The 122755-nt window shown below is 36.1% G+C and overlaps 12 protein-coding genes and 2 non-coding genes across 20 annotated transcripts; 3 read left to right on the forward strand and 11 right to left on the reverse strand.

Annotated features, from left to right (window-relative positions):
* Positions 1–5559: 5559 nt before the first annotated feature.
* On the reverse strand, positions 5560–7490 carry LOC147550249 (uncharacterized). Its single transcript, XM_086668442.1, has 2 exons — positions 5683–7490; positions 5560–5581 (listed from the first exon to the last, which is right to left on the reverse strand). Exons 1-2 carry the CDS (start codon positions 7488–7490, stop codon positions 5560–5562), a joined length of 1830 nt encoding a protein of 609 aa, XP_086524568.1.
* A 15446-nt stretch (positions 7491–22936) lies between these two features.
* On the forward strand, positions 22937–27625 carry LOC147550250 (type I inositol polyphosphate 5-phosphatase 8-like). Of its 7 annotated transcripts, none has more exons than XM_086666749.1 (11): positions 22937–23229; positions 24165–24233; positions 24327–24411; positions 24685–24759; positions 24967–25054; positions 25332–25436; positions 25585–26083; positions 26164–26363; positions 26455–26563; positions 26659–26807; positions 26927–27625. In XM_086666749.1, the coding sequence occupies exons 2-11, from the start codon at positions 24201–24203 to the stop codon at positions 27189–27191; spliced, it is 1608 nt and encodes a 535-aa protein (XP_086522875.1). In that variant the 5' UTR covers positions 22937–23229; positions 24165–24200; the 3' UTR covers positions 27192–27625. The 7 variants fall into 7 exon arrangements, with proteins under 7 accessions (XP_086522875.1, XP_086522878.1, XP_086522880.1 ...); XM_086666752.1 differs by having other exon boundaries at positions 26669–26807; positions 26927–27505; XM_086666754.1 differs by having other exon boundaries at positions 22961–23229; positions 26020–26083.
* Positions 27626–28318: 693 nt separating this feature from the next.
* LOC147550251 (ras-related protein RABE1c-like) lies at positions 28319–32243 on the reverse strand. The gene is made up of 9 exons (XM_086666756.1): positions 31988–32243; positions 31779–31886; positions 30568–30640; positions 30367–30467; positions 29749–29814; positions 29469–29566; positions 29084–29146; positions 28911–29003; positions 28319–28741 (listed from the first exon to the last, which is right to left on the reverse strand). Exons 2-9 carry the CDS (start codon positions 31849–31851, stop codon positions 28658–28660), a joined length of 651 nt encoding a protein of 216 aa, XP_086522882.1. The 5' UTR covers positions 31852–31886; positions 31988–32243; the 3' UTR covers positions 28319–28657.
* Positions 32244–36421: 4178 nt separating this feature from the next.
* LOC147550252 (uncharacterized) lies at positions 36422–39309 on the reverse strand. Its single transcript, XM_086665268.1, has 2 exons — positions 38623–39309; positions 36422–38483 (listed from the first exon to the last, which is right to left on the reverse strand). Exon 2 carries the CDS (start codon positions 38444–38446, stop codon positions 37280–37282), a length of 1167 nt encoding a protein of 388 aa, XP_086521394.1. The 5' UTR covers positions 38447–38483; positions 38623–39309; the 3' UTR covers positions 36422–37279.
* A 10248-nt stretch (positions 39310–49557) lies between these two features.
* Positions 49558–51743, reverse strand: LOC147550253 (small ribosomal subunit protein uS8). Its single transcript, XM_086670326.1, has 4 exons — positions 51445–51743; positions 50344–50494; positions 50086–50246; positions 49558–49847 (listed from the first exon to the last, which is right to left on the reverse strand). The coding sequence occupies exons 2-4, from the start codon at positions 50474–50476 to the stop codon at positions 49749–49751; spliced, it is 393 nt and encodes a 130-aa protein (XP_086526452.1). The 5' UTR covers positions 50477–50494; positions 51445–51743; the 3' UTR covers positions 49558–49748.
* A 6352-nt stretch (positions 51744–58095) lies between these two features.
* Positions 58096–58198, reverse strand: LOC147550254 (U6 spliceosomal RNA). Its single transcript, XR_015239107.1, has one exon. It is a non-coding gene; the product is annotated as a U6 spliceosomal RNA (small nuclear RNA).
* Positions 58199–59492: 1294 nt separating this feature from the next.
* On the reverse strand, positions 59493–59595 carry LOC147550255 (U6 spliceosomal RNA). The gene has a single exon (XR_015239108.1). It is a non-coding gene; the product is annotated as a U6 spliceosomal RNA (small nuclear RNA).
* Positions 59596–60412: 817 nt separating this feature from the next.
* Positions 60413–63263, reverse strand: LOC147550256 (protein SOSEKI 5-like). The gene is made up of 5 exons (XM_086666396.1): positions 63054–63263; positions 62722–62956; positions 62559–62628; positions 61585–62481; positions 60413–60876 (listed from the first exon to the last, which is right to left on the reverse strand). The coding sequence occupies exons 2-5, from the start codon at positions 62939–62941 to the stop codon at positions 60711–60713; spliced, it is 1353 nt and encodes a 450-aa protein (XP_086522522.1). The 5' UTR covers positions 62942–62956; positions 63054–63263; the 3' UTR covers positions 60413–60710.
* A 7041-nt stretch (positions 63264–70304) lies between these two features.
* On the reverse strand, positions 70305–71696 carry LOC147550257 (aquaporin TIP1-2-like). Its single transcript, XM_086666398.1, has 3 exons — positions 71475–71696; positions 71022–71275; positions 70305–70884 (listed from the first exon to the last, which is right to left on the reverse strand). The coding sequence occupies exons 1-3, from the start codon at positions 71605–71607 to the stop codon at positions 70504–70506; spliced, it is 768 nt and encodes a 255-aa protein (XP_086522524.1). The 5' UTR covers positions 71608–71696; the 3' UTR covers positions 70305–70503.
* A 1216-nt stretch (positions 71697–72912) lies between these two features.
* On the forward strand, positions 72913–75497 carry LOC147550258 (Pentatricopeptide repeat (PPR) superfamily protein). The gene has a single exon (XM_086666400.1). It carries the CDS (start codon positions 72913–72915, stop codon positions 74281–74283), a length of 1371 nt encoding a protein of 456 aa, XP_086522526.1. The 3' UTR covers positions 74284–75497.
* Positions 74367–80850, reverse strand: LOC147550259 (vacuolar fusion protein MON1 homolog). The gene is made up of 14 exons (XM_086666399.1): positions 79732–80850; positions 78987–79066; positions 78780–78851; positions 78640–78679; positions 78412–78513; positions 78134–78255; positions 77617–77749; positions 76772–76863; positions 75907–75988; positions 75561–75625; positions 74957–75259; positions 74775–74866; positions 74626–74690; positions 74367–74531 (listed from the first exon to the last, which is right to left on the reverse strand). The coding sequence occupies exons 1-14, from the start codon at positions 80260–80262 to the stop codon at positions 74436–74438; spliced, it is 1875 nt and encodes a 624-aa protein (XP_086522525.1). The 5' UTR covers positions 80263–80850; the 3' UTR covers positions 74367–74435.
* Positions 80851–81456: 606 nt separating this feature from the next.
* LOC147550260 (large ribosomal subunit protein uL23-like) lies at positions 81457–83257 on the reverse strand. The gene is made up of 4 exons (XM_086666401.1): positions 83106–83257; positions 82948–82994; positions 81806–82172; positions 81457–81683 (listed from the first exon to the last, which is right to left on the reverse strand). Exons 2-4 carry the CDS (start codon positions 82961–82963, stop codon positions 81599–81601), a joined length of 468 nt encoding a protein of 155 aa, XP_086522527.1. The 5' UTR covers positions 82964–82994; positions 83106–83257; the 3' UTR covers positions 81457–81598.
* Positions 83258–105541: 22284 nt separating this feature from the next.
* Positions 105542–110608, forward strand: LOC147550261 (sulfate transporter 4.1, chloroplastic-like). Its single transcript, XM_086665269.1, has 17 exons — positions 105542–105962; positions 106147–106195; positions 106293–106494; positions 106896–107064; positions 107184–107249; positions 107365–107472; positions 107672–107779; positions 107858–107923; positions 108046–108106; positions 108244–108371; positions 108476–108517; positions 108680–108796; positions 108872–108923; positions 109052–109190; positions 109276–109364; positions 109769–109845; positions 109951–110608. The coding sequence occupies exons 1-17, from the start codon at positions 105645–105647 to the stop codon at positions 110308–110310; spliced, it is 2151 nt and encodes a 716-aa protein (XP_086521395.1). The 5' UTR covers positions 105542–105644; the 3' UTR covers positions 110311–110608.
* Positions 110609–111270: 662 nt separating this feature from the next.
* Positions 111271–113683, reverse strand: LOC147550262 (glutathione S-transferase DHAR2-like). Its single transcript, XM_086665270.1, has 6 exons — positions 113189–113683; positions 112996–113086; positions 112739–112882; positions 112495–112612; positions 112262–112402; positions 111271–111524 (listed from the first exon to the last, which is right to left on the reverse strand). The coding sequence occupies exons 1-6, from the start codon at positions 113244–113246 to the stop codon at positions 111438–111440; spliced, it is 639 nt and encodes a 212-aa protein (XP_086521396.1). The 5' UTR covers positions 113247–113683; the 3' UTR covers positions 111271–111437.
* Between the last annotated feature and the right edge of the window lie 9072 nt (positions 113684–122755).

Raw genomic sequence — 122755 nt, forward strand, 5'->3', positions numbered from 1 at the left:
GACTTCACCTCTCCATCATTCTTCATCCTTTCTTCCAAAACCTCCGGATCCTGCGGAAAGACATAACATCTTCAAATCTAGACTCACCATCAACAATAAGGTGTGTGACTTTATTATTGACAACGGTAGTGAAGGAAATATGATATCACTTCGCCTCGTCAAAGCACTCGGTCTTCCTACTTACGACCACCCTTGCCCGTATGAACTTGGTTGGATTTCTGACAAGAGCGAATTATCGATTCACCAACAATGCATATTTACGTTCTCCATTGGTTCTCACTACCGCGACACTCTCTGTTGTGACGTTGTTGACATGGAGAATTGTCATCTCATCCTAGGAATACCATGGATTTTGGATGTTGATGCCGTACATAGAAGTCGAAATAATACTTATGAGTTAGTTTGGCATAAGAAACTTGCCATTCTTGTTCCGCTTCAAGAAAACCCGACATCGACGAGAGAGAAACATGAGGTAATTGCTCCACCCAAAATTTTCGAACATTCTTCTAAAGATGATTCTAGTTCTGAAGCAGGTTCTCAATCTTTTTTTGCTTTCCCTACCAATAAGGAAACCCATCAATCGGAGAATCCCACAGAAAAAGTCAACCTAAAACCTAATTCCACTCCTTCAAAACGTCTTGTTACAGCTAAATCCTCAAACGACTCAGAGACATCAAGGAAGCATAGCAAGAACGGAAATCATATTCTTGAAGAAACAGAGAGGAAATCATCTTCAAGATTGTTTAGTGAAGATGTTGAGGTAGTGAAGTTAAAAGCAGTATTGAGTTACAATAAAAAGGGTTTAACACCTAGTTCAGATACTTCTGCCATTTATAATCCAATTAAGAGTTTTGAAGTTAATAAAGATCAATTGCTTACGAAAGTTAGATATATGAAACATCAATTCGATGTTAATGGGGCTAAAGGTAAGAGCTTGAAACCTAATGTGACTAAATTTTTTGAGAAAAAGTGTAAAAGTGCCGCATCTAAGATTCACTTGAACAAGATCGAATTAATTCGAGAACAGAGGAAGTTGGTCTTGGAGGCAGAAAAGCATATTACTTTATATGATCTTGGACTTAATCAGGTTCCCAACAAATGGTCAGAACCTTTTGATAATAGTCCAAACATGCTTGTTCCTATTCAAGGTAGTAAAGATGGTCTACGTGGTTTTCTTCTTGTTGCATTAAATTTCGTCATATATAAAAACCAAGGTCATCCAGATGTTCGAGCTGCCATTCCTCGAAAACTTGACGCGCTTGCAGAGCATGGAGTTCTCATCGTATTTGTTGCAATGTACAGGCAGAAATTCGTCCTTTTGTTTTTGTTTTCATTGCAGACAAAATTTGGTGATGCTCTCAAAGTTACACTTGAGCATGACATTGATCGTGTTACTGAGTTCAAGACCACATATTTTGTAACATCAACAATGTGTGTTCTTAAAACCGCAATTACTCGTGAACTTTTTGTGGTGTTTTTGATTCACGATATAAATTCTAGTACACCGGTTTCTTTCTTGAACACAACCGAGTTCTTTCTTGAACACGACCGAGAGCAATTCAAGAGCTATCCTGATAGCGCGAAACAGGAAGAGAAGAACCTTGCTGCTGGAACACCATTACTACACCAGATTAGTACATCATTGTACAAAGATGATGATTTCAAAGGAGATTCTGAAGTTACAGAGTTTCAATGGCGAATAATGGTCGATGATGTAATCAAAAGCCGCAATTTGAAGGAGTACATTGCCGGTTGTGATGTGTCAGGGAGTATGTCAGGAACTCCAATGGATGTTTGTGTCGCTTTCGAGTTACTACTACCAGATATAAATGGAGTTCAATGTACATGGAAGGTTAGCACATTTAGTAGTAATCCTCAACTGCACCTAATCGATGGCAACGATTTGCGTTCCAAGACAAGTTTCATTAGATATATGGACTGGGTGTATTCAAATGACTTCGAAAAGGTTTTCGATCGGTTTTCAGATATTGTTGTTACGGGAACACTGCAGGTTGTATGGATGTTACGGGGGATATTCGTGTTTAGCAATATGAACTTCAATGCAACATTGAGGACTGTTTTGGAAACCGACTACCAAGTCATCGAGCAGAAATATCGAAAGAGGGGTTTCGTTTTTATACCGAAAATAATTTTCTGGAACCTTAGAGACTCTAAAGCAACTCCATTAAAGAGTAACCAAGAAACCATTGCACTAGTTCGTGGTTTCTCAAGGAATAAGTTGTTTGATCCATATATGATTCCGGGAGACGAATTAGTTGTGTCGAATCATAAAATAATTTCTCCTCTATTGATTTCTTCATGGCTTTCAACTTCAAAGAATCATACAAACGAATCTTCATGGCCATCCATTGTTTTTCCAAGAACAAGACAGGTTGTATATGTGACCTCTTTCGTCAAACTAAAAGACGACGGGCGATGTCGCAATTTACTAGACGTATCTATGTTGGTATTGCTTTTGCGAGTATCTTGGCAATATATGTTTCACATTATAATTGGTGATATTGTCAATATTTTTCTTCTTCGGATTTTCGTCAATTTTCGTGAAAAGTGGGAACTAAGGATTGCCTTCAAACTCGTCGCCGAAGTTATCTTCAACATCGCTGATATATATCCTCATTACTTGGACGATCCGCTTTATGACAACACCAACTTGGGGGCAAGTTGTTCCGCAGCGGGGGAGTATGATGGAGACCATCTTCCTATTGGGCCTCACGGCCATGGTGATAGTGGGCCTCACGGTCAAGAAGCTACATTAGCGTAGTTTCTATAATTAAGTATTTAGGGTTTCCATAATTATGAGTCTTAGCAATCAAGGAAAGTATTATTAGTAGTTATCTTATTTCCTTATTTGAGTCTATCTAGAAAAGTACAATCTCTATATAAGAGAAGTCTAGCCTGTCTTTGTTAACCAGATCAGAGAATATTATCAACCAAGTTTATTATTATTCAAGTTATTAATCAAGTTTATTGTTTATCGTTATTTTATAAGTTTTATTTCGTTAGTTTAGTTTATTAACAATGGAGGATTCCATTACTTTTACGCTTCCGCAACAATCTACATCATATACAAAGCCCTTGTGGGATCCATTCTTAAAACAACCAAAAACCACATTGAAATTCACCTTTTTGATTTGGTTAAAAGGACGGGTCCCGCACATCATTTCCTAACCTTATAATAAAGTGGCCATCACGTGTGCAGTGCCCAACTTGAATTGCCAAATTAATAGTACAGCATCAATATGTGGAATGGTGGATACTTCTCCATTAAGTCCATGCAAAATGATCACTCCTGCGTAACACCCCCCATCAAATGTCTTTGTTGCACAACAACCTCAAAACTAACTTTAGTTGCACGGAATGAACTATTTTTGGTACCAAAGTATACATCAACTTCCCATTTCTATTGGCTTCTTGACATTTTTGTGTTATTCCTGAAAAACTAATTAAATTGATTAGTTTCATCAAAATTAAAGACTAACGAATGTACATTGATGATAAATAAATGAGTTCTAGCGAACTCATCAAACATCCCCAAACTTACATTTTGCTAGTCCCCGAGCAAAACAGAAAAATGAAACTATACCTAATCCACCACTTTCGTAGGGATCACGATTGCACTTAGCACGTGCAACAAGCCGTTAAACCTCTAGTTTACCCTAGAGGACGAGTTGAGTCTCGTGAGGGTTTGCAGTGAATATACCCACAAAATTCAAAAATATCAAAAATCCAGAAGGGTCTAAATATGACATGGATTAAAAACGTTAAGCCGATAGAAATTTACGAAAGTTAATAGAAATGAAATCCAGGTCGGCCAAACCATACAAACGCTAAAAATCCCTTCACTAGTAATCAAGACCTAAAGTGCACGTGACCAGCCAATATGAGTATCATTTCGATTCTGAAAAGACAAGACCTTGATTACCGTCTCGATACATTTCGCCTCGACTACTGCCTCACGGTCATACACTCAAAAATTAAAGTAACTCAAGAATGGTTCACTCTATGTGTTAGTATGAATATCAAGGAAAACTCAACACATGAAAAAGACGGACTATAATTTTTGTGGACGACTGATCTCAAAGAAGGAAACAACCACTAATATGGAATGGGGAAGCTAACCAACTCTTCTCACCTGATCTACTATCTAACAATGCTTCCTAGAGGTCGATAGACACTAATGATGATGTGACTAGAACACCTGAGAACTCGACGTCTTCAAATCTTCAAAAACTACTTTAAGGGATAAACACTCAAACAAAACTAATCAAACACTTTCTTCTTTTCTCTCTTTTTTTTTTTTTTTTCTTTTTTTTTTTTTGCTACTGACTCTGGTAATAAAACTCAAAATGCATAACATGCTTTCTTCACATTATTATTATTTTTTCCTTGGGTAAAATTCTTTCAACTTTGCTTCATGCCTTATTCTCAGGGTTCTAAATGATGAAGTTCCTATCTTCCTATAGTTGACACTGTTTTTAAGTTTCTCAGACTACAAGAGTAAAGTTCGCTTCCTGATGACATCCCTAGTGGTTGTAAAATTTGAACTCAAGAGATCAACTGAGTTCTAATGAATATTGTGAGGTTGAGTAGCTCTTCATTCTACTCAGAATTAGCTGAGAAGAGATCACTCAAAACAAAAAGAAAGGCTCAGAATCTCACATGGGTTAAGTCTCCACTAATGATCGATTAAGTTCTCTTAGAAAAGTCTACTCTTCACCTATCTAATACTCACATGGCTAGTGCACAGACAACTTCAAGACTCGAAATTCATGGAAAAACCTTTAGCAAAAGCATAGTACAACCAACTAGACTCTATAACTATTAACAAGCAAAAACAACTAGACTCACGTTTCTAATCCAAAAATTAAAAATTTTGAACCCTTTTGAATTTTTGAAATAAGGACTAAAAATTCAATCCCCCATCCCCAAACTTAAACCGAACATTGTCCTCAATGTTCTGAAGACTATGCAAAATAACAGGATTAGGGAAAGATGTTACCAGATTCAGAAGTCCTATGCATGGGTTGCCTCCCAGAAAGCGCTAAGTTTAACGTCTTCAGCCAGACGATATAGATGAGTCAACAAACCTTAAGAACAGCTCCATAAACTAATAGGCGAAACATCTGTGGATCTACCCAAGACACGAAGTGTTTAGTGAAGGATAGTCTCACATTTGTGTAAATATGTTGTAGTACCCGTGAGACTATCGTGATCGGGTAAGAATCCCCAAACTTAGACGACAATAAAGTCGTTAAGTTTGGCCATGGCCCAGCAAGAGTATAGTCCTGGTAGAAAGGATCTAGGTAGGGATGAGAAACCAAGTGAGGTATTGCACAATCTGTTAAACATGCTCCCGAGGGATACGACACAAGAGGGTCTAGAGGACTATCAAAGACACCCAGAGTTAAACAAGAGGTTTCTAAAACAGGTACACGGAGTTCTTCCAAAGGAATCACTCGGTTACCAGATTCAAGCTCTACCAAATTTGGTTCAGATAAACCCTCTATAATTTGTTGAATGATGATGTCATTAGTGTCCTTAAAGAACTCCAGGTCCTAGACTAAGTCAAGTGAGTCATCATTCTCATTTACTAGATTGAGCAGCCAAGATTCATCATCATCTTTTATGGCGGGTCCATAGCTCAGTGGTAGAGCATTTGACTCATATGATGGAAGTGGTGACTCTAAGGTTGGCAAAGTAATCAGCTCAGACACTAACAAGGAAGTAGACTCTGACATGTTCTCTATCTCATTAATACTACCTTCCTCATCTAAGCATAAAAGTGTCAATAGAGTTTCTAAAGGATCTCTCGACTGAGTTGTTGGTAATGCATCTTGAACTAATAATTCTACCAAGTTCAACCCACTGAACTCATCTATGTCATCAGGGTGAAGTCCCATATTAAAAATATTCATCTCCACCGTCATATTTCCAAATGACAATCTCAAAAGACCACTTCTACAGTATATGACAGCATCTGATGTAGCTAAAAATGGTCGACCCAAAATGACAGGGATTTGACTCTGGGTATCATGAATTGGTTCAGTATCTAAGATGATGAAATCTACAGGAAAGATAAACTCACCAACTTTTATCAAAACATCCTCTACTATGCCACGTGGTCGTCTGACAGACCGATCTGCCAACTGAAGGACTACGGAAGTGGATTTTATTTCTCCCAAACCTAATTGTAAGTACACCGAGTAAGGAAGAAGGTTGACACTGGCACCTAGATCTAACAGAGCTCGTTCAATCTTATGGTTCCCTATAGTGCAAGGTAACGTAGGGCTTCCTGGATCTTTGTACTTAGGTGGGAGGTTTTGTTGGATAATAGAACTCACTTGTTGAGTCAAAAAGACCTTTTTATGCACATTCATCTTACGCTTTCTAGTACATAGGTTCTTAAGGAACTTAGCGTAAGCTGGGATCTGTTTAATTGCATCTAGTAATGGAATGTTAATGCTGATTTGTTTAAATATTTCCATAATCTCCTCATACTTAGACTTTTTCTTTGGCTCTACGAGACGTTGAGGGTATGGAGCTCTAGGAATGTAAGGCTCAGATACTACAGGTGGTTCTTCAGACTCAGGAGCCTTCTCAGGCTCATCATTAAGGGCTTTATTTGATGAAGACAAAGGGATACACTCAGACTCATTTTCCTGGGGAACACTTATCTTATTATCCACGACTCTTCCACTCCTTATAGTGGATATAGCATTGGCTTGGTCAGTTGGCCGTCTATCTTGTATGGCCTTAGGGTTTTGTTCAGGTTGACTCGGAAACTTACCATTTTCTCTTTGATTTAGGGCCTCAGCAAGTTGGCCCACTTGAGTTTGTAAACTAGTCAAGGATTGGGTGGTAACTTGCATAAACTGTTGGGTAGTTTCCTTAAACTCTATATGGCTCTTAGCTAACATTTTTATAGTATCCTCTAATAACCCCTTACTTTCAGAAGAATTTTGGGTGCTCGTTTGGGTAGGAGGATTCCTAGGATGGCTAAAACCTGAAGGGTTGGTAAAATTATTAAACTGACCCTGAGGTTGACCTTGAGACCATGAAAAGTTTGGATGATTTCTCCAACCTGGATTGTATGAGTTAGAGAAAGGATCATACTTCTGATGATTATCATGCCTAGAATTTTGGTAGATAGCATGAGCTTGTGCTCTTTCATCTGAACCGAAGGATAAGGGACATTTGTTCCTTGTATGATTGGGATCTCCACAGACTGAACACGGATAAGAGATGGGTTCATTTCCGACACTCATGACCCGAGTGGGATCCTCCATGAAGGTTTTAGGCTGACACATTTCTAAGGCTTCTATCAATCTAGTTATGGCGGCAAGTTTGTTTTCTGAATCATTTACTCTATAAATGCCACCTCTGTTCGGAGTAGGATTAGCCCTAGTAAGGGGTCCTCTAGAAGTTTCCCATTGCTGGGATTTCTCAGCCAAATCTTCTAAAAATGCCATGCAATCATCGACGGGTTTAGAAGTAAAACCGCCACCACAGAATGACTCTACCATGGATGTAGTGGGATAGTCTAGTCCGTCATAGAGAATCTAGACTAGTCTCATTTTCTCAAAACCATGGTGTGGACACTGCAATACAAGTTCTTTAAATCTCTCAAGATACTTGTAGAGAGACTCTCCTTCTTGTTGTACAAAACTGTTAAGACTTTATCTTAAAGAGGTAGTTTTGTGTTTCGGGAAGAATTTCAGAAGGAACGAACTGCTCAATTCTTCCCATGTAAAAATGGAATGGGGTTGTAAGGCATACAACCAAGATTTTGCTTTCTCTTTCAAAGAGAAAGGGAACAACCTAAGTCTCAATATTTCATCAGGCATGTTGGGGAATTTCATAGTCCCACAAATCTCTTCAAAATCCCTAACATGGTAGTAGGGATTCTCGTTCTCATCCCCACGGAAAACAAGGAGCATTTGGATAATGCTTGGTTTTAACTCGAAGTGAGTTGTGGTGTGGGGTAACTGTATGCATGATGGCTGACATGTTCTAGTAGGATTCATGTAATTCCTGAGTGTCATAGGTGGATTTCCACCCCCGGCTTGGTTCAAATTTTCACCCATAGTGTCACTCAAAGAGAGATTCGCTAAAAGATTACTTAAATGTATTTTTCTACTAATGAAACGACCTCTCTTATCACGATATCTATCGGGCATACACTAGAGCCCAACGACCAAGGATATTTTCAACAAATTTTTTTTTTTTTTTTTTTAATTTTTTTTTTTTTCGAACCAAAGAATCACTACGAAGAACCTATAGGAAAGCAAACACAATCAGGCTGACTCCACCAAGCAACCTAGACAAAATCTAGCAATGAGTGGGTTTGTCAGATTCACCTAAAAAGCTAGACAGCTCCTACTTCGCCACAACACTTGAACTTTGACTGTTATAAAGGTTACTCGATCAGAGTAGTCAGTAAACAATTCTCCAGGAAGACAACCAACGATGAACGTTGTGACAGCCGTCTTCCTTCGGCAAACGTTTCCTCTTCTCGAGGCGGCCTTTTTGACAAGAATTGTTTACAAACTTTCCTCTGAGAATGCCTAGATAAAAGTCAATTTCCCGAGTTGTTTTTGAAGGGTCCTATGAGCTCGATACCTTTGGGGCTGATGTCTAAATAATATTTTAGCTTTTTAAGTAAGGTTTGGGTTCGTGAATGTTGTTACCTATGTGGGCAAGAGAACGGTGATGAAATCCGTTTCTTATCTTGTAACTGGGTTAGTGCCCTTACTAGAATGATTACACTAACAGTTCGATCAAAGCAATTAGGCACACGAATTCACACCAATACCCACTGACAGGAGAATCGTGGGTGTTCAAGAAATTTACCTCCCGTTCAAGACGGGCGATGACCTTTGTAGATGACCCGCGAGTGTTCCGACCCGAGGATTCGTTTTGGTTTTCGGTTACAATTTAATTAAGCCCTCCAATTTAGGGTCAAAACTTTAAAACAAAAATAAAAATAGAAAGTCTAAAAGTCTCTCTCTCACCAAAAATAAAAATAAAATCTAAAATAAAAAAATCTTTGTCTTCTTGATTTCCTCCTCCTTGTTTGCTCCTTTTCTTTAGCTTCTTTTGTGAACTACACACCAAAAACAAGAAAAGCAAGTTAAAGTGATCTAAAAAAGACAAAAACAAAATAAAAATAAGAAAATAAATTTGAAACCCTAAAACTAACTAATCCAAGATCAAAACAAATTTCCTATCTTATCCCCGGCAGCGGCGCCAAAAACTTGATGCGTATTTAAACTAACCTAAATAATAGGCTAAAATAAATCCGTATTTTATAATAAAATCCGCAAGTGCACGGGTCTATGTAGTGTAGACCTAGCAAGTACGGGTCGATCCCACGAAGACAAGTTGAAACTATTTTTAATCCTAAACCAGTGAATAAGTAACTTTGAGATTCAGTTTTGATGGTAAAATTAAATAACAAAGCGAAAATAATAAATGATTGAAAGAAAATCAATACGGAAAAAAAAACTAGAGATTTTGAATCCACTCACGAAATACTTAGAAAGAACATCTAACAAATTAATCGAACACTTTTTTTATCACTCAGACTTTAGGATATGAAATATCTAAAGTCCGGAAAATGTTTTCTTTAAAACAGTCTTAGCTTTTTATATCCACTATCGTTTTAACATTTAAAATAGTTTAACTATTACTCATCAAACAAATAAGAATAGACCATCAAAGACTTAATCTAAGCATGATATATCAAATCTAAAAGCATGAGTAATGAAAAATTAATTTAAATAATAAATACCAAGTGGGAATCAATACATGAAGAACAATAGAGTATCGGATTAATTTTATTAGTGTATCTCTAAAAGCAATCTCATGGGTTTCATCATCCTCTCTAGATGGAGGATTAAAAACCCATGTTTACAATGATCATCATGAGGAAGTTAAATACAATAAAAGAAATAAAAGAAGGGATTAAGAGAGAAATCACCCAAGAGATTTGCACTTCTTATCTTCTCATCAAATCTTATCGTACCTAAATGCCTTCTTTTCTTCTCTACCTCCTAGTTCTCTTCAATATTAATTGCTCTCTCAAAACTTCCTAAAAAATTCTCCCACTTCTTCTCTGTTTACTGCCCAAAATTTCCTCCCCTTTTGACCATAAATCGATTGGTATTAATACCCACATAGCTTCCTTCAAACCGGTAAAATCTTTCCCTCTATCTCAACCGTAGTCTCTGTAAACCTCAAAAGCCCCCTGTTGACTACTTTGAATTGCATTACCCGGTGGATTTGAGTTTATCAACTCTAAAGTGATAAGTATACAAAGCCCTTGTGGGACCCATTCTTAAAACAACCAAAACCCACATTGAAATTCACCTTTTTGATTTGGTTAAAAGGACGGGTCCCACGCATCATTTCCTAACCTTATAATAAAGTGGCCATCACGTGTGCAGTGCCCAACTTGAATTGCCAAATTAATAGTACAGCATCAATATGTGGAATGGTGGATACTTCTCCATTAAGTCCATGCAAAATGATCACTCCTGCGTAACACCCCCCATCAAATGTCTTTGTTGCACAACAACCTCAAAACTAACTTTAGTTGCACGGAATGAACTATTTTTGGTACCAAAGTATACATCAACTTCCCATTTCTATTGGCTTCTTGACATTTTTGTGTTATTCTTGAAAAACTAATTAAATTGATTAGTTTCATCAAAATTAAAGACTAACGAATGTACATTGATGATAAATAAATGAGTTCTAGCGAACTCATCATGTAACATTCTGAATATATTCTGAAATGGATGAAGATTAGGTAACTTGCATGCTACATTATACATAATGCTCGAGGAACAATTTCTGCAATTCTTAAACATTCTTGAAAATGTTCCAACATTATTAATAATGCTCTAACATTATTCGAATTGTTTGAGAAACAATTGTTGTTATTACCTTGCACCCCTAAACATTATTTACAATGCTAGAACATTGTCAATAATGCGAGATCATTTTGCAAATTGTGTACTAAAAAAAACTGATGCCACTGGTTTCCATAACTATACACAGAACCTTAAGAATAATGTGGACAACATTTTCCAAAAAAAATCTGATGCCACCGTTTTCTCCAAATTTTAACTTTTTTCACAGAACCTTATGTAATTTCGTATGCATTCCTAAACATTATGCAAAATGTTTAGGAATGCATCTTACCTTGGTCTGTGATTCAGTCACTTTTAATATTTTTTTGCCTTTTTTACTAGGCCCTCCAGTTGTTGTCTCTTCACTAGCCCTCTTTCTAGAGCTAGCTCTTTGTACAACCTATTGTCTTGCTGCTGCTGCTTCTCTTTTTTAAATGTTTTGCACAAAATGTTTCTACACAACCCAAAATGTCAAAAACATATCAATTTTTACTTATTAATAACCACAAAATCCATCATCACCCCACTAAATGTTAAAACATAAACCAAATTGTCTGCCACATTGACCAATAACATCACTGTAATAATCAAGTAAAACTCCCAAAAATCATAAACAAAGTACTAAATGTCTCAACATAAACCCAATTTCTAGAACACAACCCAAATTGTTAAAACAACCCATTCATTTCATCAACATTCCAGAGAACAAAAACTGGACTACAAATGCTTCCAAATTGTCCCTTGCTACCTTGTGAACTGCTTTCAAATTACATTTGTAATTTAAAGAATTTTTCTTTTTTTGCTCCCTTGACTCTGTACGTTGAGCCTCCACCATCTGCTCTTTCGATTTGGATGTTGCAGATCGATGCTTCAAACACACAGTAATAGATATGTTAGATCATTCAGCAACGACTACGAATGCTACAACACTGTAAGCTGATGCCAATGGTTTTCAGAACTTTTCACAAAACCCTAGGAATAAGAGTAGGAATAAATGAAGCAACATTTTACAGAATGACAAACACTAGCAATTATGCCAAAACATTATACGAAATGCAAGACCACAAACAATACTGAGAGGACAAACTCCAAAATGTCTCGAAATTATGTAAAATGCTTAAAAATGCTTTGAAATATTTATAGAATATCATACCTTTGTCTGTGATGATGCCACATTCATCATTTTCTTGCCTTTTTTACTAGGCCCAGTGGTGGTTGGCTCTTCACTATCTTTTATATGTTTTCTGCAAAAATTGAAATGTTTGTAAGATACCCCCCATGTTTGAAACAAACCAAAAATGTTTCTACACAACCCAAAATGTTACATCATATCAAGTTTCATGGGTAAAAGCCACCAAATGCATCAACACCCAACCAATTTTTTTATAAAAAAACAAAATGTCTCCAATATTTACCAAGAACAGAACCCAAAATGTCTCAACATAACCCTAATTTCTTTAACAAGACCCAGAATTCTAAAACAAACCATTCATTTCATCAACAAAGACAAACAACCAAAAATCGAAAACAAAGTACTAAATGTCTCCACAGAAACCTAATTTGCTGATCACAACCTAAAATGTAACAACAAACCCATAATTTCATCAACAAACCTAACCTAAAAACTTGATGAAGAACCATAAACCCCAAAATTACCTTCTGTGAAGATGCATGATTCCGAAATCAAAAACAAAATTCATAAATGTTTTATCACAAACCAAAATGTTTTCAACAATCACGAAGAACAACAACTTAAGAGCAAGCTAAACCCCAAAAATCAGAATCAAAGTACTAAAGGTCTGAAACGAAATCCTAATTTTTTTGAAAACAACCCAAAATGTCAAAACAAACTCATAATTACACCACCAAAAACCCTAAAACTTGACCATGATCAGAGATAGGAAGAAGATTTTGAGGAAGAACATAGTCGTACCTGTGTGTTAAAGCATTCATCGAAATGTTCGAACGCTACTCAACCCAAAATTTTACATCATATCAAGTTTCAGAGGGTAAAAAACCACAAAATGCATCAACACTCAACCAAATTCTTTTAAGAAAAACAAAATCTCTCCAATATTTACCAAGAACAGAACCCAAAATGTCTTAGCATAACCCTAATTTCTTTAACACAACCCAGAATTTTAAAACAAACCATTCATTTCATCTACAAAGACAAACACCAAAAAATCGAAAACAAATTACTAAATGTCTCCACAGAAACCTAATTTTTTGATCACAACACAAAATGTTACAACAAACCCATAATTTCATCAACAAACCTAACCTAAAAACTTGATGAAGAACCATAAACCCCAAAATTACCTTCTGTGAAGATGCATGCTTCCGAAATCAAAAACAAAATCGATAAATGTTTTATCACAAACCAAAATGTCGACAACAATCACGAAGAATAACAACTTAAGAGCAAGTTAAACCTCAAAAATCAAGATCAAAGTACTAAATGTTTGAAACGAAACCCTAATTTTTTGAAAATAACACAAAATGTTATAACAAACCCATAATTTCATCAGCAAACCTAACCTAAAAACTTGATGAAGAACCATAAACCCCAAAATTACCTTCTATGAAGATGCATGCTTCCGAAATCAAAAACAAATTTCATAAATGGTTTATCACAAACCAAAATGTCGACAACAATCACGAAGAAGAACAACTTAAGAGCAAGTTAAACCCCAAAAATCAAGATCAAAGTACTAAATGTGTGAAACGAAACCCTAATTTTTTGAAAATAACACAAAATGTTACAACAAACCCATAATTTCATCAGCAAACCTAACCTAAAATCTTGATAAAGAACCATAAACCCCAAAATTACCTTCTGTGAAGATGCATGCTTCCGAAATTAAAAACAATATCCATAAATGTTTTATCACAAATCAAAATGTCGACAACAATCACGAAGAACAACAACTTAAGAGCAAGTTAAACCCCAAAAATCAAGATCAAAGTACTAAATGTGTGAAACGAAACCCTAATTTTTTAAAAATAACCCAAAATGTTAAAACAAACTCATCATTTCACCACCAAAAACCCTAAAACTTGACCAAGAACAGAGATAGGAAGAAGATTTTGACGAAGAACAGAGTCTCACCTGTGTGTTAAACGCTGGCGAACAGAAATTAGGTTTAGGGTTTGATGATTCTCGAAGCAGAGAGAGAACAACCGTATAAGCAGAGAGAGTAGAACCATAGGTTTTGAAGTTGCTTTTGAAGTTTTAATATAGAGAGAGAGTAGCCGCAAACGCTTCGGTTGAGAGGGTAAACGCCGGAAATCGTTTCATTTGAGCGAGAAAGAGAGAGAGATAGAGACGCCCAAAATCGTTTGGTTTCAAGAGAGAGCGTTTTTTTAGGGTTTTAGTGTTTAATCAATTTGGAGAGAGAGAGCATTTTGAGTTGAGAAGAATGTTTAATCAAATCAGAATAGAGAGAAATAGAGAGAGAGAGAGAGAGAGAGAGAAAAGAAAGAAAGAAAGAAAGAAAGAAAGAGAGAGGGAGAGAGAGATAGAGGGTAAGGCATGTGGGTGCTGACGCATTGACAGGCTTTTGGGTTAGATTGGGCGGGAAATGGGTGAGGGACATGAGTGGTATGTATTTGTTTTGAGGGGATAGATAGGTAACATCACTTTTTGTGTTTTTTTTGAGATATTATTCCCTATTGGGCTGGATTTGGTATTTGGGCTCCTTTTTTGTGCCTTAGATTTATCCTCTCTATAACAATTTGGTATCTTCTCGAAATTGTCCATGTAGCATTGTAAATAAATGGGTTAATTCCGTTTTGGCCCCCGATTTGTGACCAACTGGCCGTTTTAGCCCCGAATTGTGTCCGGCAGTTCGTTTTGGCCCCAAAAAATTCCTAAATGGCCCCAAATTTTTTCAACCTCCCAATTCTACCCCCATGGCATTTCTGTAATTATTTTTTTTTCTTTTTCTTTGTCCACCTCATCTAACAATCACCACATCACTCTGTCCACCTCACCCTTCTTCTCCGGCGAAAAGTTGTCGGCCGGAATAAAAAATTCCGGCCGGCCACCTTTACCAAAAAAAAAAAATTTCTTCATCTTCTTCATTTCTCTCTCTTCTTCATCTCCTTCTTTCTCTCTCTTCTTCCTCTTTCTTTACCTCTCTCTCTAACCCCTCTCTCTCTCTCTCTCAATATAACTCCGGCGAAGGGGCGGAGCCCCTTCGCCGGAGAACCAGACCTTCAAGGTCTGGTTTGAAACCAGACCGGGATCTGGTTGTTGCAACCAGACCGGGATCTGGTTGTTGCAACCAGACCGGGATCTGGTTGTTGCAACCAGACCGGGATCTGGTTGTTGCAACCAGACCGAGTCTGGTTTCAAACTAGACCTTCAAGGTCTGGTTCTCCGGCGAAGGGGCGGAGCCCCTTCGCCGGAGTTATATTGAGAGAGAGAGAGAGAGGGGTTAGAGAGAGAGAGGGGTTAGAAAGAGAGAGAGGTAAAGAAAGAGGAAGAAGAGATAAAGAAGAAGAAGAGAGAGAAAGAAGGAGATGAAGAATTTTTTTTTTTTTGGTACCGGAGAAGAAGGGTGAGGTGGACAGAGTGATGTGGTGATTGTTAGATGAGGTGGACAAAGAAAAAGAAAAAAAGATAATTACAGAAATGCCATGGGGTAAAATTGGGAGGTTGAAAAAATTTGGGGCCATTTAGAAATTTTTTGGGGCCAAAACGAACTGCCGGACACAATTCGGGGCTAAAACGGCCAGTTGGTCACAAATCGGGGGCCAAAACGGAATTAACCCTAAATAAATTATTATATTTGTTTATCTTCATCATCTTTTTGTCTCTGTGCATTGTTCCAATGAAGAAAAAGTCTCGTCTGTCCAAACAACTTTTTCGAAAATGAGGATGGATCTTTGGAGGCCAACTCAAATTTGTGACACATAGAAAGATATTTTTGGTGGAGGAGTGGGAGAGGGGGAGAGAGAGAGAGTGAGTGATGAGGCAGATAAATAAAAGAAAATAAACATAGTTGTAATAGTCCATGGGTTATCTAGCATTTCCGCCTCATCGTTATGAAAATGCTACTCCATTTCTAATGTGATTTTACATTTCTAGTTCTTTTATTAGTACTTTAGAATCTTGTTCTTTATATACTCCTTAGTTTTACTTCGAAGTATTAATTAGGTGTTCAAGGAATTGGAATATATTCACAAGTCAGCGTGAACATTCTAAACGAGCCTAAAGTCTAACAACATACTAAAGAGTCTAAAACTGAACAAATTTATTATTTAAACATTTAATATTTAAGTTCAATAAATATGGATTCCACCTTCTTTGGAAATCGAATCTTGGACCTACGTGATTTTGAAGTTTATGTCAGCACTATCAACCACTAGGACAACCACGCAGGTTTTCAACTTTTTCTTTTATTAAATTGACCTTTAGGTTTGGAAAACATCCATTTCATAATCAATTGGGAAAGAGTCAATGGACTCTTTTTCGGAAGCCATTCATTCTTCCCGAATGCATCATTTCATTGTACGGCCGGACAACTCCAAGTGTGTTTTTGTTGAAATCACTTCAAGTGTGTTTGTTCCTCGTTATTTTTTGCCATGGCAAGTCTCTGTAAAATAATTCACATTATGAGAACCGTGAGGATTTTCTTCATAATATCATGTTTAGGATATATCCAGTGAAAATATAAATTGTAAGAGTATAAAATTAGAAATACAAAAAAAATATGATTCTCTTGTTGAATAGGACCTTTGTTGTTAAGAAAACATTGATATGATTACCTACTTTAATGATTTATTATTGGATTACTTATTCTTTTCTTATTAAGTATTGGTGAATTATTCCTTAATTAGGTACTTAAAACAAAAACGTAGTTGTTCACTGTGTATAGAACTAGAGTGTAGTTTAGTTAGCACATGTTATTCTTTTTGTAGTACCTTTTTTGCCCACTATCTTCTTCGTTTAAACGTTGTCGGCTCAAAGTCGTTGGTTGGCCACTTTCTTCGGCGACTTTTAAAACTTCTCCTCCCACCACCACCATCACTGTCACCGTCGTCATTGCCACCGACAACACCAGCAACCTCACCACTCATCTCTTTCTCTCCTCTCTTCAATCTCTCTCTTTCTCTCTACACTAGGGTTGGAGATTTCCACAAACCTTAGATTATGTTTAGGGAAATCCAAACTAGATTTGAAGCTCATGAAATAGAGAAGCTTCGTTGAAGCTTGCAATGTATCTACATATTATTATCCCGATCTCCAGGGAATCAGACTGCAAGTGATTATTCAGCAGCCCAAACAGGAAGTGATTTTCCGCGGATGCTATCAGAACAATATTTAGGGGGCAAAAGGAGAGGTGATTCATTAGGGGGTCAAACAGGAATTGCTTCTTCCTAGAGGTAAACATAACTAGATTCAGGGGGCCAAGTAGGGAATGAGTTTTCAAAGGGCGAAACAAGAAATGATTCTTTATGTGATAAACAAAATACTCCCTCTGTCTCAAAATGAAAGTCCATTATTCCTTTTTGGATTGTCTCAAAATGAAAGTCCCATACTATATAAAACCTATAATATTCAATATTTTGACAAACATACCCCTCCTTAATTTTATAAATATCAAGTGCATTTATTAGGAAAGATAATGAATGCACTACTTTTGTCCAATAAAATTCACTAGATTGAATTACAATAAATGCTAACACTCTTAATCTCTTATTTAATAGGGACAATATGGGAACAGTTTGCCATCAAGATTTATCTCATGTAATTTAGGCAATATATAAAATAAATAATATAATAAATTCGTTGGGTTTTAGGCCTCTTTCATGTTTTAGGGCTTTAGGCCTCTTTCATTATAGTTTAAATTAGGTAGTTATCGTGCTCATCACATCTTCATGATGTATCAATGCCTTATAACGACTAGCGTAGATCGTACTCGCATTCTAAAAAAATAGAAGTGGAGAGATCAATCTCGACGGTTGTGAAAGACTATCACCCTTGAAGCCCACAATCCTTTTTTTTTAGTAAAACCAGAATTACATTCATAAGTAGAAATCATCCACAACATTACATGGTTTGAGAATTTTAATTCCTCCGAGAACTACATGAGAGTTACGTAAGTAAAGTACTAGACAGAACTTTCGAATGTAAAATGTCTCATGAAGGGAAATGAATAACAAGACAACAACAATGAAAATACTCTAAAGGTCGACAAATGAGAAGATCATCAAGGTCGAGAATGAAAAAACCCTAAAGGTCAAAAAATTTATTGCACTAGAACGTAAATAAGCTCCAAACAAAAGAACCACTGCCGCCATCACTGGAAAATCGCCGCCACCACTACGAGGAAACCACCACGATCAAACCACAAAACTACCACCATCTCAGCCGACAATCCATATTAATAATAGCCATTAGCCACCAATTACCCATGCCACCTATTCTACAACTGTACAACTATCTCACAATTGCACCTCGATAATTCAACCATTTCAACCTACTTAATGATTGCAAATGCTAAATAATCCAACAATTTCAATCCAGTTAATGGACAAACGCTACATAATTCAGCAATTTAAACCCACTTAAAGGACAAACATTACGTAATTTAGCAATTTCAACCCTTTAATCGTACGTGAATTACAAAATAAAGGGCTTGGATTTTATTTAAATTTAAATTTTCTTTTTTCAACTGTGATCTAGTTGTACTTGTTCACTAAGTGGGTTGAAATTACTGGCTTATCCAGCATTTCCGCCTCATCCCAATTCAACTTTCTTTAGTTTTTCATTGGCCGTTTTTTAGTCAATAGATATTTTAACTCCTAAACTAACCTATCTATCACTTCAAACATTTTGTATTTTTTTTCTTCTAGTTTTGTTTGTTAGTCATTTTCTCATCGTCTTTTTTATAGAAGTATTGTTCTTTGATCCATCTCTTTTTCTTCCTCACAAAAAATATCATGACTTGGTCCAGGCTCGAGTTCGGGCATGTTTCACATGCCAAATAAAATTTTTCTCTTCTAAAAACTCAAACTATTCTTCTATATGTCACAAATAATTTAGGGTCACAGTCCACTATTGGTAACATAATGTTTTAGATGGTCAAATATATCCATATTATATTTTTAAAATGTCAACCATTGTCAAAATGGTATTTAAAGTGGTTAAGTATGGTTTTCAAATAATTTAATAGTCAAATAATTTAAATTGTAAAACAAATCATTGTTAGACTTTAGAGAGATACACAATATTTGGACACTACATTGTTATTTGTTTTGCATAACATTTCATATATATGTACAAAAAATGTCATCAGACTCAACAAACTTTTATTAAATGGGTCTTGATTGGCCCAGCTCGGGCAAATGATTGGCCCAGCTCGGGCAAACCCACGGGTCGACCTAGCTCGTCAACGTATCGGGTCGAGTCTAGGCCAAGAAAAATTAGATTGGGCATGGGCCCCTTGACCCATTTGACGCCACTAATAGAGCTTAAGAGAAAGTGAGAGGCCGGAGGAATGAGAGAGAGAAAAATACGAAAATATAATAAATCAGCAGCACAAAAATGAGGAGAAAGAAATGTACCAAACTATCTACGTAATAACTCTTAACCAGGTAGAGGGCAAAAAAGTCTACTAGTCATAAACTAGAGGGTTCTTCGACAATTTATTTAGGTCGATGTTTTGGGGAAATAAGAATATTTCTCGGGGAAGAAAGTTTTGGGTGGAAACAAAATATTTTTGTTTCGTCCAAACAGTACCCGCTTTTTATGTTTTTATTTGGGAGATTTTGTCATTGATCCCTATTTTTTATATCGATATTAGGAATACACCCTTATTTTTTTTAAACTTTTGATTTACACTCCCACGTGGACGAAAAACGTTAACTTCTAGTTAAATGTCAGTTGTGTGAATGACAAATGTGAATCCGGACAAAAAGGCCTTCATGTGTGATTTTGACATTGACCCCCACTTTTATATTGATATTAGGACTACACCCCCATTTTTAAAAACTTTTGATTTATACCCCAACGTGAGCTAAAAACGTTAACTTCGAAGTAAATGTCAGTCGTGGGAATCACACATGTGAATCAGAACAAAATACCCTTGTGTACATTTAGTTTCCATCTCAAATACCTTCTTCTCATTTCTTCCATTGATCAACTTCATCAACCACATACAACTATTCACTTCGTCGACTGCCACCAGCATCGTCATCGTCTTCGTCTTATCCGACCTATGCAACCATCGCCGCAATCTTAATCTTCACAAATTGCTTGAACTAATCTTTTTGATAATGAATCTTATAATCTTCATCATCTCCAAGTCCATCATTATCGGCACTACCCAGACAATGATTTTGTGAAAAGAGGTGTCAACAACTTATACATCATAAAATGGAGTCATCTCATTTCAAAAACACGGATCGAAGTATCAACAACTTATACATCCAAAAATGGAGTCGCCTCTTTTCATAACACATGAACCAGAATGAGCTTGTCTTAGAATCATGGCGATCTTCGGCTATTGTCACCACCACCACTGTCATCTTCTTAATCAACTCTCAAATTTGTTTTCTTATATGAGCTGATCTCTAACTCAATTAGCTCTAATCAATCATAGAAGACATACAAATTTGATCACTGACAAAAACCCTAAGGTTGATGATGGTTGTGATGGTGGCTTGTGAAAATAAAGATTGTGGTGGATGTGTAGGGGTGTGGTGGCAAACTAAAAAACAAGTTACCAAATGCACTTTAAAGTCGCCAACCGGAAATGGCAGGCGATGAACGACTCTATCTCTCTCTCTCTCTAAGTTCTGGCGAAGGGAATGTTCCCTTCGCCGGAACCATGAAAGAAACAAAAAAAATAGAAATAAAGGAAAGATTATTATTCAGACCATCATTTCAAATCAATCACTAAACTACGTTATTGGACAAAAGGTGGAGTTCTTCGTAATGTTCCGATAGGTGGTGGTTGTCGAAAATCAAAGAAATCGAAACAAAAAGCGAATTATGATCTTGTTGATGAAAGGGTAATTCTGAAGATGGCGTATTTCTAGAATATGAAAGTTTTAGTAGTTTGATGACGATGAATGGTTCAGAAATTCCAAACAGAATTAATTCAGATTATCAAGGATTATGTGATTTTCAAGGATCAGTAATTGATTCTGATGTTGTCGATTTTGTTATTATTGATTAATTGATCTTCTTAGAAGAATTTTGATGTTGGTGGTATTATGATATGCGGCTTTACCAAGGATGATTAATCTACTACAACAATGACAGTTGAGAGGAATGTAAATTAGTATTTTCTTTATTATTTGTATTTTGTTGACCTTTAGGGTCCTTTCATCCGTGATCTTTATGATAGGGTCATTTTATCGAGTCGGTGTCTAGTCTCATTTCTTTCTCTTCATAAGGCACTTTGCATTTAAAGGTATGTAACTCTCATGAAGTTTTCAGATGAGCAGGGCCGGCCCTGGGCCCAAAGCAGGCAAAGCCTCGCTTTGGGCCACCACACAATAGGGGCCACATTTCAATAAAAAATTTTAAAAGCATCCCCAGATCTTATAACATGTTAGATAGAATTTGAGGGCCCTCAAAATTCTTAAAACAACTAATGGGCCACATTTTAAAACACAACTCAAGACCAAATTTTTTAAAACATAAACCTTACCTAGGCTGCCCATCCCCAAAATCTTTTTCCCTCCCTTTCCATTACTTCCCAAATTAATCACAACCCCTAAATTACAACAACCCACCACCGTCCACTTCAAGTCTCAACAATCAACAGTAACTCCACTCCACCACGAGTTTCCAAGAATCCTACATTCCCACTTTGGCACTTCATTGTTCAAATTTTTAATTTCAACAAGACAACAAGGCATTAAGGCAACCACCATAACACCATTCCACCAACTGATTTGGGGTTTGGACAAAATCACCAAGATATCAAGGTAATCTTTACTCTCTCTCTCTTACTAAATAACTAAGTAACTAACTTATTAATGATTTTTATCATTATAATATTATATAATAAGGTTGTTTGACTATTTCTCTTTCTCTAATCATCTAACTAATCTATAAAACTATTAGTCTATTATTGATTTTATTATTATTATAAATTTCTTCATCATTAGGATTATTAAATTTCTAGATTTTGTGGTATCTCTTAGTTTTAATCTCTTAGATTTCTAAATTATTAATATTACAAGTTTTTTACCAAAATCTAGCTAGCTTTTCTAACCGATTCACATATTGACTATTGTTCTTATTATGCTTGCAATTATCATGTGATTAAATTTTTTTTTATTGATTTTTAGAGATAGTTGGAGATTCCGTTGTGCCTCCTAACAAAGTTCGAAAGCACGCATGCGGGGGTCTGAAAAGAAAAAAAGAAGAGAAGAGATGAAGAACTAGTTCAATCCCGAGTCGGTGCTCTCGATAGATTTATTAGACACAATAGAGACATAAACGATGAAAGTGCGGAAGATGGCTCCCATCACCGTTGCATCTGCCGAAAGAAGTTTCTCAAAATTGAAGTTGATCAAATCTTATAACCGATCTACTATGTTACAAGAAAGATTAAATGGGTTAACTATCTTGTCAATTGAGAGACAAATGACTGAAAATCTCGATTACTTGATAATTATTAGTGATTTTGCATCTAAAAATGTAAGAATAACGAAATTTCAATGAATGTAATTATCAATATCTTTTTTTGAATATAAATATAATGAAAATATGTATGTACATGTAATTTTTTTTTCTCATATAATTATGATTTGCGTATAGAATAGGGGCCACATTTTTCGGTTCTCGCTTCGGGCCACCAAAAAGTTAGGACCGGCCCTGCAGATGAGAGAAGTAATTATGATTATCCATGTAACATTGAGATTTTAATCGCTTATAAATGAAGTTTGTTTGGCTTGGTTTCAAAAAAAAAAAATATGCTGACATCAAAAGAAGCTCTCGCAAAATCCCCCGTTTTTTTCCCCTCGTCCTCTACACCATTCTCTTCTCCATGTATTTTCCCGCATTTCTGACTAGAAATTTCCAAAACTATCATCTTCTCCACTCTCTTCCTTCTCTGAAGCACTTCACACACACACTCTCTCTCTCTCTCTCTCATCACTTTCTCTCTGTAAAACTTCTATTCTTTTTTACTAGTTAACAATGACTTCAGAAGAAACTTCAAATGAACTACTTTTCTTCCCGGCAAAATAGGTTTTTTCTGATTGTCTCGTGACTTCGTTTCTCCGTTCATCCTACGTGAGATTCTTCTAGTGTTCTTCAATTCCTGTAAGTTCTCTTTTGATATAGAACTGATTTCTTGTGGCTAGGTTTCTGGATATTTTTTTTCTCAGTTTCTCTGTTTTACGATCTTCATTTGTTCTTCGATTTTTTTTTAAATCGTCAATGATTATATACTAAAACCTGTGTTCTTTGTTTAATCTCTTTATTCTCTAAGATTCAGCTCTTATTTTCAGATTTAGATTTGATTCGCTTAATTTCTTCTCCTCTTAATGAATTTCTGATGTTTCAATTTCTTAATCAATCTTCACGATTTTCACATTTGATCAATCCAGATGCTTCATATCAAAACTTCAATTCATGAAAAATCTCGATTTCATACTTGTCTGCGGTTGAAACTTACGATCTCAGAATCAGATTCTCAAATTTGGTATTGAGAATCAAAAATAGCTTCCATTTTTAGTCTCTATTTCTTCTTCTTTTTGAACTTTTCTTTTTAGCTCTTATTAGGTTATAAAATTAGTTTCTTCAAATTTTCTATCTATATCAAACTTTAAACTCAAAAGTCTGTAAAGATTCTGAGCTTTTCTTACCTTTTTCCTTCTTCTTCTTCTTCAATCATTTCTTCTCTGTAAAGAAAACCTTCAAGCTAGCTTGTAAAGTAAGATTCGTCAAAAATGATTTTTAGCACCTAACCCTATTCCTATCTTCTTTTGTTTGAAAAAAAAACACCCTATATCTTTCTAATTAACATTTTTTAGTACCTTCTTCAACTTGTTAGTTTTTAAATACTAATATTAGATCTCATGAAAGTCTATTAAACAATAATTTAACATTAAAAAGAGTCATAATCATTGTGACTCTTATAACAGTTTTGTGTTTCATTAGTATAATATATAATGTCATATGAAAAACGAATCTTCGGAAAAACATTTGATGCTTATATTACGAATATAACTTGTTTTGTGTGGTGTTAATTCCAGAGAGGTCTTCCAGCAGTTAGTTTTAATTTTGGAACAATGAGAAAAGAGTACTCCATTAAGAACTACAAGGTAAGATAATCTTTTACTACTAAATTTACTTGTTGTTGTTTACTTGGTTGATTTTGTTAGATTGAAAATTTACTAGGTTAGGAAATTTTGCAGTCTTCGTGGCCGAAAGTTGTAGTGAGGAAATGGTTGAACATGAAGAGTAGAAGCGATGAGTTTCATTCGGATTGCGAGATTAGAGGTAATATTTTCTTATCCAGAACAAATCTATTGTAGTTGACAGTTTAGACCCGGGTTTTGTTTCCATTAGTATTTGAGTTACCGGCTCTTAAAACCAATCTCACCTTCCTCAGAAAATAAGAACGCGATTTTTTGTTATCGTTGCTTACAAAATGTGTCCAATTGTTAATGGCAAGACCCGGTCTCTTAAGACGAGAGGAAAGAGTATTTTGTCGCAATCAAGAAGTGATCAAATCTTAATGGTAAGATGTGCTTGATTTTGTTGAATTTGTAGAAATATTGGGTAGCAAGGGAAGGAAGAATTGCTCATATGAGGACGGATACGTTTTCTTAACAAGAGATTTAACAGGTAAGAGAAAAGGAGGAGTTCGGCGTTAGGTGGCCAACACCCTAATAATTCAGCCTTGCACCGTTTAATTCGCGAAGGCTGGATGACAAATGGTTTTGGTCACCTAACAAGCAAGTGGGCATAGAAACTTACATGGAAATACTATCATATATCACTATTTTATCCCTAATTCTCCGACTAACAAACTTATCTCAAGCAAACAACTAGAAAAATGGCTGATGGAAGCTCCTGACAGCTTGAAAAGGCCAAGATTTGAACCGGAGGCCCCAGTTGTTGCTGACTCTGTGAACTTAAGGTATCTCAGACAATTTACTAGTCAAGTCTTTGGTTAAAAATGTGACTTTTCTATTTCCAATTTCCATTATTCTTCAGAAACAATGAATCTGTGCGTAATCATTCTGTACCGGTTGACATACTTGCCATCTTAAGTTGACAAATCCTTCCTACTTACTATAAGTTTTTTTTTTCTTGACCACTAAATACTTTGATAGTTAAGTATATGGTAATTTTGCATTCGCATTTGGTGCTATAGTTGAATTTTTTCTTTTTTTTTGTGGTTTATTTGATTGTAGGATGTTCGTGGGGACATGGAATGTAGGAGGAAAGTCTCCACATGAAGGCTTGGACTTGAAGGATTGGTTACTTACTCCTGCTCCTCCTGATATTTACGTCCTCGGGTAATTTCTCTCCCCTCTTCATAAAAACAGTTCTCAGTCAAAGAGTGAGTTAGATCATTACATATCAAATAATTTAAAAATAGGAGAGTTTGAGTAGTTTATCGATTAATCGAGAATACTAAGTCACTTTAAATTGTACGTAAATCAGGTTTCAGGAAATTGTCCCATTGAACGCAGGAAATGTATTAGGCGCAGAGGACTCTGGCCCAGCCTCTAAGTGGCTTTCTCTTATACGCCTAACTTTAAATGACACTGAGAAGGATACTGAATTGTCTTCAAATAAAAGCAATACTATGACATCTAAATGGAGACAATCTCCATCTCAAACTGAAGAGCAGAAGAAACTGTTGAAACCCATAGTTAGCTTCTCTGATTTGCTCTCGTTAGAGGATGAATTAAATAAAGAGGATCTCGAACGAAACTCAATTTCAAGTTGCAGCTCGGGGATTGAAGACGAACTATCTAATCCACCTTGTTTTTTGAAAACTCATAGAAGTTTGAAGAGTAGTCGTTATTGTCTGGCTGCAAGTAAGCAAATGGTTGGCATATTCTTATGTGTGTGGGTTCGAACTGATTTACACAGGCACGTAAGCAACTTAAAGGTCTCCAGTGTCGGAACAGGCGTTATGGGTTATCTCGGAAATAAGGTTAGACATAATGGGTTATATAAGATTGAATGAAAATACATATTTTCTTAAACCGAGAAATAACTCAAGAAAAATTTCAGGGCTCAGTTTCGATTAGTATGACACTGCATCAAACAACATTTTGCTTCGTGTCCACCCACTTAGCCTCTGGTGAAAAAGAAGGTGATGAGATTCGTAGAAATTCTGATGTAACGGAAATACTAAGGAAAACAAAGTTTACTCAACCTAAAGATAGAGTATCTGGACAAGCATATTCCCCTGGTAACATCTTAGAACATGAGTAAGTCTACGACAATATCGTTTTATCTTATTTACTTGATAGTTTAATGGAGGATAGCATATATCTGAATTAGTTTTTATTCCATTTGAAGTAATATAATTTGGCTTGGGGATTTAAACTATCGATTGTCATCGAACTGTGGTGACACAGTTGAGCTTCTAAAGAAGAGAGATTGGCGCGCACTTCTGGAGAAAGACCAGGTGATTAAAAACAAAATGATTGATCTATTTTTCGACCTTTTTCTTTGGTGTCATACTCTTGAATGTCGAAGCATTTTAAATGAATTGTTTGGCAGCTCATGATAGAGCAAAGAGCAGGCCGAGTATTTAAAGGATGGGAAGAAGGGAAAATATGTTTCGCCCCTACATACAAATACCTCGCCAATTCCGATAATTACGTCGCCCAAACATCTAACTCGAAAGAGAAGAGAAGAACACCTGCTTGGTAAAAGCTCTACTTCTTTGAGTTCTAACAAAATAAAAAACACGAGTTGGATCTTGAATCTAAATTTTATATATTTATTCCGATTAGAGATTAATAGGCAATTTGAGTTCGGAATGCAGGTGTGACAGAATACTATGGAAAGGCAGTGGATTAAAGCAACTGTCATATGTAAGAGGGGAGTCAAGATTCTCAGATCACAGGCCTGTCTACTCAGTATTCGTCGTATGTCCCGATGCTGTTAATAGACACAAAATCCATAAATCCACTACCACCACCACCAATACCAACACCAACTCTATATCATCTGCAACAACAAAATCATGCTTGGCGAAAATCCAAGCAGAAGAACTACTGTTACCAACCAGGACACAAGGACTTCCATAGAAACAGCTCCTTGTTCTATATTATTCATTGAACTTCAAGTTATGGTGATGATGGCCTAAAATGTGAAAAGCAAATTTATATCATTTTGTTTTTGCAGAAGGAAAGGCGTGATTGTTACTCCATGTATAAGCATGGGGATGCTCTGATATATGGTCTGGTTAGGGGTAGAATTGTAAATTTTGTCAATGCAACTATAAAATGTGATGAAATGGTGGTGGAAGGTGGGTGGAGGAAGTGATGAGTGGTGTAATAGAGGGAAGATATTCTGATTGTAAGGCTGTGTGCATATGAGGAAACAAGTTTGTATTTAGACAGACTCGAGCGTGCTTCAGTATGAGATCTGTCACTCACCTTGTTTACCTTTTAGATTCTTACAGTTTGGGTTCCACATTTTGTTGCTAATAATTTCGCATATGTTCATATTCATCTGCAAACAGGATATTTCGTTTTTCGATGAAACACATGTTCGAGATGTTTTATCAGGAATCTGCTTTAGTAGTTAGTTACATAGAACAGCTTTGGAGTGGTAAGAAGTTTAGTCTTCCACCCTCGAGGTCAAGGGTTCGAAGAACGCTGAGAATTAAAAAACAATTACATAGAAAAGCTGTCCGGTTGAATGCTATAGACATTAGGGCACTCTTGACCAATATTGCTATGGACCTAGGGTGATAGGTGCAGCAATGTTGATAGATTTATCATCTTGACCAATATTGCTATGGACCTAGGGTGATAGGTGCAGCAATGTTGATAGATTTATCAAAATAACCGTTACGGTTATTTTACTATTTCTCTGACTATACATGAGATGAATGAAACTAGATCATCTCTTTGCTCGACTTTTTTTCGAACTGTTTGAGTTAATTCAGCTGTCCATTTGAACAGTTTAGAGAGAAAAAATGCACATCCCATTATCATCTATCCACCATCACTGCGTAGTCTGGGTTGAATGACAGATAATCTCTCAAATTTCTATTCTAAGAACTGGGAATAGGAACAAAAGCACTCATCTTATAATCTAATTCAGGTATCAAGAAGTTCTGAATGTTGATGAACTAGGCACAGTAACTATTAGGTTTAATAAAGAACTGAAAATAAAACAAACATAACTGTTCAGTGAGAACTCAGAAGAAGAAAAATGGAGATAACCACCACTATTCTACATTAAAAGATTAGCAACAATATTAGGCTGTACCGTGTGCATGTCTTCGCCATATAAATTCAAGTGATATATATATAGAGAGAGAGAATGAGAGAGAGAGACCACTCCAGGCTTCAACACACCATAACACCCAGTAATCGAAAAGAATGATAAAGCCAACGAAAAAGAAAGAGAAAAAAGAAAACGAAAAAATACAAACACCCGGCCCACATTGAAGACAATTGCTGTTTTGATTTTAAATGAGTATCCAGCCCTCTGCACATCGGAAAATCCTTGAGTTTCTATTTCCGACCAAATTATAGTCTGTTTAAGAACCACAGCAAGCCGATTTTGTGGCAGCTTGGCCATCTCCTCCTGACTGGTCTGCTTGGTTAATCTTAATCGTCTGAGGCTGCAATCATCCAACCAAAGAACCTTAAACTTGGAACCCAACTTAAGATTAAAAGAGGATTAGTCAAATAAAACTTAAACAAGAGTCTAGGAATTAAGTGTTCTGAATTATTCCACCGAACGATAGGTTTTGAGTGTGGAAAAAATATTAAACGATGATGATTTCATACCTCGACCTTTGTGTCTGTTTCAGAGAGCCTTTGTTTAATATCCCTTGCTATCGAAAAGAAAACCTGCTCCACATTTAGATTTGTTTTTGCACTCTGCAATAAGAAAATTGTCAGTAAATAAAGGGAAGGTATAAAAAACAAGGGATTTCGCAAAACGGAGATTTTTTTCTTACAGTTTCGAAGAACTTGATCCCATATTCATCAGCAAGAGCTTGACCCTTGGAGGTCGGAACCGCCTACAAAGAAGAATTTACGACCCAATATATTATTGGAAATCATGAAAGCAATCTAATAGGGAAATAACAGAAGAAGGAAGAATGTAGAAATATAACTTCTTTCGAATAGTGAGAATGAAATTTGTTGTATTCCACAAATTACTACCACAAAACAGAAATTTCTTATTTTGTAGACGACATTGACCAAATTCTCTTTTACCACCTTTTCCTAAGCCAAATCGCGGATAACAATATTATGAACTTTGGCAGTAAACACACGGAAATAAAACAAATATGAAAATGCAATCTCCCAGAATAGATCCAGAGAATAAAGGTTTCTCACCCTCTTGCTTTCATCCATGTCAGCCTTGTTCCCTACAAGTATCTTGTTGACATTGTCAGAAGCATGCGCTTCAATGTTTCTGATCCAGTTTCTGATGTCTGTTAACATAAAATGAACCACTAATGAATTTAACGGAAACATAAACATATGAGAATTTTTATTTTACACAATGTGAATATAAATCATTGTGCCAAGGAGGCTTATAGTGAATTCACGAAAAAAAAAAAAATTAAGCTATCCAACTTCGAATGTCATTGTGAAAAGAGGGTAGAGAAGGTACTGTTAAAAGATGATTCATCAGTAACATCGTACACCAGCAAAATTCCCATGGCTCCACGGTAATAAGCTGCAAAGAAAAAAAATCCATAAGTGAAGTTCCAAAGCATCCATAATACCTTATAAAGCGAAGGAGGCTCGGCATGACAATTTATTTTATGTTATTTACCTGTAAATCCTCAAACTTAGGTGGTGTGAATTGGGATTACTTCTAAACAAGGTAATCAGTCTTTACTCTTTTGTTGTTTGAAAGAAACATATGTTCTGTGTGCAGTGATGTGCATGTGAAGAATGCACATGCCAAAGAAGCATAACACAAATAAAATAGACCCTGGGAGCAGGTAACTGTAATATATTACATGAGAGACTATGTCCAATAGATTGACATAATCAATTGAGATAAGCATTTATGACGATGCAAAATAACACGAAAACTGAAAGAATGGGGCCCCCGTTTTGAGACCATTCACAAAATGCATTTCAAGAATGGGTGAAATTGTGATCTCACACTGTCGAACACTTCATGTTCGAGAAAGAAGAGACCAACTACTATTTGATACTATACCGAAGTGTTCCCAACTATTATAGAGAAACTCAAATCACAAAAGTAGTAGATATCTACCTGTTGTGATAGTTCTAAACCGTTCCTGGCCAGCAGTATCCCATATTTGTAATTTGATACGCTTGCCATCAAGCTCAATTGTCCTTATCTTAAAATCAATACTGTAGAGCAAGAAATAGTAAATGACCTTGTATGCAATTGAATCAGTTACAAACACTAATGTACTTCAAAGCAGGCTTCGTAATATTATAAAGCACAAACCCGATGGTTGTAATAAAACTGGTTGTGAACGATCCATCCGAAAATCGTAAAAGAAGGCAACTCTTACCCACCCCTGCAAAAGTCATAAAAGGAAAACTTAACTAAATATCTGAAAATGTCAAAGTCCACAGCATAGAAGGGTGAATATCCTCTTCCTATACACGATGGCCAGATATGTAATTGCACAGACTTCAGGGGAGCTGATAAAACATATGGATAAGAAAGAATTCCATGAGTACTAACACTGCTCAAGATGCGTCTGGAAGAAAAGATTTCTACTTACTTTACTTCATAGATGAAGTTGGCCATGTTAAGAGACAAAGACAACTAATTTACAGGTCTACGCATGCAAGATATAAATCTGAACAGTAGTAGCCCAGAGAAAGAGAGGGAGAGTGTGATTACTTTATATTTACATGTGTAAGAGAAACTAAGCTAGATTTTGAAAATAAATAGCGCCTAAGCAAGGGTTTTACCTTCTCAGTCTCGACGGATAAGAACTGAGATAGTCGTGAGTTGTGAGAACAAGAGAGAAAACTTCGATCCTACCCTATTTATCCACTAATTGAAGGCTACACTGAAAATGAAGCATGCCTTGAACAATATAACTATCAACAGAATTTTGTTATCCTCTTCTTGCTTGGTTTCTCTAATTCTTACTTGGTTTCTCAACCGTTATCCTCTTTTTTGTTATGCCGTGTTTCCTCTTGGTCGTTTTCTTTCATTTATGCAAGTTAATTTCTTCTAGGTTTTTCGTCTTCGGCTTTGAGCTACCCACGTAAGCGTGAGCACCTAACCAACCAACCAATCGGCAAAATTATGCCCAAACAAGAGAAAATATCTTCATTTTCAAAAAAGAAAGAAAATTTCTTCTAAAGAGATAAATCTACCCTTTAATTCCTTCGTTATATTTCATTTATAAACACAATCTACATAACTAGATCATCTCTCTATTCAGATCTCTTTTTCCAATCAGAAGAAGAAGAAGAAAAACCCACAAAATTTCGGCTTGAACTAATCATTTAACTAAACGATTCCTTTAATATCTAAGCAGTTCATGATTATAAACATAAAATATCAGGTCAAAAACTACCGAAATCTTCAACCAGATTTGAAGTTCCTAAATGTGAGTTTAGATCTAACTTACAGAATAATAAAAAAATCCAGATCACACAATAAATCAAATGGATCCAAAGAATAACAAATCTTACCGCTGTCGCCGATTAGAAGAAGCTTAACGAGGAAATCATAATCAGCTCTAGCCCTAGCAGGTGGAGCGGCCATGGAACAAGAAGAATAATATGATGAAAAGGATTTGCCTGTAATCAGAGGTGGAGAAATCAATGAAACTGAAAACGAAAGATTGAAAGTGAGATAGAAGATACCAAATTAGAGAGAAAGTAGAGAGAGAGAAAATTACCTAAAATGGAAACTTGGATTCAGTTAGAGGATTGAAGTTCCGATCTAGACAGAGCCAATTACTCGCTCCTTTTTTTCTCTTGACGGAGCGCCGGTAACTACCAGCGTAAGATAGAAAGAATCGGTCGTTGGGTAAAAACTGTGGTACAACTAGGAGGAGAGAGAGAGAGAGAGAGAGAGAGAGAGATCTTAATATATACACCAAACTCCCGCTGTTGCTTCGCGGGGTATCCGTTATTAAACAAGTTTCGATGTAAGTAAATCTGAGCCGTTGAAAACTTATTACATCTTTGGTGTTGAGACAATTGAAAAGTACACCAAAGCATGTTAATTTTGACAGTTTTGAGACATAAACATTGGGGAATAGAGACTTAGGTGCTGTTTGTTTTTTTTTATTTTCAGATCTGAAATCTGAATTGGATGCAAATTCAGATTTCAGATGTTTGTTTTTTTTATTTGGTAAGATCTGAAATTTAGCTGAATTTTTTTGATATCTGAAATAGCTGAAAAAAGATCCACAAATTTCAGACTTAAAAACAAGTCTGAATTGGGAGTCCAACATCTGAAAAAGTCTAAATGACAATAATACCCTTACAATATCTAAGAAATAACATCTCTATCTTCTTCTTAATTTTCACTGTTAACCTCAAACACATCACCGTCGACCACTGCCGACCACCGCACACCACTGCCGACCACCGCCGACCATCACATTCTCTCCCTTTTTCTCATACATCACAAATGATAAAAATAGAACCCTAGAAATCGGCAATAAAATGAAACCATGATGATAGATCTGGGATCTTTGCTACTGCTCCCATGGGTTGAGTCCAACTCTGACCTTGAAATCTAATAACAGATCGAGATTTTACAAGATAATCCATTGGACCCACTTCTTCAAGATGGTTTTTTCTTCCTGTTGTTGTTGATGATTAGAGAAGAGCTTTGGGGAAGAATAATGGAGGTTTCTTCTGCACCTACAGAATGTTCTGTAGATTTGAAGAGATGGGTCCTTTAATTGCTGCATATTTCTCTGATTTGGCAGGAAATTTCTTTATGGTTTTCTGAAGAGATGGACTTTCAGATTGGTTTGGAGAGAGGTTGAAGAGATGGACTTTCAGATTCTAGGGTTTGGTTTGGAGAGGTTGAAGAGTTTAGGGTTTGTTTTGGGTTTAATGGGATTGGTTATATAGGAGAGAGAGAGAGAGAGAGAGAGAAAAGAGGGGTGCCCAGAAAATTTTATTTACCCATTTGTATAGATAAGGGCATAAATGTCAATGTTCAAATTCAGATCTAATAATTCAGATACAGAAAACAAACATCTATCTTTTATTCAGATTCGGCTAATTCAGATTCAGCTAATTCAGTTCAGCAAACTCAGATTCAGCGAATTCAGATTCAGACACAAAAAAAAAAAACAAACAGCACCTTAGTCAACAGTTTCTGAACTAGAAGATTTTCATGTGTTGAAGATCCTAACATCTAATATAACTATCCTATGAACAGAAGAAACCACAAAAACTTAATGTCCAGTCATCACTATCATCAAAGTCGTTCCGAACGAACTGCTTGCATGAAACAATCTTGCTAACGAGGTGTTCTATCTTGAGACTTGGTGCAATGAGTTAGGGTTTTCAAAGTAGAAAAGAAAAAGGAAGTAAAATAAGAAGACTATATGACTTGGGTTCTCGTACCCTACAGGGCCGTGTGGTGGGGGGTGCGGGCCGTGCGCCCGCACAGGGCCCTGATGGGCCTAGAAGGTTACCCTAAATAGGTCTACACCCGCAAGTGCACGGGTGTCAAGTTGTAATAAATTCCGGTAAGACCGGTTCGTTCCTCAGAGACTAAGTGAAACCTATTCTAAGACTTGGAAGTAAGACGGTTTTTCAATGATTTGGTTTTGGTTTTGAAATGAATAAAATGTTAAAATAAAATGACGGAAATAAAATACAAATGATACAAGGAACTCAAATGGGGGGAGACGACCTAGGGTTTTTGGAATCCACCGAATAACTCACTTTTAAACATACGAAATCAACTGACTAACTCTCTCGTTTTATAACTCAGAATTTCGGATAATGAACTATCCTAATTCCGGGAGATGTTTTCGATAAAATCGGTTTTTAACTCATGAAATTGTAGTTGTCTTATTTAAAAGATGAATTTCTAAACTACTATCTATCAATCAATAAGCATGAACCGTCAAAGGATTTAACCTAAGCACGATACATCAAACCTAAAAGCATAGATAGTGAAAAGATAATCTACTTGATAAATTAAAACAATTTAAACATTAAATCACATTAAAAGAATTAACCAAATAACTTATGTTCTAAAGATCGAATATTTGGTTTCATCATCAACCCTAGACAGAGAATTAGTTAATCATAATACGATATTGAAATAGACATAAAGAATAAAAGAGAATGGAAGAAAACTTATAAACTTTCTCACTGATTTTCCTTGTCGCAGCCAAACATGCCCTAAGGGAGCAGTTTTCTCATCTTCCCGGAAGTATTTTCTCTCTAGGAAAATTATTTTCTCACCTTCTCCAATTCTCTTTCTCTCTCTAACTTTCTGATTTTCTCTCTCTTTCTTCTATACTCTCTCTGTTTAATTATAACTCTCTTCTATTTAAATCAAACCAGAGAATCAAAATAAACAATTTGAAGAGGAATATCATATAAGATAAAAAAATTGAAAATAAAAACAATTTCTTTCTCTCTACAAAATTCTCTTTCTCTCTCTCTCTCTGTCCCTCTATGTTTCTCTGTTTCTCTCACTAAAACAAAAGAAAACAGATGAAGAAGATGATGGTTTTGATTCCTGTTTCAATTCCCAACCGAGGTGAGTTCTCTGTTCATCTCACTCTCTCTCTAATCTCTTATTCCAGCCCGAGAGTGGATCCCCCCAAAACCGAGATACCATTAACTTAGTTATTTCTCTGTTTTATATCAACCAAACCAGTCGATCTCTCTCTCTACATTCTAAACATCCAGCCGAATCTTTCTCTCACTAAAGCTCTCGGCTCTTTCCTTCTTTCTATTAAATTATTTCCTTTCTTCTCTCTTCTTTCCTTTCTTCTCTCTTCTTTCCTTTTCTCTCTCGGTTATAAGAGAAACTTTCTCTGTTTTGAAAAATCTCGATTTGAAGAAGAACAACTCTCGGTTCTAATAAAAGGAAGAAGATGACGATGACGTCAGCTGACGTCATCGAGTCGGGTTGGGCTGTCCGGGTCACGAGTATAGCTTGGTGTACCTCTGGACGTGACAGAAAGTAGCCCACTTTGTTTCTTGTCCCTCTGATTACTTTGCTCGATGCGCACCACGTGTCCTTCTTGACTCTTGTTCCACCAAATTTGACCCGAACTTTGACTAGCTCTATCTTACTCATCCGGACTCCGATTTGACTTCCGTTTTCGCCTACGGGTTCGTCTTGGACTCTACTTTCCATCCGAGCACTAATACTGATCATGAAATCAGAATCACAGAATGACCAAAATACCCCTAATCTGCATTTCTCCGACTTTTATCCGTTTTGCACACATAACTCTGAAAAAGGTACCTGAGTAAGGAAACACAAGCAAAACATCAGAGTAACAGCTCGAATTAGACTAACTAGTCTAAATTAAGATATTCAGATGAGGCATTTTCATGACTCATCAAACATCCCCAAACTTAGATTTTGCTAGTCCTCGAGCAAAAATAGAAAAATAAAACTAAACCCACCTTCACCACTTTCGTAGGGAATCACGATTGCACTTAGCACGTGCAACAAGCCGTTAAACCTCTAGGTTACCCAAGAGGACGAGTTTTGTCTCGTGAGGGTTTGCAGTGAATATACCCACAAAATTCAAATATCTCAAAATTCCAAAAGGGTTAAGTATGACATGAACTAAAAATGTTTATCCGGTAGATTTTCGAAAGTTAATAGAAATGAAATCCAAATCGACCAAACCATACAAATGCAAAAAAAATCTCTTCACTAGTAATCAAGACTCGAAGTGCACGTGACCAGCCAATATGAGTATCATTTCGGTTCTGAAAAGACAAGACCTTGATTACTGTCTCGATACATTTCGCCTCGACTACTGCCTCACGGTCATACACTCAAAAATTAAAGTCACTCAGAAATGGCTCACTCAATGTGCGAGTATGAGTATGAGAAAAAACTCAACACATTACAAAAGATGGACTAAATTTCTTTATGAACGACTGATCTCATAAAAAGGAAACAACCACTAATATGGAATGGGGAAGCTAACCTACTCTTCTCATCTGATCTACTATCTAACAGTGTTTCCTAAAGGTCAATAGAAACTAGTGATAATGTGAACCAGAACTCCTGAGAACTTGACGTCTTCAAATCTTCAAGAATTTCTTCGAAGGATAAACACTTAAACTAAACAAACATTTTTTCTTTGATTTTTCTATTTCTTTTCTCTTTTTTTTTTTTTTTTTTTTTTTTTTTTTTTTTTTTTTTTTTTATACGACTCATAATACAAATACTACTTTCTTCACATTATTCTTTCCTTGGTAATATTCTCTTCTTTTTGCTTCATGCCTTATTCTCAGGGTTCTAAATGATGGGTGAGGTTCCTATCTTCCTCTAGTTAACACTGTTTTCAAGTTTCTCAGACTACAAGAGAAAGGTTTGCTTCCTGATGACATCCCTAGTGGTTGTAAAATTTGAACTCAAGAGATCAAATGAGTTCTTCTTTCAATATTGCGAGGTTGAGTAGCTCTTCACTCTACTCGGAATTAGCTCAGAAGAGATCACTCAAAACAACAAGAAAGGCTCAGAATCTCACATAGGTTAAGTCTCCACTAATGATCGATTAAGTTCTCTCAGAAAAGTCTACTCTTCACCTATCTAACACTCACATGGCTAGTGCACAAACAACCTCAAGACTCGATATTCGTGGAAAAACCTTTAGCAAAAGTGTAGTACAACCAACTAGACTCTATGACCATTAACAAGCAAAAACAACTAGACTCACATTTTTAATCCAAAAATTTAAAATTTTGAAAAATTTTGAACCCTTTTGAATTTTTGAAATAAGGACTTAGCAAAAAATTCATTCCCCTATCCCCAAACTTAAACCAAACATTGTCCTCAATGTTCTGAAGACTATGAAAAAAAATAACAGGGTGAAGGGAAAGATATTACCTGATTCCAACGTCCTAACCGTGGGTTGCCTCCCAAAAAGCGCTAAGTTTAACGTCTTCAGCCAGACGAAACAGATGATTCGAACAAATAGAAAGAACTAACCTACTGGATTACAGATATGTGTTTAACTGTAAACCAATATTCGATACATCTGTGGGTCCACCCAAAACACAAAGTTTTCAGTGAACGATAGTCTCACATCTTTGTGAATTGCAGAGAGTGCATGTGAGACTATTAAAGATGAGGGGTAATCCCCAAACTTAGTGGATGCACAGTCCACTAAGTAACTATAAATACTTGGACCAATGACTAGAAAGTCATCAAAAGGATCGACATAACAATGAAGGGCCAATATATCCGTCGAAGGCAGAAAGTCATCTGCAAGCTTAGTGGATAGAATATCCACTATTTCCATAGACGTTCTAGAGGAGACATCTGAAGTGTCCCAAAAGGGATCAACAACCGAGTCTGAGACCATGTGAAAGGTCAAACTAGACTCTAAGGGTAAGGCAATATGCTCGGGGACCAGGTCAAGGTCCATGGTTTCCTTAGGTAAACAGTCTGACAAACTATCTAACATGTCTCTACTGTCATCAATGTCCTCAAATACATCTGGAGTCTCGCAGTCATTCATAATATCATGCCTTCCTAGAATTTCATCTAAGGCTGACTCCTTACAAATCTCAAATGTCGGAAAGTTCAGAATAGTGTCATTCCCAAACTTGCTCATAGCGCCGTCATTCTGGATATCAACGTCTAATACAGTCCTATCATGGTGAGATGACATAGGTGGAGGAAGCAAGACAACAAGGTCATCAGACCTTTCAGGCTCTAGGATATTATCAGTAAATTCATCGACATTTAACTTAGTACTAGGGTTAGACGTATTAACCTCGTCATCGTACCTAGTACCTTCCTGAGTTTGGGGTGGTGAAACCCCTTCCTCGTCGGCGAACAACTGTGACTTAAACATTTTCATCTGTTGAGCCAAGGACTCAGTATCCTGCTGCATTTGAGTCGTAAATTGTGACATAATCTCAATAAGACGACTCTCGGACTCTGATCGAGATCTATCTTCAAGAGTCTCCTCGTAATAAGGCTCACTAGTGTAATTAAATGAAGACTCTTGATAAAAACTCTCACCGTACATATTAGGATCATACCTGTCTCTAAAGTCATTGGTCTCAGAATAGTGTGGACTATAAGGTCTCTCATATATATTTGGCGTCGGACCATATCCATCGCTAATCGGACCATCTCTACACATTTGCTGATAATCTCCTAATGTCATATGAGATCGATCGGGCTCATATGGTCTACTCCACTCACTAATCGGACTGTTTCTAGACATTCGTTTATAATCCTGAAATGTCATACCCGGTCGATTAGGCTCGTCTCTACACATTTGCTGATAATCTCCTAATGTCATATAAGATCGATCAGGCTCATATGGTCTACTCCACTCACTAATCGGACTGTTTCTAGACATTCGTTTATAATCCTGAAATGTCATACCCGGTCGGTTAGGCTCGTCTCTACACATCTGTTGGTACTCTCCTAGGGTCATACCAGTTCGGTTAGGCTCAACTAGCCTATTCCCCTCGTTAAGTCGTTGACAATCTCTTAGAGTCGTACCACGTTGGTTAAGCCAGTCTTTACGCAACTGTTGGTATTCTCTTAAGGTTATATCAGTTCGGTTGATGACGGGTCCCTTTAGATCAAGGTCATCATCATCAACAGGGTACGTCCAACCATTAGAAAAATGCGCCATGATGATCAGGCACGATCACAAGATGGGAATTGACACTTGCAAAAACTTGATTCCTTTCTTTTGGTCCAATTTTTTTTTTTTTTTTTTTTTTTTTTTTTTTTAACACGAAAATCGAGGAAGCACTACTAAGATCTTATAAAAAGTACCCACTAACAGGGGATTCGTGGGTGATTAGAAAAATTACCTCCCGTTCAAGACGGGCGATGACCTTTGATGACGACCCGGGCCACTCTTCCCTTAAGTGTCCGAACCCGAGGCTTCGTTTGATTTTCGGTTACAATTTACAAGCCCTCTAATTTAGGGTCAAAACTTTAATCCAAAATAAAATAAAATTAAGAAAGTCTAAAGTCTCTCTCTCACCAAAAGTAAAATAAAAACATAAATGTAAATTTCTTCTTTTCGACTCCTCCTCCTTGTTTGCGCCTTCTCTTTCGCTCCTTAATGCCCTAAACACCAAAAATAGAGAAGCAAGTCAAAGTGGCCAAAAATAAAAACTTACCAAAAATAAAAACTTTCCAAGATTAGAACAAATTTAAAACTAGTCCCCGGCAGCGGCGCCAAAAACTTGATGGGCCTAGAAGGTTACCCTAAATAGGTCTACACCCGCAAGTGCACGGGTGTCAAGTTGTAATAAATTCCGGTAAGACCGGTTCGTTCCTCAGAGACTAAGTGAAACCTATTCTAAGACTTGGAAGTAAGACGGTTTTTCAATGATTTGGTTTTGGTTTTGAAATGAATAAAATGTTAAAATAAAATGACGGAAATAAAATACAAATGATACAAGGAACTCAAATGGGGGGAGACGACCTAGGGTTTTTGGAATCCACCGAATAACTCACTTTTAAACATACGAAATCAACTGACTAACTCTCTCGTTTTATAACTCAGAATTTCGGATAATGAACTATCCTAATTCCGGGAGATGTTTTCGATAAAATCGGTTTTTAACTCATGAAATTGTAGTTGTCTTATTTAAAAGATGAATTTCTAAACTACTATCTATCAATCAATAAGCATGAACCGTCAAAGGATTTAACCTAAGCACGATACATCAAACCTAAAAGCATAGATAGTGAAAAGATAATCTACTTGATAAATTAAAACAATTTAAACATTAAATCACATTAAAAGAATTAACCAAATAACTTATGTTCTAAAGATCGAATATTTGGTTTCATCATCAACCCTAGACAGAGAATTAGTTAATCATAATACGATATTGAAATAGACATAAAGAATAAAAGAGAATGGAAGAAAACTTATAAACTTTCTCACTGATTTTCCTTGTCGCAGCCAAACATGCCCTAAGGGAGCAGTTTTCTCATCTTCCCGGAAGTATTTTCTCTCTAGGAAAATTATTTTCTCACCTTCTCCAATTCTCTTTCTCTCTCTAACTTTCTGATTTTCTCTCTCTTTCTTCTATACTCTCTCTGTTTAATTATAACTCTCTTCTATTTAAATCAAACCAGAGAATCAAAATAAACAATTTGAAGAGGAATATCATATAAGATAAAAAAATTGAAAATAAAAACAATTTCTTTCTCTCTACAAAATTCTCTTTCTCTCTCTCTCTCTGTCCCTCTATGTTTCTCTGTTTCTCTCACTAAAACAAAAGAAAACAGATGAAGAAGATGATGGTTTTGATTCCTGTTTCAATTCCCAACCGAGGTGAGTTCTCTGTTCATCTCACTCTCTCTCTAATCTCTTATTCCAGCCCGAGAGTGGATCCCCCCAAAACCGAGATACCATTAACTTAGTTATTTCTCTGTTTTATATCAACCAAACCAGTCGATCTCTCTCTCTACATTCTAAACATCCAGCCGAATCTTTCTCTCACTAAAGCTCTCGGCTCTTTCCTTCTTTCTATTAAATTATTTCCTTTCTTCTCTCTTCTTTCCTTTCTTCTCTCTTCTTTCCTTTTCTCTCTCGGTTATAAGAGAAACTTTCTCTGTTTTGAAAAATCTCGATTTGAAGAAGAACAACTCTCGGTTCTAATAAAAGGAAGAAGATGACGATGACGTCAGCTGACGTCATCGAGTCGGGTTGGGCTGTCCGGGTCACGAGTATAGCTTGGTGTACCTCTGGACGTGACAGAAAGTAGCCCACTTTGTTTCTTGTCCCTCTGATTACTTTGCTCGATGCGCACCACGTGTCCTTCTTGACTCTTGTTCCACCAAATTTGACCCGAACTTTGACTAGCTCTATCTTACTCATCCGGACTCCGATTTGACTTCCGTTTTCGCCTACGGGTTCGTCTTGGACTCTACTTTCCATCCGAGCACTAATACTGATCATGAAATCAGAATCACAGAATGACCAAAATACCCCTAATCTGCATTTCTCCGACTTTTATCCGTTTTGCACACATAACTCTGAAAAAGGTACCTGAGTAAGGAAACACAAGCAAAACATCAGAGTAACAGCTCGAATTAGACTAACTAGTCTAAATTAAGATATTCAGATGAGGCATTTTCATGACTCATCAGGCCCCCCACCACAAGGGGCCCATTTTTCGAGTGGTTACAAGTTCCTGGGTTCGTTCAAAATAAGGGTACTATTTTAACACGCACATTTTCAATAGCAAAGATTTTGTAGCTCAATGGAGAAGTTAGTGACTTTTAACTCATGGTCATGGGTTCAAACCTTATAGCAAGCAGTTTTCAACTCTTTCTTTTTTAAGGCCAACTCAAACTCTCCATTCGTGCATGACTTTCACACAAATATTTGTCTTACAATCTTCTTTTTCTATTTTTTTTCTCTCTCACTCTATATACAATTTTCTTTTCTCATATGTCCCTCTCTTATAAATTTCTATCTATTCTTATCTCTCTCTCCCTCAAGTCTGTCTCTCTGGACTATAATTTTGGATTGTGTAAGAAAGAAAAATCAGTGTTCCTACTTTCGAATAATAGTCTGTACTAATCAAGGATAACTTTATTAGAAAAAATGTTTGACCAATCGTATAAAGTTGTTATTCACGTTCACTGAATTTAGATTCATCATTGTTTTCATAAAACAATTTATAGGTAAACTATTTTAAATTTGTGTTATCACTTTGCATGTAAATTTTATTTGCGTCACATCTATATAAAAGGCCCCGATTAAGTTTGGCACCGGGCCCCGAAATTGTCAGGCACGGCCCTGGTACCCTAGCTCACTTTGTTAAATTACCAAAGTGAAAGACAGGGAGCAGAGGGAAAGAGAAATACATGAGGATGTGGAGATAAGATTAGGGGGTTAAAAACAATCATGTAAATTTTTGGACTAAACAAAAAATATGTTCCATAAGTCAATTTTAATTGATAAAGTCTCTTTATTCCGTAGAGAACTTTCTTCATGCCCCAAAAGCCACGGTCTTAATTTTTACCCTTTCAACACGTGAGTAATTGAGTTTACTCCTTCAAAAATAGGTGATTTAATTTTCTTTAGTACTATATTTGTTTGGTGTGTGGAACAATGGAAGAAATTTAGAAACACAAATGCATTAGTAGGAATTGTTGGTTAATCTCGCATTGGTTGTAGAAGGGGCAGGGAGTGTTAATAAGTGTGGAAGCAGTCTTACCTCTTAAGCTAACTTTTGGGGTGTGAGAGGCCCGAGATCACCCAACACTGGTATCAGAGCCCACGTGATAACAAGTCTCAACCCAATAACTATTGACGTTAAGAGTCAATGTGTGAGGGGTCATCCCACTTTGATTGTGGAATGGACACGGTGTGTGTTAATAAGTGTGGGAGGAATCTTTGTGGGAGGAATCTTACCTCTTGAACTAGCTTTAGGGGTGAAAGAGGTCCGAGACCATCCAACACTGGTATCAGATCATTAGATTTTGACAAGTAAGATATTTTGTAGGGTTATTTAGCGTATAGACCCCAGTTATTTACCTATATCAGGGATCCACCCCCAAAACGATAATGCTTTAGGGGTTACCCCCCATTTTCTATTTTTCCGTCAAAAGTCCGTTAAGTTGCGAGCGTGCCAGTCACGTGAGCTTCCTTTGACAAATTTGCCCTCTCCATCAGCTTTACTGTTGGGGGTCTTTCCCTAAATAGTTGTTTTAAGTGGGGGTCCTTCACCATTTTAATACTACTTCCTATCTTTTCATAAGAAAGCTGTGATTTTAGTGAAAACAAAGTTTAACTCTCTTCCAAGTGAGTAACTAGGTCGAGGTTTAACTTGGGTTTTGGAGCTCAGCTATAATGGAATTCTAGAAAAGAAGGTTTCAGATAAATGCCAGCTAAAATTGGAGAAAATTATTAGGTTTGAGTCATTATGCTCAAATGTAATGCTTTCTCTGTAAATTTGTGTTCTTCAATTTAGTACTTGATCTTGAATTTGAACCAATTAAGCAAAAGTTCTTTGCTTTTGAAAAAAATAAAAAAATTCAAAAGTTTTTCAATCTTTTTTTTCTTTTTCTCAAGATCAAACTGTTATTCATGTAATGTAGTTGGTATTTCAATCTTTTTCTATCTTTTTCTCTTGATCTTGATCTTGAACAGGTTGAAATGCCAACTACATTACATGAATAACAGTCTGATCTTGAGAAAATGAGAAACAGATTGAAAAACTTTTGAATTCTAGCTGACATTTATCTGAAACCTTCTTTTCTAGAACTCCATTATAGCTGAACTCCAAAACTCATGTTAAACCTCGACCTAGTTACTCACTTGGGAGAGAGTTGAACTTTGTTTTCACTAAAATCACAAATTTCTTGTGAAAAAATAGGAAGTAGTATTAAAATGGTTAAGGACCCCCACTGTAAAACAAATATTTAGGGAAGGACCCCCAACAGTAAAGCTGATGGAGAGGGCAAATTTGTCAAAGGAAGCTCACGTGACTGGCACGCTCGCAACTTAACAGACTTTTGACGGAAAAATAGAGAATGGGGGGTAACCCTAAAGCATTATCGTTTTGGGGGTGGATCCCTAATATAGGTAAATAACTGGGGTCTATACACTAAATAACCCTATTTTGTAAAAATGCATTGACATTTGTGTATTATACATATTATGCACTTTCATAGGCAACATTAGATTTTGACAAGTGTAAGGTGCATATGCATCTTTGAAGTATACGAGTGGATAATAATATGCATTTCATCAACTCAACCATTACTTCAACAAAAAAAAAAACGAAAAAAATGCCTTTCATCGCTTTCTAAAATTATATTCCATGAAACTTATTAGTTTGACCAGAAGAAAAAGTCTAAACTGATTAGACCAAATCATTAAAAAACAATAGAGAATTGTTCTAACTTTTTTTTTTTGTTGCAAAGAGAATTATTCCAACTTACAATTATAAACAAGTATACTAGTAGTATCTTATAATTAAGTTATGCCAATTGATTAAAAATAATTCTAACAGCATTCTTGTTGAGAACTAAAATCATCAAATAAAATATCAAAAAAAAATCATGATGTAGAGGAAAATTGAAGAAGCTCCAAATGAGTACATAATAATATATCCATCTCTTGACCCCGTTACAGTTGAGACCGGTTCATCTTCTTTCCACTGTATCTGCATAAATTCATAATGATACTACATTGTTTACGCTACTTTCTTCATCCAAATGCCAATTCGAGAACAATTTAGATAGTGAGTTGACTCACTCATTACTTATTAAAATACTCACTATTCCTAACATGCAAAAACAATCATAATATTCTTCAATAATTGAGGATATTATTTGTATCAGTATCATTTCTAAACAACAATTATAGGTATTAGATTTTTTAAGATTAATTATTGGTCCTTGTCTGTAGCTATAAACCTTCAACCATTCCCAAAAAATTGAAAGAATACGAGTAAAGTTGGCTAGAGTTATCACTAGTAACATTACTCTATTTATATATCACCTCAATACCGGATCGAATTTGTGAAGTAGATAAATCTTGACTATGGTGCTGCTTGTTTTTCATTTATTTTCAGATCTGAAATTTGAAATGGGGTCAATTCAGATTTCAGACGTTTGTTTTTTTTTTATTTAGGAAAATCTGAAATGTTAGCTGAATTAACTTGATGTCTGAATTGGCTGAAAAAAGACCCACATTTTTCAGACTTCAAAACAAGTCTGAAACCAAGGTAAAAGTCTGAACTGTGTTAATTTACATTAATAACCTCATGAATTAAAAAAATTTCACCAGAACCACCATCTCCATCTCCACCCCCACCACCACCACAACAACCACAACCCAAACCACCACTGCAAATCCCCACCACCACTACAAATCACCACCACCACTACAAACCACCACCACTACAAATCACCACCACCACTACAAATCACCACCACCATTACAAACCACCACCACCACAACATTAACTTGCCGACCTACTGTTAAAGAGAGAAACTGATAGAGACGGAACCCTAATTTGCACATCTACTGTTAGAGAGAGAGAGAGAGAGCCAAAGAGAGGATCTACTGTTATATATATATATATATATATATATATATATATATATATATATATATATATATATATATAGAGAGAGAGAGAGAGAGAGAGAAAGAAAGAGAGAGAGATGAAGTTAAACCCTCGCGTCAATCTACTATTCGAGAGAGACAGAGAGCGCGACTGAGAGAGACGAAGGGTTTACTTTGCAGATTTACTGGGAGAGAAGCGGCTGAGAGAGAGAGAGTGACTGAGAGAGAGAGAGAGAGAGAGAACGACGAAACCCTCGCTGGAACCGGTGAGGGTTTATCTTCCTTGATCTATTTAGGGTTTTCTTTTGGGTTTTCTTACTGTTAGAGAAAGAGAGAGAAACGAGTGCGAGAGATGACTGCCGAGAGATGAAGAAAGAGGGCATAAGAAACTTAGGGTTTTCTTTGGGTAAGAGCAAATTGAAACTAGGGTTTGTTTGGTTGAATTGCCACAAAGGGGTATAAATGTCAAAATTTCAATTCAGACCGAACAATTCAGATTTGAAAAACAAACATCTAATTTGCAAAATAATTTCAGCAAATTCAGATTCAGCTAATTCAGTTCAGCTAATTCAGATTCAGACATAAATAAAAAAAAACAAACAGCACCTATGTTTCTTTATAAATTGGGTTTCAAAGAGAGTGAGTTTAATTAGTTTTAGTATGATATCAGACCAAGTATTTTGGGGATGAGTCCAAGACTATGTAACTTTCCCCTACCTAGAAGGGAACGTTGAGCCACTAAGCCTTGGCGTTGAGTAAAGGTATTACTTTAATCCCACATTAAGTGAGTATTAGAATTTTGAAAGTATACAGCTCTTGAGCAATCCTTTTCTTGTAAGTTTTTCTCTTCAGATAAATCAGAATTTCATTCATAATCAACATGACACATGGTTTTGATAGTTTTTGACTCCTTTGAGTACAACATGGATTTACTAAAGTAAATAACAACATGAAGCTTACAAAGTAAAGACAACATGAAGGGAAAGGAGTACAAGATTGCAAAGATGAAATAAAAGACCCTAAAGGTCACAAATTAAAGATCCTAAAGATCACGAAAGAAACCCTAAAAGTCGTGAACATTATTATACTAATGAAAAAGATTGAACCAAGTAGAGACGCATGACGGTTGCATCAAGAAAACCACTCAACCATGGTGATCAAGAAGTTGGTGATCAAGAAATTGTTATGATTGATCCATCATCTTTAAGTCGAGAAGAACCATTTTAGTGTTACGAAGATTGATGATGAAGAAACTGTTACCCAAACCACCATCCTTGTCCCTGTCTCTCTGTTCTACTCCAACATGGATAATATTAGATCTAAAAGATATATAAAAACAAAGACGAAACCTCGGCGTAGGGATCCCTCCCTACGCCTGAAAATCTTGAAGATCACGAACAAATACGAGAAAAACAGTTATAGAGAAAGAAGAAAGAGGAGGAAAAATAGAGAGAGATAGATCCCCAATGACTTCAATTGGATCACGTGTTTTACCCCTTTTCTTGTAAGTTGTATTTGAAAAGGATATTATTTTTTTCGACACTACCCATACTCATCGGCTTCTACATAAGCAATATGGGACTAATTAACTTTGCTCATAGGGCGCACTTGTGTTATACACTCATTTCACCTTATAAACTATTACTTTTTCCTTGCAACCAAAAAAACTAGAAATTTTAGGTTTGTAGTCCAAAAACCTACACCTAAACGCACTTTTAGTCCACTCTAATTCTAATATGGAATATTAAGCCAAAATGTTAATATAAATAGAAATCTAGTCCAAATGGTTCCATCTCTATAGAAAACACAAATCTCTAGGTTTCATATATAATTATAATACTCATAATGACCTTATATATAAGACAATACCCTATTTTGAATATCAATTTCCAAAATTCTATTTCCTTTTTTATCTCTCATTTTCTCTATCCAATCTCCTCACAATAACAGAAATCCTTTATTTTCACTCTCTAAAACCGAAACCCTTCTTCATATCGTCAGAAACCATTATTCCTTCTCCATTTCTGAAGCTCTGAATCTTCTTCCAATCTATTTCATCAACTGAAACCACCATCGTTTATCCATAGTTGGAAGTCCATCATCAAATCGTCAAGTTCGTTTTCATTAGAAGAACACCAACTGTTGTAATGGTTAAATCTTAAGATTCATCTTTTTGTTTATTGTTCTTCATCATCATCTCATGATTTTCATTGTAATCGGGTTCATCAACTTCGTGTTAACTTTTTAATCGGCTTCATCTTTAAACATCTTCATGATTTCATTATTATAAATTTTCTCTCTTTAAGATTCATCATCCAACGAGCTCAACATGGTTAAATCGGTGGTTACTTCATTATCTTTGATCATGTTTTCATTATGTCCATGTATTTTGTTAATTTTCATTAGTGTTAGGTTTTAGATTTTGATTGATTAAATCTAATTTTCTTTTTTTCCTTTAACTATCCATACTCATTAGCCTCTTTATAAGCAATACGGGACTAATTAACTTTGCTCATATCACTTGTGTTATACAATAATTTCACCTTATGAACTATTACTTTTTTCCTTTCAACAAAAGAAAAAAACTATTACTTTTCTAATTTCTTTTGTATTTATAAGGAATAACAGGTCAGCTAGTGTATAAGAAAAAGTTTTCAGTATGATCCTTACTCTTAAGGTTATATGAAGTGGCTGGCATGATCCAATAATTCAATCTAAGGGCCCTAGCTAGATGTCTTTTGTGATTGATGATAATGAGAATGTTTGGTATCTATGAGTTAAGCAACTACTCATGTCCCAACTCCAATGGTGGAGATCAAAACCACCTCTCAAAGAAAAAAAATTATGCTCCACGAACACCGATTTTTTTAGAAAATCCCAAAATGTATCTGAGTTGTTCGGTGGATGGCCGATATATATTTCAATTTGTGTTCTTTATAGATCAACGACTTAGAAAGCGCCACTTAGCACATTTCCATAATTTAATTGTTCATTAAGAGTTTATTTAGCTTTTTCCTTGGAAAAAAAGTGAATTAGATTCTGAAATGTGTCACCTTTCATGTGCCTTTTAAAGAAAAAATAAGTAATTTAACAAAGTTTATCTAAAAGAAAATGAAGGAAAAGGTAATTGTGCTTCAAGTATATGCTTAGAAGATCCCTTTCTTCCCTTTCCACAACTACATAAAGAAACAAAGCCAACCTCAACCCAACATCTCAACCAAACTTTCCTTTCATTTTATTGATTTGAGTTTTATTAGTCAGTGTCTTTCTTACCCCATGGAAACTCACTTGGTTCATGGTAGAGTCTTCGAAGGCGACGAAGAAGACAAAGATAATAGAGAGAATGAAGATATCGACGATGGTCGATGAGGAAGAAGAAGATGATGGTTAGGTTTTAATAATCTAACCATGAACCATTTTAACTATGGGCAACTAAATATCCTTTGGCAATGTTTTGTAGTTTTTAATTGAGTTCATGTTTCTTCACTCTTAAAAGAAACAAAACTAAAGATGGAAAATTGAAAATGAAGAAGAAGAAGAAGAAAGGGGAATAAATTTCTTGTAATTTGCGTTTATTGCAGAGATATTGATCTTCAATTCTTCATTTTCATTATGTTCTATCTTTTTTAGTTTCTGGTTTATAAGTTTTCATGGCTATTTTCTGCAGCAGTACTATTTAAAACCCTCTCTCTCTCTCTCTCTCTCTCTCTCACACACACAGTCTCACACACACTCACTCTCTGACGAAGTCAGCATTCACTAACTGATTCATTAAAGTTACTATAGTTGGGTGGATCTAACTAGAAATTCCAATAGGATGATAAGAAACACAATCCATTATTCCATTTTTCAATTGGAGTTTAGAGTAAAGCTAATTGGTCCCAAATCATAGATGCCCAAATAGAACTTAGTCCTAGCTGAAATCCACTAATAGTATTGGAGGCACTGCTGGGACAGGTGCATATATAAATATACACACACGCCGCGAACGTGTGATCAGGCACCGACATTTCGATACTTATAAGTTTAAAAAGTGTTATCAAACCTAGGAAAATAAGTTAGGTAGAGCATAATTACGACGTAGAAGATAGAATTTGAGAGATATAATCCGGAAGTGTAATCTTAGCGATTGAAGAGAAGAGTATATTCTAAAACCGATACCCTCCTCCTTTACTGTATAAAATATATAAGAGAGAGAAGCAAGAGAATAAGAAAATAAGGCAAATAAATTAACCATTCATCTTCTACATGTATCTAACAAGTTCCACTCAATTTGGAAAGATAAAAAACACAAAACAAAAACCTTAATCAAAATAAATCCTCAAGTTTTCAGACCAAACATAAACTTTCTGAAATATAACCATCAAAAATGAGAATCAATTCTCGCCGGCTTTTTGATCTAGTAAAAGAAACCAAGTACTTTCCCACCAACATTCTTCCTCCTTGCCTCTTCGTGATCCATGATGCCAGCAGATGTTGTGAGCACGATATAACCGAACTGCATTGTTCACATTAAACATCGTAAAATACGACAAGCAATTGAGGTATATCAATCTACTTAAAATAGTAGGGATTGCCTGATCCACCTGAGCAACTCGTCGATTGGATCAGGATCAGGATCAGGAGTAGACCAGATGGTCTCATGCCTAACCCTTGATTTAGTTGTTATTATGAAACTTTTGTATTGGAGTTCAAGTATGCTTTTGAAGGAAGATAATTTTAAGGTTGAAAGTAACCTGTCTTGATGGAAGCAACCTTGCCGTCCATGGCTCAATCTCCTTAACACCAACGTCAAAACGAGGACTAATAACTCCACATTTGTTGAGTCTCCCGTTCAATTCGACAACAATTTTACCAGATCTGTGATCATCAACGTACTCAAACTCCCCAATATAACCTGTACCAAAAAACCAAATTTACATAATGAAAATTAGCCATGAAATGTGGGAGATGACAAATGAGAAGAAAGAGAAAAAGAGTGTAAGGTTGCGAACCATGCTTCTGCATAACCATAAGGAACTTAATGATCACTTTAGACGAAGGTCTGATCATGACTTGTCGCTTGCCCCTCTTCTCAGCATTGTACATGCTCTTAAGAGCATCATTCAAAACACTTACTCTCACCATCCTTGCTGAATTCGGTTGCTAGAAAATACGAAAAAAAAATAGTTATAAGATACAAGATCGTGGTTAAGATATTTATTAAGGGAATCAATTGAAGTAACAAAGACTTGTCAATTATGAGGTCCAATTTGTTTACCAACGTTTTCCTTTAACTACTTAATCTTTGTCAGATCAATTTTTCAATGAAACTCATAGTATCATGAAATTGCGCTCATTTCATAACTTATTAGCTCATATTCAACGACATTATTTACTTGAATCGGGACAAATACTGTTCATTGAGAAACCAAAAACAAATAAATAAAGAAGAAAGATAGTCCAGCGATGTTTGTTTGAAGGGACTGGGATTGTTTGAACGGTACTCCTCGGGCATGGCATGGGGAAGTAATCCAGCATACGATCTTTAGACCTCACAAAACTAAACGAAGCAAAGACAACATTTCGATATTGGGTTGGCAGTTAGATGTTCTTCAACCACCCCTGATTGAGGGAAGTAAAACACCAAAAACATGGATTCAAGTCATCCAGCCACAACCTTTACTGATTATTAACTGCCAAAATCTACCCCCAGTCCCCATCTTAGGTCTGAAAGCTAAATTGTAAAATGGACTTCAACTTTCAATCTCTAATAGAATCCATTTTAGTATTATACTGAGAAATTTCTCTAGTTTTTATACCTCTAAACAGATATGAAGATCCACATGTACAAAAATGAAACAAGAACTAAATCAGTGATTTGTAAGAACCCACTGAATCGGATGAAATGGATGGATCGTATATTTGATTAATGTCGAATACATTTTAATTGGTACTAAATCAGAGAAAATGAATAAACATCTAAGCGATCAAATAAATAAAAAGACGATTACAAACAGAGTTGAAGTTATTGGATATTGAGGGAAGAATATTGTTAAGGAATACCCAAATCAAACCTCTAATTAAGAAATAAAATATGAGATTAGAGCTTCTACCTGTGAGTAGATTCGCCTCTGGTTCCTCTCTCTCTCTCTCTCTCTCTCTCTCTCTCTCTCTCTCTCTCTCTCTCTTCTGGACTGCTAAGAGCTTATTAGATCAAGAATTAGGGTTTTTCTAGAGAAGAAAGAAAAGGGCGCCAATGACGAAAGCACCCTTCGATTAGGTTTTATTTTTATTCCAATAATAACCCTTAGTCATTCAGTGAATACCCGTTGGGAGCTTCTAAAGGCACCTGCGAAATTTTTATGGTGGTTAATATATGGACAATCAAATTTCTTAGGTGGACAATAATTTTGGGCATATTTACAAATCAAATAGTTAGAAATCTTATATGGACAATAATTTTGGGTATATTTACAAATCAAATAGTTAGAAATCTTATATGGACAAAAATTTTATAAAGCACCCAGGCGCCCGGCACCCACTTTGACCCTCCCTTTTCTTCTTCTTTTTTACTTCTTCCTCGTGTGTTCTTCCTATTGGCTTCCTCCTTTCTGCTTCTTCGTTTCTTCTTCCTCGTGTCTCCCTGTGTTCTTCTCATTCGTATGATCAAAATCATCATCACGACAAGGAACCGCCATTGAAACCATAAAGCATCAAACCACCATGAAATCATAAAGCATCAAACCAATTATTGAACAACCAGATGTCACCATCATCTTCCTCTTCTCATTCATATCATTACCATCTTCTTATTCTTCGTGAAGATATTAATAGAAAGCCAAAAAACAAGTAATATCAAAACATCAAACCCTAAAACACAAATTATATTCAGATATAATATTGAACAATCCAATTAGATCTGGTATTGAACAATCAAATTAAGTTAGAATTTGTCTTGATGCAAAGTTAGGATAAGATAACAACTCGCCAGTCTAAGGGTTTCGAACTGACCCCACCGAAAGCCAAAGAAAGGGTTCAGACAGGGCCAGTCTGAAACCTCTTGGACTAGTCCTAGTCTGAACCACTGCTTTGGCTTTCGGAGTGGTTGATCTGAAGCCTTTATATCCTGGTGTCAATAGATGTTTGGGGTTAAAGGAGATTGATCTAAGTCAATCTCCTCCACCGGATGCTAACAACAATTTCTTCAGGGGCCTTTAGTCGCTCACATATCGATCACATCGAACCTCTGTTGGGATTCATTCGACGTGTATACTTTTCTATTTTCTTGTTGTTAAAACAAAAACATGTTGCCTCTACTACGAAATAAAGAATTTTACCCACATACAAATTTTTAAAGGAAAATAATAGGTTTTGTTAAATTTTTTGAGACAACAAAACTTCATCATCTTCCTGAGCATCTCCCGCCACCATCTTTCAGTACTAATTCCACCCATCACCTTCTCCTTCGCCGGACCTATTACAGAGAGGGGGGAAGAGAGAAAGATGGGAAGGAGGGGAAAGAGAAAGAAGAAAGGAAAGAGAGAGATATTGGTGGTCGATGGTGGTGGTAGCGGTTGGAGTTGGAGAGAAAAAGATGGGAAAATATTAAAGATCGTCGAAAATGACAGTTTATCAGCGACCCTTGCCGGCAAACTATCATTGCCGTCAATCTTTATTATTGTTGAGAAAGCTACTAGCTACTTCATCGTGTCTTATGAAAGTCCGTTGTCTTGGAAATTTAAGAAACAAAGGATTGTTTCTCAATCTTTTATTTGCCAAAATATGGTAGTCTTACTTTTCTTACTACCAAGATGGCAAGCTCCAACAGTTGGAGGAGGAGAGAAATGAGAAGGAATGAGAGAGAGAGAGAGAGAGAGAGAGAGAGAGGGGGAGAGAGAGAGAGAGAGAGAGAGAGAGAAAATGGTTGTGGGGGTGAAGATGTAAGTTAAAAAACAACTACCATGTATTGTGTATTTTAAGATTCTTAAGATTAAAACCGGATGTTTTTCCTCGAAGTCTTCTCCATTTTCTTGTTTGGTACCTTAAAGTAGCCGCCATTAAGTGTATATTACCCATTTCAAGGGTAGCTACTGAATTTTGCCACTTTGAGGTCATGCAAAATCTCATTGCTGAACTTAGAGCAAGTCCAACCTCAGCCAGCCCTTGATTAAGGGTCGGCTGAAGGCCCTAACAGACCGTAGGGGATGTCCCCAACGGTCATGTTGGGGAATCCCTAGTCGTTGGATAAAATACATCCCATCAACGTGTCGATCCGAATAGTTTCTCAACTTTGAAAAAAAAATATTATTTCGAAAATAGTTCAAACATGTGTTTCATAAATACACAAAATCACACACGTTTTCTGCATACCCACAAAAAGCCCACACACGTATTTCCTACATTCACAAATTTTAGACCTAAAGAGAAGCTGAAGTTGGAACTGAATTTTTGGGGATGAGCTGAGGCTGAAAATTTTGAGTGAAAAAATAGTTTTTATGGACTAAGAAAGACTGAGGTTGGACTTGCTCTTAGAGCAAATCCTGTGCGGGGCGGGTTGAGGCCAAAATTTCAAGCTCCAAGTTCAGTCGGTTGGGGCGGAGCTCCAACCGACTACTTCAGTTGCCCCTAACATTAGGGGCGATTGTAGCGTCCCCAACATGACCGTTGGGGACCCCTCCCCAGCCGGTTGATTTGCTCCAACGGTTGGAAATGTGTTCAACCCCACCCATTCTCATTTCATCTCCCACTTGTTTCTCTTCATTTCCATCTCTCTACTCTATTTCTGTCTTTCCACTCTTTCAATTTCTTTATCTCTTTTAAAAATTTTCTATCTTTTCATTTGCTCTCCTATGGATCCACTAGATACTAACGAATTCGACGACCAAAGTTATATGGAAACTAGGTGTCCACCGCGTCCTACGGACGCGGTACATCCCTTTTGGCTAACGCCTTCCAGATAGAACGTCGAAGTCAATTCCTTCTGAGTGGTGCACGAATATCGAGGCGATGCGTATACCGAGACGTTTATGGGTCGCAAAATGTAGAGAGAGAGAGAACGGTTAGAGAGAGAGAGGTAAAGAAAGAAGATGAAGAAGAGAGAGAAATGAAGAAGAAGAGAGAGAAAGAAGGAGATGAAGAAGAGAGAGAAATGAAAAAAAAAATATTTTGGTAAAGGTGGCCGGCCGGAATTTTTTATTCCGGCCGGCAACCATTCGCCGGAGAAGAAGGGTGAGGTGGACAGAGTGATGTGTCAATTGTTAGATGAGGTGGACAAAGAAAAAGAAAAAAAATAATTACAGAAATGCCATGGGGGTAGAATTGGGAGGTTGAAAAAATTTGGGGCCATTTAGGAATTTTTTGGGGCCAAAACGAACTGCCGGACACAATTAGGGGCCAAAATGGCCAGTTGGTCAGAAATCGGGGGCTAAAACGGAATTAACCCATTTGTAAATACAAAACTGATAGAAAATTAAAGCTATTTATAGAGTGAAATAATTAGGTTCTTACTGAGTCAACATATTTGACCGTATTTTTGTCAAAATTCAACAATTATTATGAAAATAGTTGTAATATATCTAATTAATTACATGAAGATTTTTTACACCAACAATATGTTAAAATGTACGGCAAATTACATAGTTCTTTCCAAAGAACTCTCTCACTCAAAACAAAACAAAAAAAAAAAACAAAGATTTACAATGTATAATTAAAATTATTATTTGAACTGAACAACAATTACAAAGACCTTAACTTTGATCGTTATACTAAACCATTTACATTAAAGAGATGGAAAGATGGAGAAATAATAAATTGATGAAGAACAACTACAAATAGGAGAAAGAATTAGAAAGAAAGAACTAAAGAGTTACATTGTGACAATTATATATCAACCCAGTTACATTTGAAATAAGATCAAGAGTGAAAAAGATTAATGCACAATGCCTTCTCTTGCTGGAGCCTGAAACATATGAAATCAATATTACTTTTGAAATCACTTGCAATGACAAAGTAGAATGAAATCTAAGGGAAGAAAAATCTAAGAGAAGAAAAAAGAAGCACATAACGAAAACAATAACAAAAGTGGAGTAAGAGTACCAAAGTGAGCAAAAGTATTACAGGAAACCCACTTCTTCATCTCTATGTCACTTCAAAGTCCTGCACTTTAAAAAATAAGTGGAAAGAAAAACGAAAATTAATATGGGAAGTCACTACGAAATGAGATAATTAAAATGAGAACTTAAAATCGACGAACAATATGGAGAAATAATTAAAATGAGAACTAAGAAATACACCGAGAGATTGAGAGGGATGGTTTGAATCCAATTCAATTTAAAATTTACACAATAAAGTTAAGAGCAAAGTGGCTATATTTCTATATAAAAATGACATAAAAATTATAAAATAAACAAATAAACTTACCAATAGAAAAATTTGTATCTTCAGTGTTTAGAAGAAGAGAGAAAGAGAGATCGAAAACAAATGAATGAGTTGCCAGGAGAAAATAACTGTGGGATATATAAGTTTGAAAAAATAACTGTACATGAGATATTAATGGGAGAAAATCGAGAGACATTTCAATATTAAAGTTGTGAAATTAACCAGTTGAATTTCAATGTGTGAAGACGTGGGAGAATATTAAAGTGGGAGAATATTAAGTGAGATATTAATGGGAGAAAACCGGTTAGAAATAACATAACTGGGAGAGAGTAATGCGAGAAAATGAAAACTAACCAAGAGAAAATAAAGGAATTAGTTATATTCAAATTTGTATTTATCTATTGACATTATTACCTTTTTGTTTTGATTCAAATTACAGGGAGAGAGTTTTATATCATCCGTCGGATGTGTTCCCAACCAAATCTCTAAAATAAAATGGACGGCTAGACTTATACCCTGAATAACTACTGAGCTGTTTTATTATAATAGATGTTGTCCCCTAATTTTACTTATCTGTCGGCTCAATTAGGGGTTGATGATTATGAAGTATTTGAGGATTCTTCTGTGCACGAAGGGACGAGTTCAACAAAAGTAACTAAACAGGAACCGTACAAGCCGGATGAAGATATTTTACTTGCTAATTTTTATTTGAAAATCTTATTTGATGCGATTGTCGAAAATTGTCAAAAATATAAAGTATTTTGGCAAAAAATATCAGATGAATATATTGCAAGTGCAAAGTATCAACCGCACACTTAGAAGTTGTAAATCTCGTTTCAGTGAGATAAGCTCTGAATGTCAAAGTTTTATATCTACTTTGAGGCTAGTCAATAAAGTTCCAAAAAGCGGAGAAAACGATTATGACCGGATAATTGTTTCAAACTTTTAATTCTTTTATTTCTATCTTTCACTTCATAATATAAACTTAGAAAATGTTTAGTTTCAGTTACAAAGAGCACTTGAAATGTATACAAAAATCACCAAGGAAAAGGCTTTAGGTTCCAACATGTTTACAAGAATTTGATGACACTAAACAAGTGGATGGCAGACATGTCAGGAGAGTCAACATCCAGCAAAAGGGATCTCAGTACCAATCCATCAGAGGAAAGACCAATTGGTCGTAAACAAGCAAAAGCAAATGCAAGAGTCGGAGAAAATTCCACAAATTATACTGTTACAAAAACTCCGACTGAGGGATATTGGAAAAATAGAGTAGAAGAATCCCAACAGAGAGCAACAACAATGACAGAAGCTATACAGGTTCAACAAGAGGCCCTACGAGTTCAACAATAGTATCTACAAGCAGATAGAGAACACAAGAACAAAAAATATGGGATGGAATTATTGAAGACTGATGTTAGGTCTCTCGACGAACATGGTGACCAAATGCTTATAGCAGCGCGAGAAGCTTGGTTTAACGGTCAACCACGAGACCCAAGAAACCCCTTGTAGCTATCTTTAATTTTTCTATTGTTGTTTAGTTGTATTTAAGTAGTTTTAAATTTTTAATCAATTATTAGTTGTAATCAATGTTTTTTAATTGAACTTATTCAGTAAATTGAGAAATTTCAAATTCAAATTTTCGGCCTCAAGAGAGGCTGAAGCTGAATTTTTTAGGTTGAGCTGAGGCTGAAAATTTTGGATGAAAAAGTGGTTTTTTCGGCCTAAGACAGACTGCCATTGGATTTGCTCTTAGAGGTGATGGCTATGCAATTTCACAAGCCTTTCTAAACTTCAAACGGGCCTTAGCGACCCTCTTTTTAAACACTGCGAGAACTTTTTGGATTGAGAGTATGACATATGAGCAATCCCGATTGAAATCAAATGATTCTTTATCTAGATATGGTTGAAATCAATGAGAATGGGTTACCTAAATTATCAATCATCAAATTTGTTCTGAATTAGGTCTATCAAACGAATGGTGTGACTGTTTGTTGCAGTTATTTGGTAACAGTAACAAAACTGGTTATTCGGTGGAGCTTGACATAGGCAATGGTGGATGGTTATTACTCACTTAGTTGGATGCCCTCTTCCGGTTCTTCCACAACCAGTAACACCAGTTGAATTTTCAACCCCAGTTCTACCCTTTCTCTTCCATCTTTGGTATTGAAATTCTTCTTCATCTTTACTTCAAGATTAAACAAAAACTATCAGACTCGATTTGACCAATGAAATGATATAAATAAAGCATCAGCCTATCAAATGTTAGAAAGTAAATAAGGAAAACCAAAACCTAAAGCATAAGATTTTTAGAACTCCAAATTTGGCAGTAGAGAAGCTCATTACAAGGCAGTTTAAACCATGGAATTTTTAGAAGAAATAGAAAAAAAAATTTGGACCATTTCTCGATTTGTGCGTGTCATCCTTGCGCAGGGGCCATGCTAATCTTCTCTGTATCGTTCCAATTTTATCGGATGTCCCCGAAGGGACAATGATTACTCTCTTGACCGTGTATATGAGGATCAGATACTATTATAAGGCAGACAGTGTGGGACTAAATAATAATTGAGTTCATAGAAACTCTTGGGGAAAACAGCCCACTTTGGTAGTTGGGTTTCAGAAACCTTGTAGACCGAATTTTACTCCTTGTAGCTCATGGGTAAGGATTGATACCCGATCTACCATAGCTGTTGCAGCGACAATTGGCTCTCCAGATGAGTCTCGCAGAATCGCTCTCCAAATGAGTCTCGCAGAATCACTCTCCAGATGACTCTCGCAGAATTGCTCCAAAGTCCCCTTCAGTAGCATAAAATGCGCCGTTCTTTACTATGCAATGTTGAAAAACAATCACAAATAGAATTTTATTCTTTATGATTCTTAATTCAACAATGGTTTTCAGACCGATTTAAGTGGGGGGGCATTTACTAAATCTCCCGTGCAGTTTTAGGTCCTTAATATTTAAGTTGCTCCAACCCGGATGTTTTTTGAATTACTCTGAAGTCTTCCCCATTTTTTTGGTGCCTTAAAGCAGCACCCGTTGAGGTTATGCGATATCTAATTGCTGAACTAAGAGGTTTGCAACGGGCTGTGCCATCTCACACGCCTTTCTAAACTTCAAACGGGCCATGGCGACCCTCTTTCAGGCAGCCACTCCCTCTGGTTAAACACTGCCAGAACTTTTAGGATTGAGAGTATGACAAATAAGCAATCGGATTGAAATCAAATTGATTTTATCTTGATATGGTTGAGATCGAGGACAAGGGGTGACCGAAATTATCAATCGTCGGGTCTGTTCCAAATAAGGTCTATAAAAGGCATGGTGTGATTGTCTGTTGCAGCTATTTGGTAGCAGTTGACCGTACTGGTGATTCCATGGAGGTTCACATAGGCATTGGTGGATGGTTATTTATGTTGGATGCCCTCTTACTGCTCTTGGACAACCAGGAATACTAAACAAAAGCCAAGCAAAGAGGCATTATCTCAGACCAATTTGAATTTTCAACCCCTGTTCTACCATTTCTCTTCAATCTTTGGTAGTGAAATTCTTCTTCATCTTCAATAACACACAAAAAGTATCACACTCGATTTGACCGATGGACGTTTTTCCACGACTCCACTGTTTTGTCCCTAAATTCAACAATGAAGTAGGATAACTTGACAGACTTGGAAAACCAAAACCTAATACGAGCATAAGATTCTTAGAACTCCAAATTGCCATTAGAGAAGAAGCTCCTGTAACAAGGCAAGTTTAAACCATTGGTGGTGTTTGGGGGAAGAAATGGAAAAAAATTTGGACCATTTCTCGATTTGTGCGTGTCATCCTTGCGCAGGGGCCATGCTAATCTTCTCTGTATCGTTCCAATTTTATCGGATGTCCCCGAAGGGACAATGATAACTCTCTTTCTCCTGCATATGAGGATCAGATATTATTATAAAGCAGACAGTGTGGGACTAAACAATAATTGACTTCATAGAAACTCTTGCGGGAAAACAGTCCACTTCGGTAGTTGGGTTTCAGAAACCTGGGCTTCTGACGAACTGAGGCAGGGTTCATGAACAGGAATTACTATGAGCACCCTTGATTAGGCTACACCCAACTACTTTCCTTGCACAATCTTTTTAAATTTTTAGGAAGCCTTCATTTCTGTTTACAAGGACTGGAAGAGTCATTATATGCCATTGATATAGCCACAACAATGAAATTTCAATAGGAGGATGGAATGAGCATATGCAAGCCCTCAACCGCCGAACAAAAACCCTGAAAAGTTATCCAACAATGATATAAGTGTGTCTAAAGACATTCGAACTTACCGGGTTTAAGTTGTACCAAGACAACCAAATGAAAGTAGTATCGAAAGTCATCGCCTAAAGATGTGGTTGCTCACATTGTTTTTTCCTCATTATTACCAACAGGGTTAGGAAATGTCAAAGTCCTAACACAATGCTTACTTTGGAAACTTTTGAGTTTTACTATGTAATGTTGAAAAACCAATCATAAATAGAACTTTATTCTTTATGATTTTTCATTCAACACAATGGTCTTTTTGTTTCTCCTACCCTTTTTCCTTTTATATTGGAATTCTTTGCCCCAAAGTCCACCTACTAAGAAGTTGGGTTTCATACATTTGTCCTAAATCTTTCATAGGAAACCGAAATCCATACTTATTATATACATATATGAATTATTTATGTTGGAGACCCAAGTCAATGAAACTTACTACTTATATATTAGTACTATGAGAAATTGGAATTTAGGGTAACAAAAGTGAGGAATAAAATAAGTTAAACCCCCATACAATTCCCCAACCCCAAAAAGCTTAAACAAAAGAAAAGCCCCTTTGATAACTCCCATGTGAACCCCTCCAACATCTCGTTTGTAGTACCACTACGTGCCGTAACTTGCAAGGCATTCCCTCAACTCCAAACACTAAAACCCCATACCTAATATTAGCACCTCCCTTTCTTTGTTTATTTCTTTCTCTCTCTTCTCTTCTCTTCTCTTCTACTTGGGAGATTCTTCTTTGTCATGCCTCTTGCTGTTGCTTCCTTGGTTGTTGTGGTTAAAACTGCTATGTTTCTTCATTGATGATGATATCTTTGGCTTCCTTGGTATACATTTAGCTCTCACTCCTTCAATTTCCTTCTCTCTCAGCACCAATTTGGAACTCCTGCCAAAGAAAAAATTAACTTTTTATCAGTCAATTAATAAAAAATTGACCATATTCTACTCTACTCCTAGACTAGCGGAATTCAGATCAATTTAAGCGAACAAACAAGATTTAAAGAGAGCAATATAGCTAAACTCATTCTCTAAATCATATCAGTCCACCAAAGCTGGTCGGAAAGATCAGACATTATTCCAATTGAGTGAAACGCTCGTGTTATAGTCTACCTGAAATCTAAGTCTATACAATCTCGACTAATTTAGGTGAACATACAGAATTAAGAGATAAATTTATCTCAATTTTTCTCTACATCCTTTCGGGATGCCTTAAAGGATCATAACCATACTATCATTTTACAAGTGAAATGACTAAAAAAGTCAACAACCACTGCCTAGTTTTTCATGATGACCCACATTTATTTCAGGGCCATACTTCTACCACCTACTCCAAGTCAACTGTCTTTCACATCCAAATTTCCTCGAGATTCATTTTTTTCATAGATAGTGTCACGGATTAGTACTCAGAACATAAGAATCACAAAATGAACTGAGAACAATAATAAGAACTTGATTCCAGATTCACAAATAGTTGAGGGCTACTTCGAAATTTTAAATAATTTTAGTACCAAAATTGAATTAACTTTTATAGAAACTGAGAAAAACAGAGTTTTGTTTTGAGTCAGAAAAATAAACAGAGAAAGAAATGGCATACCGATCAGCATTGTAAGATGAAGATCTCTTTAATGCTGAAAATTCGTCCTTCTTCGTCTCTATTAAGCTTCCACTGAAATACTCTTTATCTTCCAGTTGAATCCTTGAAAAACTAGGGTTTTCAGTCAGATAACAATCAACATGATCTTTCAAATCATTTGAAACAACACGATTTGATTCTCCTCCTCCTCTAGTTTCACCACCACGAGCTGGTGGTAATCTTGATTTATAGTAAGAAATTAATGAGAATCCTGTTTCTTTATCAGCTATTGAATCTTTAAGAGAAATTGCTCCACAAGAAATTAACTGCATTAGTACTGCTGAAGCTTTATTTCTTCCACTTGATTGATGATGATGATGATTATTATTGACCGTTTGATTATGAATATCTAATGATTCTCCTTCAGATATGGTGGAAACACGACGATGTGCTTTAATTAGGGTTTCTAGGGTTTCCGGACTTGGTGATGAAGGAGGTGGTGAAATTTCTTCTCTAGTTAACTCAGTTGTGAGACTTTCATATTCTCCATCATCATTATCTTCTCTGATCATTCTTCTTCGTTTATCATCAGTTTGCGTCGCCGCATCTGATGCTTTTCCGGCTGAATCCATGATTGATTCAGCTTTATAAACTTTGTATTCATTAAGATCTATTGAACTCCATGATTGATTTCTTCTCCGTACAATTACCGGAGGAGAATCAGAATCTTCACCTGATTCTTGTGTTTCCGGCAACCTTTCCAGACTTGAAGTAGATGATAGATTTTCATTAGATCTACTTGAATTTAATGGAGGTTCGAGAAGTTCTGATCCTTTTAGAACGTATTCTTGACCTTGTGCTGGATAAATGAAATCATTTTCTGATAAATCTTGCCAAACGAATCCATTTTTATAACTCCTGAAACATTGAAAATCAAATCAAACACAGAAAACTCATCAATGATCATAGAAAGAAGAATTTTAGGGCAAAATTACCGTTTTGAAGACCAGGAATACATGCTTGCCATTCCTTTCCCGCGCAATGTGTTCAATCGATTAATGAAATCTGATCAGAATCAAAATCAAAACATTCAGAGAAGAAATTGAAAGAAATTTAGAGATCTGATTAGTAATTTCTGTTTTAATTTTTTGGTCTTACCTCTGAGATAGAGTCCTTCAGTTGTAGAGAGAGAAACTTCCATGAAATGAGGATGTTCAAGACTACCACTTCGACAGAGATAATAAACAACAGCAACTTTTCTTTCAGTTTTTGGTTTTGATTCTGTCCAAATTTTTGTTCTTTCAGGACTTATTTCTCTTTCTTTCCATTTCTTTGGCATTTGAATCTGTGTTTTTCCTCCTTTTGAGCTTACCGCCATTAATCAATTGTTTTCCTGTAAAAACAGAGGATCATAACATTATAACAAAAATCTCATAAATTTATCAAAAGAATAAGCAAATACAGAGAGATTCTCAATGCAGAATCGTTACCGTAATGTAGAGAGAGAACAGAGAGTTAAGTGAAGAGATTTTTTAGTGAGAGAAAGAGGAGAGAGAAGGTGGGTGGGGGGAATTAAGATTTATAGGAGAAGGTCAAGAAGGGGAGTGATGATGAGAAAGGGAGGTGTGGACACAACGGAAATGTTCAAAAAAGGAAGCGGCAGACAATAACAACTATCAAACAAATTTCTTCTCTCTCTCTCTCTCTCTCTCTCTCTCCTGAGACTTCTGTAGTGAAATTTAATAATATTATAAGAGAAGGGTTTATCCGTAATATTTTTATAATCTCATTAATTTGTAAGTACTCTGTATTAGTTAAGAAATAGCAAAAGGGCCCTGGTAAACATTAAGGTGCCAAATCCCGAGTTGTCTGAGTGAAATTTTGGTCAAGTTTCTTGTTAAAAATACAATCCACACCTTATAAAATGCCCTAACCTGACTCAATTAGTTTAACCTTATCAGTTATCGTATATATCAATTTGTCATATTTAATTACACCAACCATGTCACCTAGGGGTGGGAATTATACATGAATGTCTGATACCCGTCCCGTTGACCCGAATCCGACTAAGCCTGTGCGTTACGTGCCCAAAGATGGGTACAACCCGCCCGCCCCGATGGTTTTTAATTGGGGGCTGAGGTGAAAAGTCCTGCCCGCCCATACCCGAGCCCGAAATATTTACTCGACAGGTGCCTACATATGCCCACCCTTTTGGATGTCCTTTATTCTTCACTACTGTGGAGTGCAAGATAGCTCAATGTAATTTTACCCATCAGATTAGGGTTTCCTCCAACATATATAACCTACACAATAAATCAACCCATTATCACTTACTCATTAGCATAAAGGAGCGTGGAGAATCCAAGCTATCTCTCTACTCTATCGTTTTTTAGGTCTTCTTCTGTACGAAATAGGATTTTTCTCTCTTTGATGTTCTTTGCATCTCTTCCATCTCTATGGAGCGATCTGATTTTTGGATTTTTTGTGTGAAGGAAGAATAGGGAAGAATAACAGAACAGACAAACACAAAAAGTAGATAGAACTAAATCTCGTGTTTGCATGTATCAAAATATACTTCATATAGAAATATACTTAATTTTCTTCTTCTTTGATCTCTGTATAAGCTAAATATATATATGTATATTATTACGTATTTCTCTCTCTGATTATATTATATCTATTTAGTTTGCAGCAGATATCATTAGTTCTGTTGCAAATCTGTCTAGATCTAGGTTGTATATGTAGCAATGATAAAGATATGGATCTATATCAGTTATTTTCATTTCTTGTGTAATTGAATCTATTCATGCTTGATCTTATAACTTTTGTAGAAATTTATTATCCATTTTTTCATCTTGAAAATTTTCAAATTTTCGGTGAGCCCGTTACCCGATCACCCGACGCCCGTTTCACCCGGGCCTTTAAACGGGCTTGGGCGGCTCCGAGCATGAGAAATTTGTGAAATCTCCGGCCGAACCCGCCCGCTTCCTTAATAGCCAAAGAGCAAATTTACGCGCCCACCCGAGCCCGACTCATTACTACCAATGGACGCTCACACCCGCCCGATTCCCACCCCTAAATGTCACCTAATAATAATGTTAAATTAATTTATTCCTTATATGAATAATGTATTAATGAATTCTATGAATTTTTGTGTCACACTGCTCTAAATTTTTTTTTTTTTGAACTTATATTTCGTTTTCCTTGTCATTCATGTATCAAACGGATATTGAAGTATGTTGTTTGAGCTACGTTGTATTTTAGGCAGAGACATATCCAGGGGGTGCAACCACATCCCTAGATCCTCCCAAAAAAAATAGTAGCAGGCACTACAAAATTGCAGGGTTTCTGTTACGGCCGAAAGTCGTAGCGAATGAACATATCGTAGCAAATGAACTTTAGCTATGACAAATAGCAATAGTGAGTCGCATTGGCTGTAGCTACAAACTTTTGGTCACGGGGTAGTTTGTAACTGAAAAATAAGCTCTTTGATTATCACTTCAGCCATAGCATAAGGTCGTATATTCATATAATATATGCTGTATCCATTTCATTAAATTTATCAAAATAACTACGTTATATATGCAACTTTGTCGGTTGAAATTGTCTCATCGAAATAATTTTTTCAACTATGAAGTTAGTAAGACGCGCTTAAGAAACAAGATGAGTGATGCAGGGTTGAATAATAGTTTAATAGTCTTTATTGAAAAAAAGTTTTTACTTAAATTGACAAGGAGTCGATTTTGCGAACATCTCAAAACATGAACTCCCATAGTGGTCAATTGCGTTTGTAAATCCTAGATATATTAATATGACTAATGAATATAAGTATTTTGTTAATTTTAGTGTTTAAAAAAAATTATATGGGGATATAATTTCGCACCTCCTTGGTCGAAATTCTGGATCTTTTCTTGATTTTAGGTGTTTGGAGGATCAGAAACTAATTAATAGTCAATATAAGGAGAAATGGGTAAATTAGTATTACCCTCGCCCCCCACTTAACATCCGAACTGTCGCAATCGATTAGAGTCGTGTTTGGACCAACTTTTCAAAGATTTCAAACCCACGTAGAATTGGTGTTGACTCTTTCCCATCTTTTGGTTGACTTCATACTTATGAGGACCAATTAGTGTTTCACTAACTAAAGTATTCATCTTAATCCAGATCTTTCACGTGGTTCTTGTCTTAACCTTTGTCTGCATAAGAGTATACAATTTGGGTGGTCAGTCAGATAGAAAACAAATGTGAAGGAGAAATGAAAACCCTAAATATCTAACAAAATCATATGTTAATTGTTTTGTTTTATTTAGAGACAACAAGTCTGGAATGATTAATCTGTAACTTTGGTACATCGTTTTAAGGATCTGGTTGACTCTAATACTTTCCCAAAGACGCTTGATAGGAAAGTTTTGTTGAGGTTTGGGGTGCCTTATGCTATTATTTGGCAATTATGGGAAGAAAGAAACACGAGGATTTTTAAGGAAAAGTACAAGTCGGTAGAAAATCTTATCATTTCGATCAAATCTCTCATTTTTTACTGGAGCACAAATCAAGAATGGAAGAAATCCACAACCTTTCGGACTTGGTGTTTAGTTGGGATGCGCTAATTAGTATGTAATTTTTATCTTTTTTATTTTTGGTTCTCTTTGTAGTTGCAACCTTAGCAATTAATGAAATCTATTTTACCCTCTTCAAAAAAAAAACATTAATACTCATCAAATTGAAAACTAATTGACAGGAAGTAGAGAAGAATTACATGTCACACTTTTGGTTATTATAATGTTAACGTCACAGTTCTGGTTACTATATTTTTATTCTTCTACGTGAGATTATTCTCACACAGGCCCGTGCGCCCCCCCCTACAACAAGAGGCCAACTTCGTACCTATATCTTGTACAGAGTGAACACTTAAATATTGTTCGGTTCCTTTCTTGACAATAAACAGCAGTGTAGTGGTTAATAGTCTCGGTTACAAATTGTTGGTAATGGGTTCAAGGCCATGTCCAAACACATTTTCTTTTCTTTTCTGAAAGTTTTAGTCTCTCTTTCTCACAAATGTGTCTATGTAGTCTCTCTCGTTGATATATATATCAACCATCAATCTCTTTTAACTTAATAATAGATTATAAAAGTGTTATATTTTTCTAACGAAGATACGCGGTTCGAACCTTACTATTTTCAAAGAAATTATATAGGAAGAGACAAGTCTTTGGACAACATCTAATTAAGAAGATAAAAAATTTATATTCCAAAAACTTACCAATACTAACGTTGGATTTCTCATAAAAATATCTTTCATTGTGCATAAAGTTTCTCTCGGCATATTTCGTACAAAAAGGCCCCGACAAAAGTTCGACACTAGGTCCCTAAATTGTCAGCCACGACCATGTTCTCACACATCTCTCTCACATGTAATGCCTTTCAACGCAAATTTCGTGTGTGTTTTCGGGTGACGTGAAACATTTGTAGACTTAGAGCTGATAACATGTAAAATTTTATAGTCATCTAACTCGAAATCGATTGTCAATTAGTGAAAATGACCTAAACATTAAATTATTGATTACTAGATTATCCTTCTCTATACCATGTGGAACTCGCAAATATTTGGGTCTTGTAGCACTCTCTTGGACATTCGAACTATGCTTTTGGATCCATAAACACGAACGAAAATTTTGTACTGAATCTTATGAAAATTTTTAACAAGTCAAATAATGTTACTAAAAGAGAGCTATAATAACCGTATAAAATGTGAACAATATGTACTTCTAAGTTCTCAGGTAAGAGCAGCTCCAACGTATTGGGGGTTGGGGCTCCCAATTTGAATTTGGGAGCCCCAGCCCCCAGCCCCATCCCTCCAACCCGGGAGCCCCGGGGCTGGGAGCCCCAAGCTCCCGGGCTCCCAAATGGGAGCCCGGGTTGGGGGGCTCCCAGTCCCAAATATGGCCGTTGGGGGTCTCCCAACGGCCATATTTGGGGTGGATCCCCTAAAAAGGGGATCCACCCCACTTATTTAGTTTTTTTTTTAATTTTTTTTAAACTAAATTTTTTTTCAAAAAATATAAATTGTTTTAAATTTGTTTTTCCAATCATTTCTCTAATTTTTTTCTTTTTTTAATTTTTTTTCATCTTTTCAAAATTCCTTCTCTCTCTAACATAATATTAAATTTCAATTTATATTTGAAATTAATAATTTATAGTTGAAAATTAAAACACAACCCTCACACACATACACTACACATGTGCATATTTTAGATTTGGGAGCCCCTCTTGGGAGCCCAACGTTATAGTTGTGAAAAGCCCCGGGGCTCCCAAAATCCAGGGGCTCCTAAAATTGAGAGCCCGAGCCCCACATTGGAGTTGCTCTAAGGGATGTGGGTGATGGCTAAGTGATAACACAAACAATGTACAATACAACAAGCATCGTATACGTACACACGTACCATATGGATACGTTGTTAATTTGTATACCTGACCAAAAGAGACTCATGAGTACTCATAGAATAGCCTCATCCATAGACACCTAGTAAAGGTCAAATCCTTCTTTATAATAATTGAAAGAGGGGAAATAGCAAAGTGATATGATAATAAGCGTCCGATCAAATCAATGCATCAAATAATGGTAGATTTCTTATGTTCATAAAATTTGGTACATTTTTGCTCAGTGAATCATTTCTTTATTTAAAAAGAAGATAGATATTGGTGGGTAAAGAAGATCTGGCATTAAAAAGTTATTTTGAAGTTATTTAGTGTACAACTTCATTAAAATAGGACAGAAATAACTTGTCATATAGCTTTCGTCTCTTGCTTGGATACCTTTTGGAATATGGTTCTTCTCTCTCACTCTCTCTGTTAGTATCTGCTTCTCTCTGTCCTTTTCTATAAATTTCATTAAGAAAGATAATCAGAGGCCGTTACGCGGTAATCAATATTTAACTACCCCATAAGTCAAACTTTACACTGAAATGCCCTATATTAGGTGATATACTACTAAATCCACCGTTTAAGTGAAGGGAGACTTTATCTTTCTTTCTTTCTAAATCCACCGTGTACAGGTTGGTCGAGATTCATCGGTCTAGTAGGAGTTCAGGCACAATAATTTCTAAGAAAATTGTCAAATGGGTTTGGGTTGTGGATGGAGGTTTTAACAACAATTGTGATATAGAGACTCGCTAACAACCCCTTGATTGGAATATTAAGAGGTTTAGTTTGCAACCATATAAGCCAAAGATTCGAGACAAGCTAACAATTCAAAAATAAAATAAAATAGATAGGGAGACCGACATTTTAGAGGTGAATTTGAACTGAATCCAAATCGTTTGATTTGGGTTCACACCAGAGAGAGAAAGTGCCATGAATACAACGGTTGAATTTGCGTACATGCCAAATTCACGATCAAAACGTTTGCCTTCCACCGTGAAGGTTAAAGATTCGAGACACGATTACAATTTAAAAAACAAAATTAAGGAGACCAACATTTTAGACGTGAATTTGTCTTGAATCCAAATGTTGGATTTGGATTCACTCTAAGAGAGAGAAGGTGGCGTGAATCCGACGGTTGAATTTGGTCCCAAATTCACGACCAAAATGTCAGCCCTACATGGACCAGATCGTCCCAAGATAATACATATCATGATATTTTTATTACATTTTAGTGATGTATTTTAATTTTAATTATTGTTGTTATAATTTCTTTTATCATTATCAATTATTGGTACTAATTGTCATTATTTTTGTTGTTTTACCAAATTGTTAATGATCACTCATTTTTTCTGTTGACAAATTTGACCTTTTTAGAGTAGAATCCGCCCAAATGTTTGTGAAAGTTAAAATCCCACAAAGTCAATGAGACAATGACTTTGTGAATGATCAGTGACTTTGCGAATGTTACTCACATTTACAGACTTTGAAACGTCATCGATTGAATACCGTAGACATTCGTGGACTTTGAATATCACCCAAAGTCCAAAGTCCAGATTGACTACCCCCATGCGATGTATGATTTAGAATACATAATTAAGTTTAGAATGTGTAGATTGCGATAAAATTAGTATTATTGGTGTTTTAAACAAGATTATGGGTAAATTTTGGTGGTAGAGTAAGGACTCACGAATTGTTAAGGTCAACTTGCAAATGGAGTTGATATAATGTGATAGCAAAATATTTTGGTAGTTTTTTTTTTTAAAGAAACTATTTTGGTAGTTAGTAATCTAATATAAATTCAATGCAACTTTTTTTTTTTGGAAATTGACTACGATCAACAATAGTTGGGACCTCCAGGACTTTCTGGAGTTTATGTCAACACCTTGAAACCACTTAAGCTACCAACGGTTGACAATTCAATTCAATCAACTTAAAACACCACTTTTATGTTGGTGGTGGTCGGTAGTCCAAATGGTCCCGAGACAAAGTACAAGAGAAGATGATAAATATTCAAATTAAATCTCTTGGTCCTACAATGACTTTTTTTCTTCATATCTAAATCGATCACTTGACTATCAATATGAGTGGTCTTAGAAGAAATTGAGAGTTCAACTCCCAACTCCAAACTAGGTTGGTTTTAATATACCCAAATATATAGATGGTTAAATTCATGGCTAATTGTTAAGATTTGTCGCCTTAAAATGTTAAGTCTCATATGTAAAGCGCACGATAACCGCCCAAGTTAAGTCATTAATGAAAGAGGCGATTACCTTTTTTTTCAACTACTTAAGCAAGCAAGTGTTGACGTTCTATCTATTCTCTTGTGGAACGAAAGGTAGTTCATTTTCTTTCAAATGTTTAAAGTAATGGCAGGAACAAGAAAAGGAGGATTTCCAGATGAAATTTCAAAACATCTTATAATTCTCATTTTCAGGTTGTTTCCCATTACATTTTTATTCTTTTAGTAATAACATCAAAGCAAGACACATCTGTTGAGTGAAATAGCAAACAACATTTTCTTTAGAAATCAACTGCTGAGATTTGTTCCTTTGTGCAATTACCAACGGAGATGAAAAGGTTGTCGTAGATGACGGCAGCGATTCCGCCACCAATAAGTGGGCCGACCCAGTAGACCCATTGATGGGTCCATGTCCAACTCACCACAGCCGGCCCAAATGAAACTGCTGGGTTCATTGATGCACCTTCGAAGGCTCCACCAACTAGGATATTGGCACCCACCATTAGGCCAATCGCTAGAGGTGCGAGTATCCCGAGGTTTCCATTCTTTGGATCAATGGCTGTGGCGTAAACTGTGTAAACCAATCCAAAGGTCATCACCATCTCAAATACCACAGCATTCCATACTGTAACCCCTTCTGACAAGGCAAATGCTGAAGTTTGCTGCAGTTAAATCACGAAATTATACGAAAAAGAATAGGAAAAGATGGTCTACCATATTAACACGGAATAAGCGAAAGTTTATATATTGTAGTTCTTATGTTCACGGAAAGTTAACTATAAGTTTTAAGTTCATATACCATTCCACCAGTGGTGAACTTGAGAAACCCACAAGCAACTATTGATCCGAGCAATTGAGCAATCCAAAACAAAATCATTTTTAACAATGTAACGTGACCGCCAAGGAAAGCACCAAATGTAACTGCAGGATTAAGATGACCACCCGATTTATTTGCTGCGACTGAAACCCCCACGAACAGCGCAAACCCATGAGCTAAAGATGCAGTTATAAGGCCTTCTGCAGGTGACACACCGCCACTACTTGAGAGTTTATCTGCAATTTGAATCTATTTACAATGAATTCTTGCATGTTTTTCGAACTTCATATCTGAAAGGTAAAACACTCAAAAATTTACTCTAAAATGTGACCTAACTAAAAGTATAACGTGTAATAACTCATGCCCAAAAGTAAATTATGAACAAATTTCAAATTCGAGTAGGCACAGAGCGAAAGCAACTAAAAACCAACTTACTAATTGCCATGCCAGATCCTTCGCCAACAAAAACGAAGATTAGAGTCGATATAAACTCAGCAACAGCATGTCGGATGGAACTCGAATGGCAAGTGTCTCTTATATCTCCAATTGAAATTTTATACATGCCCATTTTTAATCTAAAGTTGTCGTTAAGCTTTACTTAACTAACTTCCAGAGGTATTTACCTTTTTCTTTGATATATTTGCTTCCACTAAACTTATCATATATATATATATATATATATAGATAGATAGATATTAGGGTTATATGTACACTAAATGTTTAGTGACGTGGGAGAATTTTTTTTTGGAAGCAAGCATGTTTAAGGCACTAAAGGCTAATGTCATTGATGACCTAATTCTTTTTACATTTGATAATTTGAAAGTTAATATATATATATATGAGGGGCAATTTTCACAATGGATCAATATTCAATTGGTCAATAGGTCATGGAGTATTAATGAACTCTTTTAATACAAGGCTTTCTTGTAATCCTCTTCTAGTCCTATTATCTTGTTCAATTCTGTCGATATTATATTATATTTTGGGAAATTTTAAAAGGCCCCCCCGTTTTTGTTAAAAGGCCTCCCCGCTAAAAGCGCCCCTCATTATAACCCATTTGGTTATAGGGCCCTCTCTACAAAAGAGCACCTCCTTCATCAATATTTGACCTAACGGCAAAGTTAACGCCGTTAGGTCAAACTTAACCCAAGACCGGTCATGTTGACCACGCCACATCATCATCTTCTCCGGCAGGGTCGCCGGCCGGCCAAACTTCCGGCCGGCGACCTTCAAAATTTTTTATTTTTTTTTATTCTCTCTCTCTCTCTCTAAAAACAAATTTTTTTTTTTTTTAACTCTCTCTCTCTCTACAGATCTAGAGAGAGAGAGAGAGCAGATCCATAGGATCTGCGAACAGACCTTCAAAAGGATCCGGAGAAGATGATGATGTGGCGTGGTCAAATGATGTGGGTGAAATACACCTTTAAAGGGGGTTTTTTTCACCCATTCAAAGAGGGGGCCCTTTAACCAAGCTAAGTCAAAGGTTTTTTACTAAGTCAACAAAACTATGGGGAGGCCTTTTAACAAAAACGGGGAGGCCTTTTAAAATCTCCCTTACATTTTTTAAAGACACAATCCGTAATAAAATATTATAAAAATAACGCATTTCTATATCTTCTTCAACTTTATAACAAGAAACCATTTCTAGGGCTAGTTTCCGTTCGGCCTTGGAGATGTGACTAATTCTCCAGGTTGACCTCTTATATTTGACCTGGCCCTTGTTCTAACAAGTGAGTTCAAATCAAAGAGCCTAACGGCTTTCATGAACTTATTACCGCCAAAACTAAGAGTACTTCAAAATTGAAAACCCATAAATCTCATGATCGTCACTTCAAACTAGGAATTCTCAGTTGCTCAATTAGTGTTTGGTGAAATGGCCCACAGAGAGTTGGTTTCAGCTACTAAGTTAATTGGTCAGTTAGCTCGATGTGGTCGTCATAAAGATGCAATTAATCACTTCTCTCGTATGCTTATTTTCAATATTATACCAAATGAGTTCACTTTTGGAACTGTCATTCATTCTTCTACCACTCTACGAGATCTTCGAGTTGGCCAACAATTTCATGCTTTTGCTTATAAGTTAGGACTTCAATCTAATGTATTTGTGGGTAGTTCAATTCTCAATCTTTATGTGAAATTAAGTACCATTGAAGGAGCTAGGAAAGCTTTCATTGATACCGATGAGCCCAATGTAGTTTCTTATACTACTTTGATTTGTGGGTATTTGAAAAATGAGAAATTTGATGATGCTTTGAAAATGTTCGAAGAAATGCCTGAAAAGAATGTTGTTTCTTGGAATGCAATGATAGGTGGGTATAGCCAAATGGGTCAAACAGAAGAAGCTGTAAATCTATTTATTGAGATGCATAGAGAAGGATTATTGCCTGATCAATCAACATTTCCTTGTATTTTTAGTGCAGCTGCTAATATAGCTGCACTTGGAAAAGGTAAGAGCTTTCATGCTTGTTCTATTAAGATTTTGGGTTCTTCTTGTGATGTTTTTGTTGGTAATTCTTTGATTAGCTTTTACGCAAAATGTGGGTCTATGGAAGATAGTTTGTTGATTTTCGATAAGCTTTCCCTGAGAAATATTGTTTCTTGGAATGCTTTGATTTGTGGGTATGCACAGAATGGAAGAGGGAAAGAAGCAATGGAGTTTTTTGAGAAGATGCAAAATTTAGGGTTTAAACCAAACAGTGTGACTCTTCTTTGCTTACTATTGGCTTGTAATCATACTGGACTAGTTGATGAAGCATTTTCATATTTCAATATGGTGAAAACTGAAGACCCAAATATGCTAAAGGCTGAACATTATGCTTGTATGGTGGATTTACTTTCTCGATCTGGGCGTTTCAGAGAGGCGGAGAATTTCATTCAGAAACTACCGTTCAATCCAGGGATTGGATTTTGGAAAGCTTTGCTCGGCGGGTGCCAGATTCATTCGAATAAGGAGTTAGCAGAGTTTGCATCTCGAAAAATTCAAGAAATGGATCCTGAAGATGCTTCATCTTATGTTATGATTTCTAATGCAAATTCTGCAGCTGGCAGATGGAAGAATGTATCAATGATTAGGAAGGAAATGAGAGAGAAAGGAATGACAAGAATTCCTGGTTGTAGTTGGATTGAGGTCACGACTAAAGTTCATGTCTTTGTTACAGGTGATAAAAAACATTCTCATATGGATGAGATTTATACGGTGTTGAGCTATTTCTCTCAACATTCACGGGAGAAACAGAGCTTCTGATTTCTTTTTTGTGGAATTGGGTATGAAAATTTGCATTAACTGAAGCAAAATTTATAACCTTCATACTCAAGAAGACAGGATAATGGAGCTAAAGTGATGATTTTATTAGAAAAAAAAAATAACATCACATTGTTTGTATTGCTTTAGAAAGATCACCAAGAGAAAGGGCTTGCCCCCAATAAGAAAATCTCGTTTTCCAGATCTCGAACCCACTGACATACTCGATTGCAAGTTTTGATCGCCGAAGCCTGAAAAGTCAAAAACAAATGTTAGAAGGGGTCTGATGAAAGGACTCAGAACTCATTTCAGCGTCTGGATTTGATTATTTTTTTGTTTGCAGACCTTGTCTGCTAGTGGATCAAATGCTGCATAGAGTTCAAAATCCTGGGTGATCCAGCATAGTATCACTGTCACATTACAAGATTAGTAGTAAGAATGAGAAAAGTTCTCCGCACCAAAACATAAAGTAAGAACAAATAAATGAATGATACCATAATTCTCATCTCTTCTGAACTGTGTTTTATGTGGGGCAATTACTCCATCATGCATAGAAGCATAAACCCTCTGGTAAGCTCTGTATAATCTGCATTGAAGCATAAACCCTCATTCATGAATAGACAGCCCACCAGAGACCAAACCCAGATAAATTTGCAACAAGATAAAGCAGTTATACCTTTTTTGTTGTCTAGAACTGTTTATTGGAGATGAGAATTCTGAAGAGACATACTGATCCAGGTAAATGCTTCGGTACATGAAATGCCAAAGTCCATCAGGCCCACCAATTCCGTAATCTGCTTCTTTGATTCTCTCGAGAGACAGAGATGTAAGTTTGTCTTGACCCAAATGGGGAGATGAAGATAATGCTCGAAGAGAAGGATCAATTGGCAGATCCTCAACATGAAGACCACCTTCTAGCACAGATCTCTGAATCTCACTGAGAACATTTGACTTCACAAGGACCTCTTCAATACGAATCCTATAAAAGTTAACTATATATCAAACATATACAGTGAAACGACATAGGAGAAACAGGAACCAACACAGTTTTCTCTATTAAGATCAAACTATTCGGTATGCATGGAGATCTCGAAGCTTGCCTTTAAGTTCAAATCAAACACATTAGTTTATCCTGTACTTGACAAAAGGATACTTTATCTTTGTGTTATCTTTATCCCACTTTGACAAACTTTATATTCCAAACGACAAGTTTCTCATACGTTCTCTTCTGCAATTAAGTTCCACAAAATAACAGATGAAAGCCGGACAAGAAAACTTACCTGCAGTCATTAAGATGATAAAAAGCATCTGAACTAGTGGTAAGCAATATTAAGTATGTATCTACCTGCCACAAAAAAAATATAGAATCACGTATGAATCAGTTGCCGAAACTAAATTGAATACACAAAAAAGAGAACACAAAAAAAGATGGAAAAATAAAAGAGCATCACAGATGATAAGTTGTGAGGGTGACAAGTTTTATAAACTATTTCTTTTTTCTGAAACACGATAATTTGATAATTATACTTTGTAACATTTATCTCGAAACTCATAATCTGACTACTTGGCTAGACGACAAATAAATTTTAATCTTGAAACAATTCTAGGAGTTTCAAACTCACTCACATCAAGAAAACGAACATATGCGTATAGAAATGCCATTGGGTTGTATCGCGGCAAGCATATTGGCGAAAACGATTCAGATGTCCTGCATGAGGCAAACAAAAGAACTGGTAAAAAAAATTTGCAAATAAAAGCTTCTTACCAATAACAAAGTCAGTGCGTGTGGGAAGACAAAATGTAGCTGCAGAAACTGGGTGCTTCAAATATTAAATTGACCCGAACTACTATTACCAAAACATATAATGTTGATGTTGCTAAGATTTTATTCTGCCTCTCGTGTGCATCTAATATCATGGAAACACTAAATTGTACTGCTCTGAGACCTCGTCAATCATAAGGGAATATCTATACATAAAGCTAGTTTCACCTGGATCACATATTCTGTTTTCCTGTCTTGGTGACAGATTATTAGGACCGAAATTATATGAATAACTGCTACAGTTTCTACAAAGAAAATGTTTCTAACTCCTTGGGTCAGTTAAAGGATGGTCTAACGTTCTCTCAATGTTTCTATCGTCATCAAACAATAGAACCTGTAACTGAACATTTATATTATATATATATATATATATATGCTAGGACATCACTTAACTTCCCAGATATTACACTCAATGATAATTCACATATGAGAGTGGTTGTCACGTCATTACACTTTGAAATGAATGAAATAAACAGAACACGATGCAGAGCCCAGAGAGACACTTTTCTTTAACTTTATTAAGTTGGAGATGTTCTATCCGGAGATGAAGAACGGTAGATGATTTTGCATGCTTAATGCTTCTCAGTCATGTTACACTTTCACGAGCCTCTATAAGTTAGAATATGTATATGATGAAAAATAAACTGCAGCAATTAAATCTTTTCTTGCCTAAAGGATTCCGAGGACATGATAAAATTGGCGAGTAGCAGCATATCATCAGGGTGAAGAGAAGCCTTTTGTGCACCAACAAGACTAACAACCTGCAATAACAGTTTTTAAGTAACATATTACTGATTTGATAAAGCAACACAATATGTAGGACACGAGAGAACAATGTTATTCTCTATTTCTCTTGCAGTGATGATAAATTAAATCCATCAACTGCATATAAGAGATACAACCTGAAACTAAAATTTTGTTCTCCAGTTTTAATTGGTTTTGAATAACCAATATGATTTTGAGCATGTAGGCAGTAAAAAAAGCAGCTGTTCTTGAATGTTTAGAGAAACTGTATCAGACATTCAGGTGGGGCTTCTTGAGAGAACTAGCAACCTTTCTTTTTCGACAACCTCATATTTTTGTTTTCTTGCGGCCATCTGTTATGGTTGAAAAGCAGAATAGGGTAGCTAGACTAACCAGCCTCTTAAGCATCTCACCTCCAATGATTGATGACTACATTTCAGGCAAGTTTTTTAGGGCTCTTGTTTAATTAGAATAAGATAGCTACCCTCCTAAGTCTCCCCTTTAATGATGGAAGGAACTTTACTATAGATTTCATATGCTTAAGTTCTCTATTTAGCGGCCTGGCCCTTAGGACTTTCGAAATAAAACTGCATTGTTTTTAATAGTATAATAGTCCATGTAGTCTTCACATACCACAGGATCTTGAGCCTAATTTGGAAAACTGAATATAAATAATTTGGAAAACTGAATATATATATATATATATATATAGCTTCCAGGACACTACATATGCAAAACTATGTTCTACTACATTGGGTTGAACAACAAACCTTGTGCTTACACATCAATATTGCAAAAAGGACACCTGATTCAGCAACATCCTGCAATACAGCTCCTGCCGCTTGCCTTGTTGGATAAGCAAGAGGAAGGCAAGTATATGCATGGAGAAATGTAGCAGGGTTCCTGTCAAAAGAAGTACAGATTAGTAAAAGGTCTATCCTACCCACCAACTGAATACTAGGCACTTCCAGCAAAACAGAACAAACATAAACGAGCGAACATTAATACACCAGCTGGTGACTCATGAAGTCCCTGGGGATAAGATACTTATAGTTATAACTTATAAGCAATCTTGTCCGCAGTCATCTTTTCTCCCGTTTCTGATAGGAAGTATAAATTCATTTTGTGCAACCAAAAGAAGGACACACTTGTTGAACAAAGTGAAAATATAAAGGGGGTAGCATAGAAGCATGCAATAATGTCAACTATACATTAAGTTAGAAATACTTCAAATACTTTTGGAGTTTGAATTAGTAATGCAGTAGGCACATGAGAAGAGGAACAAACCAACTGAATGCGTGAATTAATGATGAGAAAACTGAATCAGTTCCTCCTAGCAAAGGTGTCATGTCAAACTTTGGATTCTTCTCGAAGCATCTGTTAACTGATTTAGTTAGGATGAGAAGTAGCTGCATCCACAGTTTTAGAGAAGGGTTTAATGGAAAAAACGAAAAGAAAAATGCAGCTTGCCCTATATCCACACTTACAAATATCAAATGGATATTATATCCAAGTCCAATAAAATATATATACATATATATGACGAACTATTACATGGAAATTACCTGACCATATATAAGCTCCAGTTGAGCCTTCAATGCCTCTTGAGGCTCTTCAGTACAGCTAATGCATACCAAATATATCGGCCCTTTCACCAGAAAAACTACCTAGACATGCAAAGGGTTAAGTAAGAGCTCTTTTAAATTACCTCATGAGTCATAATATAATCTAGGTCATTTTTTTATAAATTGAGTGACCAACACGAATACTGTTTATAGAAAATGCAAGCCAACCTGGTGCTGACCAGCCCGTACGAATTTGACATTGTCTCCCCTAATAAGACATCAATGAAGAAATCAAAGAATTTTTCAGCATATTGACTTGAGATGGATCACACACTACGAATAAAAAAGGACAGGTTTTACAGTTTTACCCGTTCTCCACAAATGAAATGATGGCTTGCAATGTAGCTGAAAATCCCGCCAGTTTGTGTTCATCTCCATACCTTGAAGTAAATAAAGTAGGAGACAAACCAAACTTACAACAACGAAGTACCCTATATTAAAATTCATTTTCATGTATAATAGATTTCGTTTCTTTCTAATTTCTTAATTTCCTTTTTCCAGCAACTGAGACTAACCTGGAATATATTGGCTTCCCAGAATGACTCAAAACAAAAAAGTGTTTCTTCCTTTTTCTCCAAGAAACTGAAGCATCATCCTGCACAAATCAAAAGGTTGAGGAGGTTACTCCAATCATTGAACAGAGATACGCACGTTGAGTCGAGAAATCAAACGCACAGTACACCACATTTTTTCCGATGCTCGTCTCATTAATGAGATAAGGGATTCGAAATATTTACGAGTTTCTACCCTCTTACTGAAAATTGATAATTGAAAACTAGTAATTGCAGAATTTCTGTCCCCATAAATGGAAGAAGAGTAAATAGAGTAATAGACAATCTTACCATCGGGACTAAAATCAATGAAACGAGATAGTTAATTTCCAAATGGGTAATGAATGAGTGTAAATTAGGTTTCGAGACTTTCTTTTCATAGAAGAAACTTAACTATCTAAAAGCTACAATTAAAGTCCAAATTCTAGTTGCAGAGTTAACTCCCACATTTTATTATCAATATCAAGAGATACCCAACTAGCATCATTCATAGAGACAATATCAATAGAAAGAATCAGCTCTATCTAAGTCGTAAACTTGTAATTAAACCTGACATCAATCACTAAATCACAAAATTTAAGCTTTTAATAAAGTGCTTAACAAAATGTTGTTTAAAAATCATTTTCTCCTACACAAATTTGGATGGATTTAGGGGATCTTGAATTTCCTGAAACTATTCTATTCAAATTTGATAAATGCCACCACCAACCTCATCGAGATGCCGTTTTCCCGGAACCCATGAAGCTGAAGCTGAAACTGCATGAATTGAATCATCCTGACTAACCACACCATCACCAACATTTCCATCATCTTCAACCTCTTCAATACCAGAAAAACTCGTTCCACTGCTAGTGCCCATTCCTCCAGCATATCCACTACTGCTAGGGCTCAATACGCCCCCAATTTCATTCTCATGCTCTGGATTTTCTACCCAATTTTCAATACCACCGGAAGAAGATATTTCTTCAACATTTTCAACCTCTTTAACAACTTCAGGAACCGAACCGCTTTGAACCTCTTCATCGACTTTGATATCATCATTTTGATCTTCATTAACATCAAAGAACACTTCTGAGACGTTAATGGAATCTTCACGATCATTAGCAGTTAGCTCGTTCGTTTCGACATTTTGGGGTTCGTCTAATGCGAGAGCTGTGAAATGTTCTGTGATTTCGGTTGGTTTAGGGTTTATATCAGTAGAATTAGTGATGGGTGGTGATGAACTGGAATCGGAATCCATGGAATTAGGGACTAAAATCGTGAGTTTTGTGCGAATTCGGATCAGAGGATTTGGGCGAATGGGGTAAAATTAGGGTTACGTTATGGTGGAGAAAGAAAGAGGGTAAGAAGTAAAAAAAGAGGGTATGATTTTGGTCGGTGTCTCCTACCAGTCGTGGTTGCTACTCAGCTGCCGGAGATGGTTTGACCAGAAGATAGGTTGTTGGCCGGGTGGAGGAAAACTGTAGCAAAGGTAATGTTTGTTTCCCTCATTATCAGTATTTAGTATATCTGAATGGTCTGACTCAAACAGACAGCAAAATAAGTTTAGATAATAAGATATTAATCCCACCAAAATAAATGTTGTGACATTTTACTCGACTCAACTCAGATCTCAAATTAAATTTCAATTACGATAAAATTGACACTGTCTTATGCTAAAGTAGAGATGGGAGCATTCTGTTTATTAGCTCCGGAGTCTCCCGATGTGATAGTAATAACTTTAGAGGTCGAAAGCACAGCTTCATTATTTGCAGCAAAAAGGAAACTACAACTCTGTTAATGACATTCACAAATCTCCTTAAATCAAATGTTAGCGCTACAAGTACATAGAAGTTTTACTTGATCTTTGACATTTTAATCCACTTTCACGAAGATAATTTTAAATTTGATTATGATCTGAACCGTTCTTTTAGCCGAATGAGTCAGCATGTCAAAAATCAAGTAAACCAAACTTAAAAACCAATCACAAGAAACCAAATGTTAAAATTTAAAATGGGCGATGTGTTTTGCTGTTTTGCTACAATTTGGGTTGGAACATCAACATGTTATTTGATTGTTAGTACTTTCTATCGACTACACTAGAATGGTGAACTGAGAGTTTAGAGTCATTCTATATTAAACAAGAGCTAGACCTTTTTTTTGTTTTTTTTTTTTGTTGAAATTAGACCTTTTTTTTGTTGCTGTGTAAAAATGTTAATTCGCTAGAGAAGATACGATATAAGTGTGAGACCATAGCATGAATATGAGAGAACAAGTTAACGATTTAATTGGTCCTATCGAATTCAATGCCCCCCTATAAGTTTTTAAAATGAATCTTAAAATGAACAATTATGATTCATCAATATCAATTATGAACTTTTAGCTAAATTTTAGGTAGAAAATAGCCTAAAAATATAATCTCCTAGATTAACCCTTGGAGAACCTCCCACAACCATGAATTGAACCCACTAATAAAACATTGATCAAAATGGTTAAGATTTTCAGCAATACAGAATTGAAGTATTATCTCAAAAAGGAAATCTCTAACAAAACAGCGATAATGCAGTTCTTTGGAAATACGCAAAAACTTCCCAAACTTATATGATACCGATCTTGTTCGCCACATCTAACGCATCGTAATCTGGAGTCAATCTCACATATGCCTTCTTCGTACCGTCAGGCCTGAAATCACAGAATTCCAATAAATTTAGGTTCCAAAGGAATTTCAGATTATGTACATACAAGTAATTTAACTGGTTGTGTTACTGGTTGAACAAATCATAACCCGCAAATGTGGAGTATACCTGATAAGGGTGTTCACTTTCTTGGTCTGAATGTCGTACATCTTCTTGACTGCATCCTTGATCTTCTTCTTGTCTGCTCGAATGTCAACAATGAAGACTAGGGTATTGTTATCTTCAATCTTCTTCATTGCAGATTCAGTTGTGAGTGGGTATTTTAGAATCTGATAATGGTCAAGCTTGTTCCTTGGTGGTGCACTAATTCGAGGGTATTTTGGGTTCCTAGCAGTCTTTAGTGTCTTTGGCCTATGGAATGTAACAGATGTTCGGATCTTCTTGACCTTCTTCTTTATTGTTGATGCACCTGATTTCACTGCCTTGGCAGCCTTCAATGCCTGCGCCTTTGGGTCTGTCTTCTTTGTGACGGCAACTGCATAATACATGAGTGAAATAAACTCGAAAATTGAGATCACATTAAAGCACTAAAACTTCTTGTCTTGTTAGATGGAAGTACCCCAAAGGACGAATCTAAAACTACGGCTCTAGTAACTGAAAAATTGCAAATGTGTCATATAAGAAAATTGGCCAAAACACCGCGCCACGTTCTCTTTGATAAAAAGGATCCATCTATTTTTGACGCTTCAGCCCCGTGTAAGGTTATAGCACGGATTGCTACAGGCTCGCACGGAGTAAGGTGGTTTGCACAAGTTTAGTACATGGTTTGCATGGTTTCGGCGGGGATCTCAAACCGAACAAGATATTGGCATGTGTTTTTAACTAAGACCCAAACGAGAACTGGGTCGTCGGCCTAATTTCCTAAATTCACTATAAAGTATGTGCCTAAACAATATAACTCCACTAATTAGTATAAAATAATAAGAAATTCCACAAAACTACAAACAGCACAAGAAGCGAATACAACATTGCAATATTGAAGAAGACAATGTCAAATCATTCACATACTGAAACCCTAATGCAACATAAACATGGAGAGTTCATCACTACAGCCAGACAAAGAATCAAACTACAGAGAACTGTGTATTGTGTAATGAAGCTTGGTCGATAGTAAAACTCAATCTTCAGCTCATAATTTATAAAGTTGTAACTAGCAATAATCATTCAGTATACTAAATAATGTGGTTAGAAGGGTGAGCTAGTTAGAGAAAGAGAGAGGGGGCAAAGTTGAAGAAGAGGAAGAAGATTACCTTTAGCAGGAGCCATTGCTTACCCAACAAAACTGAACTCTATAGACCTGTCAATCACAAACAAAAACAAGGAGAAAAGTGATGAGCTAATCGGCCAAAACTGATTAAGGATATCCGCCGAAGAATTAATTTAGAGAGGGATAGAGAAGATGGAGGACCTAGTAGCTGGTAAAATGAGAAGAGCGACGCCTCTACAGATCTAGAAATTAGGGTTTCCCGGTTAAGTATTTATACTTTAGAACTATGAATTATGGGAAATTTGCTCAACTGCCCCCATTCAAGGGGCAGTTTGCCCATATGCCCCCAAAGTGAAAAAGTTTGCCCAAATGTCCTCTTTTCAAGTTTTTCAAATTTTTGTTTTGTTTTTACCCTCGTATATTTCCGTAATAACTTTCACCCAAAACCGAAGCCCTCTTCTTCTTCATACTCCACTGATTTCACACTCAACATGCAAGAGAACGTCCATGGAACATTGTTAAATTTACTGATTTAGGTTTATAACTAAGCAAGAAAACAAGCAATACTTTAGAATCGTCCTCATTTAAATTTAGTACTAAACAATAAACATGGAAAGGTCTTCAGAATCATCCCCATTTAGATTTCATTTAAGATGGATTTTTGTGTTTAAATTCAAAGGTTTTCTCTTTACAACTTGGTGAGACCATCAACCTTTATGAAGGAAGATTTAGTTACATTCTCTTTCGCTGCCAGAATTCAAATTAATATGACATTGTAAAGCTAGTGATTTGAAAATAACAAAGTGGAATTTGCAGATTTAATTTGGTGTTAAACTTGTTTGTTTTCCTGGGGTCTATTGCATATTATTGAACACTTTTGTTTTACATTTCTTTCAGATTTAATGGGGTGTTAAACATTTGTCACTTAAACTTGTTAATATGATCGACGCTTTCTTGTCTGCTTCAGTTGCGGTAATTCATCTTTCTCATTCAACATTTATCTTAATAAAATTATGGGTTATTCTTCTCTTTAAGACTTGATTTCTTCTTCATTTCCAGATGACTCCTATGCGATATACACCTCCATCATCATCAGAGCCTATAAATCCCAGTCATGATCCTCCCCCTATGGAGCAAAGCGATAGAATTAGAGGCATGACCCCATGTCTAACAAATATGAGGCAAAGTCAAGGAACCACGTTTCTGGTAAGAGAAAACATGTTAAGCCTCCCTTTAGTGTTTGGGATTACCAAAGTAGGAAATAGAGCTAAGTGTAAATATTGCGGAAATATTATGCATGTGACTAAAAAAGAAATGGAAAGTCTAATTTGAATAGTCACATAGCATTCAAGTGTAAGAAGTATCCAGATAGAGAAACAAAGCAAAAAAGTTCGTCTTTCGAGAATGTTAAGGGCGAAGAAACGAAACAAACTATCACTACTTTTAATGTAGTAACTTGTCATGGAGCATTAGCCAGAATGGTTGTGAAACACGATTTGTCATTTAGTTGGTACTGGGTTATATTTATATTACAATATTCACCTCTTCATAATCTTCTCATTTATTTTACGAAATTTGTGTTTCGTTGGTACTGAGTCGTATTTATATTGCAATCTCGTCTCTATTTTTCGTATTTGTGCTTTAATTTGCACTTTTCATATTTGAATTGGAATATAATGTCTTTTACGTTTGTTTATATTCTAGCTCGATGTATGTGGAAGAGGCAATGGCGTGGAGAATTGAAATAACGTTCTTAGTATGAGGAAGAAAATGACTTTTAGGAATTGAAGAAGCTACGTTTTGAACTTTTTTTTGTTAATTTGACTTTATGTATATCGTAGTTTTTTATCTTCCTAATGTTTGAATCTATTTGAATTGTAGACTTAATGGTTTAGGACTAGATACAAATTTCCAGCCTGTTCTAACTTAATTGCAGTAGGTTTATAAGTCAAAAAATCGAAATTTTATTTATGGTAAAATGTAAAAGGTAGTTCGGTTGAATTTTACTTATGGTAAAATTTAAGAGGCGGTTCGTGTGAGGGTAAGAAATCGCGGGTCAAGAAGTTAGCTGGACCGACCGTTGACCGGATGTCGAACCTCCACCTGTTAATATATTTGCGGGCATGGACGACATCTTTGGGCTTAACCTGCGACAAAAGAGACAAGAACACACGTGATCGTAAGATCTTAGGAGACACCGGGATGGTGCAAGCCTAAGGGGGCTCTGACGATCAACTCAGTAAGCTTGAAATAAGAGAATTAAAAGGTACGTCAGTGATATCCTTGGAATAATACCGTTGGTTGGTGGTCGGAGTTTAGGCACGACTCATAGAGTGGGCGGAGCTCGCCCCCTACGGATTAATTGACTCGTTGAAGAAAGGGTGTGTCACAATACTCGTGGATTAGACAACCCTGTGGAGATAAAGTAATTTGCTTACTTCGTCAGGATAGAGAAAGACGGGTCGTCCTCCTTTAAAGGTGGGTCGACCTGAAGGAGATGTCCTTCGACCAAGGTGACAATGCGAACAATTTGTCGGATAGGACAATTGATGTAGATGATCATCAAGTCCGATTGATTTAAGGATCGTAGAGTTGTAGCTAGAGACCAACTTCGATCGTCGAATTACGAAGTAATTCGCGGCTAACTTCGATCTGATCCTACAACGGGTTACACATAAGAGTGACAAATTGATCTAGGATATGACTAGTGGGAGTGAGATATAATCATGGGAGTGTCCCATAAACATATCTCATGGGCCTAAAAAGGAATTAGGCAAAGATAGTACAAAAAGGCCAAAAATAGGGTTTTTTGGGCCTAGATCGGTTCGGGTACTTCTAAGACTCAGATTGGACTGAATTTTGGAGGGTTAGTTTCTGATATAATAAACATTATATCTGCCAATTTTCGTGGTGTTTGGACGCTCCCTCCTTAGGTAATTGAGAAAATATCAATAGTTGCTATTTTCGACTATTTCCCTAAATCTTATTCTAAAGGGTGTTTGAGGAAACCTAAAAGGAGGTGGATTCTTTTTAGGGTTCTATATAAACACTCTTAGGGCAGAGAATAAGGTGTGGACTTTCTCTCTAAGCTTTCTTACTCTACCACATCAAGTAGAGAGGAGAAAGTGAGCTAATTCCCATTACTATCTATCTAGTCAAGAAGAAAGGTGTTCTTCTTCCAACCACCATTGGTGTGCTAGCTAAACAACAAGGTGGGAGATCAAGTTGATTGCTCGTGTCCCAAGTAGAGGAGCTACTGATGAGACATGAAAATGTCCCATTTGAATCTCTTAACTCGGGCGAGTTAGTCCAATTCGAGCCGTTACTCTGATAAATTGGTTGTTTCTCTTACTCAGGTGTCTTTTACGGAGTTCAAAGCGAAAATTAGATAAAATCGAGAGAAAGACGTGTTGAGGGCATTTTGGTCATTTGTTACTCAGAGAATTTTGGCAAATATTGATACTCGGATGAAACTAGAGTTCATGACGAACTTGTGGGCGAAAACGGAAGTCGAATCGGAGTTCGGATGAGCGAGTTAGCTTAAGTCAAAATTTGGGTCAAAGCAAGTAAACTAAAGTGAAGCAAAGACCATCCAGAAACACGTGGCGCGCAAAAGTGGAGTAAGTCGAACGGTTCAGATGAGGCGAGGGCTAATTTTCGGTATTAAGGTGGGACACGGGGGTTAAACTCGGGGATACAATTAGTTTGGATCCGGTGCATACAGTGCATGATATTTTAGTAGCCCCCGTGTTATCTGACGGTTAGAGTTGTTACTTGACACGTGGCTCATTACCAGAGTGTGTGGCGCCTTCATTTATCTACTCCCGAAGCACTGAATCCTTCTCACATGACAACCCACGCTAATTGGCACCAATATCTTTGGAAATCTTCTTTCTCTCGGCTTCATCCTTCACATAAGAGAGAGAGAGAGAGAGAGAGAGAGAGATTTCTTTCTAGAGATAGAAAGAAGCTAACAGAAAGGAAAGATAGAGAGAAAGAGATGTCTCTTTTGGAATGAGATTCGGCTAAGAGATATCAATGGAGAGAGAGGGACTGGTTCAGTTTGGGCTTCACTCTATAAAATAGAGAGATGAAAGCCGAGAGAAAGATTGAAGATGATATTATCTTTAAAACAGAGATTGAGGATAAAAGATTTTCTCTCCTTTATAATAAAGATATTTTGGAGGAAGAGATTGAATCAAATATTTAAAGAGAGAGGGAATAAAATCTGGAGATGAAGAAGCTTTAAGAAACAGAGGGAGATTTATTGAAAAGAAGGAAAGAAGATTGAAGAGGGATCAAGAACCGGATATTTTAGAGAGAGATGACTCTCGGCAGTATGGGGATTCTCTTACATATATATTGAAGAACAGAGAGAAGGAAGGTTGATCTCGACTGGGGGGTCTTCCTCTTGGTAGCTCAACCAAAACCGAGTATATTAGAGAGAGAGAGAGAGAGAGAGAGTGATGTAAAGAGCTCTCGGTTTTAGATCATCTAACGGCAAAAGAAGAAGAAAGAGGTTTAGAGAGAGAGAGAAGGCCTCCAGTAACGATCAAACCTGAGGTTAGAGAGAGAGAGAGTTTACTGTTTTCTGCTTCTTCTTCTGATTCTTCTCTTTGTGAGAGAGAGAAGATCAGATTGAAAGAGTATAGAGAGAGAAAGCTCCTGGTTTGTAGAGAGAGAGAGATTGAATTAATTTGAAAACTACATTAAAATCATTTTATCTTCTTCTCCCTTTACTGTTCCTGTTAGAGAAAGAAAGAGAGAGTTATATTATTGTTTAGATAGAGAAAGATAAAGTTTAGAGTGAGAAAGAAAGAGAAAACCGAGAGAGAGAAAAAACCAGTCGAGGAAAATAATTTTCTCACCAGGAAATCGTTTCCGGGAAGACGAGAAAATTATTTTCCCTAAGGGTCTGTTTGGCAGAATTCCGGAAAGAACAGCAGGAAAATACATCTTCTAGGGTCTGTTTGGTTGCAAATCAGAAGGAAAATTCCTTTTCGAAGATCATTCGTTCCAAAATGTTGTCCTCACCCCTTTTTATGTGTTGAGTCTATAGTCGTGATCACACTCACACATATGAGCGAACCATTCTTGAGTGATTTCATTTTTGGAGTGTATGTCCGTGAGGCCGAAGTCGAGGCGAAATGTACAAACTTGGGAATCAAGGTTTTGTGACTTCGGAACATAGATGTGCTCATTATGGCATGACACTTGCATTTTAGGGTAAGACCATTAGTGAAGAGATCTTTAGCTTTTACAAGAGCTTATTTACTTGATTCATTATGTGTTGACATGCTTAAACCTTTTACTATATCAATCATGCTTATCTACGATTTGGATTTTGGACCCTTGTGTATTTGAAACCATGATGTTTGTGGGTGTCATCTATGGAAACCCTCACGAGACCACACTCGTCCACTAGGGCAACCTAGGGGTTTAACGGCTTGTTGCATACGCTAAATGCAACCGGGATGCCTCCGAAAGTGAGTTAGGTTTTTCTTTTATTTTGTTTTGCTCGAGGACTAGCAAAATCTAAGTTTGGGGATGTTTGATGGGTCATGAAAATGTCCCATCTAAGTCGTTTAATTTAGCCAAGTTAGTCGGTTTCGAGTCTTTATTATAATAAAATGGTTGGTTTTCCCGATTAGGTGTCTTTTGCAAAGTTAGGTGTGAAAAACGGTTAAAAACGAGGAAAAGATGCATGAAGGGTATTTTGGTCATTTGGAGTCAAGGACATTCTGGTAATTTGGCCAAGGTCAGTGCGTGGTTGAAAAGTAGAGGTCGAGACGAGTCCGTAGGAGAAAACGGAAGTCAATTCGGAGTCCGGACGAGTGAAAAATGCAAAGTCAAAATCAGGTCAACATTTGGTCAGCATTCGGTACAATGTCGGGCAAGTTTCTGGCCGCGGTATGCTTGCAGAACACGTGTCGCTTGCCGAAGGTCGTCTCATCTAATTCCCGTGTTTCTGTTCAGCAGCGAAATGGACCCTTAGTGTGTGATCCCGTGTTTCGGACGCAGCTTAACTCCGTGCACCCAGATCCCACGTTTTAATCCTATCCATATGCTTTCGCGTTTTCAAGATCCGACGGCTCCCGTGCATCCCGTCCTTTATTGTTTATTCCGTGCACCCGAAGCAGCTTAAACTCCGTGCTCCCGGACGCGTGTCAACTTTCCGCTCGTCCAGATCCGTGCGCTACGCATCCGATGGCTGCTGCTTGCTTTCGCACGTCCCTTCCTAAGCCGCGAAGCACTGGATCTCGTGCATTTTCAAACCCTAACCAGCCAGATTCTTCACCTCCTATTCACGCGACAAGTGTCCCTCAATTTATCAATTGCAACCCCTAGCCGCCGGGTCACTTGATCTCTTTTAGGGTTTTGCACAAATTAACCCCTATAATTCCAAAAGTGACCCTCTCTTTTTCACCTACTACCATTTAACCCAACAAAAACCCTAACCCAACTCTATAAATAAATCTCTTGCTCCTCCATTAAAACCGAGACTTGCAAACCCTCTCAATATCCCTCTTCTCTATTCCCATACCTCTTCTTACTCAATCTTCCTCTTCTCCATTCTCAAACCCCTCTTACTTATTTCTTTCTCCAACCCATTTTCTCTACCAAATCCACCTTTTTCCATTATTTTTCCATCTTTCTCTACTACTACTTCTTCTCTACCACTATTCTTTCTTCCATTAATAGTCTTCTTCTTCTTCCTTCCATATTCTTCTATCATCTTTACCCTCTTCATATCTTCTTTCCAACTTCTTTCTAGATCTAATTTCTTCCTTCTTCGTTTTTTTTTTCTTATTTGGATGGCAATAAAATAACTATTACTTGGATTTCTTGAAGTAAAATTCTTGAGCACAAATGGAGCAAATCCTGGATAAAATGGAGATACATGGGAATATGGATTTTGAACATTCTTGGTGATTTCTTTCCATTAATTTCTTAGTATTTTCATTTACTTTATAAATTCAATGAATGTTACTCTAGATTTCATGTATAGTTAACTTAGCAATCTAAGGTTGTGAATGAAACCCATTTTGAATCTTTATAATACTTGTTCTTGATTAATTAAATCCTTTGATGTGCTTTAATGTCTATTGATTGTTTATCTATATGGATTGGATTTTCTTTCTATTACTCATGCCTCAAAATTAGATATTTCATACTTTCGTTAAGTTGTTAGATGGAGTATGCTTTTTAGATGATGAGTAATAGTTAAGCAATCCGAATCTCTATAAGGTAGATAATTAGAATTAGTAATTATAAAATTGTTTTATCTAGAACATCATCCGGAATCCAAATAGTTCATTATATTGGATTCCGAGTAAATACAAAAGAGATTTAAGTAATTAAGTGTTTGTTTTATAAAGTGAAATTATGCGGTGGATTTTATAACCTTAGATATCTTCTTACCTCTCTCTTAGTTAGTTTATTTAGTTTTATTCGTTTTCTTATTTCTTACATATCAATCATCAAATCTATGAAGTGGGGTGTGTGTGTGTTAGTCTAAGTTAGCTATTGACATTTTGATTATTGGGCTAAACTCGCCGTCAATATCCGAAGTTACCTACCTATTCCTTGGGACGATTTCCCGATTTAGAAATTATACTATAACTTGACCCCGTATACTTGCGGGAATAGACCTATTTTGGGCCTATCAAGTAGCTAGTTTTCTTCATCTAGGGTTTTAGGATGAAACTCATACTTGAGCCTTTAGAGACGTATTTTTATTTTGTTAATTCTCTTGATTGTGATTCAAAGTTAAAATTGTTTTAATTTGTAGAATTGATTTTCTTTTCATTGTTTATACTTTTAAATTTGATATATCATGCTTAGATTAGATTCTTTGATGATATATGCTTATTGATTGATAAACAATAGTTTAGAGATTTGTTTTTCGAAATAAACAATTACATTGTTATAGATTATTGGTTTTAAACGAAAACATCTTCCGGAATTAAGATAGTTCATTATCTGAAATTCCGAGTTATAAAAAAAGGAGAATTGACTAGTTAACTATTTGTTCTAAAGATGATTTTATGTGGTAGATTCCGAAACCCCTAGACTTCTCCCCCCATTTGAGTTCATCTTTTTATTTGTTTTAATATTTTATATATTTTATTTTATCACCAAAACAAATTTTCAAAAACAAAAACCGTCTTACTTCCAAGTCTTAGAATAGGTTTCACTTAGGTTGTGTTTGATAGCAATTTGGGGAAAGGAAAAAAAATAGAGAAAAATTTACTCAGAGAAATTTTTTCATCAAGAAACATTTTCTCCGTAACACTTTCCATATTTTCCACTGTTTGGTTCGTTAAAGAGAAAAAAGAAATAATTTTTATTTTCTCCACTTTCCACTGTTTGGTTTCCTAATGAAAAAATTACTCAACACTTTGACGAAATACAAGTAACCACTTGTGTGCGTCATGTGCATTTGAGGAAGAATCTAAAACAAAACATTTATCATGGTACTTCAAAATTGAAATAAAAAATTTGCCAGATACCAGCAAAACCAAAGGGTTGGGCGGGTTGGGTCGTATAATCCAGGGAGGAAAGGTATTTGAGACCAATACATTAAAGTGATAACCCTCCAATTTAAAGTGATAAATAAACCAATAAGAAATTAATTGCCCCCAATTTATCTCCCTAAAAGCATTATTCCTGAATCCATTCTTTATACATCTTATTTATCATCTATGTCTAATAGATCTCTTCAAACGCCATTTTGTCCCTCCATGCTACACTGCTTAATTCCCTCAGGACCATAATCAAGTTCAAGTACTTAATAGAGAGAGTACCCATTATTCCCCATTAATAGAGAGTACCCATTATTCCCCATTAGTGGGTCTTTCATCTTTAATATTGACCAAGTGAGAATACCCAATTGAGAATACCCAAATTGATAGAGAGAGACCTCTTGTAAATCCCGTGTGATAGTGTAGGTGGAGAAAGTTTTCAACATTTCTTTGTGAGAAAAATTTACCTGCGTGGTGGTGGGGTCAAGAGTTTCCCCCTATTTGAGGAAAGTTGGGAAAAACATGTCACGTGAGGGAAACCCTCACTTTCCCTCTAATGCAAACCGAACAATGGGAAAATATATTATTTAGAGAAACTATTACCCCTTTCCCTCAGAAAACTCCCTATCAAACAGGGCCTTAGTCTCTCAGGAACGAACCGGTCTTACCGGAAATTATTACAACTTGACACCCGTGCACTTGCGGGTGTAGACCTATTTAGGGTAACCTTTCTAGGCCCACCAGCTACGCTTGAAGCTCTTGGTCTTCTCATAAGCAATTGGAAAGGTTCGAGGGAAAACTAGCGAATAAGGTATTTATCTTTCTAGTTTTACTTAGTATTATTATGGACTTATGCATATGATCCTAGGAATACTAGTGTAGACATTAGATGTCTTATTTCCGCTATAAACACTAGTAGAAGGGTGTAAATCCCAACACGACCTCCTTTATTGAATAGTCGCAGGAGAGATAAAGATAGGTCGTCCTCCTTTGAATGTAGGGCGACCTTCTTCAATGAGCCGTCGTCAGGAGAGAGAAATATGTGTCGACTTCCTTTTGATCAGGCGTAGGTTGTTCAAGGGATGTATGATTAGTCGATCACATAGAGAGGATATGATGATGGTAATGGTAGAAGTGTCGTAGATAACTGGTTGATTCCTCGGTATGAGAGAGAAAGTAATGGAGTGTATTTGTCGATTGCCAGATTATCGAGTGTTTGAGTCGGGCATTAGATGATGCTCTAAGAGAGAGAGAGAGGGTAGTGGCGTGTGTTCGGCGATAACCAGATGATATTAGAGTGCTTGATAGTGATATCAGTGGAGTATGGGTATGTTCGGCGATCGCCAGATGGTCGAGTGTATTCGTCGGGAGTTGGATGATGAGTATTTCTGTCCCAGATTGGATGATCCGTATCGTTTTTCTCTCGATCTTTTTATAGTTTTGGTGGTCGACAGTCACCTAGCGTGAGCTGTCGTCTTCAATGTGGTAATGCATGGAGCTGTCACCATTAATACAGATAGTGTAACCCCTTAACGGGTATATTTGAGATCCTTAATGACCGTAGCGTCTCCCAACGATTATACGAAGGGGGGGGGGGTCTGCTGGGGAGGTGAGGACATACCTCTTTTACCAGGGCTGGATGAGGAAGTGAGGACGAACCTCTTTTACCCAGAGTTGGATGTGGAAGTGAGGACGGACCTCTTTTACCCAGAGTTGGATGTGCTTCCGCTTTCAGCATTGCTTCGGGGTGCCCGAAGATTAATGGGTCGGGCCTATTAGCCATTAATTCATGGGCTTGGTCACCGTGTAAGTCCATTAATCATGGATTTCTGGGGGCGCTCCTGGTGACGTGTTTTGGCCCATACAGTTCGGTTATCCAAACCGAACCAAACCGTTCATGTATAATTTTACCAAATCAAACCATGAACGCATTGGCTCGGATTGAAATTTGCAATAACTGAAACCGTCAGTTCGGTATATGGATTGGCTAAAAATGTCGATTTACTAACCGATGTTCACCCTAATAGAGACCATTTGACATGATCAATGACTGATGACCATGTCTCTTAGTATGTCAAGACCACAAGAAGGCCAAATATTAGGGGTGTACTTGAGTCGACCTGATGCGAGTAATAAGATGTTCAAGCTCGGCTAGTGCCCTTGATTGTTTGCTTAAGCTCGAGCTCGATCGAGTAACTGTTCATTTTCTCTAGATCGACTCATATATGTGTCAAGAGCTCGAGCTTGCACCGTTTTAAGCTTGTTTATCAAAATACTTCAATTTAAACCACCTTTCCAATTTATCAAAATACTTCAGTGACCATTCGTCACATACAACAATAATGATTAATGATTCATATTCCAGTAATCTATTGATGGTTGGTATTATAGGTACAAGTTTCAACACAAATACATAATTATGAACTTCACTAAAATAAATATTATGTTAAACGAGTTGTTCACAAGTTTATATAAACGAGCATGATTTTGAGCTTGTGTTAAGCTTGTACTCGTTAATCTTCGAGTCGAGCATGAGCAATAGTCGAGCCAAGCTCGAGTAGCTCGTTATATGCTCGGCTCGAGTACACCCCTACCCTGAAGGAGATGTCTTTCGACCAAAGATCCAATGCGAACAATTTGTCGGGTAGGACAAATGATGAAGAAGAACATCAAGTCAGAACGATTTAGGGGTCGTAGTGTTTGGCTAGAAACCAACTACGATCTTCGAATTACTAAGTGATTCGCGGCTAACTTTGATCGAATCCTACATCGGGTTGCACATAAGAATGTCTATTTGATCGGATGATATAACTTGTGGGATGAGACATATAATCATGGGAGAGCCCCATAAACATGTCTCTTAGGCCTAAAAGAAGTTTAACAAAGATAACACAAAGGACCCAAAAGAAGGATATTTGGGTCGGGCACCAAAATAGGTGATTTGGGGCCCAAGAGGGCACGACCAGGCTTGGCCGTGTGGCCCTATAGGGGCCGACCAGATCTGCCCAAGATGGGCTTGTTTCTGCCGACCAATAATAAGGAATTAAGAAAATAGAAACTACATTCTATTTTCGATTATTTCCTTAATCTTATTCAAAATGGACTTTTTAGAAACCAAATTAGGGTTGGACTATAACTAGGATTCTATATAATGTCTCTTAGGGACTTGAATAAGGTGCAGAACTTTCTCAAGGAGTTTTCTTACTCTACAATCAAGTAGAGAAAGAAAGAGAAATTATTCCCAAGCTATCGAACCAGTCTTAAAGAAGAAGTGTTCTTCCAATCAAACCACCATTCGCGTTCTAGCTAGCAACAAAGTGGGAGATCAAATTGATCTTTCGGGTGTCTTGAGTAGAGGAGCAACACTTGGAGTTCTTGGTCTTCACATTCGATTGGAAAGGTTCGAGGGAAAATTTAGCGATTAGGTAATCTCTAAACTCTTAGTTAATTATTAGCTTATGCATGTGATCTTGGAAATACTAGTGTTAGACATTAGATGTTTGAGATTTCGCTTAGAACACTAAAAGTCACCACAACCCAACATAGCCAACATCACACAACAAACAGGAAGTGAAGATCACTTCTTATTTCTTTATTTAGTCCAAAATCAATGAGACTAAAAAGAAAAAAAAGTTGAGGAGGGATTACTTAAATCTTCCTCCCTCAACTCATACACATGCAGTGGCGAAATTATAAATTTTTCTCGACGTAAGCACGTTTCTAAGGTGGTTAATGAAAAAAATTAAGCGCGAAAAAAAAAAGAATTTTTATTGATTATAAAATCCAAAACAAATATATATCAATAGTATCAACGTTTTTAAATCGATAAAAAACTTAAATAAAATGAAATTAAAAAGAACTTAGTAATATTATTAGCTAATATTTTGCATAATTGGGATTACTTGAAATCCTAATATATATATAAAAAAAAGTTTATTTCCCTAATAACCCCTAACTTTATGACCCATTTCCTGCCTAACCCCATACTTTATAGAAAATATCCAGATGATCTTTTTTCAGTTACCGTTATAACTCCGTTAATTAGTTATCACCTCTCTCTCCCCTCCATCTCATCCCCTCTCCCTGCCACCTCTCATTCTCGCCACCTCATCGTCTTCACCGGCGAAGGTTGCTAGCTGACTAATTTTCCGGCCGACGACCTTCAAACATAAGTTTTTTTCCCCTCTCTAGATCTGCGAACATACCTTGAAGGTCTGTTCGCAAGCCATTGATCTGGTGAACCAGATATAGAGAGAGGAGAGTAATTTTTTTATTAGAGAGAGATAGAGGATGGAGGGAATTTTATTTATTTATTTATTTTATGTTTGAAGGTCGCCGGCCTTCGCTGAGGTGAAGACGATGAGGTAGCAGAGAGGGGTGATGAGATGGAGGAGAGAGAGGTGATGACTAGTTAACGGAGTTATAACCCAAAAAAACTAAATTAATACAATTAAAATTGGGGGCTATTTGGGAAATAATCGGTCATAAAATTAGGGGTTAGCCCAAAAATCGGTTATAAAGCTGATAAAGTAGGGGGCTAGGTAGGAAATCGGTCATAAAGTTGAGGGCTATTTGGGAAATAACTCAAAAAAAACTAAATTGATACAATTGAAATTTATAGAAAGGGAACTAAAGAAAACATAATCTTAGTTTTTTAAATTAAGAACATCTCAACCAGTGGATTGAAATCGGGTACAAAAAAGAATAATCTCCCAAAATTTATGTTTAATAAGTTGTCACACCCCGAAGAGAGAAAGAAATATTACCAGCACACATAAAATTAAAGCAATTTTAATACTTAATTAATGAGGTTAAAATGGTAAGTAGTGGGTTGGATCTAGGTTAAAATGGTGCAGCCACTATGTTGATAAAAAGTGTATGTGTAAGGTCACTTCAACCATCCCGAAGTCATCGATTGTACGTCTTGAAATGTGTTTGTTCTCTCTAGGCATATGAATATATCTAATCCAACCTCGCTCCAAGCAGGGCATGGCGTTCCAGCCGCATCTTGGATCAATGCACAATTTTAACATATTAGTTATGTTATATTAGATATACATGCGCGAAAAGTATATTTTTATGAAAACTAAGCAAATATTTACAGTTAAATAACGATCAATAGCTTTTAAAGTCTACTCAAACCTATTGCGAGCCTTATTGTTGCAAAAAAGAAATAAATCTTTTCTAACTCCGTCGACATACATTAAAGACAGATAACCACCACAACCACCATTCGAACAGCCTCACCTGTTCCATTCGCATCCAGTAATGTAATGACTAGAACGATTACACACCAAATAAAAAGATGTAGTTGAACAAGACATGGTTTGAAACTATGTAAGTGAATTACGTAATGAATCTATTTATATGAAAAATTGTCAGTAATGTAATTACTAGAAAAGTTGATCGGACAATACATGTATTAAATTATATCGTCGCAACCTTATTTAGTAGATAACAAATTACGTAATATTTTAAGTTTTCCAAATCGTTTTGATAAAACAACGCATATACAGATAAACATATATATATATATATATATATATATATATTTAAATCTGATTGATAAAACAACACATATATATACATATATGTGTCTGAAACTTTGTACATCTTACAAACAAAATATTGATGACGGATTCAGACATAATAAGGCGTCAGCGGCGGCGATTGCAAAAAACCACCACGGAGTCATTATTAGCGAGAAATCGACGACATTCGCACCTAAGTCTCCCCTTCGCAGTAAGCTGAAAGGCTTTGGTCTTGGTTTTGAACTGGCAGAAGAATTAGGGCTCCAAGCCTTTATCATTGAAGGGGACATCAAAACCCTAGTAGACCTCTTATCGGACGACCACCAGATCTCCCCATGACGCATCCATGGAAAAATAATGGAATTACGTGTCAAGAGAGTAACTAAACCAGGTCTAGAGAAGCTAATGGATTTGTTAGATTTGGGACTAGGGATGAAAACCTATATAGGAGAGGACTAGATTTAGGTAACTTCGTGAGGGACTATTGCGCCCTGAATTTAAGCTTTGCTGACCTTATTCAAGTAAGTGGGGCAGCAACCAATAGAAGGTATAGGGTTAAAAATGGTATGCGGAATAGAATAATCAAGGTGAGGTCGAGACGGTCGGATGCGGTTTTAGGTGTTGTCGAACATAACTACATCAGTAATGGTATTGAAGAAGGGAGTCATGAAAATGATCAAATTAAGGGCGTAGGTGTATAATCATACCTATGAACCGGATTATCTCAATCTGAAGTTGAATTATTGAATGCAAGTCTTAATTTAGTTAAGGCAGAAGTGGGTAACAAGGACGGTTATCGGGTGTTCTTCAATAACTTTCCGATTTAAGTATAATGAGGATACGGAGAAGTTCTAGTTTGACTTTAAAGCCCTTCATTTGGAAATAAGTGAATTGAGACTTTCAAAAGAAAAACCTAGTCTTCTAAGTTTACTTCTCATGTCTTTGAACATGGCTTTGTGGGTGGTGATTGTTGGAGTTAGCGTCACCCAAATCTCTCTTATCACCTTAGTCATCTACTTCCTACACAATAAGCGACATCCAGTTCTTACTTTTATGAGTTTCATTAACACTATTAAATCTATTTATGCTTATTGGAGGAAGGTTATGAGTTTAGCTTGACCATAACTAACAAGAGATGTGTCAGTAGATGAATTATTTGTTAAACATCATCGTATTAGATCTTTTGTTAAACCTCATCTGTTTTTTGTTAAACAAATGTACTATTATTTTTGGTATACTATTTTATAAGTCATGTATCTTTCCACAATGATAATTTTCTTCTAAACTAATCAAAGATACAAATTTGAATTTTAAATAAGAAATTATTTAAAAAAATAGATTGTTCGTACTCTGTTTTAAATTCTAGATACGAATTGTATTTAAAATATTAAAATAATAAACGAGAATAATGAACATAAACTATTTTAATTAGAACCGAGACGAGTGATCTTTTTCTTTAAGACAATAACTCATCCTGAGTATTGCACCCGTTTATTATACCAAAAATATAAGCGATTTGTCTCCCAGGTTACAACGGATCAGAGGTACTTTGATCTGAAAATCTCTCGAACGTCAGTAAGTATTGAAAATCTCTTTCCTTAAGACAATAACTCACTCACTGTGTTGTTGAAGTATATAGGTTTTATTCCTAACAACTGAATGTTTTGTAAATAATTCTTTTTTTACTGTCTAGGACATAATACGACCAAACGACCCTCTTCATGTGGTTCGACGATTGTCATGTAAAAAAATCTTAGATAGTATTTTTTCTGAATCATGTCAACACAATAAGAACTAAATGAATTTTATTAGCGTTGACAGACATATATATTATTTCAACTCATAAACATTATCTATATATTGATTAACATGGAAGAAACATTAAAATATTGGCAAAAAAGTTAAAACTTACACAAAAAAGTTATGAGTATAAAAACTATAAAATGAAACAGATGAGTAAAATGACTATAATTTCCTCTGTTAATGTTTTTTCTTTTCTTTTTTGACAGATAAGCTAATTCCATAAATGACATCCAAAAGATGTACATCGTACAAGCTTACAAATCCTTTAGAGGATCAAACCGAAAACTATAGACTTAGTTAAGGATTTAAAATGGATTTCGCCAACTCATGTGGGGCGAAGTTTGCTTCTCTAGTACAATGGTTTATTACCACGTCTCTTTCTGCTAGATACCCACGTAATCTATCCAAGTCGTTGATTAATCGCCACGGGGAAGCATCACGTCCATCCATTATTAATTAACAAATATATTAACTTTTAAGATAACTTACCAATAGAAAAACCTTTCTCTTTACTGTTTAGATGAAGAGACATGAGAGAATAATGAGAGAAAGTCGAGAGACATTTAAGGAAGTTATGAAAAAAATTGGTTGAATTTCAGTGTGAATGAAAACGTGGGAGAGTATCAAGGCAGCTAGAATTTAGTGGATTTCAAATTGAATTTTAGTGGGACAACCGTGAGAGAGTGAGTAATTAGAGAAAATGAAAACTAACCGTGAGAAAATAAATGAAGTAGTTATATTCAAATTTTTTTGTTTTATTATTGACTTTAATACCCTTCCTTTTGAGTCAATTTACATAAAAAGATTTTATATCATCCGTCGGATGTTTTCCCAACCAAATCTCTAAAATATAATGGACGGTCAGACTTATCCCATGGATAACTGACTGAGCTGTTTTAATATAATGGATGACATGAAAAATAAAATACACTAGACAGGATAAATGTGTAATAAAACTTATCGATCACATGCAATCTCTAGTGTCGCAATCCCTGCGATTTCTGAAATGATAGACAACGACAGTTGTATATTGAGATACACAGATAATAAAAATAAACTCCTCTAGACTACAATATGTTTAACATTTCTAAAAACAAATTAAATATTTTGAAAGCCAAATGTCGTCATTTAACCATTGTCCCTTCATTCATAACCCACAAAACAATTTGACCTTGAATATATTATTACCAATGTTAACTTGTACTCTGGACCTACATAATCAAAAAAATTATATTACACAATATACGGTAAGTAATACTCACTATGAAATGTAGTTTCACTTACACTTACACTTACAATTTCATGATATCCAAACATGCACGTCATCGGCAGTCATGTCTGGAAATCATGAAATCGATTGATCTGTCCTTACGTCTTTTGACCCTATACAATGGGATTCTTCAGTAGGCATCTCTCTTTCATGTTAACTCAAGTCATATAACTCGTACTGTTGAAATATCTTATCAACAACTTCAACCTTAGAGTCTCGAAGTACATCTTTCTCGTCGTCAGAAACTTCAAATGCCTCACAAGTAAATACTTTGAATTCTCTCGCACCTTAATTATGAGAGAAAAATCACTTTAAACGTTCAAAAACAAAATATACAATAAACACGTTTTCAATTGCCTCTCTACTAGACACATCCCCCGTCCCAACGGTATAGACTTCCTCGTTTTCCTCCCAAACCACTCCCAATTTAATTATACAATTATAATTTGATAGGAAATAGATGATGAAAATGTCACCCCTAAGTTAATCAACCATTTACCTCCATTAAGTGGCATTTTTGCATCGCCGACAGAGATTGCCTTATCTCTTGGGACTCATCCACCTTCTGTGCGGTAAAGACTTCATTGTTTTTCTCCTAAGCACACTAAATTTAATTAAACAGCTACAATTTCATTCTTACATGTATCGAAAAAGTCACCACAAAGTTAATTAATCGTTTACCTCCATTATGTGGTCGGTTTGCATCGCACGCGAAGATTGTTTCATCTCTTCATCTTGCATCATAGCCGGAGGTGAAGGGAATTATACCCTTATACTAGTGTTTATAGCAGATAACGACATCTAATGTCTAACACTAGTATCCCCAAGATCATCATGCAAAACTAGTAATTAACCAATAAGAAGATAGTAGATTACCTTAATCGCTATTTCCCTCGAACTGGTTGTATAGATTAAAGAAGACCAAGAGCTTCAAACGTAGCTCCTCTACTTGGGACACCGAATAGTGTATTTAATCTCCCTCCTTGAAAGCTCGCTAGCACTCCAATGGTGGTTTGATAATAAGAAGGCCTTCTTCTTGCTTGACTAGAAGATAGCTTGGGAATTAGCTCACTTTCTCCTCTCTACTTGATGTGGTAGAGTAAGAAAGCTTAGAGAGAAATTTCACACCTTATTCTATGCCCTAATAGTGTTTATATAGAATCCTAATAAGAATCCACCTCCTTTTAGGTTTCCTAAAACACCCTTTAGAATAAGATTTAATGAAATTGTCGAAAATAGCAACTAGTTGATATTTTCTCAATTCCCTAAGGATATGACGTCCAAACCCATCCAAAATTGACAGATTTAATGTTCATAACATAAGGAAACGTCCCTCCAAAAATCATCCCAATCCGAGCCCTAAAAGTGCCCGAATCGGCCTAGGCCCAAAACCCTTATTTCGGGCCTTTTTGCTATCTTTTGCCCAAATTCTATTTAAGCCTGTGAGATATGTTTATGGGACATTCCCAATGTTATATCACACTCCCACTAGTCATATCATCCGATTAAATATCCATTCTTATGTGTAACCCGATGTAGGATCCGATCGAAGTTAGCCGCGAATTACTTCGTAATTCGACGATCGTAGTTGGTTTCTAGCTAAACGCTACGACCCCTAAATCAATCGGACTTGATGATCTTCTTCATCAATTGTCCTAGCCGACATATTGCTCGCATTGCCATCTTGGTCGAAGGACATCTCCTTCAACTCCTTCAGGAGGTCGTCCCATCTCTTCACCCATACTCACTTTAGACATGTAAAAAGATAATTTACTTTTGAGTTATTTTATTCTCTCATCCGTGTTACGAAGTACCTTTCTAAGCTGAGTTATAACCACATTAAGCATATCTATTTTCTGTTGAGATTCATCCTCAACTTCTTCACCTAACTCAAACTCGTCAGGTGAATACTATTCATATATTTTCTACGGTCCAATATGGGACTAGGTTAGACGAACCAGAGTTAGCTTTGACATGAAGTGTAATTTCGCATTTGAGTTCCCAATATAGGTGCAATATTATCTTTTTCCAAATGGGTTATAGATAACAAACACAAATACATTCAGATACAATTTAGAAAGTACGTAAAAATATATAAGTATATAGTCTTAAATTATATTATTCAAATGCTAAACTTCTGACGATCTTATGCTATTAAGGATAAAAATTGACAAAAAAATATTTTTTTTTAAGTTAAATCGAAAGGGTACAATTAGAGATTTGAACTGGAATGTTATCTGAGTTCCAAATGCCTGCCAAATTTGTTTGGAGTGTACAAGCTGTCAATTCATGGACATCAAAATTACTATGCCTTAAGCAAAAGAAGCAAAAGAAGCAATTAAATGTGATCAAATGTAGATTGTCGATGATGAATCCCCGAGAGTAAGTCATAGATTCTCCAGGGATCTATGACCTAGATGATGTAATATTTTCATTGAGAGCTTTTGTGTTATTCTCAATGATGGTTTTTTGAAAACCTATTCGGATTGATAACTTCAGTCCCAGTAAGAATATCAAGGCTTCAACTTCAGTTGGATCTTGACAGAAGACTAATTTAGATTCGCCCCATAAGAAAATATCGATGTGATTCTTTGCTAACGCCGAACAACTTGATCTAGTCGATAGGAAGGCTCCATCCACATTTTTCTTTATAAATTGTTCCATTAACGGTACCCAAGGACAAACTCTTGTAATTGATCTATCATTTGGAGAATTAACCGGATGATGTGAGTTCATATATGATTCTCGTTTTTTTCTGTATCAAGATAATAACTTTTTCTATGTTGAATGTGCTTGAGTCAAAGGTTACCAGGTTGCTTTCTTTATAAAAGTTCCATAAGATCATACAAGCTTTGATGAAAGTATAAAAATGATTTGGATAAAAAGTCATTGTTGCAACTGATATTTGATTGTTGGGGAATGAGTTATGGAATATGATATGTTTGAATGTCAAAATTTTGAAGCAGAGACTGCATGTAAGGACATTCCATAAGATGATGATCAAAGGTCACTGTCAGTTGATTACAACAAACACAAAATGTTGATGAGATCTGTATGAAGCTTTGTATATTGTTACTTACTGGTAAGACATAATGAGGTAACTTCCAAATAAAACACCGTATTTGTAGTTCTAACTTGTTATTCTTATTTAACCTTTTTCTAATCAAAAGAAGGTGTGATGATGATGGACCCTGATTGTCTAATAATTCTTGATGGAAAGGTTTAATTTAGGAGATAACTGACCTGAAGTTGTTAGTCAGATAAATCGATCAAGGAGATTTTTTGTTGTTGAAAACAATCCTACTTTTGACTCCGCACATTGAATGTCTACAATTGACATATATATTGGACATATATGTAGCATTCAAATGTAATGTGAAATAAAAAGTAAGTGGCTCCACACAAATAACTTTTCTGCAAAATAGAGGTGGCCCAAGCCTAAATCAACCAAAACGACCTCTTTGACCTCCGTTGTAATGAAGGGCCTCATATTTTAAATTTCGTATGCCAGTTTCGAGTAATTATTATATTCTAAACAGACTTCTGACATGATTAAGTCGTAAGCAGTGTTAAAGAGTTTAGATTATGGGCAAGAGATCAAAGGTTTAAATCCACCCGTGAATATTTTGAATTTTATTTTATTTCTAACTAACATTATTTATATAGAGCCCAAATTTTAAACTCTGTTTTGCCAACAAGTGATAGCTGAGTTGGTAGTGCATGTACTCTTGAATCTTAGAGGTCCCAGATTCAATTTCCAGCGAAAGTGAAATCTACGGTTTATTGAACTTGAGTTATTAAAGGTAGGTCCATTTCTTTCCTGATGTAAGTTCGACGGTTATCGTGTTTATTACATATTTTTCATGTATCGATGCTTTTATAACGTGTATAGTAGTTTATTTAAAAAGAAAAGACTCTGCTTTGGACCTTCCAAATGTTTGGACCGAATTTAACCAAAAATATCGATTTTGACAGTATGAAAAATGAAGGTTTTTTTAGTTTACCACCTTAAAACTAATTGGTAATTGAGTTTACCCCCTTTCAGTAATTGGTAATTGAGCTTGCCCCTTTGAATTTAGATTCTTTGTTAAAACTACTAAGGACATGTTTGACATGTGATAATAAAATCATAAATTAAATAATATATATACAAAATTAATCTTTACTAATCATATTCCCGACCAAATCAAACAATAAAGTAAGGTGGAATCTCTACGAGGAATCATATTGAAGAATAATTGCTATTAGTTCACGTACGTCAAACACAATTTTTTTGATTTCGTCAATAATAATAATCTAAGAGGGTAAGTTCAATACCCATCATTGAGGATGGTAAACTCAATTACCAATTAGTGACGAAAGGGTAAACTCAAGTCTACCATGTGTAGATCTCTTCACATGATTTTTGTGGAGATCTGGGACCGTAGATCTGGATCACTAATCTCTGCTATTTTTTAAGGACGTTGTCTTTTTGAGTGGAGAATGTAGCATCTTTTTTGTATCTAAATAGTGGGTTTTTTTTTTTTTGTTAAAACATCTAAATAGTGGAGTGAGATATAGATTTTATTGTTCACCACATAAAACAAAAAAAAGGTGCAGTGCCCAAGTGGGAAAAGGGGCCAATAGGAATGTCTTGGGTGAAAAAGGAGAAAATTGGATATAAATTGAATGGGCCAAATAAGGTCTCTTCGTCAAGTTACACTGACCCACCATTAAGAAAAGCAAATTTCACCCACTTAAAACGATGACCACTACGACGACCGTTTACCTCGTCTTCTTCAATTCCTATTAATTAAGCTAATCAGGTATTAGTGGATCTGAAATGACAAAAGAGTCCCTGACTCATGGAACCACCTTTTAGCCATTTTCTTGTCTTCTTCTCTTAACTGTTGACGTGACCTTTTATCATGCCGTCCTTTCTTTTCAGGAATTCAGTTCGTTTATCTAATAAGTCTGTTTTATAGAATGAATTAGAGTTGAAAATTTGAAGTCTAATTATGTATATAATGTTTTTATTCTGCCTCCAAGAGAGAATTGGTTGACTTATAGGCTCAAAATCACATGTCAACTCATTCCTCTTATGACATTTTTTATTTGAACTTCATGTGTCAATGAGTTCATTTTATAATTTAGTGAGGATTCAGTGCAGTTTCAAAAAAAAATGAGGATTCAGTGCTCCAAAACATTAAATATATTATATAGGTGAGATAGAACAATTAAATCAACTAAACTTTCTTTCATCAAGAGTTGATAATATAATATAATTGGGTATTAACTTTCTGAATCGTTCTTGTGTTTCTTCTTTAGTATAGAAAAATCAATTAAAGTAAGCAGATGTATAATATCTCAACGTTTGGGATGTAGAACCAACAACATTTTTCACATAAGAATGATTCCTAATTTAATACTTGTGAAATCGAAAAAGCAATATAAGGGCAATTTTGTAACTTAAATTAAAATTTGGATCTAATTTTCCTTTTTAAGCAAATGTTAAGTACTGTTTCAATTAATTCGAGTTATCACGAAAATTAATACTAGAGTAAAGTTAACCGATTCAACTCAGTAAGCAGCGAGTCAAACGCCAGAATATAGGAGGAGTAAAGGCAGGCGCATGGAAATAACGTACGCGTCGCCGAGTTCGCGTGACCTTGTTTCAATGTCATCTCCTTCTTCATCTTCATCTTCACCAAGGTCATCGAATCGGCAAGTTAAGACAATTCCTATTCAACATCCTTCAAATTCCTCATCATCTTCTTCTTCTTCTATTTTGTTTTCAAAATGGAGATTAAAGACGAAAAGTATGACGTTAATAGAATGGATAGAATTTTGTTTTCCTTGTATTCGTTGGATTCGGAGTTACAATTTATCAGCAAATCTTCAATCCGATCTTATGGCTGGTATTACTGTTGGTATTATGCTTGTTCCTCAGGTTCCTTACTCTCTCTCTCTCTCTATCTCTAGATGTTCATTTACTTTCTCGATTTGTTAGATATATGAACTATGAAGAAGATTTTGCTCTTATTATGGTTGAAGAATTCATCAACTCTATCTTTCTCTCTCTAGGTTATGAAATGATTTTGATTGCTTAGTTTTGATTGTGAATTTTGAAACAGTCAATGTCATATGCAAAGTTAGCAGGGCTTCATCCAATTTATGGACTTTGTAAGTTTTCACACTAATTAATTTCTTATTTCAAGTTTTTTTTTTCTCTGGGTTTTGGTAATGGAAAAGTAATGAAATTGTTATTGGAAATGATCAGATTCTGGATTAATCCCTATATTTGTGTATGCAATATTTGGGTCATCTCGGCAGCTAGCAATTGGTCCAGTAGCATTGGTTTCTCTTCTAGTGTCTAATGTCTTGGGAGGAATTGCTGAATCTGGTGAAGAGTTGTATACTGAGCTCGCGATATTATTGGCTCTCATGGTTGGCATTTTGGAATGTATAATGGGTCTCTTGAGGTACCACCATACTATCATCTTCAAATTCAATCCTTTTTCTTCTCATAGATTGATTACCTTCATGGATTCTCTTAGTACCACTACTAAAATAACTAAATGAAATGTCATATACATGGCGGGAGTAGTAGACATTATAGAGAGCAGGGCTATTTTAACATTTGCCTCCAAAATGTCAATACGGACTTAGTTCCTCGTGGGGGAACAGTGATGTGCAACCACAGATTTTTGTTTCTGCATAGACTATTTCTTCTGAAGAGTATCAGGATATTTTGTGTTGGTATGACAAAGAACTAGTGAACTAGATGGGTTAGATATCGACCCACATTTAAGGCACCTTTAGCAATAGTCTTATTTTTTAGTGAGTACCAAGTTACTAAATATTTACATGTCAATATATGTAGGCTGGGATGGCTTATTCGTTTTATCAGCCACTCTGTCATTTCTGGCTTTACAACTGCTTCAGCCATCATAATTGCCTTGTCTCAAGCCAAATACTTCTTGGGTTACAGCATTGTACGAAGCAGCAAAATTATGCCGCTTGTAGAGAGTATTATTGATGGAGCCGATAAGGTGTGTGCTTCACATATCAGTGATTGACTGCTTATTTTCCAGTTTCACCAGAATATTGAAAGTTTTATTCGCAAAGGGTGTTCTTCTATCAGACCTTAACTTTTGTTCTCTTTTTGTAGTTTTCTTGGCCACCCTTTGTAATGGGATCTGTTATCCTTATGATTATTCTGGCCATGAAGCACTTGGTAAGATCTCATTACTAGCTTTCCGGAGATTGTGGTTTTAATTTCATCTAATATATGCCTGTTTTTCACAAAGACAATTCTTTCTTATTTGGGCGTCGTTTTTCTAATGTAATAGGGAAAATCAAAGAAGTACTTGCGGTTTCTACGTGCAGGTGGTCCTCTAACAGCAGTCGTTCTGGGTACTACTTTTGTAAAAATATTTCATCCGGCTTCAATTTCTGTGGTAAGGAAAAATTTTTACTAAATTTTGAACTATTGAAACTGCACACAAATATTCTGTATGAACTATTATATGAAGTATGTAATATTGGCATTAAATTGAAATCGTTCTTTTTGTTTTGTGAATACTCTTTGGGTTTGATATCTTAGGTTCCCTTTGAGCTTGATCTGATAATTAACATCTGAGCTAAATGTTTTTTTAGGTGGGAGACATACCACAAGGTCTACCTAAGTTTTCAGTTCCTAAAAGTTTTGATCATGCGAAGTCCTTGATTCCCACAGCTATTCTCATAACTGGCGTGGCTATACTGGTAAGCTTGATCTTGTCGTACTCCTTGTTTTTCATCTCGAAGCTTCACTAAATGGTAGAACTACTTTTGGAATACCAGGAATCTGTGGGAATTGCTAAAGCTTTAGCAGCAAAGAATGGATATGAGTTGGACTCAAATCAAGAGGTATGGTCTGGAAGTATGAATATGCCGTTTTCGGATTCCTAAATCCTATGAAATTGAGACAGCTTGATACAATGCCCCAGATCACGGAAAATAATATTCTTTTATCTTATTTCTCGACACAGTTATTTGGCCTCGGTGTAGCAAATATATGTGGTTCGTTCTTCTCCGCATACCCTACCACAGGTCAGATTTTTGCCTAGAACTTACCAAGGCCTTGCTGGTTCTTAACACTAACATTAACCATAATTCAGTCACATACATGCATATACGGTCTCATATTTAGAACTAATGCATCTTGAATGTAAATTTTGGTCCTGCAGGATCATTTTCCAGGTCGGCTGTAAATCATGAAAGTGGAGCTAGAACTGGCTTATCAGGAATAACTATGGGAGTCATAATAGCATGTGCTCTTTTGTTCATGACACCATTATTTAGAGAAATTCCCCAAGTATGACATCAATCATAATTTCACCATTATATGACTATATTGAGAAGGTTAGAGTTGAAGAGTAATAGATTGCTTACCAATGAAATTACTTTTCTGTTTTTCAGTGTGCTCTTGCTGCCATAGTGATCTCTGCTGTAATGGGTTTGGTGAGTAATAGAAAAGAATCTAAAGACTCCAATTGTTTCTAGTTACAAGTTTACAATCTGAAAGATTTCTTATGATATCAAGAACCAAGTTCACTAATATCCGCTCAACTTTCCCCTATTATGCATTTTCCTATCCTCAGTTCCTAACAGTAACAATTTCAGGTGGACTATGACGAAGCTATCTTCTTATGGCGTGTGGACAAGAAAGATTTCCTTCTTTGGGTTATTACTAGTGTCACAACTTTATTCCTTGGTATCGAGATAGGGGTCCTTATCGGGGTAAGTGTTCATAATCTGGTCTCGTTTGGCATATATCTTACTTCGTATCTAAATGTAGGGACTTCAATTTTGTAGGTTGGTGTCTCTCTTGCTTTCGTAATCCATGAATCAGCAAACCCACATATCGGTGAGTGAACTTCTGTAATAATGAGGTTACCAGTTCTTTATAGATTTTACGTAATTTATGTTAATTTTCTTGAACATTAATCTGTTTTGTATGTTAACCTTGTGAATAATGAATGATTTTCATGGCAGCGGTCTTGGGACGTCTTCCTGGGACAACTGTATACAGAAACACAAAACAATATCCAGAAGCATATACATACCACGGAATTGTGATTGTACGAATTGATGCACCTATTTATTTTGCCAATACGAGTTATATAAAAGAGAGGTAGAGAACTGAGCTTTCTAACCTTTAAGAGGCAAATTACAATAATAGAAATCAAATAAGAACTCATTAGTTCTCCTATCACCAGGTTACAGGAATATGAAGTCCACGTTGATGGGTCAACCAAGCGCGGACCAGAGGTTGAAAGAATTCATTTTGTGATTCTTGAGATGGCGCGTAAGTCTTAACTCACCCATGACATAACAAAATTATTACATTCCTCAACCAACAACCACATTTTGGAATTCCTTTCTATTGAAGAAAATCTAGACATTTATGTACTTTCTTTTCCTAACTTAAATCATTTTATATTTGCACACAATTGATCGAACCGGATCGAGGATGGAAGAAAATTCTCAAGTTAGTTTTATTAACTTTAGGTTTTAAATCAAGAATGTCTTCCTAGATTACGTTATTGCATAAAGAGATGTCTTGGTTGGGCTAATAGACTGGCAGTCTTCTCTTTTTCTGGTCTGCAAAAACATTTGTACTCTTTGTAGGCCACATTTTCCTTAGACTACGCTGAATTTATCCTTCTCGGTTTTAATCGGAATCAAAATGTTTTCTTATTCTTGATGCAGCTGTCACATATGTCGACTCTAGCGCCATTCAAGCTCTGAGAGATTTGCATCAAGAGTACAAATCACGGGACATTCAGGTAAATAATATGTTATTTTGATTGGTGAAGTGTTTAAAAAAGAAGATTCCTAGTTCTTGCACCTATTATGATTTGACTTCAGCAGCTCCTATGGTACTTCCACAGATGGCAATCTCCAACCCAAATCGAGGAGTACTAAAAGCTCTTGCGAAATCTGGCGTATTTGAACAGATTGGGAAAGAGTGGTTCTTCGTCAGAATTCATGACGCTCTTCAAGTATGTCTTCAGCACGTACAGAGCTTAAATATATCACCGAGAGTGTTGGATTCGATATCAGAGAAGAGACCATATTTCAGCCAAAGGCAAAACCAACAAGTAGAATGGTCTATATCAGAATTGGAGTCCCAAACGGAAGATACATCGAACAGGACACCTAAAAAGCAGCAAATAAGTATATTCGGAAGGCAACAGATAACCGATGAAAAAAACCCTCAAACAGAGCCATTGTTACCTCGAAAGGACTAAGTTAACGCTTCCACTTGCTTCATCCTCTATCTATGATGTGCTATTGCTTCATTTCCTAGAGTTGTTTCGGGTTTTTCTTTTATGTTTGATTATTTTGTACCTATATATTTTTTTGATCGCTGGGGGTGCTCATAGGCTCATTAACTTCTCTTTGAGTCCGATCAGGGGAGAGCTGAGGATACCTCTCGTCCGTTACACTTGTCTGATCATCTACATAATGTAACGTCTGTAAATTGTTTGGGGAGAGTTTCTTCCTTTGTAAACATGTCTTTATAATGATATAATCGTTCTTGTACTATTTTGACTTCTTTGTAATTTTCTTTGGGAAGGAAAACAAACGGAGAGAAAGCGAGATTTTAGAGAGTTTATACAGATGGAGAGGTACTCAAGTTTTACACTTTTACTCGTGTAAGTTGACGTAGTCCCTGTTCAACCATCGCTAAAATCTGCATACTTAGTAGAATTTTAAGAGCATCTCCAATCATATATTCAAACTCTAAAACTTAAAGTGTCACTTAAGATTTTCTTTTAGATATTTTGACACTCCATGATAATATGGTAGCATTTATTATAGAGACTTTCAAGAGACTCTAAAATTAGAACGTATTTTTTTTGTTAATAGCTTATGCTTTGTGACTATTTTTTCCCTATTCAAGTCGAGAGTAACATGTGTATTAGGTAAAATAATTTTAGAGATCTCCGTAAAAATTTAGAGTATCTCTATCAGGGATAATTAGGCTCTAGGATCCCATTGGAGATTAAGCAATTTGAATATTTTTCAGATAAGCCTGCAATCAGCAGCATGCCTCTTTTTGATAAAGGTGAAAAGCTCCAGCCTCCATGTATGAATTAAAACCAAAAAACCGAAGAGAGAAGACGACAAAAGACCAACACTCTTGGGTCCTACAAGGGGAAAATATATCAATGTTTTCATGCATGAGAGAAGGCAGACGACGATAATTTACTTAGAAATGTAATGTCTCCATAGATAGATATTTTGCAAGTAACATAACACCATTTATTGTTATCATAGATAAGTTGTATAACAAGATGAGAAACAAGGTACCCTCATAATAGTAACTGTGACACAACCATAGCAAGACTCAGAAACTAACTAACGGCGATCTTCATGGGTTGACCTTGGGCTCCCATCCAGCAATTACATACTTCTTTTCAGCTTGAGTCTTGATGAAGGACTCCCGAGCAAAAAGCAACTGTGTAAAATCAGGAAACATAATGCTATTAGTAGATAAACACATGAAAGCAAGATAGAAAACATATAATGCAGAGTTTGATTAACATCAGAAACCGAGTAAAATTTAAACAGCCAATGCATCATCTGCATAAAGTCTATTTCATTATAGACCGATTCATATAATGAAGATGAGTTTCTGAATAGGTTACACAAGTTTATCATCTTTTTGCATTTCAACATGTCCATATCGATGTTACCATTATATGTAAACAAAAAAAGATTAACAACAAACGATTTTTATACTAAGAACAATCTCAAAGGGTAGACCGAACAAGATCAATTTTGTGAGCTATTTACATCTTTTCATATTTTACAATAGTTATGATACTAAGTCACTCAAACTTATGACTCAACCCCTTGTCCTTTTCCCCTTCATTTAAAGTTAGCAACAAATATTACGACTTGGAAGTCATTACATGACTCCCCACTATGACCAATGAAACTATACCAAACACAAGATGTCACATAACATCGTAGAGTTAGCTTACGAACAAAATCGTTTTGAACTAATCAACAAGAGAATGCATTCAAAAAACACGAGAATTTGTTATAAACATCTAAAAACCTACAATATAGTTCATCTCTAACTAGACAAAATGACTCGATTTATCGTATGTCACTACAACGAAACAACTCTTGATCAACAACATATGCAACAACCACAATATATTCCATTGAAAACAGTTCATCACACACCTTTGTGTAGTTCTTGACATGAGCCAAGTTTTCGGGAATACTCCAACTCTTGAAGTGACCAAGAGCAACCTCAAGATGGTATAGTTTAGGTGCCAAACTCAAATCAACAGCTGAAATCTTGTCTCCATTAACATAAGGACCCTGCAAATCAATAAAGAAACACAATATGTGTTAGTGGTAATTCAATATGGAGGAAATGAAATCACACAAAATGTGAGTAGAGAAACACAAACATGAGCTTTGAGGTGATCATCCAGGGCAGCCAATTCGGCGAGCAAGGCCTGCTCAGTTCCATCACTTGCATCCTTGCTCTTCAAGAATTGAACAAAAGTACCAAATACTTTTGATCCTCTGCAATTTGACAATAATGGGTGAAACAATTTAGTCCATATTATTGAGAGATAAAAAGAGGGTTGAGAGAGAGAAAAAGAGAGGGAGAGAGAGAGAGAGAGAGAGAGAGAGAGAGAGAGAGATTACACTGATGCATATTCAGGAGGAGTGACAAGAGATGGTTCAGGGTATTTTTCCTCAAGAAGCTGGGTGATGACATCAGAATCAGGAACCCATTTACCATCAAACTTGATAACTGGCACCTTCCCTTCTGGATTTGCTTCCAAAAACCTAATCATCACAATCATAAAAAATAACCCAAACCCATGTTAGATCTTCATTACCTGATTAGATCCCAAGAAGGAAAAGAAATCTGTGAACTTTTTCAGGAAAATAAGAAATACCATTGAGGTTTCTCAGATGTGTTGATCAAATGATTTTTGTAAGGAACTTTCTTTTCTTCTAGGGTAAGAAGAACCCTTTGACTGAAAGGGCCTAAATTCAAAAACCCAAACAAAACCCTCATGAAATTAGAAAACAAGGGTAAGGGATAAAAGCATAGAGGGTAGTTGAAGATGAAATGGTAAATGAACTTACAGTCTCCAAGGACGTCAGGTGCACCAGCTGCTGCTTTCACACAAACTTCCAAAGCCATGGATGAAGTTTAAGGTGAGTTCTAGAGAAAGAGTGGGGGAGTGATGAAGAACAGAAAGGGGGTATGCTGGAAGGATTATTTTGATGATTGATTCTAGGTATTGATTATAAAGGCAAATACTTGAGAATGGCAAGTACTTATTTAGAAAGAGATCCTACGAAAATCACGTGAATTGCGTGAGATCAAAGCCCCAACGGTCTTTCTAGATTCATCTTCGAATTCTGAGAACTATGTTGGATACTGAACATTAACATTCTTAAATGAGACCTTAAAAAAGATGTTACAACATGACCCAGATTCACAAAAAAACTTTATTAGTATTACCTATTTAAATTTCAATTCAGATTCTCATTCTTATGTGATAAAATAGAGATTATCTATTTTTTGTACGTCTGAAATACAAATCTCTAAAGTTATTTTATTTACTTATTTGACATGAGAGTTTTTGTAAAGAATCTTTAAGTCTTCATATTGGTCTAAAATTTAAAAATGATGAATTAGACAAGTAGAGATATTTCAAGAGGACACTCAATTTCTAGAGTGTTCTTTTGAGATATCTCCATTTAACTACCGTCAGAACATCTCAGAGAGATGTTCTTTTTGGAGTGCGATATAGGATTTTTGGAATTTTTTCTTTTTAAATGCTCTCAAATGCAAAACTCATCTAGGATTAGGGGTGGGAATCGGGCGGGTATGGGCACCCGCGGGTAATTCTGAGTCGGACTCGGGCGGGTCGGGTAAGTTTCTCCTCTGCCCACTCGGGTTCTCGGGCGGATTCGGGCGGGCTTTTCTGAAATCTCCTATGATCAAAGCCCGCCCATGCCCACTAAAGCATCGGGCAAGTCGGGCTTCGGGCAAATCGGGCATCGGGTTTCTTTATCTGATATTTTTTTACCAGATCAGGAAACTCTAGTAATTTGATATTGTTCAAATAAGCTTCTCTAAACAAATTGATACCAAATCTTTACAAAACTCATAAATCAAGAATGAAAGAAATACTCAGATTCCGTAACATAAGAAATCAACAACTGATATAGATCTATATATGCAAACATGAGACTTGGTTGTCTTCCACTTTTTTTCTTGTCTTTGTATGTTTCATTAGTTCTTCTTTGTTCTTCCTTCACATCAAAATAATTTTAAAATTTGACCACTACATAGAGGTGGAAGATGATCCCAATAACTTATTTAATAAAGAAGAAGGTTGGCACAAGAAGGTCTAGTAAATAAGAAAGAAACGGCTAGAGAGACAACGTAGATTTTTTTCTCTCTCTATGCTACCGAATTTCTCAGATTCAATGTGGTAAACTATTAGGGTTGCTTCAATGTGTTGTTTATATATCTTGGGAGAAACCTTAAATCTACTTTGGGCTTTATAGTGAAGTATAATCGACACTCAAAGTGATTGGCATCTATAGGCACCCGTCGGGTGAGCATATCGGGCTCGGGTATGGGCGGGGTGGCGGGCAGAGCTTTTCACCCGAGCCCCGCCCACGAAAAATCATCGGGCTGGGCGGGTAGTACCCATCTTCGGGCGCGGGCGTCCATGGACATTGTCGGACGCGGGTAAACGTGACGGGTATCGGGCTTTCGGGTAGAATTCCCACCCCTATCTAGGATCATCTCCAATGCAAAGTTTAACCTTAGAAACTCAGAATGCTGTTTAGGATTTTTTGAGTTGTTTAAAAAAATCATCTCCACTGCAAAACTCATTTAAGATATCAAAGATGATGTGTCGAAGGTGGAATAGAGATATCTCAAGAGGACACTCTAGAAATCCTCTTGAGAATCTCTAGTTGTCCAACTCGATAATTGAATTTCAACCAATAGAAATCAAGTTTTCTTATATTTCAAAAATAACTAATTATTTGTTTAAAAAATAACCACACCACATTATTTGAATCTCCAATGTAAAACATAATCTTAGACATTCAGAGTGCCACTGATTTTCTGAGTTTTTCTTAAAAAATCATCTCCAATGCAAAACTCAACTAAGATCTCAGAATAATGTGTCGAGGCGGAATAAATATTTCTCAAGAGGACACTTTTAAGGTATCTCTAATTGTCCAAATCATCGATATTTAGATTTCAACTAATAGAAATCAAGTCTTTGTATATTTTCAAAAGGATTTTTGAGTCAACAATCCAAAATCTGGGGGGTAAACCCAAAAAAAATCCACTCTTGTCCAAAAATTAGTTGCAGGTCCAAATGTCAGTTTTTTTTTTATTCCCCTCTTGCCCTTGGATGGGACATGCTGACGTTTTCCTGAAAAAAAAAATGTCTGGTAAATAAAATAATTTACCAGTACACGAAAAATTCAAAGTTTCAAAATTTTTTGAAATTTTGAAATTTTTAAACGAAATTTCAAATTCCCCCCCCCCCCAGCAAACCATCTCTTCCCGGTAAATAAAATAATTTCCCGTACACAAAAAATTCCAATTTTCAAATTTTTTTGGAAATATACGAAGACTTGATTTCATTTTGGTCCCCTTTTTGGGTGGGATTTTCATTTTCGCCACCTAAGAGCATCTCCAATGCAAACTCAATCTTAAAAACTCGGAGTGCCACATAGGATTTTTTGAGTTTTTCTTAAGAAATCATCTCCAATGCAAAACTCAACTAAGATCTCAAAGATGATGTGTCGAGAGTGGAATAGAGATATCTCAAGAGGACACTCTATTTTCAGAGTGTCCTCTTGAGATATCTCTAATTGTCCAACTCATCAATATTTAAATTTCAACCAATAGAAATCAAGTCTTCGTATATTTCCAAAATAACTAATTATTTTTTTACAAAAATAACCATGATACGTAAGTAAAATAAAAGAGTTTAGAGTGTTTCATTGGAGACATACAAGAATTGAGGATCTCTATTTTCGACACCTAAGAGCATCTCCAATGCAAAACTCAATCTTAGAAACTCGGAGTGCCACATAGGATTTTCTGAGTTTTCTTAAAAAATCATCTCCAATGCAAAACTCAACTAAGATCTCAAAGATGATGTGTCGAGAGTGGAATAGAGATATCTCAAGAGGACACTTTATTTTCAGAGGGTCCTCTTGAGATATCTCTAATTGTCCAACTCATCAATATTTAAATTTCAACCAATAGAAATCAAGTCTTCGTATATTTCCAAAATAACTAATTACTTTTTTACAAAAATAACCATGACACGTAAGTAAAATAAAAGAGTTTAGAGTGTTGCATTGGAGAAATACAAGAATTGAGGATCTCTATTTTCGACACCTATGAGTGAGAATCTCAATTGGAACTCGACAAATAGGACGAATAGAGATTTTTTTGAGTTTTGCATTGGAGATGCTCTAAGAGTGAGAATCTCAATTGAAACTTGACAAATAGGACGAATAGAGATTTTTTTGAGTTTTGCATTGGAGATGCTCTTAAGTTTGGCCGCATCTACCAATTCCTCTACACCAATCTCATCCACTAGAAAAGAACTTGACATCGAGTTATGGCTAGGATAAAGTGATGTATCCGGATAAAAAGTATAAATATCTGTCATATTAAAATTATTTGAAACTTTTATATCTTCTGAAAAATCTACCACGCATTCCATTTTCTCAATTGGAATTCGACAAATAGAACGAATTGAGGATCTTTTTCTTTCTTTTTTTCCTTCCTTTCTTTTTTTCCTACCTTCAATGGATCTGCCTCTCTCTCTCTCTAGATCTAGAGAGAGAGAGAGCTAAAAAAAAAAAAATTATTTTTAGAGAGAGAGAGAAGAGAGAAAATAAAAAAAAAAAAAAAATTTGAAGGTTGCCGGCCGGCCGGAAGTTTGGCCGGCCGGCGACCCTGCCGGAGAAGATGATGATGTGGCGTGGTCAAATGATGGAGAGAAAATGTGGGTGAAATACACCTTTAAAGGGGGTTTTTTTCACCCATTCAAAGAGGGGGGCCCTTTAACCAAGCTAAGTCAAAGGTTTTTTTACTAAGTCAACGAAACTATGGGGAGGCCTTTTAACAAAAACGGGGAGGCCTTTTAAAATCTCCCATGTTAGTAAATCTTATTTAAAAATAAATTTAGTAAGTTTTTAAGTTTCGCCTTTTATAAATTTTTTTTTTAAGTTTAGCCAAACTCGGACCCGATCCACCCGGAACTATTCCAGACTTGGGTTGCTTGGGCCTGACCCGCAACCCAGTCCGAACCGTTCTTTTTTCGGGCCGAGTCGGTCCATCCCGAAAAGCACCACAATATAAGTGAGCACATTGGCTAGTGAGATAAATTTTTTTTGTTGAGAGATCATAATGCATAATTTTGGTAAAATATAAATTTATTTGTAAAAGGTTTCCGTCGGATTCTACCCTTCATTGCTTCTTTTTCTTTACACCTCTTTTAGTATTGAAGGATATATTCTCCACTTCAAAAAGTCATCCATGTTGGGGGGACACATCAATGTATAGATTAGATACCTCGTTGAAAACTATATTGTAGATGTATCGAGTCCTGATTATGGGCATCATCCGTCTAGGTGCATCATTAGTTGCTGGGAACTAATGGCAATTAATATTGGCCCCTGCGTTGGATTCAAAATAGTATGCTTTTTTTTTTTTGTTAAGGAATTCAAAATAGTATGCTGGATCTTTCAACAACAAAAAAAAAAAAAAAAAATAGTATGCTGGAAGATGTTCAAAATAGTTGTTGGGGCAAATTCTCTGTGTAAGGTAGCACTATATTTTCTATATCCTATGGGAGGACAAACATATCTATGGGGTCATTCATTTTTATTTTATTGTTTTTCGATGAAATACGGGGTCGTTCATTTTGAAACTCTATTTTTCATTTTTCTTGAAAAATAACATTTCCTCTATGTCTATTTTGTTTTCATCTTCCTCAATTAACTACCACCAACATCAACCACACCACAACCACCTTTTACTTTTTTTTTTTTTTTTTTTTTTGAAAGAACCACCTTTTACTTTTGTATCTCTCATTTTCATCTCTCTCTTTATCTCATGCCCTCTCTCTCTTTTCTCCCTCCTATCCCAATTTCATGTTTTTTTTTCCATATCATTCACCCTCGACGAGGGTTGCTAGTTCGAAGTCCTTGTCGAGAGTTACAAAAATTGTGACTCTCCAAACTTTAACAGTTATCAATTTTGTTATCGCTTTAGATACCTCGGGCACAAGTCACTTGTATGAGGTTTTATTCTTGACGAATACTCTACGAGTCCACCCAAAAGATTTCGACATTGACGAAGACACACGATTCAACTACTCATTAGAGTATGCAGCGACACAGTGGATACATGTACGATTTATTCCTGACCTTGTCACCACCCACCGTGGTGTGAGGTTTTGTTCCACACAGGAGGGATCGACATTGGCGAAAACACACGATTTACCCTAACATCAAAGTACGCAGGGACAATGTGACCCCCCAACATGCTCGAGTTTGTACTCACTTAGACACCACCCACTGTGGTATGAGGTTTTGTTCCACACCAGGAGGCCTCAACACTTACTAAACTTGAGCGTTCACCTAAGACTTAGACTCCAGATACTCTTGCTAACACAACGAGAAACTGAAAAAAGCCGTAGGATCGTGTCTAAAACTATAAGAACTTAAAATATACAATGAGTAAAAGAAATACTTTAAATTTATTGATTACATTTTATGCCTTAAACAACTATTGGATCTCTTGTATACACTAGTAGAGTTTCTAAAACCTAATTAAACTAAAATTAACAATTTCTAAACAACAAAGGTTTTCTAAATTTGAATTAGCAACTTTCTAAAAATAGAAAATACCAAAAAAAAATATAACTACCTAAAAATATATAAACTACCTGAAGATAAAATTTTCTAAAAATTAAAGGGAATTGCTAACTTTTCAAAGATCCATCTAATTTTATCGTTTTACTTTAAGTTTGGCCGCATCTACCAATCCCTCTACACCAATCTCATCCACTAGAAAAGAACTTGACATCGAGTTATTGCTAGGATAAAGTGATTAAAAAGTATAAATATCTGCCGTATTAAAATTATTTGAAACTTCTATATCTTTTGGAAAATCTACCACGCAAGCCTTTTCTCATCCCTAGACGTTGTAATTGATCCAATCCACGACACTCACCTTAAGTCTACAAGCAATGAGTATAACTATATGCTCATTTAAAATAGTAATCTACATATTTGATTGCCCTTCAACCTTATCTAAGCAATCAAAAAAACACTTATAGGTAAATACACATCGAAGATTGGTAAATCTGGTCGGATCTTGTACTCATCATAATCTCTATGTGGGTGCACTTGGATTGAAAAATTGTTACATTTATCTCCAAAATTGTTAACATATTATTGAAATTGTTGTGTTCCACCTTTTATAGGTAAATACTCACCGAAGATTAGTATCTCTGCATTCCTTTTGTACTTATCATAATCTCTAGGTGGATGCACTTGAGTTGAAAAATTGTTACCATGATAATGTTTCTTTGTATAGATTGATAACGAAATTGAGAAAGAAAAAGATAATGTGAATGCTTTTGTCTTGAGTTGTATTATAAATAGAATAGAGAAATATTATCATGGTAACAATTTTTTAATTCAAGTGCACCCACATAAAGATTATGATGGGTACAAGATGACAATAGAGATACCAATCCTCGATAGACATATTTACGTATAAAAGGAAAAAACACAACAATTTCAATAATATGTTAACAATTCATGAGATGAAGGTAACTTTTTTTCAATTCAAGTGCACCCCCGCAGAGATTATGATGATTACAAGATTAAGGAAGAGATATCAGTATTCAATGAATATTTACCTATAAAAGAGTTTTTTGATTGACTAGATAAGGTCGAACGACAAGTCAACATGTCAGACTACTAGTCTAAAAGAGCAGATCGTTGAATCATTGCTTTTAGACTTAAGGGGTGTCGCAGATTTGTAGGATCAATTACAATGTCTAAGGATAAGACAACGAAAGGCACCACTTCAGAGTTGGTCGTCTAAAACTTAACAAATTCAAAAATCACAAAGAGTAAAAGAAATGCTTCAATTTTATTGATTCAACTTCATGACTTGAACAACCAGAATTAACAACTTCTATACCATAAAGGTTTCCTAACTACCAAAAAAAGTATAGAAACGACCTAAAAAATAGAAACTACTTAAAAATGTAAGGAAACTGCTAATTTTTCAAAGATGTGTCTAATTTTTTCGTTTGACTTTAATTCGACCACATCGACCAATTCCTCTACATCACTCGCCGACGATGTAAGACTATCACAAAAATTCCATGGGCGGAAGCCTTGCTGGAGGTTTGAGGAAATAGATAAAGAAGAAAAGACAGAGTTATGAAGACGATGGTGGCGAAGGTGGTTGTTCCCAACCAGTAGAAATAAAGAGAGATGATTTTTTCCCAAACCAAACATTGTCAGATGACTGGTTGTTTACTATGACGGCCAATTCCCATCGAGAAGAAATAAGGAGAGTATGAGAGATGTGAGCAAAAAGAGATAAACTTGTCGATAGTGGTGGTCACAAGTTATGGTCGACATTGGTGGTTGGGGTGGTGGTTGATGGCAAATGAACATAAGAGGGGATATATAGAAAGACGAATTAAAGAACATCTTTTCAAATCTTTAGAGCATCTCCAATGCAACACTCGATTTTAGAAACTCTGAGTGTCACATATGAGTTTTAAAGTTTTTTTCTTAAAAACACTCTCCAATTCAACACTCTATTTGGGTCTCTAAGATGACGTGTCGAGGGTGGAATAGAGATATCTCCAGAAGACACTCTATTTCTAGAGTGTCTTCTTGAGATATCTCTAACTGTCCAACTCATTAATATTTGATTTTCAACTATTAGAAATTGAATCTTCTATATTTTCTAAATAATTAATTATTTATTTACAAAAATATCTATTCCACATAAATAAGTAAGATAAGTTTAGTTTTGCATTGGAGACAAAAAAAATTGAGGATCTCTATTTTCGCCACCTAGGATGAGAATCTCAATTGGAACTCGACACATAGGATGAATAAAGATTTTTTTGAGCTTTGCATTAGAGATGCTCTTAGAACAGGGGGAGCTCCTACCAGAGTCAATTGTGTTAAATAGATTTTACCAGATTTTTTACAAAAGGGAAATGGGGTAATGCCCGACCCAATCCCGGCTGGGTATTTTGGCGAACTGATATTTAAAGAGAGAAAGTACTTTATTTTTTATCTCTAAATATCACCTCACCTAGGGATGGGATCGAGCGGGTTCGGTCGGGCTGGACATAATAGAGTCGGACTCGGGCGGATCAGACACTATAATGCCTAGCCCGCTACTAGTTGCCGGGCGGATCGGGCCGGACAGATTAAACAAATTCAGGGCTCGTAGCCCGTCCGAGCCTGCCAGTCCGAGCGAACTTTGTCGGTCACGGGCCGAACGGGCTCCGGGTTATCCGAGACAAAAAATAATCAATAATAAAGATTAAATCTTCTGTATTTTATTTACAAATATAAGACAAATTACAAATAAATTTTCTGTTTGCGGATTTACACCAAATACATAAAAAAAAGAATTACACAAGATAAACAATAGAAACCAATTTTTGTTTTGGAATCTTCAAGTCCTAAATTTCATCTGCAAACAGAAAAAAAAAGTGTAAGAACAAAAAAGCTTAATACCAACATATATAAATCATATGATATAAGTTAGAGAATTTAGCTCTATCTCAGATAAATAATATGACTAATCAGATATGATTCATCAAAAAATAGATCTGTGACAGAATATACATAAAAAAAAACAGATCTAATTCATCAACAGTAATAGTTGAAATTTAATCCTATACACAACTCCATTTAATCTAGAGAAAAAAAAAACAGATCTAGAGAAAGCAAAGGTAGTACCTATACCGTTTTTCTTTGGCTCTTCAAAACTCCATTTAATCTTCAAAGCAATGATTTTTCAGAAAGTAAAAGTCGAGATTATACAAAACCCTAGAAGGTTAAAGTCTAAAAAGCCCTAAAATGTTACTGAAGATTTAGTCCCTCTCGTTCTCTCTCTATGTAGAAGAATCGATTTTTCCCTCTCTCTCTATCTATCTCTCTCCCTCTCTGTAGAAGAATCGTTCTCTCTATCTCTCTTAAACTCATAAGAAACCCTAGATAGTAATAATAATTCTGTACAAACTAGTTTATATAGGATAAACTTAAAGAACCTTAAACTTAAAGAACCCTAGCCGTTGGATCAGAAAATCCTACGGTCCTTAGGTCGAGCGGGTTTTCGGGCAGTAATCGAACGGGTATAACGGGCCGAAACTCGGGTAGAGAGTCTTACCCGAGTTCCCGGGTCGGGTAAGTCCGAGTCGGGCAAGTCCGAGTCGGGCTCTTTGCGAGTAACGGGTCCTCACAGACCGGGCAGTTAGTGCCGGTTTTCAGATTTCCGGACCGTTTTCCCAGCCCTAACCCACCACATAACCGACCCGAATTGTGGCCGGGCAATCTATCCGGGTTGTTTACAAAAAAAATTTCTCCGAACAACAA

This window comes from Eschscholzia californica, unplaced genomic scaffold (assembly GCF_041429995.1).
Source record: "Eschscholzia californica isolate CP2 unplaced genomic scaffold, dmEscCali1.0.p SCAF_3, whole genome shotgun sequence".
Classification (NCBI taxonomy): Eukaryota; Viridiplantae; Streptophyta; class Magnoliopsida; order Ranunculales; family Papaveraceae; genus Eschscholzia; species Eschscholzia californica.

Coding starts and splice junctions, on each gene's coding strand:
- LOC147550249 (XM_086668442.1), bottom strand. CDS start 7,490: ATGGCATTTTTAGAAGATTTGGCTGAGAAATCCCAGCAATGGGAAACT. Junction 5,582..5,682: donor TCACCACTTCCATCATATGA/GTCAAATGCTCT, acceptor CACTTGACTTAG/TCTAGGACCTGGAGTTCTTT.
- LOC147550250 (XM_086666749.1), top strand. CDS start 24,201: ATGAGAAAAGAGTACTCCATTAAGAACTACAAG. Junction 24,412..24,684: donor TTCGGATTGCGAGATTAGAG/GTAATATTTTCT, acceptor TTGAATTTGTAG/AAATATTGGGTAGCAAGGGA. Junction 26,808..26,926: donor AAGAGAAGAACACCTGCTTG/GTAAAAGCTCTA, acceptor TTCGGAATGCAG/GTGTGACAGAATACTATGGA.
- LOC147550251 (XM_086666756.1), bottom strand. CDS start 31,851: ATGGCCGCTCCACCTGCTAGGGCTAGAGCTGATTATGATTTCCTCGTT. Junction 29,815..30,366: donor GTTTAGAACTATCACAACAG/GTAGATATCTAC, acceptor TTTTCTTTGCAG/CTTATTACCGTGGAGCCATG. Junction 28,742..28,910: donor AAACAGACACAAAGGTCGAG/GTATGAAATCAT, acceptor GGATGATTGCAG/CCTCAGACGATTAAGATTAA.
- LOC147550252 (XM_086665268.1), bottom strand. CDS start 38,446: ATGACATTAGGAGATTATCAGCAAATGTGTAGAGATGGTCCGATTAGC.
- LOC147550253 (XM_086670326.1), bottom strand. CDS start 50,476: ATGGTGAGAGTAAGTGTTTTGAATGATGCTCTTAAGAGCATGTACAAT. Junction 50,247..50,343: donor TATGGTTATGCAGAAGCATG/GTTCGCAACCTT, acceptor TTTTTGGTACAG/GTTATATTGGGGAGTTTGAG. Junction 49,848..50,085: donor GGTTGCTTCCATCAAGACAG/GTTACTTTCAAC, acceptor TGAACAATGCAG/TTCGGTTATATCGTGCTCAC.
- LOC147550256 (XM_086666396.1), bottom strand. CDS start 62,941: ATGGCGGTAAGCTCAAAAGGAGGAAAAACACAGATTCAAATGCCAAAG. Junction 62,629..62,721: donor TGAAGGACTCTATCTCAGAG/GTAAGACCAAAA, acceptor GATTCTGATCAG/ATTTCATTAATCGATTGAAC. Junction 62,482..62,558: donor TATTCCTGGTCTTCAAAACG/GTAATTTTGCCC, acceptor TCAATGTTTCAG/GAGTTATAAAAATGGATTCG.
- LOC147550257 (XM_086666398.1), bottom strand. CDS start 71,607: ATGGGCATGTATAAAATTTCAATTGGAGATATAAGAGACACTTGCCAT. Junction 71,276..71,474: donor AGGATCTGGCATGGCAATTA/GTAAGTTGGTTT, acceptor TTCAAATTGCAG/ATAAACTCTCAAGTAGTGGC. Junction 70,885..71,021: donor AGTTCACCACTGGTGGAATG/GTATATGAACTT, acceptor ATTTAACTGCAG/CAAACTTCAGCATTTGCCTT.
- LOC147550258 (XM_086666400.1), top strand. CDS start 72,913: ATGGCCCACAGAGAGTTGGTTTCAGCTACTAAGTTAATTGGTCAGTTA.
- LOC147550259 (XM_086666399.1), bottom strand. CDS start 80,262: ATGGATTCCGATTCCAGTTCATCACCACCCATCACTAATTCTACTGAT. Junction 75,989..76,771: donor ATGTCCTCGGAATCCTTTAG/GCAAGAAAAGAT, acceptor TGCCTCATGCAG/GACATCTGAATCGTTTTCGC. Junction 74,691..74,774: donor CAGAAGAGATGAGAATTATG/GTATCATTCATT, acceptor GTAATGTGACAG/TGATACTATGCTGGATCACC.
- LOC147550260 (XM_086666401.1), bottom strand. Junction 81,684..81,805: donor AAAGTGAACACCCTTATCAG/GTATACTCCACA, acceptor CTGTGATTTCAG/GCCTGACGGTACGAAGAAGG.
- LOC147550261 (XM_086665269.1), top strand. CDS start 105,645: ATGGAAATAACGTACGCGTCGCCGAGTTCGCGTGACCTTGTTTCAATG. Junction 107,473..107,671: donor ATCCGGCTTCAATTTCTGTG/GTAAGGAAAAAT, acceptor ATGTTTTTTTAG/GTGGGAGACATACCACAAGG. Junction 108,797..108,871: donor AGATAGGGGTCCTTATCGGG/GTAAGTGTTCAT, acceptor TCAATTTTGTAG/GTTGGTGTCTCTCTTGCTTT.
- LOC147550262 (XM_086665270.1), bottom strand. CDS start 113,246: ATGGCTTTGGAAGTTTGTGTGAAAGCAGCAGCTGGTGCACCTGACGTC. Junction 113,087..113,188: donor ACCTGACGTCCTTGGAGACT/GTAAGTTCATTT, acceptor TTTTGAATTTAG/GCCCTTTCAGTCAAAGGGTT. Junction 112,883..112,995: donor ACATCTGAGAAACCTCAATG/GTATTTCTTATT, acceptor TGTGATGATTAG/GTTTTTGGAAGCAAATCCAG.